We start from the raw sequence: 144,179 nt of genomic DNA on the forward strand, positions 1-144,179 counted from the left end.
GAACTGGGAAAGAGAACAGAACTTTCTGGAATGATAGCAATATTCTATATCCTTATAGGCATTTGAGTTACACAAGTGTATAAACTTGTCAAAATTCACAGAATGGCATCCTTAAGATTTGTGCATTCAGTTGTATGTGAATTTTACCTACAAAGAAGAAGAAGAAGAAGAAGCAAACACTGAACTCTGGTTATGACACGCATGCTGAAATTTTTGGAGGTAAAGTGTACTGTCTTCAATTTACTTTGAAATGCAGCAAAAAAAAATAAATAAGATAGATGATGGATGGATGAAGGGAAGGGTAGATAGATAGATATGCAATAAAACAAATATAGTAAAATGTTAATTGTAACAACCTGGCACTGATAATATGAGTGTTCCCTGTACAATTCTTTCAACTTTTCTGAGTCTGAATTTTTTCATAATAAAATGTGAGAGGAAAGAGCCAGCTTCATAATGAACAGTAAAATAGAAGCCCTGCCATTAAAGTCAGAAATAAGTCAAGGATACCTTCTATCATCAATATTATTTAATTTCTTTCTGAAAATGCCAGCAAGGTGGCAAACTCAAATGCCTTCAGCGGTCATGCAGGTAATTAGGTTTTAAACAATAGGGACTGGTTAAACTCTAGAATCATGACCTCTCCGGGGGCAGAGGCTCTTGTGGTCCGCTGTATTTTCCACAGCAGGAATACCAGCCCAGAGTTCTCTTACCACCTAATATTGCAAGTGAAGCTGGAATTCCAGCTTTAATATGTGGGCAAAAATTCTTGATTTTTTTAAAAGATGGTTAAATTGTTTTACAAATACAGAAAATTCACTTGGTTCTGTAGCAGTTAGTTTGTAACCTCCATACTAGCAAATGGATAAGAAGAAAAAGCAAAAAGGCAAGGCAAACCCAAAAGAATCAACTGAAAATCAATTCAAAAATCTAAGAGCTCCAGCAATGTGACTGAATACAGGTGTAATACATAAAAATTGATAGCTTTCCTATACATAAATCACAAGCCATTAGGAAATATACAGGAAGAGGTGTGGGGAATCCCACTTATAATAGGAAAAAGAGGAATACACCTAATAAGAAATGTGCAGGATCTATGAGTAAAGCTTTAAAACTCTGGGTGCCTGGGTGGCTCAGTCCGTTAAGCGTCTGACTCTTGATTTCTGCTCAGGGCTCGATCTCAGGTCATGGGATCAAGGCCCTCTGCTCTGCGCTCAGTGGGAAGTCTGCTTGAGATTCTCTCTCTTCCTCTCCCTCTGCTCCTGCCCCCACTCACATGCACGTGCTCTCTCTCTCAAATAAATAAATATTTTTAAAATAAAACTTTAAAATGCTCCTGAGGGTATATCTATGTATCTATGTACCTATAGAAAGTATAGGGTATAGGCTAGGAAAAAAAAATAAGTATAGGCTAGGGGTCCCTGGCTGGCTCACTCAGTGGAACATGCAACTCTCAATCGCAGGGTTGTGAGTTCGAGTGTGGAGGTGACTTTAAATAAATAAATAAAGTACCAACAGGATATTTCTTGGAACAAGACAAGTATATCTTAAGTTTATGTGTAAAAAGAAACATATAAGTATAGCCAGAAAAATTCTGCCCCCCCCAAAAAAGAGCAATGGGTATAGGGACTAGCCCTTCCGCACATGAAAACATATTACAAAACATCAGTAATTAAAACAATTTTGTACTGACACACAGACAAACCAATCCATGGAAAAGAATGGAACCCATGGAAAAGAATAGAGGGTCTAGAAATAGACATAAACACATACTGAAATTTGGTGTATAATGAAGCTGGCATTTCAAAACAATATGGAATTTTTTTTATTATTATTTTATAAATAGTGTTGGGACAACTGGCTAGGCATTTGAGGGGAAAAGTCAAATCCCTCACTTCTTACACTAAAACATAAAAGATCTAAAAATTTTTTTAAAGATTTTATTTACTTACTTGACAGAGAGAGAGATCACAAGTAGGCAGAGAGGCAGGCAGAGAGAGGGGGAAGCAGGATCCCCGCTGAGCAGAGAGCCCGATGCAGGGCTCGATCCCAGAACCCTGGGATCATAACCGAAGCCGAAGGCAGAGGCTTTACCCCACTGAGCCACTCAGGCACCCCAAAAGATCTAAATATTAAATAAACTATAAAAATACAAAAAAAAAAATGAAAAGGTTTTGAAATTTTGAGAAGTAGTTTAAGATCTAAGTAAGATACGTATCCCATGAAAGAGTTTAAAACTAACAAATACAACTACACAAAAATTTGAAAATGTCTGCCAGACAAAACAAAAACAAAAGAAAATGGCAGCCTAAGAGAAGGCTAATTCCCACATTATTTAAGAACTTTCAGAAATCGAAAAGAAAAAACCCAATAGAGAAATGGTGGCAGACAAAAAGAAAAGGAATACAAGTCACTCTTAAACACTAGAAAAGATGTTCCACTTCAGTCATCATTAAATAATGCAGCGGAGTATTAATTTTCACCTATCAGATAGGCAAAAAAAAAATTTTAATGTAATAAAACCTAGTGTGGGTGAGGACAGGGAGATGCCGGCCTCCCCAGGTATACTGTCCACAGGAGCAGAAATTCATGCAAGTTCTTTGACAAATAAATGGGCAATAAGTTTCAAATTTTCAACCTACATGTCCTCTGACCCAGGGATTTCTCCTCTAAGAATGTTTCTTCTTTTTTTTTTAAAGATTTTATTTATTTATTTGACAAAGAGAAATCACAAGTAGATGGAGAGGCAGGCAGAGAGAGAGAAAGAGAGAGGGAAGCAGGCTCCCTGCTGAGCAGAGAGCCCGATGCGGGACTCGATCCCAGGACCCTGAGATCATGACCTGAGCCGAAGGCAGCGGCTTAACCCACTGAGCCACCCAGGCGCCCCTCTAAGAATGTTTCTTACAGATAGCCTCACACACATGTGCTGAAAGCATGCCTGAGAATGTTTACTGTGGCTTTGTGTGATCGCCAAAAAAAGAAAAAGAAAAAAAAACAGAAACCCTAAACATTCACCAATAGGCTAGTTAAATACATAAGTATGGTGAATGTTGTAGAAAGAGACAGTAACGAATGCAGATACCCAAGGTGGGAGAGAACACCCACGGGGGAGACAGGGACTGGAATTGACTTCTCAATGTATTCTGGTTTCTATTATTTTGATTTTTGAATTCTTTGAATTTATTATCTATTCCAAAAACGAAACTGAATTTTAAAACAACGAGAAAAAGGAGATCGATCTGTATATGCCAATACAAAATGATCTGCAAATATAATGTTAATCGGAAAAAGCAAGGTACAGAAGCCTATCCAGTATGATACCGTTTGTGTGGGAAAATGTATGCATAGAAAAGGTCTAGGAAGATACATTAAAAAACTGCTAACCGGGGCTTCCTTCCAAAGGAAACTGGACATCTGGAATGGGAGAACTACTTTTCACTTGTTTTTAACCAAGTAAATACAATTTCAATTTTGTAATCCCTGGATCAAAATAGCTGAGCTAGAACCACCAGGAAGAAATCAGCAGAATCCCACAGAAACAATGATACAGAGTTTGTGGTAAAGGAACTGCCAGAGCCCAGAGAGGCCCGCCTACCAGTACTGTGACCTGAAGGATCCACTGGGCTGGGCACTGAGCTTTGGAACAAGGGCAAGACTTCCAAGTCAGGTTCCCCCCCCATCCCCATGCGGGCTTAAATCCTGCCTTTGCTGCTTCACTAGCTGTGTGGCCTCAGGCAAGTTTCTTCACCTCTCTGTGCCTGTTTATTCATTAATTCAGAGGGAAATACTATACCCATGTTGTGGTGGGGAAATGACACGATCCAGGTAAGATGCTTATGAAAAGGCCTGGTGTGTAGCAGTCATTCCATCGGTAGCCACCGAAGCAAGGTTAACTTGACCATTGCACCCCGCCACTCTGGCATATTATCTGGCTCTTGGAAAGAATCAGATCGAGCGAGGCCTGATAACGTCGTCGTCCTAAGCTCTCCAGTCACATCCTTACATCAAAAAAGCAGGTAAGAGACTAGAATGTTCATCAGGATAAGGGTGAGGGAAATAAACTATTATCCCCTTTTGATGGGTTTTTTCTTCTTCTCCTTCTCCTTCTCCTTCTTTTTCATCAAAATGTTAAGAGTATTAAGACGTCGGCCAGGCTACCCGCCAATCTGCAAAGGCCGGTTCTCTCTGGAGGGGTCTGCGATCCGGGGCTCGGAGGGACGCTGCCTTTTTACTTTCGGCACCGCGGTATTGTTTGAGCTTTTCTCCACTGGCATCCGGCGCCCTTTGCTTTCCAAAGAAACCAGTACTTTTTGTTTGGAGAACCAACGGGCTTCGGAACCCGGCGGACGCGCCCCGCCCGGCCACCGGGCCGCGGGGCCCCGGAGCCCCGGAGCGCGCAGCCCCGGCGGCCGCTGCGCCCGCCGGCCGCGCCTCCGCGCCATCAGCGCCGCCATCAGCCGCGCCGCGTGCGGCCCCGCGCCCGGCTGCTCCCGGCCGCGGGCCCCCGGCGGCAATAATGAGCCGCGGCGCCGTGACCGCGGCCCCGGGCTGCGCCGCCGCCAGCCGCGCGGGCGCCGCATTAGCATGTGAGAGGCCTTCCTGTTTGTTCTTTTGTGTCATTTTCCAGCCCGAACGCTCGGCGCGTCCCAGGTGACGGACGGAGCCGTGGGGCCACCGACGCGGAACGTAGCTGCACGGCTGCCTCCGGGGGACTCCTGCCTCCCGCCCGGCCCGGCCAGACCCCACCTTCCCCCCGCTCTGGGACGGCGTGCCGGGCAATCAGGGGCTGGGAGCCGGGGCAGGGGTAGGGTCAGGCAGTGCTCCACACTCCGCCCTGCCCACGGTCTTCTCCAGGGAAGCCCCACCGCCCGCGGTCCCTGCAGCTCCGGTCGCGGGCACAGCTTCTGGAGCCAGACTGGCGTGCGCTGGGGTGGAATGATCTGGCCCTGGTCTACAGCTTCCAGCCTCGGCTCTGTGTGCCTCAGTTTCCCCACCTTTATAAATGAAGCTGAGTATATATCTCATAGGAGTAAAGACTTGTAAAAGCACTTATCTTAGTGCTTGACACATTATCTAATTTATTCTTCAACTATCCTGAGAGGTGGGTATTAATACTGTCACAGTAAATGGGGCTCAGAGGGATAAAGTGGCAGAGGTCTTGACAGCTAGGAAGCTACTGCACTGCTGGGGGAAGCCACCAAGGGCAGAAGTCTTTTGTCTCTGAAGTAGACTGAGGTGTGCACTTTGTATGCCACTCAAGTTCTCCGGCCGGCCGGGGAAGGCTCTCAGGAACAAATGAATTCAAAAGAGGAGGCTGGAGAAGAAGCCTGTTATTGGGGTTGCCCCTTTTAAGAAGGAGCTAAGAAGCCCCCCTGAGGTTCAGGTGCATGTGTTGCCCATGCACCTGATGCGCAGCATCAAAGGAAGTGGTTGTCTCTTCCTACCATTCATGCACCAAGTATGTGCTGACCACCTGCAGTTGCTGGAGAGGAGGGGTGTAAAACCTGTTAGGAAGCTATGGTAGTCAAGATGGTGTGACACTGGCGTAAAGATAGGGCATATAGGTCAAAAGAATGGAATTGAAAGTCCAGAATTAAACGTTGACATTTATGGCCAATTGGTTTTTGACAAAGGTGTCAAGATAATTCAATGGGGAAAGACTTCTTTTAACAAATAGTGCGGGACAACAGGACAGTCACAGGATCACATACAAAAGTTACCTGACAGAGGCTTGGGTGGCTCAGTTGGTTAAGCGGCTGCCTTCGGCTCAGGTCATGATCCCAGCATCCTGGGATCCAGTCCCACATTGGGCTCCTTGCTTAGCAGGGAGCCTGCTTCTCCCTCTGCCTCTGCCCACCACTCTGTCATCCTGTGCTCGCTCTCTCTAACAAATTTAAAAAAAAAAAAAAAAAAAGGTTAATTGAAAAAGGACCATAGGCCTAAATGTAAGAGCTTAAACTATTGAACTCAGAGGAAAACATAGGAGTAAATCTTTGTGGCCTTGGGGTAGGCAATGGTTTCTTGGATATGACACCCAAAGCACATATGCACAAAAAAGATAAGTTGAGTTATACTACAAGTAAAAACTTCCATGCCAAATGAAAGGAAGAAAGGAAGGAAGAAAAGGGGAAGGAGAAAGAGAAGGGAGAGGAGGGGAGAGAGGGGAGGGAAGGGGAAAGGCGGGGACTGGAAGGGAGGGGAAGAAAACAAAGAAGAGACAGACCCCCAAATGAGTGAAATATTTGCAGATCATATATCTAGTAAGGAACTTGTATCTAGAATATATAAAGAACTCTCACAACTCAATAATAATATTTTTAAAAACTCAATTTTAAATATGGGGAAAGAATATGAACAGACACTTCTCCAAAAGGGATCTACAAATGGCCCACGAGCACATGAAAAGAAGCTCAACACCATTAGCCATCAGGGAAATGCACATCAAAACCACAGTGAGATACCACTTCACACCCACCAAGGCGGCAAGAACCAAACAGAAGAAATTATAGCCCTCAACACTGCCAGTAAGAACACAAAATGGTGCAGCCATTAGAAAAGAGTTCAACAGAGTTACCACCGACCCAACATCTCTACTCCTAGGTATCTACCAAGAGAACTGAAGACATAAGTCCACACGAAAAGTTGTATACGAATGTTCATGGCAGCATTATTCATAATAGCCAAAATGCAAAAAAAAAAAAAGTCCATCGACTATGAATGGATAAAGGAAATACGGAGTATTTGTACAATGGAATATTATTCAGCCACAATAAGGAATGAAATGCTGATCCATGCTACAGCATGAAAGAATTTTGAAAACATAAAGCTCAGTAGAAGAAGCCAGTCAAAAAAGACCACATATTGTCGGATTCCTTTGATGTGAAATGTTCAGAATAGACAAATCCATAAAGACAGAAAGATTAGTGATTACCAGGAGTTGGGGAGGGGGGTTATGCTCAGATGGAGACAAGCACAGATAACAGGAAGTAACTGCTAATAGGGACAAAGTTTCTGGCAGGAGAAGGGGGAGCGGTGATGAAAATGTTCTGGAATTAGACAAGACAGTTCCATAACTCTGTAAATATATTTTTAAAACCCACTAAATGGTACACTTCAAAAGAGTGAGTTTTATGGTACATGAATTATATCTAAATTAAACTTTTTTATTTTATTTATTTATTTATTTATTTGACAGAGATCACAAGTAGGCAGAGAGGCAGGCAGAGAGAAGGAAGCAGGCTCCCCGCTGAGCAGAGAGCCCGACACGGGGTTCCATCCCAGGACCCTGAGATCACGACCTGAGCTGAAGGCAGAGGCTTAACCCACTGAGCCACCCAGGAGCCCCTAAATTAAACTTTTTTAAAAAGAGAAGGGGTTTGAGCCTTACTTGTGCGCAGTACAAGTCATTCTCAAAGTAAGTCAGGTTGAGGTCAAGGATGAAGTGACCCCTACACAGATACAGCCTGGTCACCCCCGAAAGAACCCTATCTCCCCATCCTCGGACTGTGTGAACATGCGCGGTCTTCTCTGAGCTTTCTTGCTCACCTTTCAAGGAGTCCTCCATGCTTGCCTGGCTTCCCTCCCAGGGCCGCGTGGCTAAAATGGAGGGTGGCAGGTATTCCGCCCAATCTTCAAGCCCAAGTGTCCAAGGAATTTTTTTAAATTTTCTTTTATTTTTTTTAATAATTTTTTTTATTTGACAGAGATCACAAGCAGGCAGAGAGGCAGGCAGAGAGAGAAAGAGAGGAGGAAGCAGGCTCCCCGCTGAGCAGAGAGCCTGATGCAGGGTTCCATCCCAGGACCCCGAGATCCTGACCTGAGCTGAAGGCAGAGGCCCAACCCACTGAACCACCCAGACACCCTTTATTTTCTTTTAATAAGTCCAAGCCCAGCTCTGAAGACCCAGCCCTTGAAACCATGGGCAATTTTTTCACTTGTTATTGGGATTTTTCCTTGCTCCAGGGTTGCCCCAGGATCCTGGAGTCTTGGGCAGCACCAAGCCTCAGAGAGGCACCCTGGTCACCAGCAGTCACCTGCCCTACTTTTTTCCAAGGGCATGCCCAGATGGCCCAACCCCACAGCCCCACCAGCCAGACAGCTCTCCCTGCCACACAGCCAGCATTCTGAGATCATATCTCTTCTGGAAAGGAGTCCCCACCATTCCCTTGGAGAGACTTACTGCCTTCTCCCTTTTCAGTTCCCTGATGTCTTGGTCTTCCCTCTCTCTGTGCTTTCCAAGGCACTGCCCACTCTCTAAGACACGATTTGTTCAAGGAGCGTTGGCTTGTACAGAAGAGCTTTGCCTTGTCCTGTGCAAGAATCCATGAGGCAGAGGAGTCCAAAGGGCCAAGCTATTGGCTTGAAGCATAGGGATTAAGGAATAGAAAAGAATAAGCAAAATGCGGAGCGCCTGGGTGGCTCAGTGGGTTAAGCCTCTGCCTTCGGCTCAGGTCATGATCTCAGGGTCCTGGGATGGAACCCCGAGTCGGGCTCTCTGCTCAGCAGGGAGCCTGCTTCCCTCTCTCTCTCTCTGCCTGCCTCTCTGCCTACTTGTGATCTCTCTCTGTCAAATAAATAAATAAAAATAAAAATATTTTTAAAAAAAGAAGTAAAATGCATCCATAGGTCAAAAATAGATCCTGCCACAAGCATACACAAAAAAACCTCAACAGATTGGGAAGGGCCGTGCCTTGGGTAGGAGTCACACAATGCCAAGCGTGGCCTGTGTGGTGCTTCAGTTACCTCCACATGCAGACATCATTTGGGAAATACCTGTCATAGCAGGCCATTAACCAATAATCTGTGGAATGGAAGAAAGAGCAGGAAGTTCTGGCTTCTTCAGTCCCAAGCACCAAGTTTTCCTGACTTAAGAAGGGCTGTCAAAATCCAAAATTAGATGCTTAACACCCGACCTCAGCCTTAGGCCCTCTTTGGTTTCCCTGTTGTTCTAGATCAAGGGCAGGATCTGCAGCCTGATGGCCCATGGGAAATGCCCCGCCAACACCACGGGGCTGCTACTGAAAGGAAAATATTTTGTTGAGCCATTGTGGGAACACCCACAGTAGCCCTAGCCTTGAACTAGAGCTTCCTCATGCCAAGTACCCTCCTTGCTTCCATATGGGTTTGCACTTGATCTGTACCTGAGTCCTACCACATTCTTCTTTTTACACTGAGAACACTGTAGCACAGAGAGGTGGGTTCCAACCCACACCTGTCTGACTCCAGAGCCTGTGTTCTTAACCACCCTTGCACCTACTGCTTTCAGCTGTTAAAAAAAAAAAAGAAAAGAAAGAAAGAAAGAAAAAGAAAAAGAAAAAAGGTCTGGAAATTTACCCAGGATGGAAGAAGCACACTCAGTAGCTTTACAGGGAGACAACTGCTGGCTTCTAGCAGTTTGGGGGAAGGGGCTGCCCTGCCCACTCAGCACAGGCCCACAGCCCAAACCAGGGTGTGTTACTGCCCCCTGACACCAGGCTCACGTCTAAAGTGCCCTGTGGTTCTGGGGCTCAGAATACAAGGTCAAAAGGCCCAGATAGTCCCAACTATGTCATCCCTCTACAAAATACTTCAATGCTTTCCCACCTCACCTACAACCAGACCCTCCACCTTTCCCAACTGCAATGGATCAAGCATGGGTAGTCTGCAGATCCAGCTCTGTGTTCCTTCTAGAAGCTTGGTTTCCCAGCTGTGAAATGAGAGTCGCATCCCCTCAGTGCTTGCCCCTCCGATGGCTTCATTCCATGAGTATCTCTGCAGCCACATCAGTGAGTGCCTTCCTACTCCACCCAAAGCGCTTGCCTTGCCCCAGTCCCTCCTGTCTTCTCTGCCCTGGGCCTTTGTTCATGCTGTCCCTTCCCACAAAGCCTCTCCCCTCCAGCTCTGCCCACCCAAATCCTCCTCATCCTCCCAGCTCTAGCCCAAACATCACTTCCTTCAAGAAGCCTGCTCTGGTCCCAAGAGGAGCCATTTCATCCCCCTCGGAACCCTCCCTGTAGAGTGTTTGTCACTCTCCCAAGAGACACAGCTCCCTCACCTCCTTTTTATGGAGTTTCATCCCCGTGAAGAGGCACAGTATTCTTTGGGTTAAGGGCAAGGCTTCGAGTCAAACAAGGCTAGGTTCAAATCCCAGGTCCCTTAACTATGATGATTTGGGGCAAGTGACTTAATGGTCCTGAACTTCATTTTCTTTATGTGTAAAAGAGGACTAAAAGAGCACCTCCCTCTGAGGGTCCTACAGAAGATTAAATAAAATGATGCACATAACAACTCAGTAAATAGGGATATTTACTTTCCCTTTTATGCAAGCTCCTTGTGGGCAGACACACCATCGTTCTCAACTCTTTACAGGAGCTCAGTGCAGGGCTTTTCCTGAACATAGCTAAACATTTTTAGAATAAATGAAATGATCAGAAGTGGTTTCTGGCTGTACACCTACATCGCTAGCGGCATTATTCATAACAGCCAAAAGCTGGAAACACACCAGCTGTCCATCAATGAATAAATGAATCAACAAAAGGTGGTATGATCATAAAAAAGAATATTATTCAGCCTTTAAAAGGAAGGAGATTCTGACACATGGATGGATGAACCCTGAGGACATTATGCTAAGCGAAATAAGCCAGTATCACACACACACACACACACATACACACACACACGTAAATGCTATATGATTCCACTTTATATGAGATACCTGAAGTAGCCAATTCATAGATGCCGAAAGTGGAAGGGTGGTTTCCAGGGACTGGGGGAGGGAGGAATGGGGAGTTGTTTATTGAGTAAAGGGTTTCAATTTTGCAAGATGAAAAACATTCTGACAATTGGCTACACTTTGTCAATGTACTTAACACTAGTGATCAGTACACGTAAAAATGAGTGAGATGGAAAATTTTATGTTATGTATATTTTAACACAATTAAAACTAAACAAAGCTAAAATAAAACAAAATCAGTAACTTGTTTGGACTTTAAAAAAAAAAAAGTAGATTTAGGCTGAATCCCTCAAAGGTCCCAGTAGGAACAGAACAGCTGAAAAGAGGTACTTAAAGTTTAAAATGTTTGAATATAAATATTTTTTAACGTCTGTGAACCACCCATATATAAATACGCTAAAAAATGAGCTCTTTTTTCTTCTCCTTTCTACTCCAAAGGGTGACATGGAGATCATCAGCACGGGAGGGACCTGAACGACCTGCTGATTACAGGATAATATTCATACAATGAGGTTAAAAGCACTGGCTGAAAAGTTCTTTCATAAAACCTGCTACATGAGAAGAGAAAATAATTTATGAGAACATGAACAATTAGCACTTTGTAAAAAAGAAATAATGCACTTAACTTGATCCCTATATTTAACATCAATTAAAGATTATCCTCATGAATGAAACTCGACCTGGAAATTAACAAGGGATTTAAATTGCATTATGCAAGCGACAGAGAGAAGCACGCGTGCACAGGTTCAGAGCTTCCAATATTCGGCTAAAATGGTAACTGCACAATGAGACCCGGCCACTTCCTCACATTTCTGCAAGCTCGAAAATATTGTTGCAACATATAGGAACATTTGTTTCAGCTCCAAAATCCTGTGATAAAAATCTCTAGGTAGCTACAAGCAAAAGGTTGGCATCCTTCATTTTTAAAAATAACTTCTGGGTCATTTTTTTTTTTTAAACAGATAAAACTAACCAAGAGAGTCCCTTAAAAAGAGTGTCTGCACTGCTCCTAGATTTGAATCTGGATCATTTCCATAGAGCTATCCAAGTGAATCTATAGGGCAAGGCTAGATCAGAAATTATATTCTGGGTCACCTGGTTCCAAGTCATAGAACATTTTATTCCCTAAAATGAGCAGCTCAAAGGGTGTGAAATGGGTCTTAAAAAAAACAAGCATGGACTATATTTACGTGTGATTTTTTAAAAATAGTTACCATGTATTGAGCCAGACTCTATGCTAAGCAGACCAAAACCCACGAGGACAGTACTACTATCTCCATTTTACAACCAGAAGACCGTGAGGCTCAGAAGGTGCAGATGGGCAGATACAGAACAGGGACTCAATTTCCTCCATTTCCAGAGCTCACCAGTAGTAACTAGCCTTTAGGGTGAAGGGCAGATATGGTGGCAGAAACACAGAACCCGTCAGCAGACAAGCACAAGAGTCCTTCCCTGAATGTTCCAAAGTTTGTATCTGGAACCAGAGACTGAACTCTCTCCTTTTGTCTCTTTCTGGTACAAAGCATCGTGCTGCTTCCCAGGGGACATGTCAGGACCACAACTCTGATACTGATGGCTAAGAATTGCCCTGTCGGGAGGAAACACAGAGCTTTTTGCTATCTTCCAGACCCCCTGGAAGACAGGGTCTTGTTCACAGCCCAGAACATACCCCTGAGAGATCTGGCTTGGTTTTTGTTTTTTGTTTGGGTGGTTGGGTTTTTGTTTTTTGGTTTTTTTGGTTTTTTTGGTTTTGGGTTTGAGTTTGGGTTTTGTTTTTTGTTTTTTGTTTTTTGTTTTGCTATCACTGTCACTCTTGGCACATCCAAATTTTCTGGTTATTATTCCCAGCAGTGGATCTGGGGACAATTTACCTCTTTGCCGAGAGAGAAGAAGAGAGAGAAACTCAACTCTCACAATCCTGGCTCTGTGCGCATGCATGCAGGGCACGGCTTTCTCCCATTGTTATCTGGGGAAGAGAAAGCAGATGTTAACCGCTACCCCTTGAGAATTCACCTCGCTATGCTGTAAAATTCTGCATTATTAACATTCCAAAATCCTTCCACTCTTGTACGCATCTTAGATGGGAGTGAATTTTTGAGAATTCAAAAATGTCGAGAGGATGGAGGTGGCAGAAGTTTATTAAATTGGCCCAGGGCAGTTTTGAAATTTGAAAGTTTCTCACTCTCCATGGCTCTGGGCCAATTCTGCTGAGCAGTCTCTGCAGAGCTTTCTCATTGGGTGGCCCTCTACAACCTCACAGAAGGTAAAAGCCAAGCACGATGGACTCTGGGGTACACCAGGAAGAGGGTACAGTGGCAAAAGGAAGACACTCCAGATGACTTCACAGTAAGTGCACTAAGTATTAGTTACATTAATGGATCTTTTTTAAAGACAAATAATTCTAAGGCAACTTCTCTTTCATGGAAGTCAGCAGTGAAACTCAGCAGTTTCTTCCTCCTCTGACCCATTGGAAAGCAACAGTTAGGGTGTTTTTGTTTTTGTTTTTCAGTCTGCTTTGAAAAAGAAAGAGAGAGAGAGAGAGAGAACGAGCAGAGCCAAATATCCACTCATTGCAAAACTGTAGAAGAATTTTAAAGGGTATTTCCCAGCCTACAAATGTGCTTTGCAGCAAGATAGCTGCAAGTTTCTGTAATAACAGAGAAGAGTAATTAAGTCCAAGTCTTTTTAATCAGAATTTAGGCTGAGTTCTGCCTCTGTCCCTTTCCAGCTGTGTCACTTTAGGCAAGTCAATTAACCTCTCTGAGTTTCAGTGTCCTGTGCCAAATGGGAATAATAATAGCACTGACTTTATGGGGTGTACTCTGAAGATTAAATAAAATAATGGAGATTAAATCCACAGTACCTGACCCATATTATGTCTCCAAGAAATGCTAGCTGCCCCACATTATTATTCGCAGCATTTGTATTGTTCATGTTGTTGGTGAGGTCGATTTTTAAAGCACCTTGGCCCCCAAGGGCAGTAGCATCCACACATCATGCCCTAAAGCTACAGCTGGTTTTGGTTTTGCATCCGGAACTGGACCCAAGGATTCCCCCCAATGAGGCAAACGGCGGGGACGGGGGGGGGGGGGGGGGGGGGGGGGGGGGGGGGGGGAGGGCACGGGGGGGGGGGCAGGCCGGGGGAGTTTCTTCCAACAGGAGAGGCTTTTCCCCAATCTACCCCTCCCCAAACCTCACTCCCACTCCCACTCCCAGGTTTTTATTTCAGAATTCCCAACTAGGGAAGATATAGAAGAACATTTGGGGGGGAGGGAGAAATGAAAGACAACATAGAATCTAATTCCTATAATTGATTAACTATAGCCTTCCATGAATGGAATTTTTAATGCCCTATCTTTTAATGAAGAGATGAACAAATAGCCAGCCTCTGTGATGTGCCTTCTCAGAAGTAAGCTGTTCCCTAACCCAGGCCCAAAATGCCACCCGAAGATAACTCAGGTGAGTCCCCGCACCCGCTCTGCCTCAGAGCTTTGAGTTCGGTAGACCGACGGTGGGTCTGATGTAAAAGGTTGGGACAGTCGAGCCCGGAAGACAGGATGGACGTGTGTGCAAGACCGCCACAGATCAGGATGACACCAGAGACGCCGGTCTCATTAGCGCGAACCAGCTGGCCAGGTTGCAGGACCCAGAGCCCACAGTCCCCAAGCATTCGGGGCAGGGCGTCTGCCGCAGCCGCAGCGCGGGGGGTGGGAGGCTGAGCGCTGCTCCCTGCAGAGGGAGCTGTGTAGGCGCTCCCCCGCCTGAGTAGACAGCCATCCATCACTCCCGGAGAGGCAGCGGTGGGGACGTGAACTCGGTCACCTCCTCCCCCTCCCCCTCCCCTGCAGGCGCAGAGGAGCCGAGGCGGTGGCGGCAGCGCGGGGAACAGAACGCGCTGCAAACTGCTTGGCTACCGCTTTGCAAGACTGACGCCGCCGCCGACACAAGTTTCGCGGTTCCCCCCAACAGCCTCTCCCACTGCCAGGAAGGACGGCCGCTCTGGGGGCTTGCACGCCGTCCAAGGGGGCCCTGCCCAGGGGGTTCGGAGAGGCCCTCTCCGCCCCTTGCACGCCCGGGGGCCTCGGGGACACTCACCTTCACCCCCTCCATGGCTGGCGGCGACCCCGCGGATGGCACGGCCGTGCGGAGTCATTACCGAGTAATTTGATGGCTGGCCTGCAAGGTGCCAGATCCGAGTCCCTTTCGAAATCGAAATCGGCCGCCTTCTGCGTCCTTGGTGCGCATGCAAGGCACAGTTAACGCATGGGATCCCACACTCGGAGGGCTCTCGGCGGGTGTGCTCTGAGCCATTGCGGCCTGAGCCGATTTGACAGGCTCCATTAGAGAGCGCCTCTTTCGTGGAAATTGTAATCTTAACAGAGGGGTACGGGGCCGGGGGGAGGGGGGGTCGGTCCTTGGACCTCTCTCCACCGCCAGGCAGGCCGCCTTCCCAGGGTGACAGAATCGATGGCTGTTCCCGCCGCCATTCCCTAACTCCGTGGGAATCATCAGACCTGACCTGCAGGGCCCCGATTGGGGAAGGCACGGCCTGGAGATCTACAAGAGGGAGAACAAGGCGGCTTCAACGCCTAACCCCACTCCTGGCACCTAACCCTCCATGCCCTGGGGAACACAGCCTCAGATGCTTCTCAAAATCAATGCAAACTTAAGAACTTGGCAAGGACTAAATAGAGAAGTCTTCTATCTGGCAGCAAGAACCCTAAAGTAGAAGACCTGGGCTTCCTGGAGTGACCTTGACAAAGGTCTTCCCCCTTCTAAACTTCGGTGTCCCCATCTCCAAGTGCTAAGGCAAGACCAGCTTTCTCAGAACCTGAAGCGGTTTAAGTCCATCATTGATCAATGCATAAAAATAGCCATTAGGCCAAGACAAATTCAGATGAGCCTCCTTCCTCCTAAAAAGCACAGAAACCACCTCCAGAGAAGGAAGTTCACTGGGGAAGGGAAGTGAGAGATGTTTGTAGAGCTCGCCTGCCCCGGAGGCAGCTCCCAGCAGAGTAATGTAGACCCTTGAAGTCAGAGACCCTAAAAACTGGAGCCTCAAAGAAAGGTGGTGATAAAATCAATCCATACTTCATATCACACTCTGCAGAGACAATAGGATTGACCCCAGTCCCTGGGAGCCACCTTCTCTCTGCTCCGGGAAAGGCAAGGTTTGTCCCGCTCCAGCTCCCCTCCCCCACTCAAGGCCACCTCCTAGACACGAAAAGCCATCTCTCCAATAGCTGGACCGTGGGGAGGGGCGGGGGTGATCCCACCTGCCATGGTGGGTGTTGAGGGGGAGGACCGTCGCTGTGGCTGAGGGGCCCGCGGAAATTGACCTCAGACCCCTGCGCTGCTAGTACGAGGCTCATCACAAGCAAGCCTGGGAGAGGCGGAGGGGGGAAGCCTTAACTTTTATCCGTAGGCTACGTCTAAGGGACCGGATCTGGTTAGACAGGGTGGCCTCCCGCCGCGGATTTCACCCGGCCCAATCCGGCCCTGGACTCGCGTGCCGCATTGCCCAGGGGGTTGCCCAATGCAGGAAGTGCCCGCCACCCCGCAGCCCTCCCTGAGCCCTCGGACCCCGCGCCGGGAGAGCCTGGACCAAGCCCTCGCTCCAGTTCGGGAACGGGGAGCCTGGGCTGCTTCCAGCAACTCTCTTCGTTCGGTCGCATGGACTCTGCAACCCCGGGCTTGGGTGCCAACTGCAGCGCCTCCCGTGGAGCAGCCCGCGGGGCCTCCAGCCAACCCGTCCCGAGCGCGGCGGCGGCGCCCGCAGAGCCCCCGGCTGCGCGCGCTCAGCGCGGCGGAGACCAAGGCTGCCATCTAGCGGACGCGGCGGGCAGGCGACGGGGGTAGGGGGAGACCGGAGCCCGGCCGGGGCGGAAAGGGCTCCCGGGGTCCGCGGCAGCTCGGCTTGGAGGCCAAGGACTCGGGTGCAAACGCAGACGAGCTGCGTGTGATCTTGGACAAGTCTCCGGCTCAAGGAATCAAACCTCCCTTGCCGGTGAAAAGCAGAGGATAGGGCTTCTCCGCTCAGGGTCGTCGGGAAACGCGAGACCCCGGGAGTGGTGCACCCTCGTTCCTCGAGGCCACCCCCTCTGTGAGTCGGCTCCCCATCCTGCTCTGGTCCAAACGAGTCTTGAGCTAACCCCTTCCCTCAAAGACGGGAGAGGAAGGAGGCGCTGCGGAAAAGAAAGCAGGAATCCGCACTGAACAGCAGGATCCTTTTCTAGGAATTGTAAACCCAGAATTGTAAATAAAATGCTAATGATTTATTCCTGCTCAAACTCCGGGGGCTGCGTCGCAGCTTTTGAAGACAATTCCAAGCAAGGCTTTCCAGGAAGGCGGGCCTCCCCGCGGCGCCTTCCAGGGCTCTCCGGGGGCTCGGGCGGTGGTTCTCAGCTGAGAGCTCCAAACGGTCCTTCACTGAGGCCTGAATGGGGTCGGAGGATGACCCATCCTTTTTCTTCAACCCACAACTGAGCCAGACCCCTCCGCATTCACCCATCATTCATTCAACAAATATTTACCCATCACCAAGTACCTATTAAGTCCTCAGCTGAAAGCTGGTGATCAAAACAGACCTGGGATTCACATCTGGTGGGGAAGGTTGACTTAGCGGACAATCCCACAAATAAATACATGCAAATTACAGTGAATACCTTAAAAAAAAAAAATACAGGTGTGTGTGTGTGTGTGTGTTTCCACTTCCAGTATGGAGACCATGAAAGTTCTAAGAGCTTCCATGGGCCCTAAAAATGGCAGGGGAGCAATCCAGCAATAAGCCTTCAGTGTCCTAAATATTTTAAGACATTTATGTAAATAATGAACTTTTAAAAACTTAACAATAATTCAAGCAATATGCATTTGCCACTGCCATGGTAGCTGTCCTGATGTTGGACCTGGCTGGGGAAGGGGAGGGTCACTGAGCGCCTGCAGCTGCCAAGGGCAGATCACAGAGAACGGGCAGACTGCCCTTCATCCCGCTCAACCCGCTGAACCTGCAGAGATGGCCTCATTTCAACTTCCTCTCTGGACTAAGCAGGTATGCAAGAGCTTCCTAAAGAAGCATCACAGGGGCCCCAAATCCTACTCCTCAGAGCAGGATACCTGGAGCAGCCCTAGCCAGCCCTCCAGCAGCCACCTGCAAATGCTCCTTGCATACTTTGTTTTTAATGAATGTCTCATCCCACACTCCCTTTTACATGATTCCCTGAGAAACTCTCTGGTCAACACTGACCTTTCTTGGGTCCTTTTGAATATAAGTCACAAACGTAAGAAGGATGATCAAGATTCCTGCCTCCACCGTGAAGCTGACTTTTTTGCATTTGGTGGAATCTCCAAAGTCTGTATTGTTGAGGAAATCCAGACTTCCTGCAGAGGGCTGTTCTGAATGACCTTCATTTTCTTGCCCTGGACAAATGTTTATTGATCTCCTGCTAGGGACTGACTCTTCACTGGGCCTTGGAGAAGTAAGACCCATAAAATAGCTTCTACCCCCATGGGGCTCACAGTCTAGGTTAAGCACCTCATTTGCAAAGCAAGGAATTCTGGGGTTCCCTCTCCTGCCCAGCACTGTGGAAATCTGGACTCCAGCACAATCCTGCATCCCTTAAATTAGTTTATGTTTTCAAGGAATTCATAAAAACAGTCCCTAAAGCTGTAAAAAGAGATTAGTATTTGGTCTGGGCAAACAGAACCAAAATTTAAAAAAACAAAACAAAAAAAACATTTAAAAAAAAAAACCTCTCTAGGGCACCCTTGTCCCAAAACCCACCCCCTGGACTGAACTATAACAAAAATCACACTTTATGTCCAGGGCGGAGCTCTGGTGGTTTCTTTAAAATAATTTTCATGTAAAAAAATTACTACTAATAAAAAGGAATAAAATTCAACTATGGGCAAAAACAGGGGTGAATCTCTAATGCTGAATCAAAGAAACAAGACACAAAGAGCTCATGCTTAAAGGAGGATTCCACTGATACAAAGTTTAAAAGCAGGCACCAAGAAGCTATTTTGGTTGAAAATTTATGAAGGAAAATTAGTAAGTGGTCATCACAATAGTAGAGATAGGCATGACTTCTAGGAGGGGGGGCTTGAGATAAGGGAGGGGCACACAGTGGACTTTTGGGGGGGGGTTGGCAATACTCTATTTCTTGACCCCCATGGTGTTTGCAAAGGCATTTCCTTTATGAATTATTTGTCAGATTGTATCTGCGTTTTATGAACTCTTCTACGTATGTGTGATAGCTAACACTAAAACTGTGTTCAAGAAAATGGAAGAAAAGGATTATCCAGCCTATTTTTTAGATACAATTTTTTCAAACTGAATTCTATAGTCTGGGGATCTATACCCTGCCTGAATTCTCTAGAACCACGTATATCAACCCCTTGAGTCTTTCATGCAGCTGCAACAGATTTCCTGACTCATTCTTACAGACACAGGAAAGGCAAAGAGCTTGTCTCCTGGGACACTTGAATTCTGGTTCCATAGCGTTTCCAACTCACTGCGTGACCTTGACAAAGTCTCTTCCCTCGCTGGGCCCATATCTTCTACCGCACAGTGAAAGGGTTACAGATGATTCCCCAGGCTTGCCATTATGTGGGAGGTGCCTAGTATGTTGGGTGAGATTTTCTCTGTTCTAGAAATCCCTTCCCATCTCCTTCAGGACCCAGCCCTGGAGTCTAGCAAATCCTGCAAAGAGGTCACACTGCAGAGCAAGCAAACATCCCCAAAGCAAGACAATCAAACACCCAAGGTTGTCTAAAACTGCCACAAAGTCTCTTCCTGGGGGGGTGAGCACCCCACCTCTCACCACCTCCCAGAACCCACACACAGAATCAGCTCCATCCGTTCTCAGATTCCTTCCCTCTGCAGAGGCAAGAGCTGTCTGCGGGCCTGATGTCCCTTAGGGATGAGAGCACCGCTAAAATCCCATTGATTAATCGGGTCCCACCCTTGGATCAATGGCTGGCATTAGGCGAGCTTAGCGCAGTTTTATTAGTCTGGCTGCCCTCTTGCAGATGTTATAGATGAAGAAATAAAACGAGGAGGAGAGGGAAAAAGGACAAAATCATTAGTCTGAAAGGAGCAAAAGAGCATCTTCTCTATTTTGTATTCAGATTCAGAGCTGCGCTGGGAGCACACACAACAATCCATTTTTATGCTGTTTCCAGAAGTTCAGCTCAGCCTCCTGATTTCCCATTTTCCCTGATATCTAAGATCCCAGGAGCATTTGGTCAGAAGCATCCTCCAGCCCAGTCTCTGAAGCCATTTTCTAGAACCCCCAAAACACCTGAGGACCCACTCCTACGTTCATCCATTTCTCACCAGGGTGGGAGGCTTCTGCCTGATGCAGGGAGACAGGCCCAGCTCTCCCCCAGATAATCCATCTTGCAAGTGTCATACTTGCTCTAAGGAGCCTGGCCCTTCACAGGCCCTGCCCAGCAGCCTGCCACATGGGTCCCCACCTTGCCAAAGCTTTGGTTCCAACCTAGGAAACCCACAGCCTCTTCTCCCTGAAGCTCTCCAGAGCGACGCTTTGAATTAAGACCAGGAATGCTTTTAAGAGACTTCGGTCCCTGGCCTTCTAATGATGACCTCTTCCTTAATTTTGTGATGGCTTCATCTGCCTCCTTCCATCATCGAGGTAGCTATAAAAAGCTAAACACCTCCTACTAACCCCATTAGGATGAAAGCGGAGGATTTTATTATTCATTTTTAATAGGAAGAAGCTCAAACTCCCCCAGGAAGTGTAAAAGGTAGGGTTTTGAAGTATCTAGTATGGAGAGGTGGCAACAAAGCAGACCCCCCCCCAACCCGAGAATGGCAAAATCAAATGGGAAAGACTTAGGGTGACCAGTCTCTGCAGAAAGGAAATGAGCTCAGGCAGCCCGGACCCGCTCCTCCCAAGCGCCTGGGCTCCCCTGCGCGCACTGATCTCGAGCCCTGCGGGGGAATCCAGAAATAACCCAAATCCCCTAGAACACCGTCTCCTGATAATTGTCTGTTAAACATTTGCAACTCACACACAAAGGTAACTAAACGGAATGGTTCCCTCCTGGACCGCACCGTTCATAACAGTAATAAAGCCCCTGCCACAGACAGCGTCATTATCCAAACGCCATTAACATCAATATTCGTATCAAATGCCATCTGGCAAAAGAGCTTGCAAAAGCAAGCCCCTCCTACACAGGACTTCGCAGCCTGGTGGGGAGAGGACCGAGCCTGTTCAGCTCCTGCTTGGGGCGTGGGGGGCCGGGCCTGCCTGGGAGCGCAGGGCCAGGCCGGTTGGGCTGGTCTCCGGAAGGAACCAAGGTGTACCGGGAACAGAAGGACAGGGAGAGAGAGCGACAACCATCCAAGTCTAATTTAGTCCCTGTCATTGACTTTATTTCTTCAAGTCTTAATTAGAAAGATGCAACCACCCGCTCCTTCACATTCTCATAATAAGAAACTGACAGAGTATTTATATCAATCCTTCGGGGGGATCATTGTTTTGAAGAGAAACAGAACTTAACCTCCCGCCAGTCCTCTAGGCTACCTTGCAGACAGCGTCACATGCACAACCCTATACTTAAGTTGAAAGAGATTTCTGCCGGGAGTAATTACCTGACCCCAGCACAGGGTGTTTCCTGGAAAGAGGGGCTGGGTACGTGAGGTACAGCCCCGCTCCTCCTCCGCGCTGGTTCCTGCTGCCCTAGCCCCTGCCTCCGTGCCACCCAGGTGTCCCCCTGAGGACCCGAAGCCACCCAGCCGTGGGGCCCCACAGCCTTAAGCCCGGGGAAGGGAAAGGAAGAAAGAGGACAGGAGCCTTCGGGTGTTGGAGTTTGATAAAGTGAGGCTGGACCTGGACAGAGAAATATAGGAGAAATATAGAAATAAAGGCTCTGGGGGCATCCTACTATACCCAGCCTGGCCTTCCCCTCTGTCAGTTTCAGCTATTATGATTATGAATATTCATAAATAAATACCCACCACGGGGTGGGGGGGTGTCATGGTGAGGTTCGAATGAAGTAATAGTAATGACAGTAATAATAATAACGGCCACCATTATCGAGTTCATTGTGTGCCGGCTATGAGCCTGAGGGTTTCACATTTTGTCTCATGCTGCCCTCACCACGACCATGGGAAGTTAAAAAGCATTGATCTCCAGGGGCGCCTGGGTGGCTCAGTGGGTTAAGCCTCTGCCTTCTGCTCAGGTCATGATCCAAGAGTCCTGGGATTAAGCCCCGCATGGGGCTTTCTGCTCAGCAGGGAGTCTGCTTCCCCACCCCCCACCTGCCTCTCTGCCTACTTGTGATCTCTGTCTGTCCAATAAATAAATAAAATCTTTACCAAAAAAAAAAGCATTGATCTCCATTTCATACAAGAGGAAGCAGAGGTTGAGAGAAGTTAGGTAACTACCCAACCCAAGTCAACTCGTAAGTGGGAGCTAGAGTTTGAGCCCAAATCTCCTCTACCCCCCGCCTCCCCCAAACCTGTTTTCCAAGCTCTTGGCCATTTTGTAAACTCTGATGCACTGAGCACAGGATCCCCAGGCAGAAGGCCGGGGTGCTCATCCTGGCTCCCTCCACCTCACAGCTGTGTGGCCGTGGGTTTGTCGCTTTGCCTCTCTGGGTTGCAGTTTCTCTGACTGCCTCACTGAGAGGCAGTGATGCTCTTATGGGAAGAAGGCTGAGCCTGACTGCTCTTCTTAGTGGGTTAATGGGTAAAGCCCTGCTCAGCTGAAATGAGATTCCCTCTGAAGAGCAGCGTGGCTCAGCCATAAACGGTGGAAAGTGGCTGCAGCGAAGAGGAGTGGCTTTAGAGAAACCCCAGGGAAGGATGCTCTGCGTGAGCTCAGGGGCCCGGGGCAGCCGGAGAGCAAAAGGACCATTTCCAGAGAGGAACCAAGGACCAGAGAAGATGCCGCTTGGGCCACAGGCTAAGGACAGGCTGCTGGCTCCACACTAGCCTACCTGGGGACAATCACACCATCAGAACCAGGGACCTGGGTACCGGTAAGAGGATCATCATTACCCTTCACAGCGGCTGCAGCATCTTTCATCCTGAGACATGACCGTGACCGGCTGCCGGCAGCACTCAGAACAGCTCCCACGTGCCCTGTCCCGGTGAACGTGATCATGGGATGAGAGAGGAAGCTCTTCTCTACACTCACTGTCAATCCTTTTGGGAAAGAGACAGGACTCAATAAATTCAAATAATTTTTTCGACGTGAGCTTCCCAGCATCAGAAGCATCCATACGTAGCTGGCCAGTGATTTCCCAGGAGGAATTCCCACATAGAGAGGGAGGCCTTTCAGCGCTAGAACTTTGGTTCTGTAGCCGCCCTTTGTACTCATCCCTCACAAAGCCTCCTCACAGGAGACAAGGACGTGCTTGGAGAGGGGACAACGCTCTGCTCTGGGAGAACGGAAGTCTTTGACTCCAGTTCAGCACTGTCCGAGCTCTCGTGTCCCCTGTGATAACAGCGAATGTTTCCCGCCCCGCCTCTCACTCCCTGTGTGTCCCCCGGGGGGGCTGATGCTGTGGACCCTCGCCAAAGAGCTAGAACAGGGTAGGGTGAGAAGCCGGGACAGAGCTGGGGTTCTCTGGTGTGGGAAAGCAGAAGGCACTACTGTCGGAAGGGGGCGAAGTCAGAATGTAGTGCAAGGAGTCCAGAGCAAGGAGACAAGTCCCGCATGGCCGGCCAGGATCTAATGGGAAATCTACACAATTGCATCAAATACCAGCCAGCATTTCGAGCTCGTCTTTGTGGCCAGCGAGGACGTGACTCACGGCTTAGTTTGTCCTGTTCAAAAAATGACCTGGGGAGAGTGGGTGCTTGGAGTGATTAGGAGCAGCTCCAGCCAGCAAGCCCCCTAGACTGCCCACAGAAACCTCTGAAAATCTCAGGCACATCTCTGACTCCAGGCTAATATCACAACCTTGGAAAAGGGAACTTTTCCCTTTTCTACTTTTCCCTAATGCATTCAGGCAGAAGGGCCATTAAAATACTTAACAAAGAACAAAAAATCAAAGGAGGAAGACAATTTTTTTACTCTATTTTTTAAACATTTGGGTATGAAAAGTCAGATGTCAAAAAAAAATTCCCCATTTACATCTTTTAAAATGTGAGCAATTAATATTTTCCATGGAGGTTCATGCTCCCTCTCTTCATTCTGTTTGCAGGGTATTGTTAAGCCGTGCTTTGTAATTTGTTGCATGTTTAAATATTCAGTCTGTATTTCATTTGGGCTACACATTTAATTCAGCCAACATGTTCATTTTAAGATCAATACTGTCATAACTATGTTGAAAAATTAAATTATTGTAACTTTATTTACATTTCTTAAAAGTACTGTGAAAATTATTCTTAACCAGGACCTAATCAATGTTAGAGTCTAAAAATATGCCACTCTGCATGAAGCTATAAAAAGATTAATGTACATTTTTTTACAAGAAATTAGTAGCTTAATGAAGTGGATAAAAACGCTGTCACAATTTTTATTGGATCTAAATTGCATAGTAGTGGAGGTACAGTAAGTGCCTTCCCCATAATGACATAATGAGTCATGACTGGTGCTGGAAGGCTAATTTGCCCTTAACTGACACAAAACCAGGGAATTAACATCCCAGTCGCTCTACGCCAATAGCAGATGCATTATTTCATTGCACAGCAGGGTTTTTAACTAAACTCTTAACTGTAGAAATATTGATCTATTCTTCTGTGAAATGATGAAATTGAAATTTTTTAAAAGGACGTCTTAAATTATGGCTGTTGCGGTGACATTTGCTTTCACAGTACCATGCCTGTCCACCAAGCAGATGCAACGGGAGAAATTTGGGGAGGCTCATACCTGGGTTTTAGAGTCTTTCATCGGAGCAGCGAGGAAGGGGGAATTTGGTAGGAGAGCAAGTGCTGGCATCTGGGAAACTGACAGATCATCTACAGGTGCCCAGGTTCTGGAGTGAATGCTCTAGAATATTGCCCTAGCCCCTAGGCTGGTTTACTTTAACAATGATCTAGGGCGAGCTGTTCCGAGCAACCCACTCACCAAAAACGGTGGTATTCAACTTAAGTTCCAAAGACAAATGTAGTGGTGAAAAGTAGGATAAGTAGTACTTGGAGGAGTTAGAAACCCTTCAAAGAGATAAATATGAGTTTAGAGACACTATACTCTCCTGGCTTCGGTTTTGTCATTCATTCATTCATTCAGCCATTCACTCATTCATTCATTCATCTTATATTTATTGGGCACCTATCAAGTGCCAGAGATGAATAAATACAGTAACACATCCTTTGGTGGCACACTGTTGCTTCTGTCACACAGTGCAATGACGCATACTCCTTTGTTAAACTAAATGAATCAAAATTCATCTTGCTTTGAAATTTTCACAATAAACCTGGAACTAAGGGCACCTGGGTGGCTCCGTCCTTAAGCGTCTGCCTTTGGCTCCTGTCATGATCCTGGGGTCCTGGGATCGAGCCCCACATGGGGCGCCCTGCCCAGGGGGAGGGGTCTCCCTCTCCCTCTGCTGCTCCCCGTACTTGTGCTCGTTCTCTCTCTCTCTCTCCCTGTCAGATAAATAAATACAATCTTTAAAAACACACACACAATAATTTATTTAAAAAAAAATAATAAAAGGCAACCTGGAAGGAACTGCAGGTGCTTTGAGCTATAACAACCCAGGAATTGAAATTTTAAAAGAACGGTGTGCTGACTCACATAGAGATCTGACATCTTTTATGCGTCTCTGTTTGTCACCTTGAGTTACCATCCAAAAAAAAAAAACACACACACACACACACAGAAGCAGCAAAATCAGAATTCTTGATGCTGGAAGGCCTGGGAAACCACACCTATTTAACTCAACTCAACAAGCCTGTATTCTACCACATGACCTAGACCCAGGCACAAAGAATAACTAGACGTGCGTCACCAGATCCAGCCTACAGGCTCCTGGTTCTCAACAATACTAACATGAAATCACAGACAGCCTTAGTGAAGTGGTTGGGGATGGACCTGGTATGACTATTTTTCAAATCACTCCAGGTGGTTCTGGAGTGTAGCCGGGGCTGCGAACCACCTCGGTAAAGGCAGTCGACACAGCAAGCAGAGAAACCACACAGACCTCTCGCAGGGAACTGGAGCACTTAGTGAGGGGGCTCTGCCCAAGAGCAGGGAGGAAGGCAGCCACAGACCGGCCAGGTGAGGACGCAAGCAGATACATTGGAAACTGCCGACGATGAATTTGCTCCTCTACTCTGAAGCTAGGACCATGCTCGGCTGCATGTAAAAAACCAATAAAATCTCCTCCTCATCTTCTCTTCAATATTTATAGAATTTTTTAAAATGCATATATGTATATTGTTAATTATAGAAAAGGATACATATTCATTGTAGGGAAAAAATTGGAAAACACTTTTTGAAAGGTAGGAAGAAAAAAGAGGCTTTTCAAAATCTCTGTTATTTTAAAGAGGTAGAGGAATCCATCAGTTTGAAAACATCCTAAAATTGATTGCTAAAGCTGGAATGAAAGATCCTGTTCTTGTATCCCCATCAACACTGAGTATCATCCCTTAAAGAAATGCCCATTTGATAAAGAGAAAGGGAAGCCCATTGCTATTTTAATATGCATTTCTTCTCTTCCTTGCGAGGTTTTCTCGTTTTTCATGTTTCTGGCTTCTTTGTGTGTACGTGTCACATACTAATATCTTTTCCTCACTTTCTTTTGGAATGTGTTTCTTACTGATTTATAAAACTGTATGAAGAATGTTAACTTTGGGGGGGTGCCTGGCTGGCTCAGTTGGAAGAGCTCACGAGTCTTATCTCAGGGTCGTGAGTTCAAGCCTCACTTTAGGTGCAGAGATTATTTAAATAAATTCATAAATAAGTAAACTGAAAAAAAAAAGAATGCTAACTTTATGTATTCCTCGTCAGCCAACATTTTTTCCTAGTTCTCTTGTTTTGTGTATAGTAGTATGTTTTGACATAAAGAAGTTTTTCATTCCCATGTAAAGAAGACACAGAAGAACAATAAACAGAACTTTTCTGTAAACTGTCTCTATCTTTCATTTCTCTTTTCCCTTCCCCCCCCTGCTGGGTTGACAAGCCCCTGGGACACAGAGTCAGATCAACACTCACCCCCTAGCTGTGTGATCTAAGGCACGCCCTTCACCTCTCTTAGCCTCTACTTTCCCCCATCTGCACCCTAACTTTGGTCAGGATGAAATTCATTCACCACTCTCATGGGGAGAAATTTGCTATCTTATTCACTGATATAGCCCCAGAACCTAGAACAGATCCCTGCACCCCATAGGTGCTCAATAAATATTTGTCGATCGAATGAGTAAGTATCTGGCTTGGACCCTTGCCCAGGGCAGGCAATCAGTAAATGTCGGCCACCAGCAACAATCCCAGGCTGCACTGTTCCTAAGAGGTCTTTAAGGATCAGGAATTGTATCTCCCAGTCTGGTTGTTTGTGTTTTTCCTCTGATGCCTCCTCCACAGACAAGTGCGGACAGAGTGTGTCGCGTGAGGCCAATCCTCTCCCGAGCATCTCTGGTGAATACAAAAGAGGCCTAATGCACAGACCTGGTCCTTCTCTTGGTGATGGCTCTTGTGGGAGTTCATTGTACATATAGAATAATTAAATGAGACGATGAGATGGGCCAGGAGATTAAGAAGGGAAAAGCAGGATCAAGGAAGGTATGTTGGAGAAGGAGGTGCCCACAAGGCACTTGAAGGGCGAAGACACTTCCAAAACACAGCAGTGTTTTTCTTTCCTCGGTTTTTCTTTCTGGGGGTTCAGCTGGCCAGGGTCAGCTGTAGTCGAGAAGCAGGCGATCTTCCTTTCACTGTAGCCCAACGCTATGTCACAAGGCCTGTCATTCCCCCCAATTCATCTCATCACACAGGCCTTTTACCATCTTGCATCATCACGTGAAGGGAGAGTACAGGCCAGTAAGATATATAGTTTTTATTTTATTTTTTTAAAGATTTTTAAAATGTATTTATTTGACAGAGAGATCACGAGCAGGCAGAGAGGCAGGCAGAGAGAGAGAGAGGAGGAAGCAGGCTCCCCACTGGGCAGGGAACCCGATGCAGGACTCGATCCCAGGACCCTGAGATCATGACCTGAGCCAAAGGCAGAGGCTTTAACCCATTGAGCCACCCAGGCGTCCCAATATATAGTTTTTAAAGATCTGTTTATTTATTTGAGAAAGAGAGAGAGAGAGAGAGAGAGCGCACACGAGTGGGGGGGCAGTGAGAGAGAGAAAAGCAGACTCCCCACTGAGCTCAGAGCCCCCCACTGCAGGATTCATGCTCACGACCCTGAGATCATGACCTGAGCCAAAATCGAGAGTCAGACACTTAACCCCCTGAGTGCCCCAGGAGCCCCAGGACGGTGATGTATTTTGAGATAGAGACCACATTCATATTACTTTTATATTGTTAGAGTTGTTCTGTTCTATTACTAATCTCCTGCTGTGCCTAATTTATAAATCAAACTTGATCATAGGTATGTATGTATAAGAAAAAACACAGTATGTGTAGGGTTGAGTATTATCTGCGATTTCAGACACCCACTGGGAGTCTTGGAGTGTGTCCCCTGTGGATAAGGGGGACTGTTGGTACACAGGAGAGAAAGCTGGTAGGCCGGATGGTAAACAGCGATCGAGGCTCACTTTTAGCCCTGTGACTATTGGCCTAATGCGCTGTTCGGCCGCAGGACAAGTAGGACAAGTACGTGTTATATTCGTGACTTCCTTCACCTGGACAAGTTCACTTGCTTGTTGATGCTTGTACTATCTGCTAATGTATTGGGTTTAAGAAAAGCTCTCCTTTCATAGTCTTACAATGTACAAGCGGTGTTGGGGGGGAAGGTGGAAATCCCAAGGAAAAAAATGCAAAATCCAGAACATTCAGCCAAGTTGGGTTTTTCATTTATGTTCTAAATAAGCCTCCTACATGGTTTGTGTTGAGCTTACAACTGGGGTTCTTTACTTTTTTGAGTGCATACCTCTTGGGGAATTTGGGAAAGGCCAGGTTCCCTTGGTCAAGTTGGTCTGTGTGATTTTGCACACAAATTCAGGACTCTCCAGAATTTTCCACTGACTCCCTAAGTCATATGCTGAGTTCCTTGCATTAGAAGTTTGCATGAGAGGAAGACTATCCAGCAAACCCCGGACTTGAAGTTCTGCAATCATTAGCCTCTCGTTGGCCTGAAAATCATTATTTCTTGTCATTTTGCAACTGGCCACAAAACCCAGATCTTCCTTGTTCACTTCTTCCTGAGATGACTTGCCTTCCCCCTCACTACCTGACTGCGCTCCGAGCCAAGAATCAGGAACTCCGTAGTGTGTGGGTGTATTAAGTTAGGACAACACCGACTGCTCTAACAAATAAAGCTCACCATCTCAAAGACGGCCCAGCAGAGATGTTTACTCGCTGGTATGGAGGACTCCAATGCAAGTGCTTTTGGTCATCAGATGACCCTTCCAGCAGGTGATCCGGGATTCAGGTTCCTTCCACGTCAAGGCTCTGTGTTTCCAGCAGTGTCACTGTGCTCAAAGGCAGCTATCTGGTGGAAGGGGAGAGGACCGAGCATAGAGGATCACACATGAGGGGATTTTATGGCCAAGCCCGGAAGTGGCGTACGTCACTTCCAACTTGGCGTTCTGTTAGCCAGAATGCAGTCACATAACCATCCCCAACCGAATTGCAAGGGAGGCTGGAAATGTTATTCCTGGGCCTGAGAGAGAAAGCTTGCTTGTGGAACAGGTACTCTGCCTCTGCCTACCTGGTGTCTACAGCTATCCTCAAAGAACTCTGGGGCAAGCTGCTCAGAGTCCCCATGTAGCCATTTTCCTTCCTCCTTTTGTAGACTCAGCTTCTAAGGCACTCTACTACTACCAAGAGGGCAGGCCTTTTCTCTGGCATCAGACAGATGGAACTTCAAGTCCAAGCTCTGCCAATACCTGGCAATAAGTTCCTGAAAGTCCCTTTGCCCCTCTGTGCCTCAGTTTACTCATCTGTAAAATGGACCACAAAAATAGCTCTAACCTCTAACATTGGATAGATTATAGGAGAAGGCATTAAGTGAAGTTTAAGCACTCAGATATTATGTGTGCTACTGCTAATAATTATGAATTATATATTTTATATTTATATAAATATATATAATATATATTATATAATATTTTATATATAATGAATATATTAGATATATAATATCTATTAGATATTAGATTAGATATATGTCTAATATAGATATATAAATGTAGATGTAGATTTATATATTAGATATTAGATTAGATATATATCTATTATAGTATATTATTATGAATTATATATATAATTATGAATTAATATTATGAATGCTACTGCTAATAATTATTACAAAAATGGTACTACTAGGGCGCCTAGGTGGCTCAGTTGGTTAAACTTCTGCCTCTGGCTCAGGTCATGATCCCAGGGTCCTGGGATTAAGTCCTGCATTGGGCCCCCTATGCAGTGGGAAGCCTGCTTCTCCCTCTGCCACTCCCCCTGCTTGCTCTCTCTCTGCCTGTCTGTCAAATAAATAAAATCTAAAAACAAACAAAACAGTATTATTATTATTATAGGCTAGTCCGGTCTCTGAAAATGAAGAAAAAAATCCAAGAGACAAACTGAGATTCCTGTAAGAACTGAGATAAAATGTGGCAAGAGGCTGGCCTGGAGTAAAATTAGAAAGAATACCAGTTGAACAAGAACTTTGATAACCTTTCTCTTGAATCTGAAAGAAATCAAGAATAAATAATTTGAGGATCTAATAAATACATTGGGAGAGGACAGTCGAGGACCTACAGAAGTATAAAGTGGCCCAAATCCCCACTTCAGAGGTTTTTCAAAGTCACCAATCCCCCTCCACAAAATTAAGGTCTCTTCTTCATTCTCATCCTCCTGTCACTTGGCAGCATTTCGCACTGTGCAGTCTACCTGGTATTTGTTTGTTTTTTAAGATTTTATCCATGCATTTAACAGACAGAGATCACAGGTAGGCAGAGAGGCAGGCAGAGAGATGGGGGGAAGCAGGCTTCCTGCTAAGCAGAGAGCCCAATGCGGGGCTCGATCCCAGGAGCCTGGGATCATGACTTGAGCCCAGGAGCCTGGGATCATGACTTGAGCCGAAGGCAGAGGCTTTAACCCACTGGGCCACCCAGGTGCCCCACTACCCAGTGTTCTTGCTGTGAGGATCGTTCTGACTTCTTTTCCAGCCATCCTCCTTCTGCTGATTGACCAAGGCCTTCCCTAAGTTCTGCCCAGGCCCTCTCAGTGTGCCGGCTCAGTCTTCATTCAACTCACCTTTCTTCCCCTCCACCCTGCTCCCAGGAACACTGCCCCTGAGATCCTGGGCCCCCTGACACCTAAATGAGCTCCTTATTGCCAAATAGCCTGCTTTTCTCAATTATCCCATTTCCATCAGGAGATGGCCCCCAGGGGTCATAGAGTGAGGAAACAGAGCCCAAAGAACCCAAAGATATCTTAGATATCGAACCAGGAGCTACAGTGCAGCAAACAATTCCATTTCCCAAGTCAAGGCAGGTGTTAGGGAAATGGCCTGTAGGACTATAAGCTTCCTTCTCAGCTCAACTTCCAGTGCTGCAAAGCCAGTGCCATATTCTGAGAAAAAAAGCCCCATCCAGAAAGTTCCAGCACTGCTTTTTCAGAATAAGATAGGCCCAGTCTGTTCAAATAAATTAACACTTGGTTCTCAGCTGCCCCATTACCTGCAACACAAAGTTCACATGCCTATTTGAATAGAGATGGGAGAGAGAACATGGAAAGAAAGGAGGAATATTTATCATTTACCAAAATGAGTATACCCAGCACCTCTCTTTAAAAGAAGGAAGAAAAGTTAATAAAAGGAGAAGAGAGGAAAGGAGAAAAGAGGATAGAAGGAAGGAAGGAAAGGAGAGAAGACATTGTCTGAGATTAATATTCCATTTTCGTGGCCCAGGCTTTTGTTCTCCAGGTTATGTTGTCTGACACCAAATTAATCGTCTGCCCAGTGCCTTCTGATGTTTGATCACTTTAACCCAAAAGACACTTTTTACAGTGTAAGGGTCTTCATGTGGAAGTTGTAACACTTTCACAACACATTGGGAGTAACAGGTGCTTTGAAGCAGGGGCCGGGGGGCATCAACTAGTTTCCTTCCACTCAGTTCCTCATTATAACTGTCCTTCTGCAGTGTTCTCAATTATATTTTAAACAGCTCTGAAGGTGCATTGATGTAGCTCGTTCTTTTTACATTAAAATCTGTCTTTGCAGAACAGAGTCACAGCTGGGGATTGGGGAGAGTTGCTATGGCCCCAGAAGAAAGAAAAGCAAGTGCCCGTGGAAGGATAATGTATCCCAGCCTTTTCCTTTGCAGCTTTAGCTCTCAAGAGTGAAATAATTACAACAGACCTCATTTGAGGCAAAGGAAACTGATGAAAGCAGATATTTTAATTCAAAGATGTGGCTTTTCCTTCCATGGGAGTCTTTAAGAGCACACACACCCACAACAGATGGCTCAGGGAGCAAGTAGTCCTGTCTGTTATAGAACTGTGGATAGAGCTGTCTTCTTAAGGCCCCTTTGGAGCCCATAATCCATGAAGCAAATGATGTTATGACCTTTGTCCTATGCCACCCCTTGTTAAAAAGCTGATAAGATACAAAAAGTGAAAATCACAAACTGCTCCCCTTCTAAAATGTCTCCAATCAGTCTTGAATATTATTTCAGGGGAAGTAACTTCAGCAGTTCTTTGGATCTCTAAGTTGGGTATACACTTGGGTGATAAACAGGCAATTTAAACTTTAGCAGCAGGCCAAAAATGCCGGCGCCCGGAAAGCTAAAGGCTGTGTTAAAACAGTACAACACCGCCACCTAGAGGTCAAACAGCAAGGCATCGGCCACTACAGTCAAACCAGGTGAAGAGGCTAGGCAGGTTGCTGCCCAGACCAGAAGGGCATCCCCTTCTTCCCATCAAAGCTGAGACGAAAGGCAATTTATTTTTTTAATAAATATTTTATTTATTTATTTGACAGAGTGAGAGACAGCAGCGAGAGAGGGAACACAAGCAAGGGAAGTGGGAGAGGGAGATGCAGGCTACCAGCTGGGCAGGGAGCCCCGGGACTCCATCCCAGGACCCTGGGATCATGACCTGAGCCAAAGGCAGGCACTTAACTGACTGAGCCATCCAGGCGACCCATGAAAGGGAATTTAAATGAGCACGGGTTTTTCTTAACATGTGGGATACTGAGGATATGCCTCCCCCATCCCTACCAACAAGGTCAAGTGCTGAGCAAGTTACCAATAAAGCAGAGAACAGACCCACCCAGGTCCAAGGTACAGAGGTAGGGGAGTAGATGGGGGAAACCAGAGTGGGTGGAGGGCTTTTAGAGAGGATTTGGCATTTAAGCTGAGCTTAGGATGAATAGGATGTCTATAGGGCAAAGGAAGCAGATTTCAGGCTGAAAGAACAGATCAAGCTACCAGGCTCAACTGTGAAAATACACAGTCTTTACTCTGTGACACAACCAGGTCACTGAAGGTTGAATTGAAACACTTAGAAAATGTGGGCGCCTGGATAGCTCCGTTGGTTAAGCCGCTGATGCTGGATTTCAGCTCAGGTCCTGATCTCAGGGTCCTGGGATGGAGCCCTGGATATTGGGATTGAACCCTGAGTCAAGCCCTGTGTGGCCTCTGAGCTCAGCAGGGAGTCTGCTTGAGATTCTTTCTTCCTCTCCTTCTGCCCCTCCTGTTCACACACTCTGTCTCCAATAAATAAAGCTTAAAAAAAAAAAAAAAAAAGACACTGGGAAGATGGAATCGTAGTTCCAATACCACGTAAAACATTTCAGTGAAATGTCCTTCGGTGTGTTTATACACGGCTGGAATAGGCATTTCTTAGTGTCACACTGACGCTGAACATGGGATACAAACCAAGGCAGAACGGCTTCTCTACTGCGGTCTTCTCAGAACCTTTAATACTGGACTGAAAACAGTAAATTTCCAAGAGACTACAGAAGGCAATTTCTAAAATTTGACTATGGAATTTTTTCTACAAAACATCTCATAAGCAAACCCCTCCTCCCTACTTAGGGAAGCAAGGTCAAGTGGTGGTTTAAGGATACAAGTTCTAGGGGCACCTGGGTGGCTCAGTGGGTTAAGACTCTGCCTTTGGCTCAGGTCATGATCTCAGGGTCCTGGGATCGAACCCTGCATCGGGCTCCCCGCTCAGCAGAGAGCCTGCTTCTCTCTCTCTCTCTCTCTCTCTCTCTCTCTCTCTGCCTGCCTCTCTGCCTACTGGTCATCTGTCAAATAAATAAAATCTTAACCAAAAAAAAAAAAAAAAAAAGATACAAATTCTAGAATCAAGCTGCATAGTTTCCAGTTTTAACTCCACCATTCACAATTGAATCTCTATGCCTCGGTTTTCCCATTCTCAGAATAGGAATATAATCCCTACAACATAAGGTACTGTTAAGATTATGTGAGGTAATAATATAAACCACCTAAAATAATGCTAGTAGCTGCTACCAATTCACATCTCTTCTGGCTGCTCTTAGATCCACAGGCTCCCCAGCTTTGCAGGAGCAGTTCAGAGAAAATGCTGTTAATGGAAACACACTCCAGCCACGCCAAACTGCCACCCACATTCCCTTTAAAGACTATGTTCCTTCAGGGCCTCTAGGGGGAAAAGGGGAGTGTTACTTTATTAGCTTAGATGGAAAATAGTAACAATATTCACTAATAATCTCTTTTGGATATAATCAGAAAAGCTTTCGGCATTTGCAAACCAAAACAGGCCAAATCCACACACATTGCTTTCCCCAACAACAAAGCTTGTAACTATCTTAATTTTATCTTTAAAATCATTTCTCTGTAAAAGCACAGAGCTCAAAATGTAGAGGTGAAATTAACTCACAAATACCTTCGGCATTCTATATTGGGACTTCACTGTGAGTGTGTTTGTGTGTATATATGTGTGTCTGTGTTGAGACTGGTATGAGTGAATGGGAGAGGAAGTGAAACGGCTGTAATTGCTCATGGCAGCAGATTATAAAGGTTTTATTTAACCGTCTGGCGCAGTGCTCTCCAAGGTAGCCTGGAACCAATGAACAGGCAAACCCCCTTAATAGTTTTATAGGATTCTTCCATTTCCGTTAATCCCAAGTTGCTTCCCTCATTCACTTGCTGTACTTCACCACTTTTCAAGTTTTCTCCTACATCACCCCCTGAATTTATAATTGTCCACAGCAATAGGGGAAAGAAAGAATTCTTGGGCACCCATGTGCCATGGTTATATTCATCTTGGGACATTATCTCCATTGAAACAACAGCAGCGTGAGACTGAAGATACAGGCAGGCCTTACTGGGCAGCCACAGCCAGCGCACAGGCCCCACCCGGCACAAGCTACGTCCAGGACTAGGTTGGCCAACATTGATTTACCAGGACAGCACCGGGGCTCACCCGTCGTTCTGGCATCACTATGAATGGCATCCCTTCCACTCTCAACAGTATCCTGGTGAATTTATATGGTCATCCTATCTGTAACTCTAGACAAGCTTCTCTACTCCTCCAGACTTCAGCTTCCCTAAATTTGGAAAAGGATATGGGATTAGATAGTATTTTAAGAGGTTCTATCTTTTAATCTGCTTCTGTGATTTCCATTTCAAAGTTTTAAAATTGAATTCTAAAGTAATCCGATGATGAAAAAAATTGTAAGATCTTTCAACCTCTAAATACCTTCCCTCCCTTCTATGAACTAATGCATACTTTACCCCAATCAATTTAGTTCCCACCTAACTGACATTTAAGGGTCAATAATCATTATCCCAGGAACTGGAAGAACAAACAGGCTGGCACTGGTAGAAATCTTAACATGGTGTCCTACTTAATTCATCTCCTTACCCCTTCCTGGCTTGGCTATAACACATCAGTTACACCAGGCCCTGCATATTCCTTACCACGAGACAGATCTGTTGGTATGAAACACCGCAACCAAAAAACCATTTTCACCTAGGCCTGGACCACCTACCCTAAGCAGAAATGGGCCAGGAGAGATGTCTGGACAGGGGGCATGAAATTCTGCACCGAGACAGAGCTTGAAGTCCTAACACATATAACATGTTAACCATATGAAGCAGCAAAAGAAATGGATAGAATGATAAAGCAAGACAACCCAACGTCCCAACACCCCACCCTCCTCATACTGGAGGCAAATAAAAAACTGATTTTGGAGTAAATACATTTATTGATACCCATTTTATATAGTTCAGTGAAATAATCTATAAATATAAAAGCATTTTCTTTTGGATATCACCATGGTCCATGTAAATACTCAACAGTCAGAATCATCTGCAGGAAGCACTCCAAGTCACACTGTTAGGTTTACAGACCTGAATATACATATTTCATTAAACAGTGGCACTTATGTACTCAAGTGGTCCAGTGGCTTTGGAACATAGGACTACTGGGCATGTCGAGTAAAAATAATGGGTCACTTTAAATCAATGGATAGGGTATCAACCATCAACAAAAAGAAACAATTATGAATTAATATCCTAGGTGAAGAAAGTACCACAGTTGACACTCGGTGTCAGAATACTGGAGACAAAGTCTATTTAATGTCACATGCTGTGGTGCCATGTGCTCTCTCCAACTCCCAGTGGACAGCCCACCAGTGCCTTAGGGTCATTCATGGCCAACGAAACAGCAATCTGTAAAGAATCTAGATAGCTTAGAATAAAAGGTACATAGTGGCTGGTACCACGTCTAAAGAAAAGTGAGCTAAATATTTCAATGACATAATGAGTTTCTCCCCTAAGAGGAGAAGATTGTGGGGAAAACAAATTTTTTAAATTCCCTTCATTACACTGATCATGATCACTTATCTAATGGAGGAGAAAGAACCCAGATATCTGGTACCCAAAACAAGGTACAAACATTTTCTTCTGTTTTAAAAAGTTTCTTCAACACTTCCGAGAGAGTTAACGCAGCAGCCACTGATGAGCCTTGCTCTCGACCTGATGCAGCATAAAACTTTCTCATTTCTTCAGTAACAAATACAGGAATGTCCTTTGCTGCGGTCAGACCATGTGTCTTCTGAGTTAGCAAGCAAATGCATTTAAAACGTCTTAGGGTGTGCAATGTCCAAAACTGAAATCTGAGAGGCAGTGTTAGAACTTAAGCAAGGCAGGATTTTGAGAGACTACTCAAATGAAAACCTAAATGAAGCATATAAAAATTCAGTTCTTTCTATTATTTCCAACTGGTAATTGACAGCAACATTCTCTGGTAAGGATGGGTAAGTGGTGTTATCTCCAGGTCCAAAATATCCCAACTACTTAAAATAGGACCCCAAAGAGGAGAAAGACACACTGAGTTCTGTGGTCTCTAGAATTCTTTTTTTTTTTTTGCCATTTTTAAAAAAAAAGAAATAGTAGCTTCAGTTGCACACCACTGGTTGAAGGGGTTTTCATCCAAACGAGAAACTCTCCCCCTTGTCTCTAGTGGGACAGGCACCAGGATTCCCACAAGCGGCAGCTCCCCTGTCCTGTAGCACGTGGCATCTGACCCTGGAGTGAAGAGTAAGCTGGCACAGAGCCCCGACAGCTGGAATTCAGGCTAGATGGCATTTCGCGGCGTGCCATTGTGTGTCAGCGCTTTCAGGCTGGGGGCGCTGGTCTGGTGACCACAGCTCCTGTGAGAAGTCACACCCACCTCAAAAACCTCATGAATAGCTTTCCGGAAACAGTGGAAGTTGTAGTCTATTAAACCTGCAAGAGACAAAAAGAAGATCAGACCCCTTGAATGTCAACTGTGAAATTATCTACTAGGAAATATTTGGTGACAGAAGAAAATTGGTTATGTATTAAAAAACAAACATCCAACTGAGGAATTTTCTCTGCTAGAAACATGATAAAGCATATACCCCCAACTGTTAACACTGGTTACCACTGGGGCCTGGGAATGAGCTGAGTAAATAAATAAATCCATCAGGGAGGTAAATTTGCCAAGAATATCTACAATAAAATCTGAAGGGAAAGTAAAATACTTTTCAAATTACCAAGCTTTTTCCTTTCGTAAGTCTTTCGGGCAGCCCGTGAAGAGCTGAAGGAACAGCAGGAGCAGGAGTTTGGCACCCCGCCCAGGGGAGTCTGGAGGTAGCAGAGAGGCCCACCAGCGAGAGCCTCAGGCAGCCTACACCTGCTCTCTCCAGGCAATGCAGCTCCTTCGATGTTTCATGAACTGGCTTCCAAATAAGATTTTGGTCAAACAGTTCTGTTTTGTTATAGAAATAGCCAGTTGCCAACCAAAAATCTACTTTTCTCCCTTCTTCTGTAGTAATGGAAACCCAATTTCTTTTTTTTTTTTAATATTTTATTTATTTACTGGACAGAGAGAGAGAGAGAGATCACAAGTAGGCAGAGAGGCAGGCAGAGAGAGAGAGGAAGGGAAGGCAGAGACTTAACCACTGAGCCACCCAGGCGTCCCGGAAACCCAATTTCTGATGAGCGCAATGATACTCAGCTAAAACATTGTACTTCCCAACCTTCCTTGTAACTATGTACAGCTACAGGACCAATTCTGGCCACTGGGATAGGTGGAAGCACGTGGGACCTCTGCGAAATTTCCTTAAAAGCAAAAGGATGTATTCTTTCCCCAGCCTTGTTCCTCCTTACTGTCTGGAACACGAAGCCATTCTGGACCACGAGGTCTGCCTTAAGAACAGACACCAATTAGAAGAATGGCAGATCAGAAAGAGAAGCATAAATGCCCTTGAGAGTACTAGAACATGAAGACAACCACACACACACACACAAAAAAACAGATCAAAACAATATGGTGTCAAAATGACTAAAAATCAAAAGGGACGCCTGGGTGGCTCAGTTGGTTAAGCAGCTGCCTTTGGCTCAGGTCATGATCCCAGTGTCCTGGGATCGAGTCCCACATTGGGCTCCTTGCTCTGCAGGGAGCCTGCTTCTCCCTCTGACTCTGCCTTCCACTCTGTCTGCCTGTGCTTGCTCTCGCTTGCTCTCTCTCTGACAAATAAATAAATAAATAAATAAGAATTTAAAAAAATAAATAAAAATGTCACAGAAGTCTATAGGAAGGAGAGCCCAGTGCAGAGCAAAGGCAGCCTTTGGGGATATAGGCAAGGTTTAATTAGGCCGGAAAGCAAACAATATCACAAAAAAGAACAGCAGGGAGCTGGCAATGAGAACACAGCACAGGTAAAGACAGGAAAGAAACTGGAGTGACTGGAGATAGGGGCAGAGAATTCTCGCTGGGAAGTACTGGGAATCAAGTCTGACTAAGGAGATTAGAGTCAAATTCCGGAGGTCCTTCAGACTCAGGAAGAAAAAAAAGCTATAAAAGTTTTGGTAAGGGGGCACCTGGGTGGCTCAGTGGGTTATGCATCTGCTTTAGGCTCAGGTCATGATCCCAGGGTTCTGGGATCAAGCCCCATGTTGGGCTCTCTCTTCTCAGCAGGCAGCCTGCTTCTCCTTCTCCCTCACTATTCCCCCTGCTTGTGCTCTCTGTCTCTGCCAAATAAATAAGTAAATAAAATCTTTAAAAAAAAAAACCTTTGGTAAGTTCAACTACATTAAAAATGACTTCTGTGAAATTGGTAAAATAAAACTGACCACCAGGGAAACCCAAACACTAGCCAGAGATCTGACGATATTACAAAATCATTGTTCATTTTTTTGTTTATTATTGGCATCGTTATGTTTTAAGAAAGAATGCTATCTTGTGAGACACGTGCTGAAATCTGTAGAGACAAAATTATTTGATCACATCAGAGATTTGTTTTAGAATAACCCAGCAGAGAAAGAGGTACAGAAAGAAGAAAGATTGGCTATGATTTTTATAATTATCCAATCTGGGAGATAAAAGGGGTTCATTCTGTTATCTTCTCTACTTTTTTATGTCTGACAGTAAAAAATAATAACTTTGCTGGTAGGATAAACAGAACACGAGACTGACCATATGCTGGGAACTGCTGATGTAGGACGATGGCTATATGGGCACTCACTGTGTTGCTCTACCTTTGTATATATTCGAAAACTGTTTTGTTTTTAACTTTTTTTATTTTTAGATTTTTATTTATTTACCTTTAAGAGAGTGAGAGAGAGAGCACAGAGGGAGCGGGAGAAGCAGACTCCCTGCTGAGCAGAGAGCCTGACAAGGGGCTCCATCCCAGGACCCTGAGATCGTGACCCAAGCCAAAGGCAGATGTTTAATGGACTGAGCCACCCCAGTGCCCGTTTTTAACTTTTAAGACTAGAATGGAGAAAAATAACTAAGAAGCACAAAAAGAATAAAAGTATATGAACAGGTAAATTACCAAAGAACAATCTTGAACTGGCATAAAAGGTACCTGCCACAAGGAAAACGCCTGTTCTAACTAGTGATTAAAGAAGTAAAAATTAGAACCAAATGAGATACCATATTACACCTACCAGACCGACAAGCATTATCAAGGACATGAAGTGACAAGAACTCCCACACAGTGCTACTGGGGCCGAAAATGGGAAAGCCAGATTGGAGAGCAATGTTTAATAAGGCTGAAGATGTATGAACACATCTCTATAAATTCCACTACTAAACATATTCTAAGAGAAACTCTGCACATGTGCGAAGGCAAACATGTTCATTTGCTGCATCTGAGTATTTGCTGCAAAGCTCTCTGTGATTTTAAAAATAACCTAAATGTCCAGCAGAAAGAAAATAAATTGTGGTATATTCGATCCACATAATATGGTGTAGAATTAAAATGAACGAACTAAAGCTACATGTTAACAACACAAATAAATCTTAAAAAAAGACCTTAAGTGAGGAGAGCGAGTTGCAGAAGACTGCTTACATTTTTACAGCGTTTACACAGAGATACACAATACAAAACTCTATATTGGTTAAGGAAGATATGAAGTAAAATACATCATACATGGGAAAATTAGATACTACATTCAACACAGCACCAAAAAAGACTTCCAGTGCGACACATACATGAATGACAACCATGTCTCTGCCGTGTTTTAGTTCTGAAGCTCAAAGGTGAGTACGCACATCCTTGTTTATCCAAAAATTTTGTGTACTGGATATAGTTCATTAATATTAACATTAGTGAAATATTAAACCGTACAACATTAAATTTAGAAAAGCAGACCGCAGAGCAGGCACTTGTAGCACTGAACAACAGAGAGCTGTGTGAGATTCCTGAGTATTTAAATAATATGATGAAAGCAACTTTCTGAAAGCTAATAAAAGACAATACATACAGCAGCCCCTCAAAACATGTGCTGAGAGCGTCACCTCAAGCGGGACATTAGTGCCCAACCATGATGGGATGAGGGATGAGGGCCTGGACTGACAGTGGGAGCGGAAAGGAAAGCCACGAAAGAAGATTTGGTGAAGCATCAACGTAAACAATACAGGAAAAGAATGGGAAAAGGGGAACACAGAATGCCTTCTGGAAATGACCTGCAACGGCCCCTTCACAGTGCCACCACAATCACCTGACTACAAGGTACCCAAGCTTGGACACCAGGCGATGTTGTAACAGGTACCACCACCAGGGTAGCCAAGAGGATCAGGAAACAGAGGGGGAACAGTCGTCAGTTCTGACACCACGTACATGATGATAATCAAATATTTAAGAGAAAATGTCTTACTAACAGCTCCAAACATGGGACTGGAATATGGGCCCAAGTCACAACTGGGGAGGTCAATTTTTCAATCAACCACAGAGAGACTATTAAGTGACCATGGCTTGGAAGAGCTGAGCAGGAGAGTAAGTGAAGAAGCAAGCATAAAGACGTGGCTCTGAAAAACACTCCGAACTGAGAAAAACAAAAGAAACCGAAGAGATCAGAGAAACAAATACATGAAATGACTTGGAGAGCTCAGCTTTAGGGAAGCAAAGGGAGAAGGAAATGTCAAGCAAAGAGAGACTGGCCGGGTCACATGCTGGGGAAGGCTGAAGAGGCTACAGAATGCGGAAAGGCCGCTGCATGTAGCAAGAACGTGAGCTGGCAACATGCCCAAGAATCGTCTCTGTAAGCAGGTGTGGGTAGAAGCCCAACCGCAGGCGTTTAGACATGTATTAAAAGACTCAAAATAAGAAAGTTTGGAATTAAATACCTACCTTAACATAAAAGATCAAAAGAAGGACAAAGTGTGGACTATATATGGAAAGGAAGGGACAAGAGCAGTTTGAGCTGATAAGTATTTAACACTGCAATATTAGTTTATCTGATTTTCAAGAACCTAATACATTTTTACAAAGAATTTAATATAAAAACAGCCTTTTAAAATGCCATTACCTTTTCGTTCAAAACTTTCTTCCCTAAGAATGCAGACCAGTGCCAAAAATTTAGTCACTTCCTTTAAATAAAGGACAGTCGTATTATTCAGCTTGATAATTGCCATAGATTCTTTGTCGTAAGCACTTCCACTTCCATCTTCCTTTAACCTGTTTTAAAAGAAAGTATTCATTACAGGTTTCCCAATGAGGTATTCTGTCACATTTAATTTGCACAATGACAACTCTTTCCACTCAGTTTCCAAAGTGTCTTTAAGAAAAAATAATGGGGGGACGCCTGGGTGGCTCAGTTGGTTAAGCAGCTGCCTTCGGCTCAGGTCATGATCAATCCTGGGATTGAGCCCCACATCGGGCTCCTTGCTCGGCAGGGAGCCTGCTTCTCCCTCTGCCTCTGCCTGCCTCTCTGTCTGTCTGTGCTCGCTCACTCTCTCTCCCTCTGTCCCTGACAAATAAATAAATAAAATCTTAAAAAAAAAAAAAAATACTGGGGGCACCTGGATGGCTCAGTGGGTTAAAACCTCTGCCTTCAGCTCAGGTCATGATCTCAGGGTCCTGGAATCAAGTCCCACTTTGGGCTCTCGGCTCAGCAGGGAGCCTGCTTGCCCCCTGCCCTCTCTGCCTACTTGTGATCTCTGTCTGTCAAATAAATAAATAAATAATCTTTAAGTGGGGGGACAGAAAAAATACTGGCTTAAATATATGGCAACAGAAGTTCTCATTTAAGAAATAAGGTTCCGGGGCGCCTGGGTGGCTCAGTGGTTTAAGCCGCTGCCTTCGGCTCAGGTCATGATCTCGGGGTCCTGGGATCGAGTCCCACATCGGGCTCTCTGCTCGGCGGGGAGCCTGCTTCTCTCTCTCTCTCTCTCTCTCTCTCTGCCAGCCTCTCTACCTACCTGTAATCTCTCTCTGTCAAATAAATAAATAAAATCTTTAAAAAAAAAAAAAAAAGATGTTTAAAAAAAAAAAAAAATAAGAAATAAGGTTCCCAGGGATGCCTGGGTGGCTCAGTTGGTTGGACGACTGCCTTCCGCTCAGGTCGTGATCCCGGAGTCCCGGCATCGAGTCCTGCATCAGGCTCCCAGCTCCATGGGGAGTCTGCTTCTCTCTCTGACCTTCTCCTCGCACATGCTCCTGTCTCCTCTCAAATAAATAAATAAAATCTTTAAAAAAAAAAAAAAAAGAAAGAAGGTTCCCGGGGTGCCTGGAACTCAGTTGGTTAGGAGTGTGATGCTTGATCTAAGCTCAGGGCTTGATCTCAGAATCATGAGTTCAAGGCCAACATTGGGCTCTACAGTGAAGCCTACTTTTAAAAAACAAAAAAAGAAAGAAATAGGGTTCCCAGACGAGGATGCAGTATTCTATACATGCACGCCTTCATCTTGTTTACCCAGGATACAGGGAACACAGGTTTCAAACCTTCCCTCACCTTAATCTGTACTGACAGAGTATACAAATAAAAAAGGACCTAATGTAAGAAAAATGCCATTAGTGAAAAAGGAGTTAAGTATATAAACTAAAATTAATACAGTCTATCAAAGATATTGTGGAATCCTGATGCTTACAAAGTGAGCCTTCAGGGTCTGAAAGCTATTGTTTTTACTAGAATTGTCAGAATTATAGGTAGTTCTCCTTCAAAAGATGTAAATCAAGAGCTGAGTAAGAAGCAAATATAATAAAATACGCCATACTGCCAGCACGGACTGTGTTACGAATGAGATAATGGATACTTTTTCTTCTCTTTTATAATGTAGCATATAACACAAAATGTATTATACAATGTACCTTACACTGAAAAAAATTTTGCAGCTAATTTTGATTTTTAAATTATAAAAAAGCAGTTATGAAATTTTGATTTCTTTTAAAGAAAAAACAAGTGTTCTATTCATCCATTTTTAAAATGAGGAATGGGAACATGAAGCTGTACTGAGTAATATAACAAAAAAAAAAAATTAACATTTTCATTATGGAAAAAGAGCAAAGGAGAGCATGTAACCACAAAAGTGAGAACCAAATAGAAGACAGAAACAGGCAGGTAAAGAACATGTGAGAGAAATGCATTCTCCTACTGAGTCAGCTGGAGAAAGACACCATCATATCAGGCTGAGAAACCAAGGTGAAGGGCAAGAACAGAGAGATGAAAGAAGAGTTCAGACCAGGTGGAAAAGGGAACAGATAAAGGACACAGAAAGCAAAGGTCATGTTAGAGCATCAGAAAGTGCCTTGGGAGTGCTGATGTTAACACACTAGGGGGATTAGGGCTATTAGAAGCAACAGAGGTTGTTGGCTTTTGAAATACCAGTAATTCTCCAAAGTTTTCATTTGTCCTCTGGACTATTCCACAAAATCACACCTTTGCTGGCATTTATAAATCTCTGTATGAAGCTTGGTGAATTTACATAAAGAAAGAGTTTACATTTTAGAAATTTATTTTGGAAACTCACGTATGGGTCAAATTTTTCTGTTTAAGTCCTTCTGACACCCAAAATTCCGATTTCCTTGTCTCTTGGCTCTCTGAAAGATTAGGATCCCTCATTTCCATAAAGCCTGAAGTTAAATTAGGAACCAGTACTTACTCTGTTATTCAAAATACATTAATCTACTTTTTTGATCTAGCAGAGTCCCTAAGGGAAAAGACATAGTGCAAGCCCCCCAAATAATGGTAGGAGAAACTTTCAGTGATAATTAAATCTGGCACTAGCAGTTTTCCGACTGCTCTTACCCATCCTCTGAAGCAGTATAACCTAGCAGTCCATCTACAGGGAAATCAAGCTCCAAGTGGAAGCACTATGGTCAGAACAATTCCACTCTCTACAGTACCTGCTAGAGGCCTCAAAAATTAATCCCTCTGACAAACTGAACTGGTAGTCTTCAATATGTCTGATATCTTGCAAATACACACACACACACATATACATAACTTACCCATATATACAAGACACATCAATTACGACATCAATCATGTCACAACAAAGTTCATAAGATTGCATATCCACAGGAGAACTGTCTGTTGCAATGTAGATTTTGCTGACAACGTCGAAGAGGAAAGCTTTTTCAATACCTGAATTCTAGGAAAAACAAAATTGGAGAAGTATTCAGTTTCAAGAATCAAAATTTGTAATTTAAGATCCTGAAATTATGGATTAATACACAAAGACAATTTAATTGTATAACTCAGTACCAAAGAATCAAACAGTATGTGGTTGAGAGACACTTCTGTTATCCAAAGAATAAAAGTGGAATCATGTGTCTGCTCTGATTTACTGATTGACTTAATTGCATTAAATTTGATTTTTCTTCCTCCTCAAATTAAATGAATTACTTGGTAAGACACCATCAGAAAAGTTAACAACAAAAAAAAATTCCTCCAAAAATCAAGCCATGCTACATTTTCAATAATCCTTGTCACAATAATCAACCTCTGATTTAAATGACCTTGCCACCAGAAAGGCATTCTGTGGCAACTAGCAAAACATAAAAGAATTAGTCTGATGTCAACATCTAGCATAACCCAAAAGCCCAAAAGAAATGGGGACCCCTACACCCTGAGCTCTTGAAAGTAATGTCTAGAAAATATAATAGTTGAATGTTATATTTATTGAAGGAATATCCTCTTTTATTAAGCTGAATCCTCAAAATAAGAAAAGTGAAATATGATACTAAGATTATAGTTAGCAAGGAAAGGAAAAGATCAATTTTTCAATGTGACCTCCTATAAAGCAGAGATTAAGCAGGAGTCAAATTCCCAAAACCCAGATTTTTCCAGTTACTATTCTCCATTCAGGAAACAGATGTCATGAAGATTTTTCCTTTTTATCATGGAGGTTTTTATTAATTAAGAAAGTACGAAGAAATTTTTCACTTCATTTTAAGATCAGAAGGGTGAGCACTAAGGAAAGAACTCAGAAAATAACTCAGGCCATTTTTAAAGTATTCTTATGATTTATTTTACGTGTTAAGTGCGTCATTAGCCTTTCGGCCTGATTCAGACTAAGGCAAGACATTTTTTTGAAGAATTTGATAACACAAATATATTCAAGAAAATGGAATCAGAAACTACAGTGAATTAGCTCACTTACTGATATAAAGATATTTAATAGGTTTTCCAAGGTCGGCAGTTGTGGGATGAGTTTCTGTACCACCTTACTAAAGGCTTCAAATATTGAATGGTCATAGATACTAGTCAAATAAAAGCTGAAAAACACAACACAATTTGATTAATTTGAAACATATCTTAAGTTCAGTGACAATTATACAATATAAAATTTTATGTTGCTTAACATTTGATTTCACTAAGTTCAAATAAAGCCTTTTTACCTCGCCTGTCATCCCCACTGTTCAAGAAAACAAATGCAGCTCCCCAACCTGGCTTGTAACCATCCATCTCTTTACAGCATTTACAAAACAGGGCAATTTCCTAGTACCCAGGAAAGCATTTTCAGATGCAGGAACCTGAATATTCACCTAAGTCTTTGCAACCTGATCCAAACAACCTGGTTTCTTAAGCCCATAACTGACAAAGACCAAGAGGGAGCATAAAGAGGGGTGACACATATTCAGTAAGAATGTAATTCAGGTTTCTACGAAAATGCCATCTCTTCAGAAAGCTCTTTCTTGACCTTCCTACCTAAAACAGCAGCCCTTTTCCCTAATTTCTCCTCATAACACTGATAAGTACCTAAAATTACACTATATGTTTATTTGTAAGTGCTTTTGAGCTGTCTCATTCATCAGAATGTAAAATCCATGAGGACAGAGACTTCGGTGGTCTTGCTCATAGCTACAACCCCACTGACCTGAACAGTGCTCATAAATATTTGTTCAATAAACAAATGAACACAGCTGATGCTCAGAATTTATGCAAATGACATAATTAGAAGAACAGGAGCCGGGGCCCTATTAAGCATAGGAATGGAACAGGAATCTGCCTAAAAGGACATAGAGTAGAGAAGCAACAGCCATAGATTTAACAAAACACATACGAAAAAGAGAGACCTTTCACATTTTAATATAATTTTACATGCTATTTTTAGCTCAGAGAGTATACTCCTCATCATGTAGTTGTTCTACTTATTTATTTGTAAGTACGTATTACAAAGTCAGAAACACAGAACTGTAGCTATGACACTTGGCAGGCAATTTAAAAACACTCTCAGGACGCAGACCTAGGAACCTAACCCTATACAAGATGCGGCTTGACTCTAGATGTTCGAGCAACAAAACAAGTGAGGCCAAGAAGACCCCTCTCCTAAAGGCATCAGGGACAAGCACTAGGAACAACGGAGTATTTTATTGTTTCCTTTAGGCAAAAAGGTTAGCAATGTGGGAAGGTCCTTCAGACACTCTGAAGCTTGGAAGTAGATGGGGACATGGAGAACCCTACAAGACAAAGGGCATTTTAGTAAACAGGATTTCTGGGAACCAGAAATCCAACAGAGCCTAATCCACAGGCATGCTAGTAATTAATAAAAGCTCGATGCAAAGATTCTTCAGAGGTTAACAAGGCCTAGAGTCCTATAAGAAACTAGAAAAAGGGATGGCATGTACCTCTGCAGTGGGACGCCCCAAAAAGGAACAAGGAAGGGGATTAGGAGAATTCCCATATGCCTTAGGGAACACAGGACAATCATGGCCTAAAATCCATTGTTAAGTGTAGATTCCCAAAAAGTGAGACTGAGGAATTTCACAGGGAGGCACTTTCACTTTCTCTTACAAATATTGCTAAATTTTTTTTAAAGCATGAATTACTGATAAAGATTTTAAAATTTCAATCCAAACTACAGATTAATGACACTTTTTCTACATGACTTCCCAGAATAACTGAAAGTCCCTGGCACCTGAGGCCCTAGGGAATATTAGGGGTAGGGATGTGGGGTGGCTTGAGCTTTTAAGGAAGTCACTGTAACAGACCAGGGATAAGGAAATAGCTACATGTGTGTCTCTCCCCTGCTTCCCCTTTAAGCTGGTTATATCAAGAGAACATTTTCTTGGGTACTTTTTATTACTCATATCTACCTATACCACCAAAAAAATACAAAACATAGAAAATATTCTTCACACACTTCCAGAACACAAGCACATAAATCATCAATCCTATCTAGTACTTGTTCTTTAATGATACTTTCTTCATAGTATTTAGTTATGAATCCGCAGTTCTTTAAACCTAACAGGAACCCTAAACAGATTTATAGAACAAATTCACCTAACTCAAACTTCAGAAATTATAAAAGCATAAACTGTTTTTAAAAACATACACAAGGTACATCAAAGTCCAGACTCGAACATGTGCCTCTTTAAAATGCTCTTCCTACTGAAAAAAAAAAATACTGTGAAGACTCCAGCTAGAGTTCTACAACAACTGTGACAGAGTCCTTGAACTGAAGCAAAATGAAAATAAATAAATGATGAAATCAAAAGAAGGGAGTCCCAAAATAGATTTATGCCATGAGGAAAGAGGCTGATTCCAGTCTCCTGAGATGAATTTTTAAAAGCACCAATGAAAACCCTTCACATGACTTCAATCTCCAGGAAAGTAACTTCTCAAATACCATCAGGCTCCCAAAACTGAATTCAACAAAGAAGAGATCAAGAATATTACAGATTTGGGAAGGGCATACCAGTAACAGAAAGCCACGTGTTTGTAATGACAGAGATGGGAATACATTTAAACATTTTTCAGGGCTCTCATATCAAACACACATGTTGTTACCTAAGGTGGAGTTTTTCTAGCCCAGCATCTGCAAGGTCATCATTGGCCCTTTGATGAATGTCCCTCTGTGTTTCTATTTTGTGATCATCAGACAGACCATCAACTTTGTGAATAAAAACCTCAAAATTCATGTCTGGGTTAACTTTGTAGGCTTTAGAAACAGTAATGTGAAGTCTTGTTAAAGCCTCCATGTAGTCATCCTGTAAGTCAGAACAAAATATTTTTTAAAAAGAAATCTGGTAAAAGTCAGTAACGAATTAAGAAAGCCTCAAACCACCTCTTTCCCCAACCACAGAAAATATATTACACTAATTATTCACAAATACTCCAAACATTCAAATACATTAACCTCATCTCTCTAAATCTTTAATCTCTCCAGATAAAAAAATTCATTTACCAAGTTAATGCTTATAATTTTTATATTGCTAATATAAGAAAAGGAAAAAAGGAAATGGACACTTCTTCCCAATAGAATTTTTTAAAAGTAATCCCAGCTCTGCCATTTATTAGATGTGTGACTTTAAGCAGGTTGCTTAAACTTGTGATCTCAGTTTACTCATCCATCAAATTGGAATTACCATACCTACCTCACAGTATTGTAAAGAATAAATTAAATTGGATCATGTATGTGAAAGCCTCCATTACAGAGCCTCCCAATCAGAAAGCACTCTTTACCAATGCTTAAGCTTCTTAAGGTCAAGGACATGTACCATTCATCTCAGGGCTTGTCACAAGCTAGGCCCTCAATAAACACTTGTTGAGTCAAACTCAATTTGGACAACCAAGAAAACTATTCACTTTAATGTTTACTGACTCAGTTCTCCTATTCCTCATTAGATTATGGGCACTGAAAGGATCTTTCCAGTGAGTGACATCACTATTGTAATAGTTAATGAAGTATGGCAATATCCACTATTAACAAACAAAAGTGGAAAACTGCTCATTAACTAGAACTCAAAAGAAAAAAAGCCACTATCTCCTAATCATCTCATATTCTGCACCGCACAACGGCATGCCTGCACACCTCTGAAGCTCCATCTCCCATACTGCTAGGAAACCTACCAGCAAAGAAATAAGCTGCAAGAAGCACATGATAAAGAAAACACCTTTCCTTTGTGTCTACATCTTTTGACAGCAGAGAAAAAGAAATAAACATTATTCTTACTACCTGTGCATCAATGACATATATCAATGCTCCTGTTCCTCTGAAGATCATCTCGTAGTCAAAAGTTGGGTCAAAAAAGTCCATTTGTCCAGGAAAATCCCATATCTGGAAATTCACAAAGGAGCTATTGGAAATGTCATCTTTATAAATCTTGTTGGTACTTTCCAAAAAGAGAGTCTCGTTGGGTGACATTTTATGAAACACCACCTGTTAAAACAAAGAAGATAATTTTATGACTATTCAACTTTGTACTTAAAGTTCAAAATTCGACCCTGAATTAACATATAAAGGATATGATCCTATAGCAAGAATTTTAAAAGAGATAAAAAGTGAATGGTGTATCATCAGTATTCACTATCCTTTTACTTCTGAGAAATGAGAAGGCACCAAATTACTTTCCACAAACCTATTCTGGAGCTGAAACTTTTCTGCTATTTTCTCTGCACATAGTAAATCCTAGTAGCAGCACTGTCTTTCATTGTCAATTCATTTTATTTTCTGCTAAACTGTATTAATTCTCCCAAAACCTACTTTAATATCGTAAAAGCTTAGAGCTAAAGTTTTAGAATTTTTGTTCACTGAAAACTTACCGAAATGCCTCTATCAGGCTCTGAGAATTACAAAGGTAACTGCCTAGACTCTGCCTTCACTGAATTTGCAGTCTTGTGGAAGAAATAAAAGACAGTGATTATACCAAGTAGAAAATGATTGGGGGGTGGGGGAGTCAGGAGAGGAGTTGACAGGGAAATGACTGCTCCCATGAGAAAAGAAATGGTAAAAGTAACAGTTAAGAATCAGGATAATCACAATCCATACAACTCTAACATAAAGCTAATTTGTCTCTCACTCTTACTTTCTAGAAAAGGAAACTGGGTAGTTACTACCAAAGTTTAGTCAATGAGTAACAAGCGAGAAGAATTAAATTCAGTTTGCTAAAACCCTACCATGAATTTACTCAAAATTTGCTGTAGAGGTGAGGAAAAAAAAAAAAAACAGCAATCCAGTAAATTCAGAAGTTAATAAAACACAGTAATCCAGTTAACTTCATTAGAAGGCTACTTTTCAAAACCATCATGTTTACAAAATATCACACAGATTTATTTTAGATAGACCTCTGCAACGGAATGGAAAGGGCAACAGACCAGGTATCTGGCGTCTTATTACCAGCTCACTTGTGTGTGAGGTGGGTGGCTAATGGAGGACGCCAACCTTGCCTCGGTTTCCCCCTTACTAAAAAAGGTCTAGCCCTCCCTTCGTTCCTGACAGACCCGAAGTGAAAGCAAATGGCCTGACAAAGATCTGCAAATATTCTCGAGGTCTCAGAAAATTTTTGCATCTGCACACATAACAGGAGGGACTATAACCAGCAATTACACTCGCCCGGCCCCAAATACTAAAACTGGTGGAGTAACAGCTCCCCAATCCCCAGCGATGTTAAATTCTCCTTCGTAGTAGGAAGCATTAAAACGGCCAGCGACTTAGTCACAGCTCTTCCTGATGCTGCTCCCTGGGACTCACCTGGGAAGCCCCGCAAACTCAGGTCACCTGAAGTGAGAGGAATACACAAAATCGGGGCAGGGGAGGGAGTCGGACAAGTTCTCCAAGTTGGAACTACAGAGTACGTCTCAGTTTCGGAAAGGAGTCTGGGGCTGGGTCCCAGGGGGCGGAGGTCCCGGGCGGTGCCACCAGCACCTGCCTCCCTCCAGCCAGTCTCGCCTTCGGGGACCCACCTGGCCTCGGCTGACTTGGGCGTGGACTCCGAGTCGGGGTCCTCCCCCGGGCCACGCCTCTGGCCTCACTCCCCAGAGGACAGAAAAAGCGCGGTGGGACAGCCGGGACAGCCAGCCCCGGCCGCCGCCCTCCTCTGGCCCCCCGCCTCAACGCGCCCGGCGGCCACCCAAGCCCCTAGGAGGGGGAGGAGGCGCCGGGGGATCCGGCGCGGTCGCACTCACCTTCTGGATGGAGGACTTGCCGCTGCGCCGGAGCCCCATGAGCAGAATCCTCGGCTTGGAGCTGTCAGCGCCCCCAGGGCCACAGCCTCCGCCGGCCCCCGCCCCAACCCCGCCGCCCGCTGCTGCCGCCTCCTCTTCCTCCTCCTCCACGCCGTAGCCGAAGTCCTTCGGAAAGGAATCCGCCGCGCCGTAACTGCCGGCCAGGGGCGTCTCCTCCGCCCCGTACTGCAGGGACATGGTGCTGGAGCCGCCGCCGCCCGCGCCCTGACAGGCCAGGCCAGGCCAAGCCAGGCCGCCGCCTCCCCAGTCCGCCGCCGCCGCCGCCGCCCCCGGCAGCCGCCACCGCCGCGCGGCCCGCCCCCTAGAGCCAGACTCTCATAGGCTCCGCGCCGAGACCCAGCCTCTCATTGGCCGCCCGAGCTGCCACTCGGGAGCAGCAGGGTAGGTGGTGCCCGTCACGTGCCCGGAATCACCTGACTTGGAGCCGTGGAGGGGGGAGGAGGAGTCACGAGGAGGGTGCCCCGGCCGGCCGAGCCCTCTGCCCTCCGCCCTACCGAGCGCCTCGGTCCTGCCCAGCCACGCGCCTTGCTCCTCGCCGCTCTTCTGCCTGCTTGGGAGCTCTGGAGGCCGTCGCAACGGGAGATGCTCTCTGGGCATTTGGGGGAAGAACTGATTGTGCTCCTACAATGGTACTCGCCCAACCAGTATTTACTGATGCCCGCGATGTCCTGGGGGGGGGGGGTGACAAGGGACACAAAAACTGAAACGGACTCGGACCCTGCCTGCCCTCATGTTGCTCGGAGATTAATAGAGCTCGGATCTCTGCGTAAGTAGCTTCGGTACGAGATACGAAGCGTAAAGGTCAAAGGTACAGGTAAAAATGCTCGGGAGTTGGGAGGGTGAGAAAGTCTGTAAGGAAGTGGCGTCTGAGCAGGTCTAGATGGATGGATGTGGTTGGGATATGCAGGGATAGGGAGGAGGAGCCAGCCTGAGTGAAGGTAAAGCCTCAACCAAAGGCAGAGTCAGGGTGTGATACAGTTCCATCTAGCATGTAGCAGGAAAGTAAATGCAGCCAAGCTAGAACAGCTTATGCTCCCCCTTCAGCAAATCAGACGGTGGTTACTACTACCACTTCAAAATCAGAAGGATTCAGTTTCCCCTTTTTCCACACCCAGTCTACTTTGCATGTAACTTACCCTTCCCTGGCCCCATAGAACATTACATCTGCTGTGACCTTCAGCTTACAGACCAAAAGAATGAATAATGAAAGCAAACTAAAATGTTTTCACTAGATTGGTTTGAGAAAGCTAGAGGAATTTTCACTCTTGACAATCAGGCTTTAGAATTGGAAATTTGACAGAACAAGAGCCTCCTCTTAAAATGGAGGTGATGGCGGTGGCGCTGATTTTCTAAAGACTTTAACTTCTAGATTATGAAAGGAAAGCATGTTTTTGCCAAATCTGGGCCTTAGTTACATCTGAATATATACGTTGAAGGTAGGACACATCCTCAGAGGTCATCTAGTCCAATCTCTCTCCTAAACAGAGTCCACTCTGTAGCACCCCAGCTGATAGATAATGCAGCGTACACTTCAGTGCTCCAAGGGAAGAGAGGTCACTATTTCAAAAGGCAGGCACATCCACTGAGGTAAAACTTTGTTTGGAATTCTTCTGTTTAGACTAAAAATCACACTCACTGGAGCTTAAAATGGAGCAATACAGGAGTAGTCTTCCATCTTTTTCATGACAGCCCTTCAAATATTAGGTTGCAGTCTTCATTACCCACTAAGTCTTCTCTGTTCACGTTAAACATACTCCGTTCCTTTGAACATCCCTTCTATGCTGATGTACAGTGGACCTTTCTGTGATGATGGAAATGTTCTACAACCATACGTTCAGTATAGTAGCCACTGTGAATTGAGCATTTGAAATGTTGCTACTGTGACTGAGGAGCTGAATTTTTTAAGTTGTAGTTCAGATGTGGCTAGTGGTTACCGTATACAAGCCACAACCTTGTATTTTTAAATGCATTCTCCCTGTTGATCATTTACTTTTTTACATGCATTTGAGCTTCCACCAAATGTCTAGCGCCTGCAATTCAATACTAACCAATACAGCCTTAGGGATGACTGTTTGCACCTGGACAGTATTTCTATTAATGCTTTCCAGATGGAATTTTTTTTTAAATATCCAGAGTATATGTGGTTCATAATGATAATCACTGGAACTAGTATTTTGTCAGCAATCGTAGTGCCTAAACTTGTATCACTGCATTTTTTAACCTAAACATATAAGACTTGACATTTCAGCTTTTTGGCTTAGGCCCAGAAGTTGGGGTACTCCAGTTTATCATTTTCAAACTTGTTTCCATATAATTTACCAACCAGCCAACTTTGTGTCATTTATAGATTTGGCATTACACCATGTGACCCATACGTAGTCCTTTACAATTTACAAGGTACTTTTCATCTGTTATATTTAATTTGATCCTTACAACAACCTTGTGAGGTAGGTAAGATATGAAATCTACATTTTATAGATAACGCAGCTGAATGAAGCATAGCAGGATCTGAATGGATGACGTCCTTTTTCTACTCCATTGAACATCTTCTTGTACATTCTCTTCAGCCATATCATTGATAGAAATGATGAAGAGGACCTCCAGAGGCCAAGCTGACTCTGAATTCTTAAATAGCACTGACTGATACAACAGTTTAAACAGGTCAGTTTCCTCTTAAAAATGCGGTTATCCAACCCACTGGTTGCCCTTCTGTCCAAAAAGATGGTGCAGGAGACAGTAACCTGACTTATGTAAACACTAATACTAGTCCCATAGTAGAGAAGCAAATGAGGGTCAGCAGCCAGAAAAAAAATTCTGCTTGTCTGTATTCCACAAAGGGACTGTCATACCAGCTGTTTAAAGAAACCAAGTCTCCCTCTCTTTGAAAATCCCCATGGGGCCACGTTTTATTGTTCTTATGGTTCTTAGCACTTCCTATCCCACACTGTTAATTGCTGATGTACATGTCTTATACCTAACTTCAAGCCATTCATCTCTGTAACACCCAGCACTCAGCCTACTGCTGAGCATGTAGGAGGCACTCAAACTGGTAAAAGATAAACCGATTCAAGTGAATGTTCTTCCAACAGTATCTGGCCCCCCTCCAAAAACAAACTTGTGACTAGAAGAGACACAGACCATTGCCACATTCTTGCCAACATGACTGATTAAAATGCCCTTACAATTAGCTCGGTCACAGTTTCCAGCAAGTGCTGAGGCTTTTGATAGTTAAATCAGCTTTCATTGATGTGTTCTGTTTTCTACGTGTGTTTTGATCAAAGAGTAAAAACAGGTTCTCTAACAATAGGGTTAGAATACATGAGACAGGATGACTCTTAATAATGTCAAGTCAGTCAGTAAGGAATATAAGTCACCAATAAAATGAAAACATCTGACTGTAGGTCTTCCAAAAGAAAGGAATAGGACTAACAAACAAGAATATAGTGCTTTACCATTTACAGATCTTTCACATACATTCCATTTGACCCTCACAACAACCCTGTGAGGTAGGCAGCACTGATACTATTCTTCTCATTTAACAGATGAGGAAAGTGAATCTCAGAGCAGTTAACTGAAGTGCCCAACATTCTATAGTTAGTAGATAATTTGTATTAATATCAGTCTTTGGCCTAAAAATTCAGCACCCAACCTCGCCTCATACTTGCTGTACCTACTTCACAGGGATAATGAAGATAAAATGAATTCAAGGCTAGAAAAATACTTTGAGGGAAAAAGCACTATATAATTATACCCGCAAACTATAATTTTCCACAATATATGGCTCATTCCCCTTCTCATCCCAGCTTGTGCATGAACCCAGAATTTTATATTGCCTCAGTTCTGTGCTCAGCTGAGCAACTAAGTAAGGCAGGGAAACAGTGTGATCCTGTTTGAAGTTATATAAATTACAATCAGGGTAACTGCTAGTATAGCAAATTGAAAAACAACACAGACCAATGTGCAGCTAGGACCCACTGAAGCACAAAGCAAAGCAAGGCAACATCATCAGATAGGGCATGATTGCATAGAAGGAAACGTGGTGTCAGAGTTCCAACTGGCACACACACAGTAATCTAAGGCAAAGTGGTGGCAAAGAAGTTACTTGTTCCATATTATATAAACACGAGCAGAAGATTCACGGGAACCCATGCAAAAGCATCTTCTGTCACACTGATCTCTCCAGCTGCCTTCAGAGGATATAAACAACAGTGTCATCTTCATTTTAACGGATGACTGTAGCTGTGCTCATATCCTGCACTGAACCAAGGAACAGCTCCATGCTGAACTTTCTTGGCTAAAATACAAGGAGTACCATCATTGCTAGTCAGACTAATAAACAGAATGTCTTTTAAGGTAATGAATTAGATGGCTGTGTTTAGACTTTTTTTTTTTTTTCAGGATTCACTTTGGATTCTCCTGCTTTTAAGACCCAAAGAAAGTTATATTGAGTTTTTATTGGTGATTCTAAGTATATGTGTTTATAACAGTTAAAGTGTGATAGGTGAATTCAACATATTAAAAGAGTTCTAGAGCATCTGTTCAGAAAAGGTTATATACTATACAAACTATTCAAGTCATACAAAACCATTTTTTTCAGTGTCTTTTCAACTGAGAAGGATCCTATTCAGCACGCTTCTCCTCCTGAGGTGGTTCATACTGAGCAAGCTATAGGGCAAAGACAGAGGAGTTTAGGTGAATTTTATTCTAAATTGGGTAAAAAAAACTTAATAGTAACAAAATGAGTAGTTAACTATTCAATTACTGAATCAGGAACTTTATATGAATATCCTATCCATTTTTAAACCATTTAAGATTTATACAATTTAAGATTTAATACAATCAAATGTAATGAAAACTCTTTTCATATAAACCTTTAAAATTACTGGGAAACCAGTGCCGGATTTCAGTTCATGACTGCACTGCTCAAATACTTAATAATGCAATAATCTGTCTCTTTCTTCCCAAAGATGCTATGGCTTCTGGTAAAGGACTTAACTCTTTAACAAAAGTTTACTGAACTTTCTCTTAAAAAGCAGGAAAAAAGAATAATGTAACATATATTAATCTAGCCAGTCAGTGAAGAAGAGCTCATGTCTTTGACTTAAATGGTGCCAAAGAGTTAACTGATAATTTGTACTGTGGAATCTTGGATTATTTAAGAGGCTGTATTTTCTGTTATGCTAAGATTTAGGTTATTCCAATTAGTTGAGAGATTTGAGAAGATGATTAGACTTCACTGTGCTTTAGTTTTCTACCTATAAATCGTTTTGTGTACCTGTTTCGCTTATCTCGCAAGGTCGTTGAGCAGATAAATCACATTATAAGAAATGCCTAGAGTAATGTAAAATGCGTTACGTGATTCAGAATGTGGAAAAACCTCAAAGACTTAAGAGTTGACTAATTTGAAGTTTATGAAAAGTCTCACAGGAGTTTCAACAGAGAAAAAACTTGAGCACAGACAAAATTAAGTGCAAACAAATTTATAGAGATAAACACATTACAGCGCCAGCACATATGACTGTGCAGGTTACACACTGCACAACTCTGAGAGGTGCCATTCGCAAAGCATTGACCTTACAATGACCTACTTAGATCAAGTGCTTAGGACTCCCAGAACACTCCATTTACTCATAAGCAGCATTAACCAATGTACTCATCCTTTTTTTTTTTTTTTAAAGTAGGCGCCATGCTCTGCGTGGAGCCCAATGCAGAGCTTGAATTTAAGACCCTAACATCCCAAGACCTAGGCTGGGATCAGGAGTTGGCGGCTTAACCAGCTGAGCCACCCAGGCGCCCCCCTCATCTTTTTCTTGATGCAGGTTCCCAAGAAGCTCTTCTTGACCACACATTGCTTGTCCTATTTACAATTTGTGGTTTTCTAGATAGAGCATCAGTTCAGCCTTGCAGTTAATCAAGATTTTTTATCCTCCTCCCTCCCCTACTATCCATTTTAGTGAGGTTTTGCTCTTTTTAATCATTAAGGGTGAAATTATTTTTAACATGAATTCTTTTAAAACATTTACCTTTGTTTTCAGTTTTTTATTTTCTTCTACAATAGCTTCATATTTCTCTTTCATTTCTGCCAGTTCTAGGCGAAGCAGCTCTATTTCTGGATTTTCTGGAGTAGCAGCTCCTAAGTGATGCTTTAAAAAACTAATACCAAAGTTAAGAATTTACTTGAGCTGAATGAAACTAATGAAATAGCTCAGAGCAGTATCAGTATCTCTGATCATGGTCACCCCACCTTACCACCACCATTTACCCAGAGATCATCATCGCAAAACATAAAGGAAAGTAACTTTTTCAATCGTGAAAAATACTTTAAATATTTATCTATGTGAAAAAATAAGAGTTCAAAAATAAGTCCTTTTTCTGACTTGAAAGATGAAAAGGATACTCCAAAGCACTATTAGGTTTCTCTGGTTCTTCATATAAGGCTACCAATACTGCAAATCAAAAAGCAGAAAAAAGCAACAATTAAAGTCTTAAATTTGAATGCCTGAAAATTATATAGCCCAGTAAATGTTAAATGCCTGTTATACGCCAAGCACATTGCTAGGACTGCCATACCATGGTAAACAAGGCAGCTAAGGTCCCTGCTCTCAACAACTTTACAGTCTAGTGCAAAAGCAAAGAACTAGACCAAAAAAAAAAAAAAAGGCATCAAGTGGCAATACAGGATGATGGATTATGGGAGCGCTTTGGAAGAACACCTAACTCACCTTAATGAACCAGGGAAGGCTCCCTAACAAAGGGAAATAAGACCTGAGACTTGGTTATGAGGGTTTCAGATAAAATGGGAAGGTGAGGGGGTGGGTAGGGCAAGAGAACAACACATTGAGGAACCGAAAATTCAAGTATGGCTAGATGGAGCCGTGAACAATGTGGCAGGAAAGGAAGCTGGCAGGGTGGTCAGGACGCAGACCAGGGAGGATCCTGCAAGTTTGGTTAGACTTTGATCCTTAGAACAGGCATATAATTAAACAGTTTTTAGCAGGAGAGTGACAGGATCACTCTTAACTACTGTATGGAAGATCCTGAGTGGGACAAGGATGAAGGCAGGAAGAGCAGTTAAGAGGCAGGTGTGGCAATCCAGCTGAAAAAGATAGCAACCTGCACTAGAGTGAGGGGGGGTGAAAATAAAGTAGATAAATTTGAGAAAAATTTTGGAGAGAATCAACAGGGCTATGGTAATTACTGAAAGAAGTTTTGAATTCAGAATGTGCTTCAAGAATAGTTTCATATACAACATGCTAAATAACCACCAACCAAAGACTTTACCAGTTATCTGCATGCTCAAATCAACATTAAAATAGATGTTTTAGTTTGTATCCAAAAGCTCATGTGAGCACTACCTTGCTCGTCTTCTACTGAACAAATTCCTCCTGGGATTTACTACTCAGATAAAAGTCTCTAGACCAGTGGTTAAATTTTTTGTGCATGGAACCCTTTGAAAAGTGACAAAAGCCCAAAAATGTAACTACACACAAATAACGTCCATCTCTAGACTCCAAGCTAAAAACTGTTGTAAAACAACTTACACACTTCCTTTTTTAGCTTTAATAAATCATCAAAATATATAGACAGTATGAAAAAATCAAATGGAGCCGTGACTTTTTAACACCCTGCACTGAGTTCTGATAGTTACTCTTCTAAGTATACATACAACCCTATTTTTTGAGAAATTGGTAGGTTTACATCACCACCACCCTCTCCAATATGTTTTTCTTTAAATAACACACTCAAACCTGTTTCTTCCATTAATTTCCACTGATCTCTGCCAACTAACATTATAAGACATGAATACTCTTACCCTTTTCTACCTCTTCTTCCCCACCCCATTTCTTTCAGCTTCTAAACTTCTGTCTGTGGTACTATGAGGTTGATAATTACAGAACATAATGTAAATGTCAAGTTTCCTGTGCTTTTCTATAGATGAAATATACTTCCTTTTAATCAGATAAGAACTCAATAGCTGCTGTTTCCCTTTTTGCCTTAGCAGGAGGGATTTTTAGAGGTTGATGTACTCAAAATAACTCAAATGCTTCTTTTTCCATATGACTTATCTTTATCTTTAGCCGTCCTTTAGTGTGTTAATGTTAGAAGCAGTTTCAGATCCTCTTGGAAATATGCTGTATTAAAATTAAATTAAATATGTATAAAGTACCCGTGTTTGAAACTGAAAATCAAATTTTAAATAGGTCACATCAGTAGAGACATTATGCTAAATTCTCTGATATTATTTAGGAGACCGTAAATCCACAGAGATTGAGAAGTCAGATGCCAGTAGATGTGAGCAAGGGAAAAGGAGCCTTCAGGGGTTTCCAATCTCGCGAGGGAAGATCCATGTACAGCCACAAGGCTGTTACTTCCCACCAAGGTCATTTATCTGTCTTCTAACATTCTTTTACTCTGTCCAGCCACTCTGGCCTCCTTGCCTTCCTGGAATGCTTGACATCACATATCATCCAGATCTCTGCTCAAATGTTACTTCTTGAGACCTTCCCCCATCACACCTTATAAATGGCACACCCGTTGCTCTTTATCCCCTTTGCTGTGTTTTTATTCATAGAATTTCCCACTGGCTGGCACTATGTATTATCTGTCTCCTCCAAATAGAATATAAGGTCATTTAGAGCAGGGGCTTCCCCCCACCCCACTGCTGTATCCCCAGTGCCTGGAACAGAGACCTTAATAAAATGATGAAAGTTAATTAACTTACGGAATGTTTTTTTTTTTTTTTTAAGGGGAGGGGTCAATGAAATTGAACCTTCTGTGACACTTCAGGAGAGGACAGAGCACAGCACTTTCATAGAATACTCCTATCATGTTTGCTGAAATTTAATTGCAAAGAGATAAAGAAACTGGTACCTGAACCTAAGGTTGGTAGCAATTCAGAATTCTCAGCCCATACATGGGAATTAAAAGTCCTGCTTTCTGTTAAGACCCAGAGTTAATCTCCCAGAATTTTCTCCTAACCTTTGCTTCCGGCCAAGAGCAGTTACCAAATTAATTCCCACACACTTCTCATGTGGAGCCAGTCATCATCCCTGACAGCTCTTCTGTTCTACACCCTTGAAAGTCCTAGCCAATGTGCTGAATGATACATAGCTGACATTCACATTATTGCTGAGCTAATGAAGTAAGCAGTACCCCAGCTATCTCTTGGAACTCTCCAGTTTGAAGCTCCTTATTCATCTTAAGTCTTGAATCCCCTTGGAGAAAGAGATACAGTGTAATAGCTTCCATCTTAAAAAGTGTAAACAATATAACCATTTTCATGTGCCCTCAAGCTCTTTAAACTGTAATTCTACTTATGAAATCTGCACAGAGTAGGAATTGGTATAGCCTACGAAAGTGGGGGTTGAAAAACCGCAGCCAGACTGACTATGAATCGCCTACTTTGGGGATTGAGTTCACTTAGTTATTTTATAAGCAACTTTGAAATCAGGTAATTTTCCCACTGGCCCTTTGTTCGAGGGGAAAATGCTTCTTTACATAATTTTGACTTCGCAAAAACTGTAAGGAGAGAGGAATTGGGATTTCAAGGTCTTTAGCAAACGTGCTCGCTGCGACCGCTCGAGGCAAGGCAACGGAAGTCGGAGGGACTTTGCAACAGCTGCAAGAGTTTCACTCCGCCCGGAGAGCAGTAGTGTGAGCGAGGCTACCCCAACTCCGGTGCCGTCCGACAGCCAGACGTGCGCCAATGCCTGCTGAACCCCGAGGCCCACCTAGCTGGACCCCAGACAGATCCCACCTGTTCCCCTTCTTTCCCTACGCCTTGGCCCGTCGGGGGCTCAGCGCCAAAGAGCACGGCGTGGACACGAAGAACCCTCTCCTAGCCCATGCTCACCCTTAGTCAGCGTGTCCAGCACCCCCGACTTCTCCAAGTACCTCCGGAACTGCTCGCGCTTCGAGTCGGCGGCCTGAGGAGACACGGCGGGTCAGTGGCCAAAGCCCAGGGGCCGGAGCAGGAAGAAGGCGCTGGGAGTCCGGCAACCCCGCCTCCGCCTCGCTACCTCAGGCCCCCAAAACCTGCGCGCGCGCCCCCATTCCCACCCTCAGCCGACCAGCGGCTGGCTACCGCCCGCACGCCCCCAGCCACGCCGCGCCCCCCTCACTTTGTAATGGGCCATAGTGACAGCGGCAGCGGCGTAGCTGGCGCCCGAGACCGTGGCTGGCGGGCTCTGAGCCGCACTGCTCATGCGCGGAAGGGCGCGCGCGCCTGCGTACTTGCGGACCACGGGCCGAGATCGCAGGGGTGTGGCCTGTTTTCATGACGACCAGGACGCTGTGAGTGCCCCATAGTGGGCTAAGCCGAGGGAGGCTGCGTACGCCCGCCTCTCTGCTCCCGGAGCAGCACCTCTCCTTCCTCTTCCGGTCCTTGCAGCGATTCGGTTGCTTAGCGAGAGGCGAGGTTTTGGTAACTCCGGACTGGTGTCCAGGTGGGGCCAAAGATGGGCGTGGCTTGCGGAGGCCGGTAGCGCTGGGACTGGAGCCGAGTGGGATCTTCGGACACCCGTCTGGAGCAGACCTGGCTCAGCTGGGACCTCATTAGGTGTGGCAACCTATACAAGCCGGTTTCTTGGCTCTCATGCTGAAAAGGTGCGCACGACCGACGCCGGGCAACCCTTGGGTATGCAATGTCTGGAAAGGAGTTCTTAGACTCGTGTGTTTCTGCTCCCGCTCTTACTTTTGGAGTTCGTTTTGTGGCGGGCTTGATAGGGGCCTCTGGAGGATGGATGAGCGGAAGCGTACTAAGCTTTTGAGCGCTTAATGTGTGCCAGGCACTGTACTAAACACGTTTCTTATTTTAATTCTCATGCTATCCTTGTAAGGTGGGCAGTGTTAATAGAGTGGCGAAGTTAGAGGACCAGGGAGTGTAGAGCTACGACTCCAGCCTGGGTACTGAATCAAAATGCTATAAAGCCATCAATCTTTTTAAAATTTTATTTACTAGACAGCAATATTATCACTATACTCAGGAGACATCAGGTTGCAGTCAATAAAGAAATTAAGTTAAGTCCCAGGGACAAACAATTGAACCATTGTCCAGAAATAAAAGATTAGCAAGTAGAAAGGAGAATTATGTAGAACAAGGACAGTCTCCTAAAGCTGTACTCCCTTCAGGGAAAAATCTGTTTCCAAACCATTAAGCCTCGATTCTGAACATGTGACTTTCCCAGAATCAGTTTTCATGAATTTTAAAGGAAGTCTCTGAAAAAGTAATTCTGATTTGGTAACTATGTCTTTGAGTTTAAAACTGCCCTTCACCATTCAGAATTAATCTCTTTTTCCTTTTTGAAATGGTTTTGCAGTTGTCTGCCTTAACAACGGGTCTTTAGGGCTACCCTTGTCTTGCCTGCACTCCACCACCACTAGGGTACTTCTGTGATAGCTTAATATGCAGAATGTCTAGAAGCCAACAGCTGTTCAGATCTGAAGGTCTGTGGGAGCCCGCCTACCAATGAGGTTGTTTGTCAGCAACCCCAAATGATTTGGAGGACAAGCAGTAGGATTATTGCAGCTTCTGACCAAATCAGATTCAAAGGACAATTGTCCCAAAGAAGCAGGAGTATCTGGAATGTCAAGTGACTGGCAGTCTCCCTGGGAAGGAGGAAGGGTGCTAATTGTGCCCTCTCTGAACTGGCCCTTCAGGTTTCCTTTAGGAGGTGACACCTGATTTTCATCTTCCTTAGAGGGACCCCATGTAGCACTAGGCCACAACTGTTCCCAGGCACAGTTAGCAGGTAGAGGGAAAGCTGTTTGGGATGACTGCCCCATGTGGTTGTCCAGATCTATAGCAACACCTGGAATAGAACAGTGACCTCTAGAGCAGTGGTTCCTTTTGCTGTCTTTGCAATCAATTTCTCTCTTTTCCCTTAATGGGTTACCCATTTCTTTTCTAAATATTTTATGAGTGTCTTCATTATTACATGAGCTGAAGTGTTGAAGATGACTACAGGTAGCGCTAAGTGTGTGCATCTCATCAGAAAGTACAATTTCTTGTTTATCCAAAACACATTTCTCATCATTTCCGCTGTGATTGTCAGGATCCACCTGAAATGCAGGTGAATTTAAACTAGGGCACACTGCTGTGTGTTTTTGCTTTTCCATTAACAGGTAATAATCAGGTGCAGAAGAGAGTCTCTTCAGTGAATTTGCAGATGCGCTCTGATACTTGGCAGGATTTTGTTTTGACTTGTTCGCAAAAAATTCATTATGCTCATCCTTCCATTTATATTGTCCCCAAAGCCCTCTTTTAATCTTTTTAAAACCTAGGTGGAAAATTTCTAGAACATTTAAGAGAAGCGAAACAGTGGCTATGGCTTGCATAAATAGTAGGAATATTGTCTTTTCTGTTGGTCTTGAGACAAAACAATCAATTATATTTGGACACGGGTGGCCATGGCATTTAAATAAAGGCTCTAAATGAAATCCATATAAAAGATACTGTCCAATCATGAACCCAACCTCAACCACGGAGCGAGTGAAAATGTGTACCACGTAAGTGCAAAGCAGTGTTCCTCTGAGTGGAGCTTTATTTAGTTTCCTTTGTTCCAGCTGACAAAGTTCTTGCTCCAGTCTCCTTCGGTCCCCAGGCATTTCAAACTCCACCCCCTCCAGTGCTCCTCTCAGTTGAGCTTTCTTCCTCTGCCTCTCTTTCTCCAGAACCCTCAGTCGGTATAAAGCATGGCCCATATAGACCAGGGATGGTGAAGACACAAATATCACTTGCAAAACCCAGTATCTAACAAGGGAGATAGGAAAGGCCTGGTCATAGCACACATTTCTGCAGCCAGGTTGTTCTGTATTACAGATGAAGCCAGACTGCTCGTCATTCCAGACATCCTCAGCTGCTACACCCAGAACAAGCATTCGAAATATGAACAGGATAGTGAGCCAGATCTTTCCAATTATGGTGGAGTGGATGTGAACTTCCTCCAGGATGCCTCCAAGGAAATTCCAGTTCCCCATGTTTATTTAGTCAGCCATCTTCACTCTGAACCCCATCAAATGGGAGACAGATAAATTCTTCCATTCTGAAGGACATGCTAATTCCTAAAGCAAACCTATGGCGAAAACATGAACAAAGCATCACTCTCTTCATGTGCGGGTTACTCTCCTCTTTCCCTAGAGAACTGTGGTAATCTTAGCAAGAATTTTTTAAGCTATCAGGAATTTTTAATCACTTATGTTTAGACATCATAATTCAATGAAGAAAAAAAAAAGATAGCTGGAGGAGGCGTTGTATATATTCTCTATGAAGAATAGAACTCTAGATGGGGTGCTTGGCTGGCTCAGTCAGAAGAGCATGTGACTCTTGAACTGGGGGTTGTGAGTTTGAGCCCCATGTTGGGTGTAGAGATGACTTAAAATAAGTAAATAAAATTAAAAAAAAAAAACAACTCTAGGACTCCCTATAAGAAAAGAGTCTTGTTATTGTTAGTTGAAGTTTATTGCTGTTTTACTTTAACTGAGAACTTTTGGGCAGGTTCCTAAAACTACTGATGTGATCTTACAAATCTCTCTATTAAGATTATATAAAAATTGGGACGCCTGGGTGGCTCAGTTGATTAAGCCTCTGCCTTCAGCTCAGGTCATGATCCTGGGGTCCTGGGATGGAGTCCCACATCGGGCTCCTTGCTCGGCAGGGAGCCTGCTTCCTCCTCTCTCTCTGCCTGCCTCTCTGCCTATTTGTGTGTACTCTCTCTCTCTGACAAATAAAATCTTAAAAAAAAAATTATAACCAAAGTCAGTGATCTTAAAATCTCATTTATACACAAAGGAAAATGAAAGTGTTTCATTTGATAATTCAGTAGGATACAGCACTTAATGAAAATCAGAGGAAACAGATCTGGCTCTTGCTATCAGAATTTAGATTTGTTTTTTAATCCATGTTTAAATGTCTAAATTCTCTTGGCTTTCTGACAGTTGTTGAGCACTTTCAGAAATCAGAAATTTCAGTAATATTTATGAATATTCATAAAATTCTTAATTAGCTATGAACAATTGTGTACATTTTTATCATCTTAAAATGAACTCCAGTTAACTAAGTAAAGCTTAAATTAAAAAAACAACTTCAAGATAAATACAAATAAAAAAAGAACTCCAGAAATTCTAAACTATTTTTGTCCTAGCAGAATGTTTTTAGATAGTTCTTGAAATAAACAGATGGCTGTGGTGGTGGTGGTATTATAGATATTTTCATTGTAACAATATTTGACCTACTTAGGACACATCGCTTGCTTTTATGGAAGGAACAGTGTAATAACAGAGCAAGTTATACTTTAGATGCTTGGATTATCAAGCAGTACATTCCATATTAAGGTAGAGATTCTAGTGTATCTAAGAGGAAATATATCCTACAGGAAAGATAAAAAGACAAGTGTTTTCATAACTTTCATTTAAAATATCAATGTGGGGGCGCCTGGGTGGCTTAGTGGGTTAAGCCGCTGCCTTCAGCTCAGGTCATGATCTCAGGGTCCTGGGATTGAGTCCCGCATCCGGCTCTCTGCTCGGCAGGGAGCCTGCTTCCCTCTCTCTCTCTCTCTCTACCTGCCTCTCTGCCTACTTGTGATCTCTCTCTGTCAAATAAATAAATAAAATCTTTAATAAAAAAAAAAAAATAAAATATCAATGTGTGTACTATATCCCTTATATAAAGGGAAATGTTACACAGTTAAATACAATACTGGGATACTATAGCTAAACAATATATTCATCACAAAAACCTTATAAAAACCTTATTTGGTAGGAATATTGTTTCCCCAGTTTACAGATGAGGAGACTGAGGCACACCTAAATTATCCAAGGTTGGGGCAGCTGGGTGGCTCCGTTGGCTAAACTTCCAAGTCTCAATATTGGCTCAGGCCATGATCTCAGGGTTGTGGGTTCAAGCCTCACATCCAGCTCTACACTGAGCACAGCATCTGCCTGGTACTCTCTCTCCCTCACCCTCTGCCCTCCCCCAACCAAATGAATAAAATCTTTAAATTACCCAAGGTCACACAGCTGGAACTGGCATTGAAAATCAGTGTGGCTCTAAAGTCAGGTCCTGTTCTATTTTTCCCCTTTGGGTGCACTTAAGATTTGCATGAAAGAAACATGAAGAAATCATCTGTTTTCTCTTAAAGGTTTACTTAAATTAGGTATGTCAAATAGTGATAGTTTGGACTTTTTAAATAACTGATTTTAAAGTCTTTAGTTCCTTTTCTAAAGCTTCATACGATTGAAAAGATTTACAAAAGCATCAAACTTCTAAAAATTAGTTGTACTTCTGAGATAGAGAAAATTTCTATTTAACTTTATTATGTTAATAATAACATATTCTTTGATCCAACAATCCAAAACACTTTAAAGTATAAGCAATGGTATCATTCATGTTGTTCTTAATAATTGCAAATTGAATATGTCCAAAGTAATTATCACTACAAGAAAGGCAGTGTTGTACATAATAAATAATAGTGCATCTATAGTATGGTACCATGCAACCAGTAAAAATGATAAATATATACTAATATAAAAAAACATTTGATGGCGATTCACAGACCTGTACCCCTGGGGATAAAAATATATGTTTATAAAAAATTAAAAATTAAAAAAAAGACATTTGATATATTGTTTCAGTTTATAAAATAGAACAGTATGACCCCATAATCATATATTTGTTTATATGTAGAAATGTGTAAGAAAAAGCCTAGAAGAAAATTCATCAAGGTATTAACTATGATTTAAAAAAAAAACTAAAGATATTAAGTATGATAATCTCTGGGTGGTATAATTACAATTGACATTTTTTTTAATTACATGTATTTTAATTTGTTTTTACCATGAGCACTTCTATAATCACACACAGAAAAATTGTTTTTCCTTAAGATACAAAAGCATAGTATTTCCTGAAAGGAGCAGTAAATTAGCTACTAATCTTAAGTTCTGAAGCTTTCCTAAATGACATGAATACTAGTCTACAAAGACTCAATCCCACAGAATTCAGAAGCAAAGAATAAAAACATTTCAAACAACTCTTTGTTAATTTGCTAAAACAGAGATTAACACAAACCTGTTCAGATAAATCTGAGAAGCAAATCATGTTCTCTGAAGGTGTCCCTTCCCAGGTGTTGCAGGTATAGTGCAGTTCAATTCAATCTGAGTCAGCCATCTGCTAAAATTCATTTGTGCTCATTGTTCCTGCTCCTGAAACCACTCTGTCCAATAGAACTTTTGCAACAATGCTGAAACAGACTCCCTCTGCACTGTCCAATAAGGTAGTCACAAGCTACCATAGAGCCATTGGGCACTTGCATCATGACTTGTGTAACACAGGAACTGAGGGGTTTTTATCTTATTTAATTTTAATTAAAATTTAAGAGCTGCATGTACCTTCTGGCTACTTTATTGGATGGGATAAATAAAGAATATTTCCAGTATTTCTAATAACATAGCAGTTTAGAAGACTAAAGTTCTGAGCCCCAAATTAAGCTGAATAGATGGTTCCTCTATAATTCAGAGACGTCAAATTGAAAACACCAGATGTTCGTATGCTTTTTTTTTGTAGTAATTTTGCCCCCTGGGGAGCCCAATTAGATATCACTGTTTTGGGTAATGTGAACCATGTTTCTAGTACTGAAAACTCTTTCTGACTAAAAACAGTTTCTTTTTTATTTATTTATTTGAGAGAGAGAGCATGATGGGGGGAGGGTCAGAGGGTGAAGCAAACTCCCTGCTGAGCAGGGAACCTGATGTGGGATTTGATCCTGGGACTCCAGGATCATGACTGGAGCTGAAGGCAGTCACTTAACCAACTGAGCCACCCAGGCACCCCTAAAAAAGTTTTCATAGTTAGATGAATTCTGTTTCTCTGTCTAGTTTTCTGTTAGGACAATTAAATTTCCATTTAGGTCATTAAAGTTCTCTCTTCAGAGCTAGTGACCTGATGGGTTGGCCATGACCGATGACTATTTCTTCTCTGAGCTTTTGTTTTTTTCCCTTAAGATTTTTTATTTTTAAGTAATCTCTACTCCCCAACATGAGGCTTGAACTCAGAACTCTGAGATCAAAAATGGCAGGCTCTTCAGCCGGAGCCAGCCAGACACCCCTTCTCTGGGCTCTTTGCCAATTAACAGATACTTTTCAGATTAAATGCAACTATTTTACAGGGGAAAATTATACATTTATATTCATATATTTGTATATTATATGTTACATAGGTGTAATATATACATTATACATAAACTATTAATAAACTTGAAAAACACTAAGCCTCATTAGTAGTTAGATAAATACAAATTTAAAGGAAGTATTATTTTTTCACTATCAAAATGCAGATTTTTTTCAAAGATTTACAGTATCTGCTTTTGGTAAAAGTATAAGGAAACTTACTATCACCTGCTGTCAGTAAGAATGTAAGTGGATGCAGCTACTTAAAAGGCAGTTTAAATCTATCAAAATTAACAGCATTTCTGCTTCTGGATGCTTAAAATATTCATTGAGCAAACATACTCAAAGGTATCCTGCACCTAGGAAGTGCACATAACACTGTTGATAATAACACAAAATCAGCAACAGTGTCCAGTAGAGGCGTGGCTAAATAACCACAGTACATCTTTATCATCCCGCAACTCAGAGAATGGAAGCCTCTAACATCACATTGTAGAGCAAGTTACAGAGCCGCACCCCTAGTATAATCTCATTTATGCTGTTAAAATTTAACAGTCATATGTATGAACTGTATACATATGTATGAACATATACATAATATGTATATTTAATTAGAACAGAGATTAACCCAGATCTTTCTAAGTCGGGGTAAATCATTCTTATAAGTTATACCAGTCACCTTCAACTTGTTCTCTGAACTTGTCCCTTTGGGGATGCAGAGCAGGTTCAGTGCCATTTAGTACAGTGAGGGAGCCAGGCATCAACTCAAATCCATTTTCCTTTCTGCGCCTCGTGGGTAGAAAAAGATCTTCGAGAACATACCCCCAGCTGTTGACAGCAGTCATCACCAGGAAAAGGAGCAGGTTTGGGGTGGGAAGGTAAAAGAGACTCTTTCATTTAAGTTCTTGTTCAAATATTTGTTTAACCAAAAACATATGCATATTCTCATACTCAAAAAACTTTTTTTTTAACAAATCTCAGATCAGTTTTTCTCAAAATGCTGACATAATACTTGGCATATATCTAAGTAAGTATGTATGCTCCTTTCAGAAAACAGCAACATGTTTAGATAGGTGTTCAAAAATAAAACATGTCAATGATGAAAGAAAAACATTGTATTTCCTGTGTTCAGATAGCCCAAAACTACTATTTTGGATAAAGGGTGACCAAGGCACCTGGGTAGCTCCTTGGTTAAATGTCTGACTCCATCATAGCTCATGTCTTGATCTTAGGGTTGTTGAGTTCAAGCCCCATGTTGGGCTCCATGCTGCATGGAGCCTACTTTTTTTTTTTTTCTTTTTTGAAAATGGGGAGAGAGAGAGTGCAAGGGGTGAGGAGGAGCAGAGGGACAGGGAGAGGGAGAATCCCGAGCAGGCTTCATGCTGAGCTCAGAGCCCGCTGCAGGGAGGGAGGAGGGGGAAGGGGGAGGGCACAGGGCACAGTCCTGTGACCCTGAGATCATGACCTGAGCTAAAATCAAGAGTGAGCCACCCAGGTGCCCAGACATGGAGCCTACATTTTAAAAAAAAAAAAGGCTAACAGTCTGGGTTCTATAATAAGAAAGGAGACAGGCTTCTCAGCTTTCAGATTTGACATTTTACCTTTTGTAAATAAATCCTACCCACTCCCAGGAGAGCCACTAGCCATGTAAAGGATGAGAATCCAGAGTCCGGGATTGCACCAGAAAGCTAGTTCTAGGTTCCTCAGGATCCTAGACACACTTCTTGAATCTTAAACTGGCAGTCCGGAAAATTTTCAGTCTCCTTTTATAAGATATTTCTAGCATCTATGATGCACTCACAGAAATGTTTGTTCTGTCCTCCTATGATACTCTCAGCTTTCAGTATTTGGGGAACATAGCCTCATTAGAGGAGGAGAGAGTGGGCTTTCGAGTCATTACCAACCTTTAAATCAGTGCCCTCTTAGACAAGTTACTTGATTTTTTTTTTTTAATGATTTTCCATGTGGTCCTCTCTAGATAGAGTAATAGCCACCTTGCTGGGTTGCTGAAAAGATGAGCAATAATGTATATCAAGCACCTCAAACAGTGATCTGTCCACCCGCAACAGTGACAGAAAGTGATTATCAATAGTCTGGCACAGGTATGAAAAGTTTTTATTATCAGCACAGTACAGTATTTGTGAATTCTATCAAACAGTCTCTACAACATACCCTCTAAGGAGAGCAAGTCTCATTTAGATACATATGATGCACACCATGAGTCTGGAAAGAGCCAATCCCTGCTTTTTCTATCCCTTCCCTTTTCTCTCTTCCTTTTCCCTCCTCTGCGTTCAGAAGCCCCTTCCCTAAACCCTAACCCCTTTTGTAAACAGTCTTTGCAACTGAGGACATCGGTGGTGTTCTGACCTCTTTAAAAAAAATTGTTAGTATTTGCAAGGACTTCTTGGTCTCTTCATAGACTTCAGTTTTTTTCCAGATGGCTCTTTGCATTCCTTGGTTTATATATCATGAGGCAGTTCAGTTTGCTGGGGATAGGAAAATGTTGAAAAACACGGCAAATAAGACACAAGCGAAATAAGCTGCAATTGCTATCCAGAACCTTGGGTCCTTCAGCAGAGCCTTATCAAAGCAGCTAAACACAGTGTAACCTATGGACATTCCAGCGAATCCACCTGCAACATGGGCTGCAAAAGACACCTTGGGAGGAAAAGGGGAGACATGAAAATAAGCGAAGAAAATGCTAATTGCATATTTCAGTTGCGTCCCTCTTCCTAAAAGACACATACCATCAGAGTCAACAAGAGTCTTAAAAGCCTGAAGGACAAGGAGGTACGCGAAAAAGAGACCCAGAACTCCCATGTGCACAGAGAGGAGATGTTCTGAAACCATGCTGAGCTTAAAAAATGTCATTTCATCCACACTCCGAATGCACAGGACCGAGACATTCTTTCTCACTCATTCTCTGTCACCATCACATTCAGGATGGTCCTGTATAATGTCAAGAGGAGGTGTTCCATGACCACGGGGGATCTCTGTAGGAGCCGCATCTAACCCCACATAAATGGAATGTCAGAATGAAAACACGGATGACAGAGACACACGTATGCCAGCAGAAACTACCCAATTCAAAGACTAATAAGAAAACTCTGTCGTTTTGTTTTTGTTTTATCTTGCAAAATCATCTGGACCAAATTTTCATTGCTGTTTTCCAGGTGCAGAGAAGTTAGAGTCAGCAATCAGGGCTCTGAGAGAGTTAAGTGAAAAGGATAATCCAAAAATCTGATTTCTTCAGGAATCTGTTCACCTTCCACTGAAAAGCGTGACTGCCCTAAATCACAGAATTGTTGCCCCTATTTGATGACCCTTTTGGCTACTGATATGATAGCTGAACAAGTTCTTATTAAAAAATAATAAATGAGGGGCACCTGGGTGGCTCAGTGGGTTAGGCCGCTGCCTTCGGCTCAGGTCATGATCTCAGGGTCATGGGATCGAGTCCCGCATCGGGCTCTCTGCTCAGCAGGGAGCCTGCTTCCCTTCCTCTCTCTCTGCCTGCCTTTCCGTCTACTTGTGATTTCTCTCTGTCAAATAAATAAATAAAATCTTTAAAAAAATAATAATAATAATAATAATAAATGAAACTCACCGGTGACCCGTCCACAGGGACAAAGAACCTTCTGTAGAGAGCAAATCCCATATCTGACCCAACTAGAAAGAAAAACAAACTGATGAAGACCCAGGACCACCAGAGCAATACACCAGATGTTTTGGGTTCTCTTCTAGTAATGGTAGCAGCTAACATTTATGGAGACTCACTCTGCCAGGTGCTATTATAAGAGCTTTAAGAGTATCAATTTGTGGGGATGCCTGGGTGGCTCAGTCCATTGGGCGGCTGCCTTCGGCTCGGGTCATGATCTCAGGGTCCTGGGATCGAGTGCCGCATCAGTGGGGGGGGTCCTTGCTCCGCAGGGGGCCTGCTTCTCCCTCTGCCTCTGCCTGCCATTCTGCCTGCCTGTACTCTATCTATCTGACAAATAAATAAAATCTAAAAAAACAAAAAGTATCAATTTGCTAATCCTCATAAGGACTCTATGAAATGAATATACCATTATCCCATGTGACAGATTGATTCATCCCACCTGTATTTGGTGGTTATCCACTATGTCACAGGCACTATTCTAGGGGGCAGAGATACTGCAGTGAACAGATGAGACAGCTCTGCCTCCTGGAGCTGATGGTCTCGTTCCGGGAGGCACACAAATTATTAAAACATAAAACGTGCAGTACAGCAAATGGCACTAAGTGCTCCATCAAATGGGCAAAATGCAGAGAGGAAGGAGGATAAGGAACGCTGGGAGTAGGGTGTGATTTTTTAATAGAGTCAAGGACAATCTCACTGAGAATATGACATGTGACAGAGATAAGAGAGCAAGCGATGCTGTCCTCTGAAGTAAGAGTCTTGCAGGCAGTGGGAAGAGCAAGTGCAAAGTCCCTGTGGCAGGAATGTGCCCGATGTGCTGGAGGAAGACCAGAGCAGCTGAGCTGGCTGAGTAGTTGGTTTTCAAAGTGTGGTTTCCTGCCCCTCCAAGAGCAGCAGCAAACATTCACCTGGAACTTATTATAAATTAAACTTCTCAGGCTCACCCTAGAATTATTGAACCAGAAACCCTGAAGATGAGGCTCAGGAGTCTATGTTTTAACAAGACCTCAGGTGATTATGGACTGCAGTTGGGGATAAAATGTTAGGCGAGGAGCAGGGGACAAATCACGTAGGGGCTTTATGGGCCAGTGTAAAGACTTTGGCTCCAAGTGGTAGGAAACCTTTGAAAGCTTTGGAGCACACAAGTGATATGATTCAACTTATGTTTTGGTGGTGGTGGTTGTTGTTGCTTTAAGATTTTATTTATTTGCTAGAGAAAGAGAGAGAGGACAAGCAGGGGGAGCAGCAGGCAGAGGGAGAAGCAGGGTCCCCCACTGAGCAAGGAGCCTGATGTGGGACCCTGGGACCCTGGACCCTGGGATCACAACCTGAGCCGAAGGCAGCTGCCTTAACGGACTGAGCCACCCAGGTGTGTACCTCGACGTCTGTTTTTGAAAGATCATTCTGGCTGCTATACAGGAAGGAGTGTAAGAGACCAAGGACGAGAGCAGGAGACCAGCTAGATCACAGGTATGATATCCATCCAAGTGAGGAATGACGGTGGCATCTTATCCATAAGGAAAACAAAACACAGGAGGTAAGTACTTGTCCAAGGCCACCCAGCTCAGAGGCAGGGACAAGGATTTGAACCTTAAGAAGTCTGACCATGGAGGCTCCCCTCTCACCTACCACACTAACTGCCTCTAAGTACACCAGAGCACTGATGACAGGCCAAGAAAAGAGATGAGTCCATACTTTCCAATGGAACATCAAGAGCCAGAACTCAACCTTCTTCAAATAAGGCAGACCCATGATGCCAAAGGAGTTTCCAGGACTTCTTGGCCTAGAAGAACTCCACCTTCCACGTGGCCTATACTTGGAAACATCTCGTGCAGCTGTCACATTCCACACCCATCCCTCAACTCCCTGTGCTCCACTTAGTGGAGCCTCCGTGTCCTCGGAGATGGAAAGACCTAGTCCTTGCCTTTGGGGAAACAGCATCAGGGCCATGTGCTGTGGCTGGTTTCCCTTTTAATACTGTATTGATTGATGTTCAAGTGACTAGACGGGAATTGAGGTCGAGGAAGTACTCAATATTAATTTAATTGTGAATGACTGTTACACAACGTGCTGGATAAATGCATCTGAGTTGTATCTGCAGCCATCATTTGGATTTCCTAGTCCTGTGTAAATAAATACACAACAGAGGTAGAACTAGGAAAGTTCTTACTGGAAAAAGTTATTCTGGCCTCGTCATCCACAGAACAAGGCCTCCTTTCAAAAAGTTCTTGTAACCCTTAGCACATCCATTCCTCCAACCTCTTGCTCTCTTGTCATGCCCTTTCTATATCTCTCTGCCCGACTCCTCCTGCTTCCTGGGAGAGTTTGCTTCTCCATCTGCTGCAGTGTCTACACTGGGACATGTCTTCCCACCCGAAAAGAAGCTTCTTTTCCAATAAACCAAGTTATTGTCCTTGCTAAAAATTTGACACTGATTTTTAAGAGAGTTGCCTTTATAAGGATTTTTTTTTTTTTGGAAGGGTGAAAATGTGATTTCATCTTTCAAAAACTCAGCTGCTTTTTCAGTAGATGCATGGAACAATAATGCTTAGGAAGGAAGGTTCATCAGGCCAATTGTCCTTCACAGTTAAGAAGAATATTTTACCTGTTTAACCAGTTAAAAAAAAAAAAACTATACACTTTCCCAAGGAAATGTGTTTAAAATAAAAATATACTGTATTTTGTTAATGTGGCATGTGTTGTAATTTGCCTTTTCTTCAATAATAGGTAAACCACAAAGCCGAAGAACTTTTAGAAATGGTCCATGCCAGGGAGTGGGAAAGGTTAACATTAACAGGTCTTAGCTGCTCTGTAAAAATAAAGTGACTTTATTACTTACCTCGGGAATGACATAATGTTACATAAACTATTTTTGGAGACTCCCTGTGCATAAGGAAAGGGTTTTTACTCCAACACTGAAGAGTATTAAAACCATTTTCCCATCAAGGGTTTGAGACTCATTTTACAAAGTCATTCATAATTACCCTAAAAGAAACAGACTGAAAACCAAGAAACGTGTGTGTGGCAACATGTTTTGGTCACAGGATTTGTCCCTTGGTCCCAGTGTGACACTTAACAGCCCAGGTGGCAGCTCTGCTCCACAGTGACTCTCACAACAGACATTTGCTGTCCTTTCTGTGCTCACAACTTTGCCTCACATTTTCAGTTTCTTACGGACAAAAATATTACATTGAGTATGTGTAACATATAAACAAGTCACTTACCTTCTCTCAAGATGAAACAGTGTTTTTACAGCTGAACTGTCCATAAACTGGATTTAGTCTCCTCAGAGGTAGTTGGCCCTATTCCCAGCAATGTGGATAACTGAACTCTTGATACCAATTAGCAGAACCATTTCTTCTTACCATGTGGATAGCCAAAATCTTAGGTTTTATCAAGCATTGCCTCCATCATGGCCTTCAAGAGGGACCCTACTGTCTCACCCCAGGGTCTGCCTTCTCCCCACACCCTCTATGTGGCTCCAGCTTCTGCAGAAGCAGATCAAAAAACACGAGTTAATAGCCCTGCCGTGGCTCTTTTTCTTCTACCCAGTGTGGCCTGCCACCACCCAAAATCTACCATGACGTTCAGACTCGGCTAAAGTTTCGCTTCCTCTCCAGACTGAGCATTCTTCCTAAACTCCTTCAGCATGTAATTCTCTGCTGTCATTCTTGGAGATTTCAAAAGCCACACTGGCCATCCTCCCAGTTCCTTGACCTCTCCGTTCCCTCACCCTCCGCTCCTGTCTTCAAGCCTCAGCCACTGCTCCATGCTTAGATCCTAGATCAGATTTTTTTCCCTTCATCTGAAAATGTATAAAGTGAGGAAGAGAACAGATCATGTCCGTGTTTTTCAAGCTTTCCTGTTTCAGACAATATCACATACAGAGTCCAATGTATGAGAAAAATCCAGTATATAAAACATAAATGAAGCTGTTGTGGTTAAAGTAGACAGACTACCTAAAGCTCTATCCTCTTGACTTCCCCCACTCCAGAAAGAAACAAAAAGCAGAAACTCATTACTAAGGCACCTCTAAAAACCCCCCCACAGGGGTGTGAAAACTCCTCCATTGACCTTTCTGCTTAGGGTTATGGAGCCAAAATTCTTTGTCACTCCCTGCCAGTATTTAGGAAAAGTGAGGCCCTCTGGAAGTCAAACTGATAAAGTTACAGGTGCGAAGTGTTCACAAAACAAATTGACTTATAATGGAACACCTGGGTGGCTCAGTGGCTCAGTGGGTTAAAGCCTCTACCTTCGGCTCAGGTCATTATCTCAGGGTCCTGGGATCGAGCCCCACATTGGGCCCTCTGCTCAGCAGGGAGCTTGCTTCCCCCTCTCTCTCTGCCTACCTGTGATCTCTGTCAGTCAAATAAATAAATAAAATCTTTAAAAACAAACAAACAAACTTACTTATAAGGATGATGATCAGTAGTCTGACAATTCCGAGGGCAGGAATCATTTCTCGAAAATTCTTGCAAAGAGATAAATAAAAATAATGTAAGCCATCTATTGGCAAATGAAACCTCCACTGTACTCTCTCTTCACCTGCTTTTTCATTTAAAGTTTGAGTGTCAAGTATTTACAAAATAAAGCAATGCTCTCGAAGCACAGCTTTCAAATGTATTTGGGAAGTATAATGCTGGTGTACTTGAGAGCAAAAGAAATAGTTAATTCCTTTTAATTCCTAGTTAACTAGACAGGACTGTATTAGCAGGAAAAAAATCAAAATATAGGTAATGTGGAAATCAATACTTAACATGTCATGGGTAGAGATATGATAAGATAGATAGATGCTGTCAAATGAAGTCTGATGAAATATTTCTAAGGGTGTTTTGGTTAATATTCATTCAATACTTTATCCTCTTCCTTCCAAATAGGAGTTAGTTAAAATTTGAATATTATCTCAATTCTTTTAAAGAATTTCAAAAAAATTTAAAATATTGGGTAAAAAAAAAAAATAAAGTTTCATGTTAGCTTTGAAAAATCTCGGTCCAGGGGCACCTGGATGGCTCAGTCAGTTGAGTGTCCAATTCTTGCTTTCAGCTGAGGCCATGCATGATCTCGGGGTCATGAGATCAAGTTCCATGTAGGGCTCTGTGCTCAGCAGAGGAGTCTGCTTAAGATTCTCTCTCCTACCCCTCTCTGTTCTCTCTCTCTCTCTCCAAAATAAATAAATAAATCTTTTAAAAAGAAAATCTCAGTCCAGTTTACAGTATCCTCCCGTGTTACTAAAGAATTACTGAGTCAGGGGCACCTGGGTGGCTCAGTCGGTTAAGTGTCTGCCTTCAGTTCAGATCATGATCTTGGGATCCTGTGATCAAGCCCTCCATTGGGCTCCCTACTCAGTGAGGTGTCTGCTTCTTCCTCTCCCTCTCCCCCTCCCCTGGCTCATGCTCTCTCTCTCTCAAATAAATAAATTAAATCTTAAAAAAAAAAAAAACTGAGTCAGACAGACATCTCTACTTTAATTTATTGAGTTACTTCTCCCTCCCCTTTCAATTTATTAATTCTCTTCCCAAAGAGTAAAGACACTGAAATATCCATGTTTACTTTAAATCAATTATTTTTAAACTGTTGGGGTCACAACCTATAATAAGAAACAATTTACATAAAAATCCAGTACACACATAAATCAAACAGTTTTACACGTAATACATACTGAATTTTTTTTTAATTTTTAATTTTTAAAAAAAATTTTATTAGTTTAAGTCAGCTCCATGCCCAATATGGGGCTTGAACTCAAGACCCCAAGATTAAAAGTCACATGCTCTGCCTACTTAGCCTGCCAGGTGCCCCTCTTTTTGTTTAATTTTTGGTCACAATTCCTTAAACTGTGTTCACAACCCACTAATGGGCTACAATCCAAAGCCTGAAAAACATTTTTCTAAATAACTTCTATTTTTAGAATAGTTTTATAATTGCTTCCTATTTTCCTCCTAGGGTATTTTTTTTTAAAGATTTGACTTATTTATTTGACAGAAAGAGACATAGCAAGAGAGAGAACACAAGTAGGGGGGATGGAGGAGGGAGAGGCAGGCTTCCCACTGAACAGGGAGCCCTATGCAGAAGGTTAATCCCAGGAGCCTGGGATCATGACATGAGCCAAAGGCAGACTCTTAATGACTAAGCCACCCAGGCAACCCCCCTCCTAGACTATTTATAAGTATACCATCGTGGGTCAAAGGGTTTCAGAGCTAGCCAAGATTTAACACTATAGTCTCTTTTAAAAAGTGGTTGACATTCTTACATACTAGACATTGACATATAAAATGGTATTTTGCATTTATCTATGAAAATTTAAAGCCTTGACCCAGTAAATCCACTTCTAGGAATTTATCCTACCAACATACACACACACACACAAACACACACACACACACGCGCGTGCAAAAAGATAAATGTAAGAGAACAACATCCTTACAGCACTATCTACAAGTGTGAATAGGTAGAGTCACCCCACTTTTTTTTCATTGAAGGATTAAATCAGGATGCAGCTCTACAGTGTGCTGTGGGGCACTTGAAGAGACTGAAGTGGATTTCTGTGTACTGATATGGGTAAATGGAGTCAAGATAACTCTATGTTAAGACAAAGAACAGTATCTTTAAGAGCGGGTCCATTTTTGTAGTCAATTTTGTCAGGATTTTGAATACATCTAGAAAAAGATCTGAAAGGATGTATATCAAACTGTTAACAGATACTCTATTTGAGATTTTGACTATTATTCAGCTTAAAAATTTTTTTAGTATTCATCACTTTTGAGATCAGAAAAAAAAATAAAGATAAAATATGAAAGGAAAATCCTGGTTCCTAAAAGGAAGATGAATGCTCAGTAAATATGATGAAGATTCCCTGATCCAAATACCAGTTATTCTTTAAAAGGAAAAAAAAAAATCTGTAGATTCCATTCCCAAAGTTCTTACCACCAGAACATTCATAAAATAGCCTCCCATCAGAGCATAGACTCCTCCTGAAGCACCCACAAGATATTTGAGTGGGTCGAAAATGGAGCTGGCAAGGGACCCTAAAGAAATAAAACACAAAGGATCGCACATAAGAATCATGAAAAGATAAATCTTTCTAACCTAAGGCAGAAGTTGGGAAGATTGGGCCATTATCATATTAATAAGCAGCAAGTTTATTTTGTTTGTCCCTTCTGTACTATAAAAGTATAGCTATGTCACATCAATTTTTCTGAAATTAATTAAATGTTCAATATGAGGACAGTATAACAGGGACAAAGAGCATAAACTCTAGAGCCAAAATTACCAGGTGTGTGACTTGAGCAAGTTTCTTAACCTCTCTATGCCCTAGTTTCCCTACGTAAAGAGAATATTAATAGAACTTACCTCAGTGCATTGTCAGGGGAAGGGAATGAGTTATGTCCATCATGCTTAGAATGCTGCCTAACATGTATTATGTACTTAACTAACTATTGTTTCAAAATATTGCACATGTTTAGCCAAAACTATCAAAATACCTGAGACATTCCAACATCTTATGATCTAATGGCTGGCTTTCTCATGAAGTGAAGATGTGACCTCAAAACCCTTCTCAACATAGTATTCAATCAGATTCAAACAAGAGGAAATCTATTTGCCAACCCAATCTTAGATTGTCTGAACCAAAACAAGCCTTTAAAACCACCTTCTGCAAACTCTAAGATGATCTCTCTGTACTGCTTTGTTCTACTACTTAGTTTTTTGCTTTTAAGGCTCTCCTTCATTCCTTAGGATACAATGTAATACCTGCTTTGTGCCAGAAAGACAAAGTGGCCTTAGGAATTTTATAAACAAATGAGTAAACAAGTATAAGAAGCAGAATAAAACAACTACTATGATTTCTTAAATGTAATGAATTTGCTATGGAAGCACTTAGGAAGGAATTATTTTTTTCCCCCAGCAGAGAGGTGGAGGCCTTGCTCCACTGAGAAGGAGGATACAGCATTTTGATTAAACTCTAAAATATCTTTAAGATTTGTAAGGGAAGCAAAGGAGGGGAAAGGATTCAGGACTTAGGTAACTGGAAAAGTAAAGACACAGAGACAAAGGTATATGGGTGACTAAATATCAGTGAGTAGTCCAACAGATTGAGGGGATGGTCCTCAAATGTCAACCTTCTGACTAGGGCTCAAGTGGCTGCATCTTAATCATATGAGTAATTTATTTTTAAAACACATATGTACATGTCCACTTCTAGCCATGATGGAGTAACAAGGATAAGATTTTCTCTCCTGCTTGAAACAGCTAAAACCACTGGACAAAATATATGAAACAGTGATTCCAAGATACTGGACCTAAGATAACAAAGGACAGTGAAACCTGATGGACAAGAAAGAAATGAAGTGAGCTATCTGATTGCACAGCTTACTGCCTTGAAAGAAATTACAGGGTTCCCCCCAGGTAGCTCTCAGTTAACTTTAAGTTGATGAGATAGAGTTTCAAGTCCAGATAGTCCTAGGCAGCTAGAGGTTGCAAGACAGTGCACCAGAGAGAAAGGAGCAACAGACAGAACTCCAGAGAGGAGCACATGAGGAAATTACCTAAGCTAAAGAAAAAAACACCAGAAATGAATAGAGGGGAGAGCAAGTAGCTTTGCTCACCCAGCACAGAGAGGCCAAGTAACTTTCCAAACCAGAAAACTTCATAATTCATGGGGCATTGCATGAAGTAAACAGAAGGGTCCTACCCAAGCAGTGGGTATTAGCACTAAACATGACTCAAAAACACAGTTTCACCTAGAAAATCTTACCAGAAATTTTCAAACTACTTCCAAATAACTGTGTTTCAGAAAAAATTTAAGGAATATTTATAGGAATACAGTAATAACCACCATCCAAAGTTTAAATGTCTAGCATCCAAACAAAAATGGTCAGATATGCAAAGAAACAGGAAAATAGGACCGATAATAAAAAAATAAGTAAAATTTTAAAAATCAATTAAACCCCGAACTGACACAACTCTAAATTTTAGCAGATAATAGCAATAAATAATTATTACAACTATATTCTATCTGTTCAAAAATTAAGTAGAGACACACAAGATAGAAAACCCTCAAATTTCTAGATGAAAACTGCAATGTCTTAAGATGAAAAAAAATACACTGGTTGAGCTTAATGGCACATTAGTGCAGAAAAAAAGATTAGTGAACAGGAAGACATGGCAGTAAAAGTATCCACATAGAATGAAACACATAGAGAAGAATATTTTTAAAAATAAATACCTTGGGGACACCTGGGTTCCTCAGTCAGTTAAGCCTCTGCCTTTGGCTCAGGTCATGATCCCAGGGTCCTAGAATCAAGTCCTGCATTGGACTGCTTGCTCAGTGGGGAGCCTGCTTCTCCCTCTACTTCAGCTGCTCCCCCTGCTTGTGCTCTATCTTTCTCTTTCTTTTTCTCTGACAAATTTTTAAAAATAAATAAAGACAGCAGGGCACCTGTGTGCCTCAGTCAGTTAAGCATCTGTCTTCAGCTCAGTCATGATCCCATGTCCTGGGATTGAGCCCCACATCAGACTCCATGCTTAGTGGGGAGGCTTCTTCAAGATTCTCTCTCTCCCTCTGCCCCCTCCCCTTGCTTGCTTACACTCTCTCTAAAACAAATAAATAAATAAATCTTTAATTTTAAAATGCTAAAGAAAATTCTCAGGAAGAAGGAAAAAATATCAGATGAGAATATGGAATTACACAAAGGGGTGGAAGGCACTGGAAGTGGTGAGAACATGGACAAACCCACAAGATTTCGCTTATTACTTAAATTCCTATAGAAGATAAATATTTAACTACTTGAAATAATAAGTAAATTATGTTGGAGGATAGAAGATCAATGTACAAAAAAATCAACTTAATGTCCATGTCATAGCAGTGAAGAATCAGAAATAGAAAATTTTTAAATAGTACCATTTACAGAATATCAAAAATATGAAATATGGAGATAAATCTGACCCACACACACAAATACGCAAGAGCTGACACTGAAAGCATGGTTCCTAAAATTTACAAAGTGATAAATTATACTTCATCAAAACTTTAATCTCTGGGTTGTGACTTCAAGCCCTGTGTTGAATGTAGAAATTACTCAAAAATAAAATACTTTTTAAAAAGATTTTATTTATTTATTTGATAGAGAGACCGTGAAAGAGGGAACATAAGCAGGGGGAGTGGGAGAGGGGAAAGCAGGCTTCCCACAGAGCAGGGAGTCCATTGCCGGGCTCTATCTCAGGACCTTGGGATTGATTGTGACCCAAGCCAAAGGCAGATGCTTAATGACTGAGCCACCCAGAAGCCCCTAAAATACTTATTGTTAATTTTTTTTAAAGACTTTATTTATTTATTTGACAGAGGGAAATCACAAGTAGACAGAGAGGCAGGCAGAGAGAGAGAGAGAAGCAGGCTCCCTGCTGAACAGAGAGCCCGATGCGGGACTCGATCCCAGGACCCCGAGATCATGACCTGAGCTGAAGGCAGCGGCTTAACCCACTGAGCCACCCAGGCGCCCTTATTTTTAATTTTTTAAATTTTTTAAGTAGGCTCCACACCCAGCATGGGTCCCAACATGGGACTTGAGCTCACAATCCTGAGATCAAGACCTGAGCTGAGATCAAGAGTCAGCTGCTTAACCAACTGAGGCACCAAGGTGCCCCCAAAATAAAAATTTTTAAATATAAATAAACAAACAAACAAACCCAGTGAGATACCATCATATATCCAACAGACTGGCTAAAATTAAAGACTGATGATAGCAAGTGTGGAGAATGTGGAGGAGCTGGAACTCCTGGTGAAGGTGTAAAATGGTACCACAGTTGACCCTTGAACAAATGGGTTTGAATTGCTCAGGGCCACCCTTATGCATATTTTTTCCCACTGAATACAGTATAATACTATAAACGTATTTTATCTTCCCTGTGAATTTCCTTAAAGTTTTATTTATTTTTTTAGTAATCTCCATACCCAACATGGGGCTCAAACTCATGACCCTGAGATCAAGAGTCACAGGCTCTTCTGACTGAGCCAGACAGAATGCCCCCTTTGGTTTTCTTAATAATTTTTTGCTCTAGCTTACTTTACTGTAAGAACACAGTACATAATAATGTATACAAAATATGTGTTCATCCACTGTGTTATCAGGAAGGCTTTAGGTCAATAGTGGGCTATTAATAGTTAAGTTTTGGGAGAATCACACATTATATGTGGATTTTCAACTGTGTGAAGGATATCAGTGCCCCTAATCCCCACATTGTTCAAGGGTGAAGTGTATTTTGTACCATATAACCTAACAATCCCATTTTCAGATATACATCCGAGAGATGAACACAAAAACTTATACACAAATATTCATAGCAACATTATTCATAAGAGCCAAAAAGTGAAAGCAACCTAAATGTGCATCAGCTGATGAATACGCAGAGGAAACGTGTAAAGCCACATAATGGAACATTGTCTAGCTATAAAAAGGAATGATGCACTGACATAACAAACATTGATGAACAATGAAAACATTACATTTAAGTGAAAAATGCCAATCACGAAAGACCGTATATTGTATGATTCCACTTGTATAAAATGTCCAGAATGGGCAAATCTAAAGAGACAGAAAGTAGATTAGTGGTTGCTAAGTCTGGGGAAGGGAGAATGGGGTGGAGTGGGGAGGGATACAGGGTTTCTTTGGGAGACAAAAATGTCAAATTCAATTGTGATGATGGGCATATAACCCTGTGACTTAAGTAAAAAAAAAAAACAAAAACAAACAAAAAAAAAAACACTGAATTAGGAGCGCCTGAGTGGCTCAGTGGGTTACGCCCTGCCTTTGGCCCAATTCAAGATCTCAGGGTCCTGGGGTAAAGCCCCATATCGGGCTCTCTGCTCAGCAGAGAGCCTGCTTCCCCCCTCCTGCCCCCCTCTCTGCCTGCCTCTCTGCCTACTTGTGATGTTTCTCTCTGTCAAATAAATAAAATAAAAATCTTTTTAAAAAACTGAATTAAATACTTAAATAAGTGAATTGTATGATATATGACTTAGCTCTCAGTAATCTTACTTTAAAATGTTGGCAGTTTCTTAAAAGTTAAACATCCCTCTGAAAGGATCCGGTCATTCCATTCCTAGGTATTTACCCAAGAAAACTGAAAACATCTGATTACACAAATACTTACACACAAATGTTCATAAACGCTTCATTTGCAATAACCCCAAACTGGAAACAACCCCTAATGTCCATCAACAAGGAGAATGGACAATTTGTCTATTCCCACAATGAAATACAACTTGGCAATAAAAAGGAGTCAACTATCGACACACACAGTAACATGGATAAATCTCAAAATAATTATGCTGACTGGCAGAAGCCAGACAAAAATAAGAGTACATACTCCAAGATCCCACTTATATAAAATTCCAGAAATACAAATTAATCTATAATGATCAGTAGTTGCCAGGGAAAGGACAGGGAGGGGCAGTAGAGAGCAATTCTCAAGGGTCACAGAGAAACTTTCTGGGGAGTGATGGATACATTTCTTATCTTGATTGTGGTGATAGTTTGTTTCATGATTGTATACATGTATCAAAATTGTCATATTATACACTTTAAATATGTGCAGCTTATTATATGTCAATTATACCTCACCAAACAGAAAACAAAACAAAAACAGATGCGAGGGCCATATCCTCTGAGCTTCTGAGTCAGTAGATCTGGGTGGGATCTAGATGGGTTTAGCTATGACAAACTCTCCACGTGACTGTGATGATCAGTCCCACTGGGGACACTGGGTAGGACTGCACACCAGCACTTCGATCTTTAACGTGCATACAAATCAATTTTGGATTTGTTCAAATGCAGATTCTGATTAGTGGGTCTGGTTGGGGCCCAATATTCTGCATTTTTAATGAGCTCCCAAGTGATACACATAAAACTAATCCATGGATCACACTTTGCCAGGAGCAAAGATGGGGAAACTAAAGTTATTTGACATATTAAAGAATCTAGAAAAAAAAGCAAGAAAGACAGTGGACAAGAGGAAACTTTTAGAAGTGATGGACATGTTTATGACATAGATTATAGTGAAGATTTCACAGATGTATACTTATCTCCAAACTCATTAAGTCATATACATTAGATATATACAGATATTGGTATGCCCATCATAACTCGAGTTATTTAAAAAAACATTTTACATCAAGTTCCCCTTAAATTCTTTATGTATATATAATTTCTTTTTTGAACATTAGTAAAGATTATGGTTCCAAGGAAAGAAAAGAAAGGCAATGGGGCCACGTAGTGGAGGTAATGAGCAATCTTGGATGTTTTGACTTTCTTCTGGACGTTGTCAGTTTTTTAGGAAGGATATAATATGATCTAATCTGTGCTTGAGGAAGGTGACCCAGGCAGCAGTGTGAAGACCAGAATAGCAAAAAGACACACACCTGCCAAGAAACTATTGCAAAAATAGCCAGACGATGTGAACAGGTTAATCACGTTCTCTCCTCTCTCTCCTCTGAAACTGGGGCAGGGCTGATTCCACAGGTCGAAATCAAGCTGCGGGGGGGGGGGGGGGGGGGGGGGGGGGGGGGGGGGGGGGGGGCATGCAGATGCTAGAGCCCTGAGGGCCTCACCAGCACAAAGGCTTTCAGGGGCAGGAAAAACAGGCGTGTGCAGGACCAGAAGTAGAAGGTGGAAAAACAGATTCCACAAAAGCAGGAGGGAAGCCCCTGGGGAGCTGTGTCACTGAGCATTGCCAAGTCTGTCTCATGAAGGTTTCCTGCTCTCTGGCCCCACTGCTCTAGGAGGCTAGTAACATGTTCATCAGTGAAAAAATTTCAAGCCCTGCAAAAGGTTGGCCTATGTCCCCTCTAAAAAGATGTGTTCACATTCTAACGCCCAGCACCTCACAATGTGCTATTGTGTGGGAAAAGGATTACTGCAGATATGATTAATTAAGATGAGGTCGTGTTGGATAGAGTGATATGACTGTGTCCTTATTAGAGGAGACAGGCACATGTGAATGGTGAACTCCATGTGACAATGGAGGCAGAGCACGAAGAGCTACAGCTGCAAGTCAAGGAATGCCAAGGACTGATGGTCACCGCCAGAAGCTAGGGAGAAGGGAGGAAGGAAGCATTCTTTCACACAGGATCAGAGGACAGAGCATGGTCCTACTGACACCTTGATTTCGACTTCCAGCCTAACTGTGAGATAGTACAGTTCTGTTGTTCCAACTACCCAGTCTGTGGTTCTTTGTTAGAGGAGCCCTAGGAAACTGATACAACCAGCCACTTCAATATAAGTATATTAACTTATTTGTAGGTTGCATATAAAAGTACTACTAATGTGAGTGTTTTGATGGCAGGTACATTGTATTGGTTTTCTTTCATATAGTAATATGTATTTTTAATATAAAATAGATTTTTTTAAAGATTTTATTTATTTGGCAGAAAAAGAGGCAGAACAAGCAGGGAGAGCAGCAGAGGGAGAGGGAGAGGGAGAAGTTCTGCTGAGCAGGTTGCCGGAGGCAAGGCTCGATCCCAGGACCCTAAGATCAAGACCTGAGCCAAAGGCAGATTAGCTTAAGCTACTAAACCACCCGGGTGCCCCTAGAAATAGAATTTTTAAAGGATGAAACATTGATTACACAATATTTTTAAATCATTTTTACTTTATTATTGGTACAAAAACATGGTTTTTTTAAAGATTTATTTTAAAGAGAGAGCACAAGCAGGGAGAAGAGCAAAGGGAGAGGGAGAATCCTCAAGCAGAGGATTCTCACTGAGCCTAACACAGGGCTTGATCTCACAACCCTGGTATCATGACCTGAGCAGAAATCAAGAGACAGCGGCTTAACTGAGCCACTCAGGCACCCCTGGTACAAAAAGTGTTTACCAAACCATAAAAAGACAAAAGAGAAATTTAAATGCATGTTTCTAAGTGAAAGAAGCCAATCAGAAAAGGCTATGTGCTATGTGATCCCAACTATATGACATTCTGGAAAAGCTAAAACTGTGGAGGCAGCGAAAGGATCAGTGGTTGCCAGGGGGTTGGGGTCAGAATGGGGGTAGGGATGAATAGGCAGAACACAGAGAATTTGGGGGACAGTGAAAATACTCCATATGATACTCTTAATGATGGATACAGGTCATTACACATTTGTCCCAAACCACAGTATGTACAATGCCAAGGATGAACTTCTTTATGGGCTTTGGGTCATTATGATGTGCCAGTGGAGAATTCGTCAGTTGTAACAAATACCCATCTGTAGGGGGATGTCAATAAAGGGGTGGGGTGAGGGGATTATGCATGTGTGGGGGCAGGGGTTATGGGGAATCTCTGTGCCTTCCTCTCCATTTCTCTGTGAACCTAAAACTTCTCTAAAAACACAAAGTCTTTAATTTCAAAAAAAATTTTTGAATGAGCAGATTTATAAAAATAAGCTTCATTATTTGTTTGAAAATCCTCATTAAATATCATAATTCTGAAGTACAATATATACTCCTAGATTCAGTTATTTTCTATAGAAATTTCCTCTTACTCATAGCCAAAATGTAAAATTTTAAAATGACATGTAGTTTCAAATGGGAGAATTATATCATTGACTTTGCTTACTCCAATTATGAAAAAAAAAAGTGTTGTAATTTACCTGTTAATCGCCACCTTTCCCAGCATCAGTCCTCTGTTCATGCAACTCATCAGAAGGTGTTATAAAATAGGTTTAAAACCCACTAAAACTCTTAACTGAGAACTCTTGAAACTGATGAGAAAATTGTTTCCTGTGTTTTAAGTGTGAATTTCTAAGACTTGTTGCATCATTCCCAGCAGCAAAGTCACCCAATGAGAGAACGATTTCCAATTATTAGTTTTTAAAATGCCCTTTCAGAGCATAAGTATTTTTGGAAAAGCAATTATGTTCTTTCTCCTTGTATGAAAAATGCTATTATGTCATCAATGGAACATATTTTGCATTTGCTTTTTCAACAACACCTGTTCAGTAGCATCCTACTGAAAACCTTTTGTTAACACAGGGCAAAAAAAGTCAGCAAATTAGACACTCATCTTTTTGTACAAGAAAAATGAAGAGTCTTTAAAATGAGCCAAAGAGGAGAGGACTCTCACTGATTTCAAGACTTACAGTGTGTACAGTAGTACGGACGACATGGTATCGGTGGAGGGTACCACATAGGTCAATGAAACAAACAGGAGAACTCAGAAACAATGCCCTACAAATACAGCCAACTGATTTTTGACAAAGGTGTAAAAAGAATTCAATGAAGGTAATAGAATTTTTAATAGATTGTTGTGAAAATATGAAGTCATTTCCAAAAATCCCCAGAAGAACCTCACTCTAAACCTCACAGCTTCCTCACTCAAAACAGAGGCCATATTCCAATGTAAAGCATAAAACTGTAACATAAAGGGTAGTGTAAGAGAAAATTTTCAGGACCTAGAGCTCAGTGAAGAGTTCTTAGACATCACCATGAAGACAATTCATAAAGGAAAAAATGGTAAATCAGATTTCATAAAAATTAAGAACTTTTGCTCCATGACTCTATTAAAACAGTGCAAAGGCAACTACACATTGAGAAAAATATACCAGTCAACTACTTATTCAATAAAGGACTAGGATCTAGAATATGTCAAGAACTCTTGGAACTCAATGGTCTAGAAAAACCTAATTAGGGGAAAAAAAAAGGAAAGGAATACAATTAGGAAATGGGCAAAAGACATGAGCAGGCATATCACTAAAGAGGTTAGGCACATCAACAAGTGTTCAGCATCATTAGCCATCGGATGGCAAATTAAGGACTAAGGCCATGATGAGATATGGCCTTAGTATCACATGCTTCTGAGCACAGCTGAAGTAAGAAATGGCAACAACATGAACGCTGGTGAGGATGTGGACAACAGAATCCCCTCTACACTATTGGGGGGAATGTAAAATGGAGCAGCCATTCCAGAAAACATGTTGGCTGGTTCTTAAAACAACTCAACAGGCACTACCATACAGCTTCAGAACTGAGCGCTTGGGCATTTATCCCAGAGAAACGAAAACTTCTGTTCACAAAACTTGGTACTTCTGTTCACAAAAACCTGTACACAAACAGCTTTTTTTTATTTTTTTATTAACAGCTTTTTTTGTAATAGCCCCAAACTGGAAACAACCCAGATAGGCTCCAGGGAGTGAAGGGTTACAAAAATGGTGGTCCATCCACACCATGGAATACTACTCAGAAATAAAAATGAATGAAGTATTGATACATAGAGCAGCCTACATGGGTCTCCCAGAGAATGATGCTGTGTGAAGACAGCCAACCCCAAAGGCAATATACTGTATCATTCCATTTATAGAACATGCTTGAATTGAATTACAGAAATAGAGAACAGATTAGTGGCTGTCAGGGGTGAAGGAGGGGTGGAGGATGGGGAAGAAGAGGTGATGGCTATGAAAATACAATGTGAGGAATCTCTGTTTTGCACCTTGACAGTATCAAGGTGGATGTCCTGGTTTGGAAACTGTACTACAATTTTGCAAGCTGTTACCATTGGGGGTAACTGGTGAAAGAATACTTGCAACTGCAATGTAAAAAAAAAATTAATTTAAAAAAAATGTTTCCGGGCGCCTGGGTGGCTCAGTGGGTTGAGCCGCTGCCTTCGGCTCAGGTCATGATCTCGGGGTCCTGGGATCGAGTCCCGCATCGGGCTCTCTGCTCAGCAGGGAGCCTGCTTCCTCCTCTCTCTCTCTCTCTCTGCCTGCCGCTCTGCCTACTTGTGGACAACAGAATCACCTCTCTGTCAAATGATTTCTCTCTGTCAAATAAATAAATAAAATCTTTTAAAAAAAAATAAAAAATATGTTTCCAATAGAAAGTTGAAGTGGGCTCAGGGGATTTGCTTAAAACCATAATTATATTGCTTTGATATTCATGTAACTCAGAAACTTTCTTTGACTTTGGAGTTTGAAAAAGTAATGGTTAACTTGAATCTTGGAGAAGGAAATAGATGTTAAAATCTTGAGTCTGAAGAAACAGAAGGCAGTTCATGAGAAGAGAGGTGTTTCATCCCCATTATGCAGGTTAGAAACGGAAGCTCAGAAATGTCAGCAACATTCCCATGTTCACACAGCTAATAAACGATAAAGGTAGAATTCAGGATAAGGTTCTTCAAAAGACCATATTCATTTTAATATAGTACACTAGCTGCTAGAAAGAAAAAGAAAAAGATTGTAGCTTTAGGGGTGCTTTATGGTTGAGTTAAAGCCTCTGCCTTCAGCTCAGGTCATGATCTCTGGGTCCTGGGATCGAGCCCGGAATTGGGCTCTGCTCAGCGGGGAGCTTCCCCCCCCCTCTCTCTCTGCCTGCTTGTGATCTCTGTCAAATAAATAAATAAATAATCTTAAAAAAATGTTTCCAATAAATAAATGGATAGATGGGAATTCTCATACTTTCTCCTCTGATCAAAGTGGATCCTCTTAAGACACACCCCCTTTCAGAGATCACTGCGTATTTTGCCAGTTCCCTCTGAGCCCTGGGCCTCTGTAGCTCTTCTCTATGTTCCCTTCAAGCGGTCTTTCTTAAATGCACATTGGCTCGTGTGACTTCCCAAGATCGCTAGTCTGACATGCTGGGCCTTCATGATCTGGCTTTTAAGTCTCTACCCAATATATATGCACCTGGGCACCAACATATACATAACTTCCAAATGTGCAAAAGCCAGTCTGATTCTGAGATCCCCAAGGACAGGCACAATGACCTATCTCTGTGTGCTTCTCTCAAATATTTTAACTGTTGTGGGGTTTTTTGGGGTTTTTTATGGGTTTTTTTTTTTCTTCAGTTTACTTATTTATTAATTTATTTAAGTAATCTCTACACCCAATGTCAGGCTCAAACTCACCATCCTAACATCGTGAGTAGCATGGTCTTCTGACTGGTCCTCTAACTTTTCTTTCTTTCTTTTTTCCTTTCTCTTTCCTTTTTCCTTTCTTTCTTTTCCTTCCTTCCTTCCTTTCTGTACTTTCTCTCTCTCTTTTTTTTTTTTTTAGCTTTATTTAAGTAATCTCTGCACCCAATGTGGGGCTTGAACTCATGATCCCAAGATCAAGAGTCCCAAGCTTTTCTGACGGAGCCAGCCAGCTGCCGCTGATTAACTGATTTCCAGTGCTTATCAGGTTCCCCAGCATGTATTAGGAATACAGGAAATCTTGACTTAAATGATTACTTTTGCCTTGTGCATTGTGCCCTCAGAGTGCAGAGGCATTGATTCTGTGTTACCCTCAGGATACTCACCTGCAATCACTCCTGCCAGGTACACCAGCCCTACTCGCAGGCCTTTGTGGACCATTTCCAAGGGAATACCCAAAGCAAGCTGCATAATGAGATTCCCCACAATGTGCTGAACTCTGCAGAGACAAACACAGTAGTCCCATATTACGACTAACCCACACTGTTGTTTCTTTGGGACATGAACAGGCATTGGTGTATTGTTTCTAGTTCAAATTCCATTTTCTAATTTTTTTAGGTGACTTTTTTTTCTTTAATAAAAATCTCAACACAGTGCCTCAATATGTAAAACCGATAAAAGGACATTTTGGAAGTATCATTTATTTTGTAAGTTCTGTCTTGAAACAGTGACTGACAACATCAAACGATCAGTGATAAGGATGGCTTAAGGAACATAAACTTGAAGTTAGGCTCAGATGACTATTGCCATGTTAGGTCAGCCCCCCGCATCTGATCCTGTTTCCGTAGCATGGTAATGAGAAAATCCTAATTCACACGTATCGAGTTTTAAGTTTCAATAGCTTTGTTGTTGTTGTTTTTCTTCTTTAAGGGAGGCTCCATACCCAACGTGGGGCTGGAACTCTCAACCCCGAGATCAAGAGTTGCATGTGCTACTGAGCCAGCTGGGCACCCCAAATTTCAACCGTTTTTTAAACAACTGGTCTTGCAATCTTAGGATATACTTTTATTTTTAAGATTTTATTGATTTATCTTACAGAAAGAGAGAGAGACAGAGACCGCGCATGAGCAGGGAGGAGGAGCCAGAGGGAGAGAGAGAAGCAGACTCCTAGCTGAGTAGGGAGCTCAATGCGGGGCTCAATCCCCGGACCCTGGAATCGTGACCTGAGCCAAAGGCAGATGTGTAACTGACTGAGCCACCCAGGCACCCCAGGGTATTTTTTTATAAAACAGAGATGGCAAGAGAAACCGCATCCCCAGTTCTGTTTTAAAAAGTCCAGGGGTAAGCTGCTGAGCAAGGAGCCTGCTTCTCCCTCTCCTTCTGCCTGCTGCTCCCCCTGTTGTGCACACTCGCACTCCCTCTCATTCTGCCAAATAAATAATTAAAATCTTAAAAAATAATAAAGTTGAAAAAACAGTTCCCCAGAACGAAAAAGAAAGTTTACACTAGCTGAAGTTAGTATCTCCCATGTACTACAGTTTGGCATATAACATATTTGAGTGCAGGTGGTTTTTATTTCAGTTCTGAAAGAGGTAAAAATATTTTTAAATAAAATTCATATTTTGCTTGTCAAAACCCACAGGCATCTCTGAAGAATCTCTGAATGTACTTTGGTACATTCCCACATTCTAGTCATCCTTAGTTTAGTTACTACATAACACAAGACTTTTTTTTTTTTTTTTTTTTTTTTTTTTAAGAGATTTCAGCTTAGGGGCGCCTGGGTGGCTCAGTGGGTTGAGCCTCTGCCTTTGGCTCGGGTCATAATCTCAGGGTTCTGGGACTGAGCCCCACATCTGGGGCTGAGCAGAGAGCCTGCTTCCCCCTCTCTCTCTGCCTGCCTCTCTGCCTACTTGTGATCCTTCTCTCTCTGTCAAATAAATAAATAAAATCTTTAAAAAAAAAAAAGAAGACTATACAGTGAGAGGAGAAAAGGCATAAGGATGAGATCCCCCATCGTAGACCCAGAATAGAAATGCTGACTTTTTTCCATCAAATTTTATCTACCCTTCCAGGTCTAGCTTGAATCCATGACATCTGGGAAACCACCCCCTCTCGGATCTTTCTGTCTTTCTGTTTCTGTTACAGTGACTAATCCCACATCCATCTCCTTACCACCTGTCTGCTTCCTTTAGTGAGGCTGGAAGAGCTCATGTTGACTTTGCCAGCCTCTCATAGTAAGGGGCAGCTGTGTCCATGGGTCTGGCCATTGAAATGCAGGACAGAGCAGCACCCGTGGGAGACTAGGAAGAGAGCTACTTTCTTGACGAAAGGGATGAATATCCCCAGCACCTGGTCTACCCTTCCCCTTCCTGCTTTTAATGCCCAGCTATGCTGCCAACTTGCAACCACGAGAGAAAGGTCAAAGGAGAAGCAGATATGCCAGCACAGAACCAAGAGTCTTGGCCTTGTTAAACTGAGGAACTAAGCAAAGAATTGAGGAACTATGACAAAGAATTAACCTCCATTTGTTTAGGGCCCATTAGATTTTTTTTTTTTGTTACCTACAGCCAGAAGCATTCTGAACTCCTATACCCCACTATGTAACCTGTCCTACACAGCCTTGAGAATTCTTTTTGAGGGCTTTACTATGTGTCAGGCATTGCAAAAATTACATTATAACCACAGCCTCATTTAATCACAGCAACCTTATAAAATAGGTGCTGCTACCCCATTTTATAGATGTGGAAACTGAGGCACAAAGAAGTTAAATAACTACTGTATACTATAATACTATATGGCCTCCCATTACTATTTAACTGACCTGACCGTTTGCCCTTATAATTTTCAAGTCCTTGAGTGCAGGAACCACATTTGCTCAGAACATGTTAAATGAAAAAGCAAACAAAGTATCCATAGAAACTGAGCAATGAGCAATTTTGTCCTTATTTTTCAAGTCTCTGAGCCCTTTGTCCTGTCATGGATGCCTATTTAGCCACTGACCACAGTCATCCTTCAAGATCCAAGGCTGGGTAGGTCATACAGATGAAGCTGGCCTCATCTGAACCCCCAGGCGAAGCGTCTACTGGAGGGGGGGGGCCACAGCAAGCTGCTCATGGTCTGCGGTGGGCATAGTGAATCTTGGGTTCCGAGCAAGGTCACAAAATACTATTAGCATATAAGATACTATAACTAGGGACTCTTGGGTGGCTCAGTCAGTTGGGCATCTGCCTTTGGCTCAGGTCATGATCAGAATCCTGGAATTGAGTCCTGCATCGGGATCCTTCCTCCTCGGGGAGTCTGCTTCTCCCTCTGCCTACCACTTCCCCTGCTGGTGCTCTCTTCCTCTCTTTCTCTTTCTGATAAATAAATAAAATCTATTTTTTTAAAAAAAGGAAGCTGTAACTAAAAAGCACTGCATTGCCCATTGCTCATATCAGTCCAGATGGACCACAGTATTATACACTCCACAAAGCACTCGCAAATTAATTCTCCTTAAGTGTGTGGCAGGGCAGGGACGGAGGGACTGATGATCCATACCCTAAAGGGAATATTTTCACAACATCAAACAACTAGGGGAACATACATGTGCTTTAGTAACGATGGGGTCTCTTCTCACTAATCTCCCTATATAAATGCCAGGATCGGGCAATTACAATGCAATACAAAGTCCACTGGACTTGAAGTTAGCGCAGATAGGTAGAGGTTCTAGCGCTGCAACTTAGCCAAGTGACACAGAGCAAGTAACCACATGCCTGAAGCCTCAGACACAAAGCGGCAGGAGTAATCCTTGCCTCCCGGGGCTGCTGAGGATCAAACAAGATTATGGACGTCTAAGTGCCTTATCAGTAATGAAGCACTGACCCGATGCTGAGAGCTACAAGTACTCGCCGTCACCTTCCGACATCAGTGACTTACGGTGGTGTCTTACCCAGCGTGGACCAGCATATAGGAGACAAACCTCCAGGCTTGTTCCCGCTTCTCGGGATTGTAGGTAAAGGGACTCTCCAGGATGCCTGTGTCCAGGGTGATCCACTGTTTCTGAGGCTTCCACACGGCATAGTAAATAAACACCACCAGCTGCCAGGGAGGGGCAGACAAGAATGTTAACCACCTTCAGCAGAGGGTGGCCCCGGAAGAGCCCACGGGCACTACTACTTTGCTCTCAAACACTCAGCTCTCAAGTGGGCCCCTCTGTTGCATGTGCTCAGGAGATGACAGGAATTGGGGCACCTGGGTGGCTCAGTGGGTTAAAGCCTCTGCCTTCAGCTCAGGCTATGATCCCAGGGTCCTGGGATTGAGCCCCTCACTGGGCTCTCTGCTCAGCGGGGAGCCTGCTTCCCCCTCTCTCTCTCTCTGCCTGCCTCTCTGCCTACTTGTGATCTCTCTCTGTCAAATAAATAAAGTTTAAAAGAAGAAAAAAAAAAGACAGGAATTAAATGTCCTCGCCGTATATCTGACCATGTCACTGGTCATATCCCACTTCTCCAGTGATGAGAAGCAGCCCTAGGCCAAATATAAAGGCTCTTTCCAAACCCCTCTACCCCTTACGTATCCTCCACCCCTATCTTCCCACACCCAACATTCTGTCTTTCACTTCCAAGTTATTATGAAATTAAGTCGCTGCTGGCCTCCAAGGAACAGAATAGGGAAAGGGAACGATAATGACTCTACAGCACAGAAGCCCAGCAAACATGACCTTAACGGAGTGAGGGAGGTTCAGGTTGCCAGGGATGTCATGGGGATGTCCCATACTCCCCAATGTGACATGAGGACAAAGGCACTTCGCCTCTGTATGTTCCTCCCCAAAACCTGTTAATTCCAATCTAATCAGAAGGAAAACCTCAGACAAGCCCAGACTGGGCAATTGTCTACAGAAATCTGGCCCGTACTCCTCAAGACTATCAAAGTCATGAAAAACAAAGACAGACTGAGACAACTGTCACAGATGAGAGGGCACTGGGGAGCCACAGGAACATACTGCAAGGTGATACTCTGGGTTGGAGGGTACAGAAGGGACAGAAAAAAGACATTAATGGAAAAGCTGGTAAAAATGCATATTAAAAACTCCAAAGGAAGCCTGCAGTTTAGTTAATAGTAGTATACACATGTCAGTCTCTTCATTTTGACAAATGTGCTATGGAAATGTAAGGTATTAACAGTGGGAGAAAGGAAGTGAGACCTACACAGGAACTCTCTGCACTATCTTTGTAACTTTTCTATAAAGCTAAAATTAATCCAAAATAAAAAGTTTATCCCAAAAACTTTTATTTGAAAAACAGATCTTTCTGTGAGAGAACAGGCATCCCAGCACCCGCCCCATAACTCTTCTATAGAGAACTGCCCTCTCCACAGCACAGACCCCGGTGGTCATGTTCGGTATCATGTGACCTTATCCTATTATTCCCCAATTCCCACACTCGCTGGTTAATGTTGTGTTAACTTGGCGAGACCATGACACTCAGAGAGATTTGATCAAACATCATTCTGGATGTTTCTGTGAAGGTATTTTTTAGATGAGATCAACATTTAAATCAATAGCCTTTGAGTAAAGCAGATTACCCCCCATAACGTGGGGCCACATCAGTTGAAAGCCTTAATAGACCAGACTGACCTCGTCTGAGGGAAAGGGAATTCTGCCAGTATGACTGCCTCTGAACTCCAATGGCAACTCTTACTCCTAGGTCTCCATTCTGCTGGCCTACCCTATATTTTTAACTTGCCAAGCTTCCATAATGGCACAAGCTATTTCCTTCAAATGAACCAATCTCCCTCTCAATATACATGTGTAAATAGGTAGATGGATGGATGAATAGAGAGATATAGATAATAGATGATAGATAGATAATATGTTTATGTTTTTGAATGTACACACCCTATTGGTTATGTTTTTCTTTAGAACCCTAATACAGTCCTTGATAAAGAAATTGAGACATTGGTGGGAATTAAGAGGATTACATTACATATGGACTTCCTAATGTCCCTGAAGTCACACCCACACATATCTATCCCCCACCCATTCTTTTATGAGACATCATGGTAGGTGCCATGAGGCTCAGAAGAAGCCCAGTCCCAGCCCAGTCACTAAATGTGACCTTGGGCAAGTCATTCCAGCTCTCTGGGCCTTGTACTCTTTTTCTGGACAACAAAGAGGCTGATGAGATCAGAGTCTGAAAACATACTACTTGCTGCCCACAGTAGGGGATCCCATTTTTTTTTTCCCTACTGAAACCTGGAGGCAGTCCTAGAGCTCTTCTGGTTAGGTGTCTCTGTTGGCTCCACAAAAAGACCTTAACCAATCAATCTGAGTTGGTTCATAAAACCAAACCAATTTGTGACCCCAAGATTATTTGGTTTCTAAAGCCCCAGCAACTAAAATGAAATGAAGCCACTGAAAACTATAGTCACTGCTGGGCAGTGAAAAGTAAAACTCAACTCTTGGCTGAAAGCGACTGCAATCATAGGAAAGACCCAAGGGGGCTCCAGAGAGGGTGAGGTTGAGTTCCGTGTGTGCTGGACTTGCCACCACTAAGCTCTCTTCCTTCCAGTCTCTCCTCTAAATGTGGTTGAAGCCCCTCCCCCCTTTCCCCTGGTCTTGTTGCAATTCCCCAGTGGTACTTGCTCTAGTGCCCACCGCCCAATATACCTCAGCAAGGCTGACGGAGATGATAAACACAGGGGGTGGGAGGCAGTTAGCTCTCTCCAAGTATGTTCTTCGGACCTTTTCAGGAAGCATCCATTTTGAGACAACCCTATGGACCTTTTTACTCTTGAAGGCTTCACGTCCACCGTCCTCTCTCATTTCCTGCTCTTCTTCCAGCTCTCCTTCCATGTCTCTATCCATATTCAGATTCATATCCTCCATCTCCAAATCATGATCAGCAGCCATTGTCCTGGGTCCTCCCTCCACCTGAAAGGGCCATGAAAGTCAAGGAAAAATAGATAACCTGATAGTCCTTGGGACATGCTCTTTCCTGAGCTCTCCGGTATAACCATTGATGGTTTCTAAGGCCTTTCCTATATACTGATAGAAGGCAACTTAAGATCTGGAGCCCAGATACTTATACTATCCATTCCCTCATCATCTGGTTCAATTGTGGCAAAGTACTAGGGTCTCCCCAAATGAGGGAGAAGACCCCCAGGGATCATTTCTGGTATCATCTATTGCTACCACCTGAAGGATGGACTAGAGCCTTGGAATAGAAACTCTACCTTGTATACCCTTTCCTTCCCCTCTGCCACTGACTGTCAAGTCAGCCATCAGCATAAGAGATGCCTTTGTCATAACGTGATACATCTCAGAGCTTACACCATACGCACTGCAGAACTGAACCCAATCTTGTCCACCTGGAGTAAATGGTCTCCTTTCCATTCTTAGGTCTCCTTTCCCTTCTTAGTTTCATCTTGCTTCTACTCAAAGGCCAGACATAGGTCTCTGGTTCCTGATTCAGAATCAAAAACAATTTACTGAGCAACTACTGTGTATCAGGAACTAAGCTGGGGCTTTCCCATCTATTGACTCATTGGACTTCCACAATAACCCCAGAAGGTAGGGTTTTGAAGTCCCATTTATAGATTAAAAAAAAAAAAAAAAAACTGAGCAGCCCAACCTGGACCCCTAAGAAAGATTCAAGCCTACACCTTTCTAAAATACCCGCACTGCCCATTCTTTAGCACACTTGAGGAAGGAAAGCCATTCCTTACTGGTTCTCCACGCACAAGGTCAATACCCTTGCTGAAACACATCTTCCCAACAACTCTCTGACATCTGGAGCTCTAATTTCCACATCTGGTATCCCCTTGAACTCAATCCTCAGCATTCAATTATTCAAGCATTTATTCAGTAAATATCTACAAACACCTACTATGTATCAGGCCATCATCTACCCCAAAGTGTTTATAATGTAATGGAGGAGACGGAGGTCAATAAAAATCATACAGATAACTGTATCATTACACCGTGATAGAGGACACCAAGCAGGTGGATAAGACACCAAGGGACACCTCACTGTAACAGTGAGGACAGATCCATATACTCTGTGCTTTCCCGGTGCCATGCCCTCAACCATGTTCTATCCATTTCCTGTTGGTCTGGTTCTGCTATTTTTTTTTACTCCTGGTTCAACTACTTAAATCACTCAAATGTTTCTGTGGTCAAGGGGGATGGTGCTCAAAAATGAAGGGGAAAAAATAATAAAAATAATGTTGCAAAATAGTACATAGAGTACAATCCAATTTTTGTAAAAAGTAGTGTACTGATACACATACAGGAAAAAATCCAGAGAATGAACCATGATTTTATCTGCATGGTGGGATTTCACTACATTTTTGCCCTCCATGGAGGAATGGATCCAGATTTTGTGGAGCCTGAAATGTAAACAATTTTTCTTTGGAAAAATAATATAAAATGAAAATTCCAAAATATAAAAATTACAAAAGTGGATACACGGCCTTTGAAGGAGCCCAAGCCCAGTGAGAGATCTGAAGGTTAAGCTTTATTAGCTTCAGAGAAAATCCACCTCTGTTTATATTTGCTTTTTTTTTTATTTTATTTTTAAGTGATCTCTACATCTGATATGAATTTTGAAGTTACAACCCCAAGATCAAGAGGGAGCCTGCTGACACATTCTACTGACTGAGCCAGCCAGGCACTCCTATTTTATTTTTTAAAATATATATTACTATTTTAATTAAAAAATAATAATAAAGCCATATCTATGACACCTTTACCTGATCCTAACATCTCAACTACTGCACTGTTTCTCCCCTCCCCTTTGTGGCCCAATGTCTTGAAGAAAGAATCTATACCCTAACCAGCTGGTCATCTGGATGCCCCACTGAAACTGATCTCCTGAGTTACGCCCATCAAACAAATCCACTTCCGGAGCGATGTGAGTCCCAACCATGAATGCAGAGTACTCTTGGCACTTCAGAATATATCCCCACTGCAAAATCTCACGTATTCCTCAGAATTACCTTAAGTAAAAAGAAGGCAATGATTATGTTCCCAATTCTTCTCATCTTCAACCTCCCTAACAGACTTTCCTGTTGAAATCTCTTCCTCCATCTTTCATCTCAATCATAATTCATTCACTGACTTCATTCTCCTGCTCCCCAGACACAGGCATTCCTTCTGCATGCCTCAATAACACTCTTTTCTTTTTAAGATTTTATTTATTTATTTGACAGGCAGAGATCAAAAGTAGGCAGAGAGGTGGTCAGAGAGAGAAAGGAAGGGAAGCAGGCTCCCTGCTGAGCAGAGAGCCCTATGTGGGGCTCAATCCCAGGACCCTGGAATCATGACCTGAGCCGAAGGCAGAGGCTTTAACCCACTGAGCCACCCAGGTGCCCCAACTCTCTTTTCTTGCAACTGGATTTCTCTAACTCGGTGAAGAGGAGTGAGCTAGTGGCAAGGTCACTAGACGACAGAACATGGGTTTTGCACTACTCAGACCCCGGGGAATGGCCTTGTCTTGTTTTTCTTTGCAACCCTAGGCAATGACCCTGGGACTGGTACCATGAACAGTAGAACAGTGGTTTCTAGGGGTGGGGAAAGGGGGAAATGGGGAGTTGTGGGTTTAATGACTACAAAGATTCAGTTTAGGAAGACAAAAAAGTTCTGGAGATGGATGGTAGTGAGAGTTTCACAACAAGGTAATGTAGTTAATGCCACTGAACTGTACACTTAAAAATGATTAAAATGGTAAATTTTAAGTTATGTACATCACACACACACACACACACACACACACACTAAATAATGCGAAACTTTCAAAGTCATTGTGAAGATCAGATCTAGTGTTTGTGTCACCAATATGGGCTTCACCAATGATATCTTATAATACTGATATTTTCAGTTCAGGTTAATGTATCTAAATTTCCTAAATGACCCCAAATAAAGTTTTTCACTATATATTTTTTTTAAAAAACATGATGGAGCCAGATATCTGGGATTAGAACACAGCTCTACTCCACACCAACTGTACATGTAGGTAAGTCACTTCAGTGTTCTGAGCCTCAAATTGCATTTTTTAAAGATTTTATTTATTTATTTGACAGAGAGAAATCACAAGCAGGCAGAGAGGCAGGCAGAGAAGCAGGCAGAGAGAGAGAGGAGGAGGAAGGCTCCCTGCCAAGCAGAGAGCCCGATGCCGGACTCGATCCCAGGACCCTGAGCGATCATGACCTGATCCGAAGGCAGAGGCTTAACCCACTTAGCCACCCAGATGCCCTCAAATTACATTTTTTTTAAATGTGGTAAAATACACATAACATAAAATTTACTACTTTAACCACTTTAAAGTGTACAATTCAGTGGCATTAAGTACATTTACAATGTTCTGCACTCATCACCTCCATCTCATTCAGAAACTTTTTTTTTTTTTGAAAGATCTCTTTTTCACTTTATTTTGTCAGAGAGAGAGCACAAGCAGAGGGAGAAGCAAACAGAGGGAGAAGCAGGCAGAGGGAGTAGCAGGCTCCCCCTGAGCAAAGAGCCCAACGTGGGGCTCAATCCCAGGATCCTGGGACCATAACCTGAGCTGAAGGCAGACACCTAACTGACAGAGCCACTCAGGCGTCCCTTGTTCAGGAACTTTTTCATTGCCCCAGGCAAAAACCCCGTACTCATTAAGCAATCTCTCTATAGCCACCTCGCTCCAGTCCAAGGCAACCCCTAATCTACTTTCTGTCTCTATGGATTTACTTACTCTGGATATTTCATGGAAATGGAATCATACCATGTGAGGTCTTTCGAGTCTGGCTTCTCTCTGTAGTAGTAATAAGTTTTCAAGGTTTATCTGGGTTTTGGCCTAGGTCAGTACTTCATTCCTTTTTTTTTTTTTTTTTTAAGTAAGTGCCACACCCAATGTGCAGCTTGAACTCACAACCCTGAGATCAAGAGTCTTGGGAAGGGGCACCTGGGTGGCCAGTGGGTTAAAGCCGCTGCCTTCGGCTCAGGTCATGGTCTCAGGGTCCTGGGATCGAGTCAGACATCGGGCTCTCTGCTCAGCAGGGAGCCTGCTTCTCTCTCTCTCTCTGCCTGCCTCTCTGCCTGCTTGTGATTTCTCTCTGTCAAATAAATAAATAAAATCTTTAAAAAAAAAAAAAGGAGTCTTGGGAAGGGACTTGTAGTCATGGGTGAAACAGGTGATGGGGATTAAGGAGGGCACTTGTGATGAGCAGCATCTGGTGTCCTACGTAAGTGATGAATCACTAAATTCTACACCTGAAACTAATATTACACTGTATGTTAACCAACTGGAATTTCATTAAAAATTTGAAATAGAAAAAAGAAAAAAAAAGAGTCACATGCTCTACTGACTGAGCCAGCCAGGCACCCTGTACTTCATTCTTTTTTATGGCTGAATAATTTTGCATTGAATAGATATATAAACACACCTTTTAAAACATTTTATTTATTCACTTTATAGATATAAGAGAGAAAGCGAGAGAGAGAGAGAGTAGCAGCAGGGCGGAGAGCAGAGGGCCAGGGACAAGCAGACTCCATGCTGAGCACAGAGCCCCACATGGGGCTCGATCCCAGAACCCGGAGATCATGACCTGAGCCGAAACCAAGAGTCAGACGTTCAACCAACTGTGCCACCCAGGGGCCCCTACAAACACATTTTGTCTATCCATGTGTCTGTTGCAGGACATTTAGATCTTTGATGACTATGAATGGAGCTGCTATGAACATTCCTGTGCATTGTTTGAATCCCTGTTTTCAGTTATTTGGGGTATGTACCTAGGAGTGGAACTGCTGAGCTATATAGTAATTCTATATTTAATTTACTGGGAAACTCTCAGATTCCATTTTAAAGTGGGGATAATTCAAAAAAATAGAAATAAAGTGGGGATAATGATAGAACTTACCTTGTAGTATTGTTGGAAAGACTGTTTGAGGCAATGCATGTAAAGCACTTAGAATAGTATCCGGCACACAGTAAACACTCCATAATTGTTAGTTATTATTCGCTAAGGATGGTTGCGTGGGTGTGTGGATGGTTGAGATGGACGGAAAGACAAATGGGGCTGAGTCTAGGGCCTATTTTCACACTGCAAGTTACTGGGAATCAACTCTTACCGATTTTATTTTTTAAAATAGTTCATTAGGCAGTTTCCACATTACAATAGATTATATTCAGTAAATTTAGGGAAGAAGAGAAATCCCCTTTTATGCTACTTTTCCCCAGCAACTTTTCTGAGAAGAAAGTTCCCTCCCCTACATCACCCAACCTCCCAGGGTCAGACACTAAGGCTGTAGACCTAACTATTTCATTAACTTTCCCTGAATGTTGTTGATTATTTCTAGATTTACAACTTCTCATAATTGGCAAAAAAAAAAAAAAAAAAAAAAAAAAAACCAGTGTGGATTTAAGATCTGTAGCTTTTAACAGCAAATATTAAAGCATTTAAAAAATAAGTTCAGGGGCAGGGGCACCTGGGTGGCTCAGTGGGTTGAAGCCTCTTCCTTCAGCTCAGGTCATGGTCTCGGAGTCCTGAGATCGAGCCCCGAGTCAGGCTCTTTGCTCAGCGGGGAACCTGCTTCCTCCTCTCTCTCTGCCTGCCTCTCTACTTGTAATCTCTGCCTATCCAATAAATAAACAAAATCTTAAAAAAAAAAAGTTCAGGGGCACCTGGGTGGTTCAGTGGGTTAAGCATGAGACTATTGGTTTAGACTCAACTCATGATCTCAGTATTATGGGATCAAGCCCCATGTCAGGCTCTGCACGTAGGGAGGAATCTGCTTGTCCTTCTCCCTCTGCTCCTCCCTCCCCATCCCTCCACCTCCCCCACCTCCACTCACACTTTCTCTCCTATAAAACAAATTTCAAAATCTTTAAAAATTAATAATAGTAAGTTCAAGGGCACCTGGTTAGCTCAGACAGTAGAGCGTGCAATTCTTAATGTCAAGGTTTTAAGTTTGAGCCCAGCATTGGGTGTAGAGATTACTTTAAAAAAAAGTAAAATAAAGGGCACCTGGGTGGCTCAGTGCGCTAAGCCTCTGCCTTTGGCTCAGGTCATGATCTCAGGGTCCTGGGATGAGTCCCTCATCCAGCTCTCTGCTCTGCAGGGAGCCAGCTTCCTCCTCTCTCTCTCTCTCTGCCTGCCTGTCTGCCTACTTGTCATCTCTGTCTGCCAAATAAATGAATAAAATCTTTAAAAAAAAAAAAAGTAAAATAAAACCTTTAAATCAGCGAATAAAAGTAAGTTCAGTTAGGGATTTTAACGTTGTATTAATAAGCTCTATGTAAATTAAATTCCCATACACGATCATTTTATGAGGAAATAAAATTCTACACTGTTAATACAACCGTATAGCTAAAAAGGAGCTTAAAAAACAAAAAAAACTAATGGGCGCCTGGGTGGCTCAGTGGGTTAAAGCTGCTGCCTTCGGCTCAGGTCATGATCTCAGGGTCCTGGGATGGAGTCCCGCATCGGGCTCTCCACTCAGCGGGGAGCCTGCTTCCTCCTCTCTGCCTGCCTCTCTGCCTGCTTGTGATCTCTGTCTGTCAAATAAATAAATAAAAATCTTTATTAAAAAAAAAACTAAGGATTACATTTCCTCAAAATTTTCTGTCCTCTAGATTTCAAATTTTCTAGAAATTTTACAGCATCAAGCCCAGTATTTTAGAGAAATGTATTTCCTGTGCTACAAAGATACCTAACCCATTCAGCTCTGCCAAGACTCACCATGGGTCTGTTTTCTTCCTCTGCACATACAGCAAAGGGATCAGACATGTAGTAGTTCAGCCACTTCAGCAGCTAGCAACAGATGAAAATGTTGGTCGCACCTGCAGCATGTTGGTTTTATCTCTCTTCTCAGCAATGGTCACACTCTGAGTTCAAGCCCTGTCTGTGTGCCCTGTTCTTCGGAAACCAGGAGCACCTCCTTGGTTAAGCATCTCTGACATCTTCAGGGCTCACAGGTGTGCTTTCAGACTGTGGCATTCCCTGGCCCTCCCACTCCTGTTTATCTTCTGCTCCCACACCTGAATTCCTGAGCACAGTTCACCACCTTGGAAACATTCCTGATCAAACAATGAAAAGATGATCCCAAAAAAAGAGAAAGAAAGTGAAGGATTATCCATACTCATAAAGCTGTGGGAAATGGGTGCAGCATAATTTTGGAAGGCAACTGGGCAGAACCTAGATGCTATGAAAAGCATATACTTTCCAACAGAAACACCGTACTCCTAGAAATCTATCCTGCAAATGTATTTGAGCCAGTACACAAAGCTGTATACCAAAGATGTTCAGTGTGGAACTACTTATAGTAGTGAAAACTTACAGAGAACCAGAATGTACTTCAATTGGGTTGTTGTATTTTCTGATGGTTCTAATTCTTAGAATGAGCCCCTATGGTCTCCTCTTCCTTATACTGTGCTGAAATGTGCCCACTAGTACCTCTGCTTCTGGGTCCAAGGTTTTCCTCCCTAGGCTAATCTAAGGCTCTGCCATTAATTTTGTCCTTGCATGGGTGTGGTCCGGATAATCCACAAGCTCTACAGGTCAGAGTTGGGACAGAGTTTCTGGAAGCATGCTTTTTTTTTTTAAGATGAATTTTTGATGGTCCAATCACATAAAGCAGGAGTCTCAAAATAACTCGGCAATGATTACAACACATCATAGTCCAACAGAGACATAAAAGCCTCACATCTATCAAATTATTCACTTGGTCACTTTCAACACCGTGTTACATGTGGAATGGAATTATTTACTGCACTGACTGGGCTTTCTTACTCATTAAGCAAAGATCATCCAAGTTTCTTGAGCTTCCTTTAATGTTGGCTTAATGTTATGCTTCACCTCCTACCTTTTATCTTTAGCAGGTGGCTGTCAACTCTGTTGAAATCAATCTTTCTCGGTCTCTCTCTCTTTCTCTCTCTGACTCTCTCTCCCTCTCTTTCACACACACACATAGACACATGTGCACAGACACACATGCACACACACACACATACAGGTCAAAACCGGGTGGCACTGTTGTGAAAAGTTCTCATCCTGCCAGTATGAACAATGAGGGGAGATTGTTAAAAAGAATGCTGGAAGAGTAGAAAAGACTCATAGCCATCAAACTAAAAATATGTTCCCCCTGTGCACCAAAAGCTTAAGACCTTCCCTTCATGCTTGGCAAGTTTCCCTTTTCTTTTTCTTTTTTTTTTTTTTTTAAGTAGGTGCCACACCCAACATGGTGCTCGAATTCACAACCCTGAGATCAAGAGTCACATGCTCTACCCACTGAGCCAGCCAGACTTGCCGGCAAGTATTCTTAAGAGGAAAAGTGGAAAGAAGTTTCCTGCATCCTGACTGTATCTGGGGTAAGTATTGTTCATGTTATGAATCATAAAGCCATTGTGTTGGCCAAGGATTGGGAAGGGTGGGGCCATGCTCATTTACCCAGAGCACTCTTCTGCTTAACCAAAAAAAAAAAAAAAAAAGGTAAAAAAAGATTTCCACAAGGAGATTTACACAGGAGATCCTTGACAATAGCAAGGGATTTTTCCAAAGACTTTCCAGGAGACTTAATATAACCTACAGTGTCTCCCAAAATTATGTTGTAAATTATAGCTGGAAAATTTTTAAGTGATTGCATTTCAGACCCTAAGTAATTCTATAATTAGAGATGTAAGGTTATTTATAAAGTTTGTTATGTGAGGAGTGTTAATTAACCACATTCAACACTTTGCACCTAAGGTCCCAAAGAAGAAAAGAGAATAGAACCTCAGTTAGTGAATTGTGCCTCTTCATCTTTAAGTAAAATTTACCCTCTCTCTCAAAAAGCAGTTCCTGCACTGGTTGAAGCACTCATTAAAACAACTTCCCAAGGCACTATTCCTTGTATCTATCTGACATATATGGTAGATCGCTTGGTATCAAAGATCCTAGGCACTACTGAACTTGACATTCCATGCCAAGTGGCACCACTGAACTTGACATTCCATGCCAAGTTTATCCATAATTTCTATTTGTGGCCACACAAAAAAGAAAAGAAAAGATAAAGAAAAACATCACTTTCTCAAGCTTCACTTTTTTCTCATTTCTATTTCTGGCACTATCAAGTGATTTATTTTTAGGAGTCTTTTCTACTCCTCCAATAAGAAACAGATTTTAGTCACTGCATGCATGGTTACCTAGAGGCTGGAAACTCGTACAGAAGAGTAAAATCACGTGAGACATCGAAGTGGCATGGCAGGCTTGGCTCACTCACTAGCAAAGGACTGGTTCCAGCAGTCATTCAATTCACATCCCTTTACAATGGCCTTTTGGGGGCAGCTAATAAATTGCAAAAACTGTTAAGTGCTGAAGCTGCAAATGTCAAGGGCTCCCAGTGTCTTCTTTGGTAACATTTATATAATGGCCCTTTGTCAGGGCTCTTGGGGAATTCTTCATCTCACGAATCCTGGCAGGCAGCTAGGACCACTTCCTGCTACCGAAGGTAAAAATCCCCACTCCCTTCGGTTCCAGGTTTCCAGGCAGCTAAGGTTCAGGTCCTGGCTTAGTCTTCACCAATCAGCAGCACTTGCTGTGGATTTTGGAGGCTGGAGCTTGACACCTGGCTAAGTTCTTTATAGCAGTGCACTATAGAGAGTAGCATACCTAAGTGTCCATGCCCCCCGGTGCCAGCTGTATCTTCTATGCAGGTGGCAGCAATGAGCACGCAGGAGCAGCAGCCAGAGCAAGGGGACCATCTGCACCTACTTGGCCCTGGGATGTGATTTTAGTGTAGTTCTAGGTGCCTGGTCTTCTTTTGTCTTGGCTTATTTTCCCACCCTTGTTTCAGCAGCATTCCAATGATTTTGTAACCTACCTGTGACCCTGTGGTATATACTAAGATATATATATTTGGTCTTTATCCCCAGTTCCCCCACACAGAGCTCCTAAAACCCTTGGAATTTCCTGACAGGGTTGGGAGGGACCAGCTTCTGTTATTCACAATAAGTCCTTTTCAACCAGACCTGAGTTTAGGCTAAGGAAGTGACTCTTGGAGGATGGGAGCTGACTGCCTGAGGAAATAACCATGTGATGAGAGTGGTGGAACGTTCAGCCCCATCTCTGGGAAGGGAAGAAGGGCTAGAGATTTGAGTTTAATCAGTAATAGTCAATGACCAATCACACCCATGTCATGGATACTCCATGAAAACCCCAAACAGAAGATTCAGAGAGCTTCCAGCCTGGTAAACACAGGAAACACCCAGAAAGCATGTGAAAGCTCTGTATCCTTTCCCATCCACCTGGCCCCACGCATCTCTTCCATGTGGCTGTTCTTGAGTTGTATCCTTTATATAAAAACCAGTAATAATCAATAAAGCCCTCTCCTAAGTTCTGTGAGCTATTCTAGAAAATTCTTTTTGGTTTGTTTGTTTCAAATTTATTTATTTATTTGTAATTATTTTTTATTATATTCTGTTAGTCACCATACAGTACATCATTAGTTTTTGATGTAGTGTTCCAAGATTCATTGTTTATAACAACACCCAATGCTCCTTGCAATATGTGCCCTCCTTAATACCCAACACCAGGCCAACCCATCACCATGCTAACCCATCCCCCCACCTCTCTCCCCTCTAAAACCCTCAGTTTATTTCTCAAAGTCCAGAGTCTCTCATGGTTCATCTCCCCCTCCGATTCCCTCCCTTCATTTTTCCTTTCCTTCTCCCAATGTCCTCCATGCTATTCCTTATGTTCCACAAGTAATGTTTCAGCAAATTATTAAGCCCAAGGAGGGGGTCACCCCAATTTCTAGCCAGTTGATCAGAAGCCCAGACCCACAATGGGCATCTGAAGTGGAGAGCAGTCATAGGGCACTGAACCCTTAATCGGGGGGGTAGTTGGTGTCAGAATTCCTTGGCATGAAAAATCCACATATTTGGTGTCGGAAGTGTGAGTAGGAGTTGAGATATTGTTTTTCTTTTTCTTTTTTTTTTTTTTAAGATTTTATTTATCTATTTGACAGACAGAGATCACAAGTAGGCAGAGAGGCAGGAAGCAGGCTCTCTGCTGAGCAGGGAGCCCAATGCAGGGCTGGATCCCAGGACCCTGAGATCATGACCTGAGCCAAAGGCAGAGGCCTAACCCACTGAGCCACCCAGGCACCCCGAGATACTGCTTTTCTTTTCCTACCCAACGTGATTTCAATAAAATTAATTTACTGGAGTCATCAGCAAAAATTAGTTTCTGTCCCCTGCAGCCAAGAACCTAACTAACACCTAAATACCCAAGAAACTCTTCTAAACTCTACCTGGGGTCTTCCTGTCACAAGTTAAACTCACTTCTTGTTCTGCATTAGGGAGACACAGCGTGGGAGGGCACAGAACCAGGAGACTTGCTTTCTGGTCTAGACTCTGCCACTTTCTGGCTGTGTGAGCTGGAGCCAGTCCCTCTCTCACCTGTGCCAGGAAATGGACAGTCTGTACCAGACCAATAGTTCCCCAAACTAGTTCTGCCTTCAAATCCCCTCTAGCATTTCTTATTCTTTCTTTTTTTTTTTTTTTTAAGATTTTATCTATTTATTTGTCAGAGAGAGAGCGTGAGAGTGGGAGCACAAGCAGGGGAAACAGCAGGCAGAGGGAGAAGCCCTGAGCCACCCAGATCTCCCAAGCAACTGTTTTTCAGCATTTGTTTCTATACAGCTTCCTGGCTTCTCTCCTGAAAAAAACTAATTTGATAGCTGTAGCAGATCTCTGACAGGTGACATGGAGGCAGCAGCACCTTTGAGACCCACAAACTAAGGACTCCAGGTTCCATTCATACCACAAACTCTGTATTCTTCCAGTGGAAAGCAGAGTCAGTTTTACTGCTGTATTCCTTGTGCCCCGAAAGTTCCTGGCACACAGGAGGTGTTCAGAAAATACTAGCATCTGCGTAAGGGTAAACAAACTCTCTGCAACTTTTCTGTAAATCTAAAATTATTCCAAAATAAAAAGTTTATGTAAAGAATACTGGAAGGAAGAAATCTGTCCAGACAACATTAACCAAGAGTCTTGTATCATTTTATGTTGAAAAGTGCCTTCTACCACCCTTTTCCTCTGCACCCCACCCCACCCCACCCCCACATCATTCTGCCATCACTGAACCATCAGAGGAGACCAGCAAAGCCACCATCTTGTAAAGGCTACCAAAGGGCTTGTCACCTGTCTTTGTGCTTGGCACTGTGAAGACCCGAGTTCTGCTCCCGGCATACCCCTTAATTTCACTGTGCCACAGTTTCCTCGGCTATAAAATACACCCCCTTTCTCCCCTCAGTATCTTACAGAATTATTGTAAGAAGCAAATGAAATAGGAAGAGTTGCCATAATAGTGAGCACTTACTAGGGGCATCTGGGTGGCTCAGTGGGAAGCGTCTGCCTTTGGCTCAGGTCATGATCCCAGGGTTCTGGGATCGAGCCCCAGGTCAGGCTCCTTGCTGAGCCAGGAGCCTGCTTCTACCTCTGCCCTTCCTCCTGCTCCTTTTCTCTTTCTCTTGCTCAGTCTCTCTCTCTCTCTCAAATAAATAAATAAATACATCTTTAAAAAAAAATAGTGAACACTTACAGACTTTTTAAAAGATTTTATTTATTTATTTTTCAGAGAGAGAGAGAGAGAGAGCGCGCACACAAGCAGGCAGAGCAGCAGGCAGAGGCAGAGAGAGAAGCAGGCTCCCCACTGAGCAAGGAGCCCAACGTAGGACTCTATCCCAGGACCCTGGAATCATGACCTGAGCCAAAGGCACCGGCTTAACCAACTGAACCTCCCAGGTGTCCTGCACTTACAGATTCTACGCTAAACACCTGATGAGCCTTCTCTTCATTAATTTTCACAAGAACCTTATAAAACAGGATAATAACAAAAAACAAAAGTTAAAAAAAAAAATAAGATCATAACACCCCCATTGTATAGATAAGGAAACTCAGGCTTCCAAAAGAACTTGATCAAGATAACCCAGCCAGTGAGGGGAGGGCTCGGAGAACAGCCCTGGGTGTCTCACTTCACAGACCTTGTGTGTTCCTCTGTCCTGCGATTTCTGGGCACCAGGTGTTAAAGAAGTGGACATCTTTATTTAGCTTATTTTCATCCCATCCTTCCCTCTACCCTCATCTCCCTCTTCTTCCTCCAGCTCCCCAAACAGACCTGGACTAGAGCCCAGGAGTTTCCAAATAGGAGCCATGGAAGTGGCAAGTCCTCAGCCCAGAGTCTGGGGCTCCCACTGCTGCCCCAGGGAGTCGGGATAGACACAGGCACCCAGGAAGGGAAAAGCATCTGCCTCTCCAAGAACCCAAATGTCTAAGTCAGGCTCCCCTTCCCTCCTTCACCTCACCCAGGAGAGCACAGGCGAGGCCACCCACCTTAGGACAACTCGTCTTTGGCAGAAGAGACTTTGGATCATGAGTTTGTGCTGCTTTCCTAGTTGCATTCACACGAGTAGGTTTTAAATATCTGAATTGTTTCTTTAAAGAGCTGGCCCCACCCACTGATTGGTACCAGGCGGGCCCCAGCCAAGGCTGAGTCCAGCCTTGATGTGGCCTGGGAGCCCAGGAGGCTGAGCGGCAGTCTGTGCTGGGTGTACCCAATTTTCGCCCAGCTGGGCCTGGTGGGGAGGCTTTTGGTGGTGTTGCTAGGCAACCTGGGTAATTAGAGAGGCCACGGATTGGGCTTCTAGGCCACAGAGATTAACAGTCTCCTTCATCACGCTGCAAACCATCATTATGGCCCGTTCCAGAGGCCTGCAGCAGTCTCTGTGGTTATAGCCTGAAAGAGCACTTTTTTAGCTACAGAAATAAAGAACCAGCTTTTCAATATTATGGGTTTGTGGCTGTGGTTGTTTTCTTCTTGCTACATCTCTGAGGATACACTCGGAATAAATAAGCAGATGATTTAAAAACAAACAAACAAACAAACAGACGCCTTCAAAAACCTTTTCCAAAAGTTTTTCTTACTCCTAAAGCAAAGCAAACTTGCACTCACTGTGAGGGCAACTAAGGTAGAGACATCCTGCTTCCTGAGGTCTGTGTGCGCCCACGACACGGTAAAAGCTGCTTCCTTGGAAACCCACGCAGCTGGGGCTGTGGTTCAGGGTGGGGGAATCATGGCCTTGGTCCCGAACAAGGCCTCTCAGCAGAATAATCTCTGTCTTTCCCACTCAACAACAATCACAATACCCCCCTTCCCAGGCTCCAGCCACTTTCACTTACACTATTTCAATGGTCCCTCCTTGCTGCTCTGTGAGGATGACGTCATACTCCTCCCATTTTACAGATGAACCACTAAAGCAAAAGAGTCATCCCTGATCATATAGCAACCTAGTCACACCAAAGCTGAGACACAAACCCATTTTTCTGAGGCTAGAGGGGCTCTCCCCCATCCTCACTGTTTCCCCCAGCACTACCTAGGGTAGGACATACAACTTTGTACCTGATCACAGTATAAGTTATAGTAGTAACAATACTCACTGGCATAGAGACACAAGAACTATCATATCTATCATATCATATCATATACATATTATACTATTCTCCACACATCACCCTTGCTGATTGTGGCCAGTCTTCCAAAGCTGCCTCCCGTACACTAAGGAATACAGTCTGGAAGAATTCCCAGAGCTGGACACCCTATTTAAGTAGCTTAACCCAGTCTACCAGAGGACAGGGCTGAAGGGAAACACTGATCCTGAGCCATCTCCGCCTTCATTTGGGGAGTTGACTCTGTTGGACGGCATTCTGATACTATTCCGTCAGTCCTGTGACTAAAGAGGCAGAATCATGGCTCTCATTAGGTATTTGTAGTTACTCTTCAAAAGGGCTTTCACTGCCTCATCTACCATGTTCCTGGTCCATCGATAGTGACCAGCTGTGCAAGACTGCAGAGGACTAGGGATTTCCTGGGATGTGGGGCTTGGGATGCTAAAATCAGGACAGTCCTGGGCAAACTGAAGACAGTCACTTCTCATAGATCACCTCCATCAGAATCATCTAGGGATGTCAGGGGAAGATAGCTGGTTCTCTCATCCTGGCAGTGGTTCCTAACCTTGGCTACACATCAGAATGATCTGAGAAGATTGTAAAAAAAAATGTTGACATCGGGCTCATGAGCCCAGCTCGTCCACCAATAGTATCAGAGCTTCCGGGACTAGGGCCCAAGTGCTGGTATATTTTAGCGTTCAGTCCAGACTAAAAACCCCTACCCTAGAGATTTGGATTCAGAGGGTCTGAGCTGGGGTCTTGCCCAGGAATCTCCATACCTTTTGACAGCTCCTCAAGGGATGCTTATGTATACTGTGGTTTGAGAAGCTGTGGTTTGAGAAGCAGTGAATTCTTATGTGATGTGTGCATTCACTGGATAAGCACTCCCTGAATGTCTTATGTACGTTGGGCTCTGGAAACATAAGAAAAAAAAACAAAAAACCCACCTCCTATTCCCAGGTCCTCCCTATCCAGGGAGGAATAAAGATCTGTAAATTGTCCCAACACAGTATACTGTGGCTTAGGTTTATAAGTGACTCAGCCCCATCAGGGTGATTACGGTTAATCAGTTCCCAGAAGCCTAGGGTGATAGATTACAGATGGCATCTATTATTTGCCATTCCTCCCACTAAGAGGTGGGGTTTATCTCTCCTGCCCTTGAATCTGGGCCAGCGCTGTGACAGGTTTAGGCCAGTAATATGGGGCAGAAGTAGCACATCCCAAGGCCAGGCCCTAAGAGATCTGTAGCCCCACTCTTGTTCTTTGTGGAAACCTAAGACCATAAGAAGGTTGACTACTGGGGCACGTGGCTAGCTCAGTTAGTAGAGCATGCAACTCTTTTTTTTTCTTAAGATTTTATTTATTTATTTGACAGACAGAGATCACAAGTAGGCAGAGAGGCAGGCAGAGAAAGAGGAGGAAGTAGGCTCCCTGCCAAGCAGAGAGCCTGATGCAGGGTTGGATCCCAGGACCCTGGGATCATGACCTGAGCCCAAGGCAGAGGCTTTAACCCACTGAGCCACCCAGACGCCCCGAGCACGCAACTCTTGATCTCTCGGTGTCATGAGTTCAAGCCCCACATGGGGTGTAGAGCTTACTATGAAAAAATATAAATAAGTAATTCAAAAAGAAAGTTGAGCACTGTGTATGATATGAGACTGAAAAATCATTGACCTCTACCTCTGAAACTTATAATGCATTTTATGTTAGTTAACTGAATTTAAATTAAAAAATAAAATTCTTGGGGGCATCTGGGTGGCTCAGTGGCTTAAGCCTCTGCCTTTGGCTCAGATCATGATCTCGGGGTCCTGGGATCAAGCCTTGCATCGTGCTCTCCGCTCAGAAGGGAGCCTGCTTCCCCCTCTCTCTCTGCCTGCTGCTCTGCCTACTTGTGATGTGTCTGTGTGTGTGTGTGTGTGTGTGTGTGAAATAAATAAATAAAATCTTTAAAAATAAATAAAGTTCTTGTGAAAGTAAGAAAGAAAAGTAAATCCCTAGAAATAATCAATTAATCAGTTCATTAATTCATTAAAAATTTAGAAAAGAAGCTTGATTACCCCGAAGCCACCATCCTATGATGAAGCCCAATTATTCATATGGAGACAGAGAGGCCATGCGGAAGGGCACCGAGATGCCAGACCTATGTATAAGTGAAGGCTTTTTTTTTTTAAGATTTATTTATTCGAGAGAGAGAATGCCTGTGTGTGGGAGTAGGGGGAGGGGCAGAGGAAGAGGTAAAGAATCTCCAAGCAGACTCCCTGCTGAGAGGAGGGGGTGGGGCTCACTCTCAGGACCCTGACTGAGATCATGTCCTGAGCGGAAACCAAGAGCCTGATGTTCAACGGACTGAGCCACCTGGGTGCTCCTAAGTGAAGTCTTCCTAGACCCTACAGCCCAGCCCATCCACCAACTAAAGACAGCCAAGTCAGTGACCCCGGATGACACCACACACAGCAGAACTACTCAGCAGGACTCTGCCCAAATTCCAGACCCACAGAATCAGGGCAAAATAAAATGATTACCCATCCCATACCATTCTGTCTTCCCATTGACATTGTTCATCTTGGTAACCCTCCACAGAGTAGACTGCTGGTGTCCTACCTGAAATATTCTCCATCTCAGCTTCCACTCCTGGCCCCCTCCAAAGCAAACCAATACAACCATAAATCAGACTACAGCAACTCTGCTTAAAACCTCTCAACGGTTCCTTGCTGTCTCTGAGACAAATACAGGATTCTTACCAAGACTGGTAAGGTCCTGCATGACCTCACATTGTTTTGCACACAAATCCGCATTAGATTTTGAAAAAGCTATGACCCTCACACACATTTTACAATAATGTCTAAAATTCTTTTTTACAAGTTAAAATAGGTACTAAGACAGAATTTGCTGGTGTAGTCTTATTAGAAACATGCTTTAGGTATATTTCCATCTAAACCTTGGAGTTACACATTTAGTTCAGTTTTTGGAAAACGTCTGTCATCTAATCCAATTGTCAAAGCCAATGTTCACTGTCCAACCGATTAGTCAAAGCAGAATAATTTTCTGTCTGTAAGAAAACCCACCTTCATTTTTAAACATTTCTATCAGTGAGTATATCTGCAGTGATATACAGTGAGTATATCCGAAGACAACCAATTCAGGTCCCAATTAATTCTACAATACACAGTTAATGAGCTAAGGCACTTCAATTTAAAGCAGAGTGGCATAATAGAGCACAAATTCTAGAGGGGAGGTTCTGGAGTTGAAGTCCTGATTCTGCCACATAATAGCTCTGTGACCTTGAGTAGCCTGTTAAACTTCTGGTTGCTGGGGCACCTGGCTGGCTCAGTCAGAAGAGTCCAGCTCTCAGTCTCAGGGTCATGAGTTTAAGCCCCACACTGAGTGTAGAGCTCACTTAAAAAATAATAATAAAATAAAATGAAAAGTAAATTTTAAGAGTCTGCAGTAAGGTACCACCCCTTCAGTTTATCTTATCTGATCCCTCAGGAACAAAGCACCCTCTACTTGTCCTTCTGGTTTTTATAGCCCTGGGCAATGCACCACTGAAAGTTTCAGGACAAATCTAGCAAAGCCAGAGAAAGGAAATAATGAAAGCAGAACTAGGGTCTCCTGCCTGGTTCCGCAGTAGAGCAAGGCAACCCTGAGCCTCAGGGTCTTGAGTTCAAGCTGCACGTTGGGCATGAAGCCCACAAAGAAAGAAAGGAAGAGAGAGAGAGGAAGGAAGGAAGGGAGAGAAAGAAGGAAGGAAGAAGGGAGGGAGGAGGAAGGAATGAGTTCACAAGAAGAACTTAAAAGAACCCAGTCAGGAGTGCTTGGGTGGCCCAGTGAGTTAGGTGTCCAACTCTTGATTTTATCTCAGGTCTTGATCTCGGGGTCATGAGTTCAAGTGCCACACTGGGCTGCATGCTGGCTGAGGGAACCTACTTAAAAATAAAAATAATAAAATCGAAAAAAAAAAAAAAAATCGAGTCAAGCAGATTGCTTTCAGGAGGGAATACCTGTGGAATCTGAGGGCCCGGAAACGGATTCTCTGAAACCTATCCACATCCAGTTCCATGTTCAACACAAACTCTCACGCCACATAACAGAGCCCAACACAATTCACAATTCCTGGTGCCCCCCTGCAACTCCATCTCTCTCCTTTACGTAACAAAGCACAAATCAGCAAGCTGTATACCCCAGAATTTGCTCCAGATACAAATGTAAATCACTTGTAAATTTCAGTATTTCTATTAGAAAGAATAGATTAGCTGTAACCCAGCATACAGCCAAAGATGAAGCACAGTAGATCAGAACACAAGGCAAGTTAGGAGGCCCTTCATGAACCATTAGGAAGTCCTGAAAAGGAAGTCCTAAAAAGAGGAAGGCTCATTTCTTCAGACAGAGAGGAACCCTATCAGGCCTAGAGGTCTTGGTGCCATTTCCCTGACCCCTCCCCATGCCTCAGCCACACTTCTGAAATACAAGTCAGATGGTGTCCTCCTTTTGCTAAATCCCTTCAATGGTTACCCAATACCCTTGGTGTAAAATCTATTTTCCTTAAACAAGGCTCATAGCCTGAGTCCTGCCCATTTATCCTTCATTCCTCCATTGACACTACCCTTCGGCCATACTAAGCTCCTAGCAATTCCAGCTCCCACCCTCCACTAGGCTTTTGCATGAGCATCTCTCTCTGCTAGAGTATCTTCCTTCCCCAATTTGTTCTCCTGGTGAACTTCTTTTTTTTTTTCTTTGTTTCAGATTGTATTTATTTGAGAGAGAGAGAGAGAAAGAGAGCAAGCAGGGGAGGGGTAGAGGGAGAGGGACAGAGAGAGAATCTCCAGCAGATTCCGTGCTGAGTGAGCATGGAGCCCAACTCAAGGCTCAATCCCACAACCTTCAGATCATGACCTTCAGCAGAAACCAAGAGTTGAGCACTTAACCAGACTGAGCCACCCAGGCGCCCCTCTCCTTCTAACACCCCCTTCTAACATTTCTAACTTCTAACTTTGAACACCCCCTTCAAGACTCTGTCCTAAACACCTCCTCTGCAAAGCCTTACAGGCATCTGCCATGAGCCTGCCATTGGCTAGGCCCTGTATCCAGTAGAGAACAAGGCAGACATGGTGGAACTAAATGACGCTCATCGTTCCCTCTGCAGCCTCTGTTCCTGTCTAGGGTACCATGCCTTCTTTGTATTATCACCATCTCCTCTATGTGAGTCTTGAGGTTAGGACTTCTGTTTCATTCATCTATGAATCCCTATGAGGGAGCCCACAGAATACATCAAAAAATGTTTGTTGGACCCATTTACAAAAGGATTCATCAAACATTCCTGTATTAGGGACACCCAAGATGCTGGTTACACAACTGTGAACACACAGACATGGTCCCTGCCCTCTTGTGCCCAACAGAGCACTTGAATGAATAAATGATGGGTGAATGAATAAATGAATAAATTAAATGAATAAATGAATAAGTAAATGAATTAATGAATCAGGAAGGAATGTGCCCCTCCCCATGGGGATGAAGCAACCCAGGGCAGGAGATGTACAGGAAGTGAGAAGTTGGTGTCTAAGAAGTTGGGAGAATAATCATGTCCTTTTGTTCTCTCTGATACACAGGAACTGGAAAGACAGCAAGGAGTTGGACAAAGAGCATGGATAGAGTCTAATCTAGACTTGAACTCAGGATCCATTGTTTATCAGCCATGTGACCTTAGGCTTAGCCTGTTTGTATCTCCCAGTGTCTCCATTTCCTTATCCGTAAAATGGGAATAGTAATAATGTAACCGGGATAAGACAATGCATTTAAAAGCCCTTAGCCTGAGGCCAGGCAGAGTTGGTTTTAGAAACTGGTAGTTTCCATCACTTGCTCAGTGTGTCTGCAAATTCAGAAACACCGCAGGGGAGCCTGCCCGGGAGCTTCATCTCCCTTCCCTGGAGTCCCAGCCCTGGTTCGGTGTTCTTACCTCAGACCCGAGGGAGGCCCCTTCCCCATCCCGCCGCATCCCCACCCCTTCTGAGCCTCCCTCTCCCTTCTTCACCTCCCCCTTCTCTACCCATTCTGAGTGTACGCGTCTGCCTACGTGCTTTCAAGATCAGGGGTTTTCTTAGACATCTTTACAGACCTATGGAGAGGGGGAGGTGGCGGTGGGAGGTTCGGCGCAGGAACGCGCGAGGGGAAGGGGGAGCGGTGTGCTAAAGAAGAAAGGAAGAGCACTGGTGTTTATTAAGGACCCACTGCCTGCCAGGCACCGGCTTGGTGCCTGACCAGCTCCCTTTCATGCCATCCTCATGACAATACCACTCTGCAGGGGCTCCTGGGTAGCTCAGCCGTGGAGAGTCTGCCTTCGGCTCAGGTCACAATCCCCGGATCCTGGGATTGAGCCCAGCACGAGCTCCCGGATCCCGGGGAAGCCCGCTTCTCCCTCTCCCGTTTCCTCTGCTGGTGTTCCCTCTCTCACTGTGCCTCCCTCTGTCAAATAAATAAATAAAATCTTTTAAAAAATAAATAAATAAAACACTCTACAGATGAGGGAATGGGGGCTCAGAAAGTGAACAGGAAAGATGGGATAGGAATCCAAGTGTCTGGTCAACTTCAAAATAATGTTACCTATGCCACAGGGCGCACCAGCTTATCATTATTAAATGTGTATGAAATAAAGGACAGTTTCCCCAGTCCCATGAAGAGCAGAGACTGTGTGCCCCCTCCCCCGTAATGCAGGTTTAGGCTCAAACAGTGATGAATCAACAAGTGAATAATAACACATGAATGAGCGAAATCCCTCAGACACCCACACCAGGAAGGAGGAAACAAGCCCGGGGGAGGCGCCTAGCAGGAAGAAGTCCTCCCTGGCAGCTTTCTCTTCTCCAGTGCGGGGCACGCGGGAGGTCGGCCAGCCCAGGAGGGCTAGGAACTGGCTCAGCTGGAAGGGACTGGGGGCAATGCTGAGGGACAAAGGTGTGGAAGGGGGGTTGGTTATGGTGAAAAATGGGGTGAAGGAAGAGAGGGCCAGTGACTGACCAGGGCTGGGAAGGAGAATGCCATTACCTGGTCCCCCGCCATGTCCCTGGGGGAGAAGCCAGAGTCAGCCCCCCCACTCCTAACTCAACATGGTACGTTTATTTTATTTCATTTTTTAAAGTAATCTCTACACAACTCACGACCCCCGAAATCAAGAGTCCCATGCTCCTTGGACTGAGCCAGCCAGACGCCCCCTCGACATCCTACTTTCAAAATGAAAGTTGCAGGATCCCAAGCGGCCATCCTGAAGACTAGTCCAGAAGGGAGGTTGCCAAGAGCGTCCCACCGCCGACTCCTTCCCGCTCAGACCCCGGACCCCGGCTTTTCTACCCCGGAGCGCCTTCTGCCCCGCCCCCTTCTCCGCCAGGAGGGCCTCTTTCCGCAGGTCCCGGACCCCGCGCTTACCTCGGGAGGCCCACGTTGTCCCAGCCAGGACAGGCTGCCCACCGCCTGCCAGGATGCCTGGGCCGAGGGGCTGCCTCTGCGGCCCTGACGTTCCCGCCCCGCCAGCGGTCCCTCCGTCCCTCCCCAAACTAAAATCGTTCCAACAGGTTCCCAGCCGCCCGGCCCACGGGGAGGGAACCTGATGAAATCCCCTCCCCGCCTTGACACCCAGTCTGGGCCGGGCTAGGCGGCTCTGCAGTCTCACTCCTGGGTTGGCCCTGGATGAATGAGTCCTCCCCTCCGCGGGCCTGGGTCTGAGCCAGGGAGCCAGCGACAGTTTCCGATCTTTCTCTGTGGCCCCGGTACTGGACTCCATTCTGTCTCCAAGTCCCGCTTTCATGACTACATCTGAGCCCTTCCCCACTGTGCCCTCCTAGGAAAAAACCTCAGCAGGGTGGTCTCTGCCGCTCTGCCTTTGGTGGTGGTGTGTTGGGAAGCCAGATCTGGCACTGGACACCGGAGTGGTGTGACTTGGAGACCCTCGGCAGAGATTTAATCACAAGCCCCCTGGGCTCTGTCTACCAAACTGGTTCTACCTTGACCCCTGGTAAAATAGGTTTACTAGTTTCTCATTATTCATTCAGTGCATTTTAATAATTCCCATCTCACTAGGCCCTGGGGATGGTTGATATGCCCTTAAGTAATTTTTGTAAATTAATAAATTCTCATTTAGGATTTGAACATCGGTTCCTTCTGAACCTTGTTAATATGAATCAGTGCCTACAAAATCTCAGTTCTGAGATTTTTATTTATTTATTTATTTATTTAAAGATTTTATTTATTTGAGAGAGAGAGACTGCAGGGGACAGGGGTGTGGAAGGGGCAGAGGGGAAGCAGACTCCCTGCTGAGCACAGAGCCCAACTCTGGACCCTGGGATCATGACCTGAGCAAAGGCAGATGCCTAACCAACTGAGCCACCCAGATGCCCCCTCCCCCCTGATCAAATCAATCTTTGCAATGCTTAACCCCCACCCCACCACCATCACAGTGCCTAGGGGACCTTTTCCCAATTGGATGTTCCATTTGGAATTTCTACCAATGTTTGTGTGGCTTTTTTTTTCTCCAGCAGCTCTTAGCTGCTCAGGCAGAGAAGATGGCAGGATTGAATCAGGTTTAAGTGCTACAGAAAGACCAGAGCCAAGTATCCTGCTGGCTCAGTACAGCACCATTTCTCTGAGAACTGCTCCTTCCCATACCACCCCTTGGGACTTTGGCTGTCATGTATATATTCTGTGGCCAACATTGGTCACAGTGATTGGACCAGAGAAGGACATTTGACTGGGGACGGGATGGGGGGGACATACAAATTTCCGTTTTCCTAAAAATTTGCACTGGGGGCAGAAAGACTTCACTCTGTCTCTGTCTGTAGCTGAAATGAAAAATGGTAAATCTGGGAGCTACTGAGTGTTCCACATGTGGAGCAGCAGAGTAAACGAACTTCCCTGCCTCTGAGCTTACCGCATCATTGGGGGTGAGGGTGGGGGTGGGGGGGTGTCTTTCCCTCCTGTGTGTCTCCTTTATTACTCACATACAACACTTCCCCTCGGACAGTTGCTCTGCTGCTGTTCCGGTTACCAAATGCACGGAGGTTTTCCCCCACCAAGCAGTTTGAGATACCAGCTGGGGGTCCGACAATTTAACTCAATACTGACACTGCCGATCCCACAGATTAAGGGCTCGGTCCCACAAGACTGTCCCCCACTTCAGATGCCCATTGCCAGTAGCAGGTACCTGGGTCACCCACACCACCTCTCTGAAGTGGCTACAAATCAGAAGTTCCCATACTCCTATTCTCTGGTTTGGTTAATTTACTAGAGTGGCTCACTTGGGGAAATACTTACCGTTACCAGTTTATTAAAGGGTATGATAAAGGACACAAGTGAATGGCCAGATGAAGATGTGCATTGGGTAAGGTCTGGGAGAGTCTCAAGCACAAGAGCTCTGTCCCCTTGGAAACAGAAGGGCTGCGTACCCTCCCCATTCCTGGATGGTTCATGGACCGGCACATGGTTCTGAACCCCATACTACTGGGATTTTATAGAGGCTTCCTCACATAGGCATGATCAATTATTAAGTCCATTTCTAACCCCCTCCCCTCTCTGTAGAAATGGGAGGGGAAGAGCTGAAAATTCCAGGCTTCAAATCAGGGCTTGGTCTTTCTGGGGACCAGCCCCTTCCAGGAGCCAACCAGGAGCCCACCCAGAGCCACCTCTACAGAACAAAAGTGGCTTCTAGTGCTCTTATCACTCAGGAATTTACAAGGGAGCTCTGTGCCAGGAACATGGGAGAGACCAGCATATATTTTTTATTATCTCACACACATCCTAACAGCTACCAAAAAGTATTTAAATTATCTGGGTGTGTGTCTTTCTCTTTCCCTGCTAAAGAGTATGCCCTGAGATTATGAATTCTTCGAGAGCAGTAACCCACTCTGTTTCATCTTTGTATCCACGCAATGATGCCAAAGTTTGACACAAAAGTGTGAAACAATAATTGTTTGTCAAACTTTTGAACTCAAAAGCAACAACAGTTCCCACCTTTAGCAGATGAAGCCTCCCTCAGCCACCAGCAGGTGTCAGGATGTATCTCTGTAGCTCCTGACCACCAAGCTTCTTGTCCGAATTGTGATTCCTAGCAGGCAGTAAAACTACGGAGGAGTCCCTAGAGGTGTGCAGTGTATGGGATAGCTCAAGACCCCTGAGTGTTAGGCCACTCAGCAGGAAACAATATAAACTAAGCTGCATAAAGTTACTTATTATATTCTTCCAGACTCCATGGAGTATGTTTCCCAAATGCTGAATTCTTTCCTAAATGTCCTAGATAAACTGCAAATGTGAATATCCCAATAAGGTAGCTTTCTTTCTGGGACTGAGCATTCGTTACATGCTTAAAATATATGAAATATGCATTTTTTAAAGGTACTCTGTTTATGAAAAAAGACATATTAACCATTCACAGAAAACCCAGTACAGCTAAAAACACTAGATAAAATGTAAAAAAAAAAAAAAAAAACTTTTTCAATGCGTGACTAACCTTGGCTGATATCTAAGGGATTCCTAGGAGAAAACAGGAGAAAATGAAGGCTAAATGAACAAATCTATTTAAAGAAGACACACCCCAAAATTAAGAAAGTCGGAAAGGTTGAGAGTTTTTATTATTAAAATAAAATTGACATATAACATTTTTTAAATGATTTTATTTATTTATTTAACAGAGATCACAAGTAGGCAGAGAGGCAGGCAGAGAGCCTGATGCGGGGCTCAATCCCAGGACCCTGAGATCATGATCTGAGGCGAAGGTAGAGGCTTAACCCACTGAGCCACCCAGCACCCCGGCATATAACATTATATAAGTTTAAAGTATATAAAGGATTTTTTAAAATTTTTAAAGTAATCTCTACACCCAACATGGGGCCCGAATTCACAACCCCAAGATCAAGAGTTGCATGCTCCACTGACTGAGCCAGCCAGGCACTCCCAAAAGTTTTTTTAAAACAGGTGAAAACATGATTAAACTAACCAAAAGAGAGTTGGTATAGTTATATTAATATCACACAAAATGGAATTTAAGTTAACAAAGTTATCAGAGATAAGGAGGGTTACTATAAGTTGAAAAGAGCTTCTGGGTGGCTAGCTGGCTCAGTACATAGGGCATGCAACTCTTAATCTTGGTGTTGTGAGTTCAGGTGTTGTGAGTTCAAGCCCCATGTTGGGTATGGAGCCTACTTAAAATATTTCTTTTAATTTTAAAAAATTAAATATATATATAAATATAGATTTATAGATTTATTCAAATATATTTAAATGTAGATATATAATAAATATTAATAAATACACATGCATAATAATATATTAATATATAAATAAATATTTAAATATTTTTATTATATATTTATTTAAATATATTTATATATTTATTATATATTTATTTATATTATATATATATCTATTTATTTAAAGAGTTTTGAATTTACCAGGAACCTACTACAATTATAAATATATGATTGATTGATAGATGAATACCTACATACAGAGAAACATATATAAGAAAGCTTTCTGGCGTGCCTGGGTGGCTCAGTCAGTTAATCTCAGTCAGTCATCTGCCTTCGGCTTGGGTCATGAACTCAGGCAGTATCCTGGGATTAAGCCCCATATCAGGCATCTTACTCAGTGGGAGCCTGCTTCTCCCTCTCCCTCTTCCCATCTCTTTCTAGTGTTCTCCCTCTCTCAAATAAATAAATAAATAAAATCTTTTTCCAAAAAATAAAACAAAAACCTTTCTTAGGGGTGCCTGGGTGGCTCAGTCAGATAAGCCTTTGACTCTTGGTTTCAGCTCGGGTCATGATCTCAGGGTCCTGGGATCAAGCCCCACAACGGGGCTCTGAGCTCCCTGGGGAGTCTGCTTGAAGATTCTCTCCCTCTACCTCTTCCCCCCTCACTGTCTCTCTCTCAAGTAAATAATTTTTTAAAAAATACTTTTTATTAGCATCTTATCAGAGTAAAACCTAGTACTGCATAGGAAATATAGTCAATGGTATCGTAATAGCATTGTATGGGGACAGATGGTAAGTCTGCCTGTACTGAGCACAACACAAGAATAGACACAGCATAACCAGTGGACTTGTCCAATCACTGTGTAAAAGGCAACATTGAAACTAATGTAAAATTGTGTCGACTATACTTCAATATTTTTTTAAAAAATAAAAAACAAATACATCTGTCATATATTGTCATATATGTCTATATCCAGAATGTCCTCAAACAAGGAGGATCGCTGATAACACCAGGGCATCCGTTCTCTCACTCACTGCCATACTTCTGCCAATGCAAAGTGCATTCCTTAAATAGAAAATCCTGCTGCAAAAGCCCCACCCACCCAAAAGGGAGAATCTGTCTTCTTTATCTGTATCCACCAGGATTCTAAACTGCAAGAAACAAAAACCAACTCTGGAAAACAAAAACAAAAACAAAACACAACTCTGGGTATTGCAAGCTGAAGGGCAATGTATTTATTGGTTGATTGATTGGTTAACATTTTATTTATTTATTTATTTATTTGACAGAGAGATAGAGAGAGCACGGGTAGGCAGAGAGGCAGGCAGAGGGAGAAGGAGAAGCAGACTTCCTACTGAGCACAGAGCCCAATGCTGGCCTCCATCCCCAGGACCCTGGGATCATGACCTGAGCAGAAGACAGATGCTTAACCGACTGAGCCACCCTGGTGCCCCTGAAAAGCAATGTATTGAAAGGAGATTAAGTAGCTAGTAGAATTCATGAGGGCTGAAGAGAAGACTCATAGTCTGGGTTACGCATCGAGAAACAGCAAAGTCAAGGAGTAGAATGGGGCGGGTGGTAAGGCCGCCACTGCTGTGGCTGCGGGGCTCTGACACACAGCTGTGCCTGTGGTAGCACTAGCATGGAATGCTGGCTGATGGCTTCCCCCACCCGCCCCCTGACTCCCGTGGCCTCGGCCTGTCCGGGAAACGAGTTTCCCTAGCTAGCTTGGAGGTAGGTGTGTGAGACCTGCAGAGTGCCGTCCATATGCCAACCCTCTTCCTGCACGAGATGTGGCCAAGGGCGTACTCAGCACTTTCACCTTTTGAAGAGGATGATGGGTCCTATATCCCAGATGCAAAACCTGAAACCTAAATGCAAGACAGGAGTTCCAATGTCAAGGGCCCAAAAGAAATTTCAAATGTCCACTAAACTCTTAAACGTCAAGACCACCCCTGCCAGGGAATAAAGATCAATCTAAGAATTCAGCTAATCAAATTAAGAATTATGACTTAAACTAAGAATGAAAATCAACTCTGGGGACGCCTGGGTGGCTCAGTTGGTTAAGCAGCTGCCTTCGGCTCGGGTCATGATCCCAGGGTCCTGGGATCGAGTCCCGCATCAGGATCCTTGCTTGGCAGGGAGCCTGCTTCTCCCTCTGCCTCTGCCTGCCTCTCTGTCTGCCTGTGCTCACTTGCTCTCTCTCCTTCTGTCTCTGACAAATAAATAAATAAAATCTTTAAAAAAAAAAAAAAAGAAAATCAACTCTGGACTAGTTCCAGTATATCTCACAGTGCCTGCTACAAACAAAACTCAATTCCAGATTCAAACCCTTAGCACGTAGAGGACTAGGAAATTTAAAATACATCCAGAGACCAAGCTCCAAGAAGGTCTTAGAAGTGCAGTTTTAACCTTCCAGCCTCTGCAATGTAGGCAGGCTGGACCGGGGGGCTTGGTGTCAACCTTGAGCATGCCGTCTACCCCACTTGTCTCAGATACTACCCATTACTTCTATTCAATCTCCAAATGGTACTTTTTACAACTATTTTAATAGGTAATGCATTCATATGGTAAAAAAAAAAAAAATGCAAACATCATCACCAATAGACAATGAAAAGCAAATCTCTTAGTTGCCTTTATCCTCCAAACCCCACGTCCCCTTCTCCTCCTAAGAATCATTGATTTTTATTGGCTTCCTATTTATCATTCCAATGATAACCTGTGTGTATGTGTATATATATTCTTTTTGTTTTACATATATGGGACATAAAATGCATATTGTTTTTCTCCAATCTACCTTTTTTTTTTGCTTATTTCATTTTTTTAAATTGAAACACACTTGACATATAGTATTATATTAGTTTCACGTGCACAACACATAGTGATTCAATATTTATGTGTATTATGGGATGTTTACCACAATAAGCATAGTTACCCTCTGTTGCCATAAAGAATTATTACAATATTATTGACTATATTCCCTATGTCATACTTCATATCCCTGTGACTTATTTATTTCATAACTGGAAGTTTGTACTTTCTATTTCCCCCAACCTCCTACCCTCCCCTGCTCTGGCAGCTACCAGTTTCTTCTTTGTATTTATGAGTCTGTTTCTGTTTTCTTTTGTTTTTGTTTTAAGATTTTATTTATTTATTTGACAGAGAGAGAAACAGTGAGATAGGGAACACAAGTAGGGGGAGTGGGAGAGGGAGAAGCAGGCTTCCCTCTGAGCAGGAGGCCCGATGCAGGACTCGATCCCAGGACCCTCGGATCATGACCCGAGCAGAAGGCAGACATTAACAATTGAGCCATCCAGGTGCCCCAAACCTCCATTCTGTCTTCTGTAGTGGCTACACCAGCTTGCATTCTCACCCACAGTACATGAAGGTTTCCTCTGCTTTTTCCTATACTTTTTTCACCCCAATTTACATTTTAAAAAATATTTTATTTATTTATTTGACAGAAAGAGATCACAAGTAGGCAGAGAGGCAGGCAGAGAGAGGGGGGAAGCAGGCTACCTGCTGAGCAGAAAGCCCGACAGGGGGCTCGATTCCAGGACCCTGAGATCATTACCTGAGTGGAAGCCAGAGACTTAGCCCACTGAGCCACCCAGGCGCCCTCTACATTTTTCTAAAAGATTTTATTTATTTGTCAGAGAGACAGAGAGCAAGCACAAGCAGGGGGAACAGCAGGCAGAGGGAGAAGCAGGCTCCCCACCGAGCATGGAGCCTGATGCAGGGCTTGACCCCAGGACTCTGAGATCATGATCTGAGCCCACGGCAGCCACCTATCCGACTGAGCAACTCCCATCTGCTTTTAACACCTGATGAGAGAGAAGAGTCCTGGAGAACCCAACACCAGATAAGGATGGTCTGATGACAATGGGAACTCCATTTCTTTTTCATGCACTTTGTTTTTAAAAAATCTTTCTTTTAGTATGCCTGGGTGGCTCTGTTGGTTAAGCATCCGACTCTTGGTTTCAGTTCGGGTCGTGATCTCAGGGTTTTGGGTTGGAGCCCCACATCAGGCTTCACTCCCTCTCCCTCTGCCACTCCCACTTCTCACGCACTCTCTAAAATTAATTAATTAATTAATTAAAAATTCTTTCATTTATTTCTTATAAAATACTGCAAAATATTTAAATGCACAATAAAACAGTAAAAAATGAAAGTCTCCCTAAATTCCATTTCCAAAAAGTAACTAATGTAAATAGCTACCTTACCTATGTATCCATCTCATCTATCTGTCCACCAGTCTATCCCTATGTGTATATATTTGCATAGTTTCTACAGCTTTAAATTCCTTCCTCTACATTTTTCCAAGTTCTTCACTGGCCAGAGTGTTGGATCTAAATTTGCCTCACAGTTCTGTTAGCTACTAAGGCTACAACTATTGCCTTAATGGATCCCTTAAATCTGAGTCTCTACCAAAACTCCCCAAAGTAAACAAAGAAGCCTGATCTAACTGTGTCCTTGTTGCTTCTTGGTGGTAGAATCTTAAAATTCAAGCTCCTAGATTCCCTCTTGGATTTTGCCAAAATTCTTGAAGCAATGTCTGCAGTTTACTCTTGCCTATATTCCCTAATGCAACAGAGGCTTGTTTTCAGACTCCCCTTAGCTCCTCTCTCCTGACCACAGACCTGTGATCTTCCTGGGAAATGGGATGGGAGTCTAACCCAAGCAAGGTTAATCAGTATTTTCCCTGAGATTTTTCAAGCGAAGTTGGGAGGAAGATGCTCTTTTCCTTGCTGAGGAAAAGAAAAAATGTGACTCTGTGAGTCTGGAATTGCTGGCAGCCACAGATCTACCACATTCATGGTGAAGTTGGATTTATCTTCCATAGCAATTTTATCATGTATTTTTTTAACATGGTGGAGGGGCAGAGGGAGAGGGAGAAGCAACCTCCCTGCTAAGCAGGGAGCCTGACAGGGGACTTGATCCCAGGACCCTGACATCATGACTCCCCAGTCAAAGACAGACGCTTAACCAACTGAGCACCCAGGCACCCCACAATTTTATTATGTATTAATAAAATTTTCTATTAATAAATTTTTATTAATAAATAATTTTTCTAAATTTCCAAGCTTGCTAAGATACAATTGACATAATAGAGGCAAAGGCCAATTTTTTTTCCATTCAATTTTTTTTTAATGTAAGTTCTAAAGTAAATTTTTTAAAATATAAGTTCCTTTTTTTTTTTTTAAAGATTTTATTTATTTATTTGACACAGAGAGAGAGAGACACTGTGAGAGAGGGAATACAAGCAGGGGGAGTGGTAGAGGGAGAAACAGGCTTCCCGCTGAGGAGAAAAGCCCTACTTGGGGCTCCATCCCAGGACCCTGGGATTATGACCTGAGCTGAAGGCAGATGCCTGAACCGCCCAGGCACCCCTTAATGTAAGTTTCTAATGTGAGATCATAGGGCTCAAACTCACAACCCTGAGTCACGTACTCTACTCTCTGAGCCAGCTAGACACCCCCAGTCAAGTTCTTTATTATTAGACAACAGGTAGTATTCACTCTTTTGCCATGCTCAGAGGGTCTGCATATTAAGAAGTAGATATCTTTGGGGGCCATTATTTAGCCTACCACGTGGGTTAGTAATGGGACATACTTTATCAGGCTATTGTAAATGTTAACTGAGTTAACTCACATAAAACTTATACATACGTAGCTCTCAGTGAATGTTGGCTATTGTTTTTATTATTATTTGTTTCTCTAATGTACTTTATTGTTTTTTTTTTTAGCCATCTCATGTCTGAACACCCTTCTTATTTTGAGGCATAGTCCCATTTATGGGTCTCAGGGAGAGGGAGAAGCCCAAATCATATTACAGAAGTTTGAAGGAAAACAAGGATTTGCCTTCCCTATCCCCTATTGTCCAGGTCATGGGCCAATAACCAAGGTTTGGTCAATAAGATGCTCATGCCTGGGACACTGGAGTCTTGAAAAGACTCAATTTGAGATTCTTAAGGGCTGCAGTAATGGTGTCAAGAGTCTCAAGCAAACTAATAGTACCTTGTATGTTAATTAATTGAATTTAAATTTTTAAAAAAGAGTCTGGAAGCAACAAATGTGCAGTGGTGAAAGAAATGATCAATGCTATCTAGCCTTTTATTTTTCTAAAGATTTTATTTATTTACTTGACAGAGAGAGATCACAAGCAGGCAGAGAGGCAGGCAGAGAGAGAGGGGGGAAGCAGGCTCCCTGCTGAGCAGAGAGCCTGATGTGGGACACGATCCCAGGACTCTAGGATCATGACCTGAGCTGAAGGCAGAGGCTTTAACCCACTAAGCCACCCAGGTGCCTTTTTTTTTTTTTTTTTTAAGCTAGATTAATGGCTTTCTGTTCCTTTTCCGAGCCTGCTTCTCCAGTTTTCTCTTCTATAAGCTATAATATCCTTCTGATACACTCGTTTTCTTCCTAAGTTAACCACTTTTGGCTTCTATTGTTGCAACCGACAACTCTGATTAATATCTATTGGTCTGCTGTTTGCAGACAGTTAATTAACCATGACTATTAGACTTCCTGATGATATGCCCCCTGAAGGTGAGACACTGAAGACTTGATTGGAACTATTTCCTGAGGGGCACCTGGGTGACTCAGTGGGTTAAGCCTCTGCCTTCAGCTCAGGTCATGATCCCAGGATCCTAGGATCGATTCCCACATCTGGCTCTCTGCTGCTCGGCAGGGAGCCTGCTTCTTCCTCTCTCTCTTTCAGCCTGCCTCTCTGCCTACTTGTGATCTCTGTCTGTCAAATAAATAAATAAAATCTTTAAAAAAAAAAAAAACTATTTCATGAAATCAAAAAATGTAAGAGACCGTTGATTATGTTACCTACAATAAGATAGGGAAAACATGGTTTACATTTCCCAGATTAGAGCAAATTTTGAAATTCAGAACCATCATGAGTCAGGAAGTCCTTCTTCCTGTATCCAGCACTCCAAAAACATTCAACACCTGTCTCAAAAACATACTAATTTTTCGGGGCTCCTGGTTGGCTCAGTGGGTTAAAGCCTCTGCCTTAGGCTCAGGTCATGATCCCTGGGTCTTGGGATCGAGCCCTGAGTAGGGCTCTCTGCTCCGCAAGGACCCTGCTTCCTCCTCTCTCTCTCTGCCTACTTGTGATCTCTGTCAAATAAATCAATCAAATCTTAAAAAAAAAAAAAAAAAACGACTAATTTTTAACAAGTGGTACAAATACAACTGATATCCACATGCAAAAAAAAAAATGAAGTTGGATCCTTAGCTCACACTATACACAAAAAATGAATTCAAAATGGATCATAGACTTAAATATATGAACTTAAATTATAAAAATCCTGCAAGAAAAATGGGAATAAAAGTGTTGTGACCTTGGATTAAGCAACGATTTCCTAGATGTGACATCAAAAGTACAACTGATAAAAAAATCAGGTAAGTTGGGCTACCTCAAATTTAAATGTTTGTGCTGCACACACCGCCACCAAAAAAGCAAAATGAGAGAAAATATTCTCAAAATGGGAGGACAATATTCGCAAAGTGATATGTTTGATACGGTACTTGTCCAGAATACATAAGGAACTCTTAGAACTCAATAATTAAAAAGACATAAAGCTTGATCAAAAATTGAGCAAAGATTTTGAATAGGTATTTCTCCAAAGAATATATACAAATGACCAATAAGCACATGAAAATACATTCAACATCATTCATCACAGGTGTTTAGAGGAATCCAAATCAAAACTACAATGACATACCCATAAGATATCAGCCTGACCTCTAGAGAGGCAAAAGAAGAAAGGGCACTGAACTCAACCAATGATTGACGGCCAACCAATGGCCCCATGATTTAACCAATCTTGCTTATATAACGAAGCTCCAGTAAAAACTCTGGACTCTGAAGCTTGGTAGAGCTTCATGGCTGGCAAACTTTGATGTACCAGGAGGTGATATGCCCTGATTTCACAGGTAGAGGGCATGGAAGCTCAGCATTTGAGGCCCTCCCAACTTCTGTGGCTCTCCTTTGGCTGGTCCTGACTTGTATTGTTTATAATAAAACTATATTTGGAAGTATAGAACTTTCCTGAGTTATGTGAGTCATTCTACCAAATTTTCAAGCCAGAGTGGGGAACCCTCAAATTTGTAGCCAGTTGACATAAATGGGGTTGGCCTGGGGATGGCTAAAGTTTGGGTGGCTTCTGAAGTGAAGTTAGTTTTATTGGGGACCATGCCTTTTAATGGTGGGTTCTGTGCTAACTCCTGGTGGTTAATGCCAGAATTTTACGATAGTATGTTAGTTGATGTCAGAATATCACCTTATCTGGTAAAAGAGCTACATTATGGTTATGTGATCCACCTGGACTATCTAGCTGGGTCCTAAAATTCAATCACAGATATCCTTGTAAGAGGGAGGTGGAGGGAGATTTGCCACCAGCAGAAGAAGAAAAGGCAGTGGGACCACAGAGGTAGTCAGATGATGTAACCACAAACTGAAAAATGCTGGCAGCCAGCAGAAGCAGGAAGAGGCCATGAACAGACTCTATTCTGGAATGTTTAGATGGAGAAGAGTCTGGCCAATGCCTTGATTATTTTTCTTTTTTAAAAATATTTTATTTATTTGGGAGAGAGAGTGAGAGAAAGCACAAGCAAGGGGAGGGGCAGAGGGAGAGGGAGAAGGAGAAACAGACTCCCTGCTGAGCAGGAAGCCTGATGAGGAGCTCAATCCCAGGACCCTGGAGATCATGACCTGAGCCGAAGGCGGACGCTTAATCAACTGAGCTACCCAGGTGTCCGTAATGTCTTGATTCTTCATTTTGGACCAATAAAACTGATTTCAGACATCTGACCTCTAGGATTATATGAGAGTAAATTCCTGTTATCTCAAGTCACCAAGTGGCAATTTGTTACAGCAGCCATAGGAAACCAATATATCTATATCTCGTTTACAGATAAAATTGAGGCCCAGAAACTTTCCCAAAGTCTGGCAACAAGGACAAATTCACATTCAGTTTCTCTGGCCCCAGAGCCTATGCTCCCAATGGCTATTCTGTCGTGCAATTAACAGAAAGCTTCTCACCGCTCACCATCTTGCTGTGGTTGCCACATTCCGTTCTTCACAACTCCAGAAGTCTGCTCCTTGCAAGCCCCCTCCTCGTGTTGATATCGGCATTAACTTCATTTAGGCTAAAGGAAATAAAAGCATCCCCATCTTACCACGGGAAGTGGGAATTTGGTCCAAAGAATCACAGATAAGGGGCACCTGGGTGGTTCAGTCGGTTAGGCGTCTGCCTTCAGCTCAGGTTATGATCTCAGGATCCTGGGATCGAGTTCCACTCTGGGTTCCTCACTCAGCGGCCAATCTGCTTCTCCCTCTCCCTCTGCCACTCACCCTGCTTGTGCATGTTCTCTCTCTCTGTCAAATAAATCAATTAAGTCTTTAAAGGAAAAAAAGAATCACAAATAAGCAGCACAAAAACAGGGGCCCCTGGATGGCTCAGTAGGTTAAGGGTCCAAATCTTGATATTGGTTCAGGTCTTGATCTCACAGTTGTGAGTTCAAGCCCCACACCGGGTCAGGAGCCTACCAAAAAAACAAAACAAACAAAAAAACAAAACAACAACAAAAAACCTACAAAAGCATCTTGGTCTGTATTTCTAGGCTTTGTGCCACTGAACTCTGGCCCTCGGGCATTTAGAATACAGTAACAGCTCTAGTGCCCAAAGACAATGCCAGTGGTCACTCCCCTGCCCCACCTACATCTGTTGCTCCCTACCCTCCACTCTCTGGACACAGTTCATCTCTGTCCTTGCCTCTGTTTCTTCCTGCTATTTCTACTGATGGATTCTGTCCCTGCTGTCCTATATCTTGCTAGATTTCTTCTTTCTCCTAGATGCTACGACCTTATGGCTTCTGCTTAGAGCTTTTTCCTTCTGTGTCTCAAGTACTGTTTCACTAGAAGTCAAATGCCGCAAAAAGGTGTATGGCTAGGCTGGTCAAGCACTATCTGATCTGGTGCCCTTATTGGTCAGAGGCCTTTCTAGACCACTTTAAAATGATTCAATATATTTAACATATTTATAATGATTCCCAGTTTTGGCCCAGTGAAACTGATTTCAGACATGTGATTTTTTAATAGTCAATATATTCAAAAATAGATATGTAATGGTTTTTAATTTTAAAATGTTGATATTTGCAATATGCTGGAAACCCTATCTTTTGCAGTACTGATCTTAGAATGAAAAAAATTATTTATTTTTAAAAGATTTTATAGGGGCACCTGGGTGGCTCAGTGGTTTGGGCTGCTGCCTTCGGCTCGGGTCATGATCTCAGGGTCCTGGGATCGAGCCCCGCATCGGGCTCTCTGCTCCGCAGGAAGCCTGCTTCCCTCTCTCTCTCTCTCTCTCTGCCTGCCTCTCTGCCTACTTGTGATCTCTGTCTGTCAAATAAATAAATAAAATCTTTAAAAAAAAAAAAGATTTTATATTCATTTATTTATTTGAGAGAGAGACAGGAGAGCACAATCAGAGGAGGGGTAGAGGGCGAGAGACAAGCAGATTCCCTGCTGAGTGCAGAGCCTTATGAGGGGCTCGATCCCAGGACCCCGAGATCACAACCTGAGCCAAAGTCAGATGCCTTCACTGACTGAGCCACCCACATTCCCCAGAATGAAAAAATTTAAAATCAACTAAAACATATGCACAAGAGCACACAATTTTTCAAAAATGTTTTAGAAGATATGTAAGCAAACAGTTGGTTCAATGCCCAGCTTCTTTGTTGGAGTCCCGCAGCAAATAATGGGAAGAAAGGCTGTGGGTTAAAAAATAAAAGTAGCTGGGGGCGCCTAGGTGGCTCAGTGGGTTAAAGCCTCAGCCTCTGCCTTCGGCTCAGGTCATGATCCCAGCGTCCTAGGATCAAGCCCTGCATCGGGATCTCTGCTCAGCAGGGAGCCTGCTTCCCTCTCTCTCTGCCTGCCTCTCTGCCTATTTGTGATCTCTGTCTGTCAAATAAATAAATAAAATCTTCAAAATAAATAAATAAATAAAAGTAGCTGAATACAAGTGCCCCACTGAGAGATACGTTCTGACTTTATTAAGAAGAGCTGGGGTGCCTGGGTGGCTCAGTTGGTTGAGTGACTGCCTTTGGCTCGGGTCATGATCCTGGAGTCCCGGAATCGAGTCCCGCGTCGGACTCCCAGCTCCGCGGGGAGTCTGCTTCTCCCTCTGGCTTTCTCCTTACTCATGCTCTCTCTCACTGTCTCTCTCTCTCAAATAAATAAATAAAATATTTAAAAAAAGAAGAAGAAGAAGAAGAGCTGTGCTTGGCATTCGAGGGGCATCATCTCAGTTAACTCCGGTAATTCACCTGTGAGGTAGGTTCATTTTATAGGTGAGCAACCTGGGTTCAGAGAGCTTGTGACTGGCCTAGACTTCCACAAAGTGGTCAATATCCGAGCTGGGATTTGAGCCCACATCTGCCTGATCCCCAGATCTGTTTTTTGTTTGTTTGTTTGTTTGTTTGTTTTTTAAAGATTTTATTTATTTGACAGAGATCACAAGTTGGCAGAGAGGCAGGCAGAGAGAGAGGGGGATGCAGGCTCCCTGCTGAGCGAAGAGCCCGAAGCGGCCTCGATCCCCCAGGACCCTGGGATCACGACCTGAACCGAAGGCAGAGGCTTTAACCCAACTGAGCCACCCAGGCGCCCCCCCCACCCCCAAGATCTGTTTTAACCACACCATTCTGCTATTTGCCAGAGAGAAAAGAGGCCTCTGCTACATCCCATCTCTGTGAACGGCAGCCAGCTGCATTGGGAATCAGAGCCACACCAGCAGAGAGGAGACTCAGGGTAAGCTCAGAGAGGGATGGCAAGAAGATCCAAAGCATTGTGGTACTTGTGGCTAATACAGGCTCTGTACCTCAACAAAGGAAGATGGAGTGTCTTCTGGTGGTCTAAGCAGTCACCATTCCCATGCCACATTGAGAGTTAAGAAGGGTGGCCTCTGCTGTTCTGCCCTGTCTTAGGAGATCAAGGGTAAACAGTTGCTACCAGATGGTTATTCCCCCTTTGTTCCATGCTCCTTTCACATTGGTGGTATTTTGTGGAATCTCTTATTTCCCCCCCTTTTCTTTGTCATCCTCTACTTTCTGTTTATATCCCCTCAGAAATAACACAATACAGTGGCTAAGTTTATGGACTCTGGACCCAGACTATTTGAATGCTTACTAGTATTCCTAGTACTAATACTTAATATTACTCCTTACTAGCTTTATGATCTTAGATAAATTACATAAATTCTCCATACCTTGGTTTCCTTTTTAAAATCCTACCATGTGGGACGCCTGGGTGGCTCAGTTGGTTAAGCAGCTGCCTTCGGCTCAGGTCATGATCCCAGCGTCCTGGGATCGAGTCCCACATCGGGCTCCTTGCTCAGCAGGGAGCCTGCTTCTCCCTCTGCCTCTGCCTGCCACTCTGTCTGCCTGTGCTCACTCTCTCTCCCTCTGATAAATAAATAAAATCTTTAAAAAATAATAAAAATAAAATCCTACCATATAAATTTGCATACTTCTAACCTACTCTTTATTTTTTAAGAAGTTATTTATTTATTTGACAGAGAGAGAGACACACAGTAAGAGAGGGAACAAAAACAAGAGGAGTGGGAGAGGGAGAAGCAGGCTTCCTGCTGAGCAGGGAGCCGAAGCAGGGCTTGATCCTAGAACCATGGGATCATGACATGAGCAGAAGACAGACATTTAACAGCTGAGCCACCCAGGTGCCCCTGACCTACTCTTTTTTTAATAGCTGCATCAAATGTACCATACTTTCTTCAGTCACTGCTTGAATGATGAATATTCTCTTTAATCTCAGTGTTTGGCCGCTGTGAACAACGCTGCAATAAACATCCTCGTAGATATAGTCCAGTGCTTTTCTTTTATAGGATGTCTACCCAGACATGGGATTTGTAGATGAAAGAATATGTTTTTATTTTTTAAAGGTGTTGCTGAAATGCTTTACAAAAAGTCTATACCAGTTGCACCCGGCTGGTCAAGTCAGTAGAGCATGGGACTCTTGATCTCAGGGCCATGAGTTTGAGCCCCATGGTGGGCATAGAAATAAATAACTTAATTTTTTTAAAAAAATCTATTCTACTTTATAGCAATATCTAATAATGCCTCTTGTTCAACCATCCCACCAGCAATAAATATTATCTAAATGTTTTAATTTTCACAATCTGGTAAGTATAGAATGAAATCTTAAACTGTTATTTAATTTACATTTCCCTGGCTTTGGTGAGTCGGAACACTCTAATATGCTTCTTGTGCACCCACATTTGTTCTGTGAATTACTTCTTCATGGACTTTGTCCATTTTTCTGTTCAAGTCTTAGTCCTCTTCTTGTCCATTTGCAAGAATTCCTCTAATGTTATAAATGGTAAGTCTTGGGTGGCTCAATCACTTAAGCATCAAACTCTTGATTTTTGTCTCAGGTCATGATTACAGGGCCGTGGAGTTGAGTCCCACCTGAGACTCAGGGGGGAGCAGAGTGGTGTCTGCTAGAGATTCACTCTCTCTCCCTCTGCCCCTCCCCCACTGCTCGCATGCGTGTGCGCTCTCTCTCTCTTTCATAAATAAATCTTTAAAAATATATATAAATGTCAACTCTCTGTTCACTCTGTTGCATTCCCCCCAAAATTTTTTTGCTTGTTTTACGACTCATTTAAAAGGCTATACTTGGGGGCCTGGGCAGCTCAGTCAGTTGGACATCTGCCTTTGGCTTGGATCATGATCCTACAGTCCTGGGATCAAGTCCCACATCAGGCTCCCCACTCTGTGAAGAACCTGCTTCTCCCTCTGTTTCTCCCTCTGCTTCTCTCTTTCTCTCTTTCTCTGTTTCTCATGAATAAATAAATAAAATCCTTTAAAAAAAAAAGAGGCTTCATTTAGTCAAGTAGTTCCTTTTTGTTTGTTTGTTTGTTTGTTTGTTTGTTAAGTAGTCCCTACACCCAACAGGGGAGCTTGAACTCTTGACCAGAGATCAAGAGTTGCATGCTCTGCAGACTGAGACAACCAGGCTTCCCCTACTCTTCTTTTCTAACGGCTGAGTTTGCTGCCTTGGTCTACCTCATGCCTAGGCTGTACATATAGTCTTCTGCATCTTCTTTCTTTTTTATAAAAATATATACAGAAAAGGGGTTCTTGGGTGGCTCAGTCAGTTAAGTATCCGACTCTTGATTTGGAATCCAGTCATGATCTCAGGGTTGTGAGATTGAGCCTATGTCTGGCTCCACACTGCGTATGGAGCCTGCTTAAGATTCTCTCTTTCTCCCTCTCTTTAAAAAAAAAAAATAATTAATTATATGCAAAATTAAAATAGTTGCTTTTTCAAAAAATGTTTTCCTCTTTAAATTATGTAACATCTAAATTTTACCAAAATGTTTTGAGCATCTGCACTTTATACAGGTACTTATGTTGCACAACAGAATTTTTAGACGTATGTAAGGTGAGGGAAGCCTCCGTGGCTTAGCTGGTTAAGCATCTGACTTGATTTTGGCTCAGGTCATAAGATCATAGGATTGAGCCCCAAATCAGGCTCTGCACTCAGGAGGCTGGTTGAGATTCTGTCTTTCCCTCTGCCTCTAACCCTCCCCGCCCTTGTGCTCTCTCTAAAAATAAATAAGTAAAATCTTTAAAAAGAAGATGAAACTGTATAACGTGATAATGTATGTATTCATTGTGAAATGATCACCACCAAGGTAAATAACACATCCATCTCCTCACAAAGTCACCATTGTGTGTGGTGAGAACATTTAAAATCTACTCTTCTAGAAAACTTCAAGTATATTAACTATAATCACCATGTTGCACATTAGATCCCTTCTTACATTTTCTAAGATTTTTATTTTTATTTTATATTTACATTTAACTGTAAGTATTTAAGCCATCTATTTAAATTGCATAAGATAGGGGTCAAATTATTTTCTTCCAGGAACGCCTGGGTGGCTCAGTTGGTTAAGCCTCCAACTCTTGATTTCAACTCAGGTCATGATTTCAGGGTTATGAGATTGAGCCCCCAAGTCAGGCTCTGTGCTAGGCATGGAGCCTGCTTGGAGCTCTCTCCCTTTGCCCCTCCCCACTCCCCACCCCCACTCATGCTCTCTCTCTCTCTTAAAAAAAAAATTATTTTCTTCCACATACACAACCAGTTCAACAGCAACATTTATAAAGGAACCATGTTTTCCCTCTATGACAAATCACACCATTGTTACATGCTGAACAATCTAATACAATAAGATCTCGTTTTAGATTTTCTATTATTTTCCACTGAACTAATCCTATGCCAACGTTATATTACTTTGATTACGTCAGTTTTATGAATATTCTGACATCTGTTTAAGCAAGTAGTCCCCCTTCACTACAGTTCATTTTTATGTTTTCCTTGGTTATTCTAAGGCTTCTATTCTTCCATATGGATTTAAGATTATTTTAGCAATTCAGTTCAATATATATTAAAAAAAACTGCCTGTCAGAATTCTAACTAGAATTCTAGTTAGAATTCTAACTACATTAAATATAAATAATAAAAAAAATTTTTGTGTTTTTATAACATTGGTACCCAAGAACAAATAACTTTTTTTTTAAATCTAGCTTCAATTTTACGTTGTTCAATAAGATTTCATCATATTCTTCCTATATGACCTGTGACTTTGTTCAGCTTATTCTTAGGTATTTTTTTCCTTTTTTTTTTTGTGACAGAATACACATAACATAAAATATACCATCTTAACTAATATAATGCCATATGTTAATGATACTGGAACTTTAAAAAATTAAAAATTAAAAACCAAAAATTGTCATCTTAACCATGTTTTAAGTTTATTTATTTACTTTTGAGTAATCTCTACACCCCACATAGGGCTCAAACTCATGGCCCCTAGATCAAGAGTCGCACCCTCTGCTGACTGAGCCAGCCTCATCTTAACCATTTTTCAGTACATGGTTCAATATCATTAAGTACAAAAATTTACATGGCTATGCAGCCATCACCACCATCCAGCTCCATAACTATTTTAATCTTCTAAAACTGAAATGCTATGGGGTGTCTGGGTGGCTCAGTGAGTTAAAGCCTCTGCCTTCAGCTCAGGTCATGATCCCAGGGTCCTGGGATAGAGCCCCACATCGGCCTCTCTGCTCAGCAGGGAGACTGCTTCCTCCTCTCTCTCTGCCTGTCTCTCTGCCTATCTGTGATCTCTGTCTGTCAAATAAATAAATAACATCTTAAAAAAAAAAAAAACCCTGAAACGCTGTACTTATTAAACAATAACTCCCAATCTCTCCTCCCCTCCACTCCTGGCAACCACTTTTATGCTTACTGTCTTTATGACCTTGACTACTCTACATACTTCTTAAAAGTGGAATCATACAGTATTTGTCTTTATGTGACTGGTTTATTTCACTTAGCATAATGTCATCAAAGTTCATCCATATTGTAGCATATTCCAGAATTTACTTCATTAAAAAAAAAAAAAATTGGGGGGTGGTCACCTGGGTGGCAGTTGTTAAGTGTCTGCCTTTGGCTCAGGTCCTGATCCCAGGGTCCTGAGATAGAGCCCCACATCAGGCTCCTTGCTCAGCGTGAAGCCTGCTTCTCCCTCTCCCACTCCCCCACTTGTGTTCCCGCTCTTGCTATGTCTCTCTCTGTCAAATAAATAAATAAACTATTAAAAAATATTTTTGGTATTTTTTGTATTTTTTACTTTTTTAGAATCTCCTTCCTTTTTAAGTCTGAAAAAATTTCATCCTTTTTTTATACCATATTCTGCTTTTCCATTCATTGGTTGCTTCCAGGTTTTGGCTATTGTGAATAATGCTGCTACAAACACGGGTGTATAAATATCTCTTCAAGACCCTGTTTTTTGGGGCACCTGGGTGGCTCGGTAGGTTAAGCCTCTGCCTTCAGCCGGGTTTATGATCTCAGGGTCCTGGGATCGAGCCTCACATTGCGCTCTCTGCTCAGCGGGGAGCCTGCTTCCTCCTCTCTCTCTCTGCCTGCCTCTCTGCCTACTTGTGATCTCTCTCTCTGTCAAATAAATAAATAAATAAATAATATATTTTTTAAACCCTGTTTTTCTTTTCCTTTTTTTTTTAAGATTTTATTTATTTATTTGAGAAAGAGAGAGATCACAAGTAGGCAGAGAGAGAGAGGAGGACACAGGCTCCCCGCTGAGCAGAGAGCCCAATGCAGGGCTCGATCCCAGGACCCTGAGATCATGACCTGAGCCTAAGGCAACAGCTTAACCCACTGAGCCACCCAGGCACCCCGTTCTTTTCCTTTTTTTAAAAAAGATTTTATTTACTTGTGAGAGAGAGAGAACCAGAGGGAGGGCCAGAGGGAGAGGGAGAAGCAGGCTCCCCGCAGAGCAGGGAACCCGATGTGTGACTCAATCCCATGAACCTGAGATCACGACCTGAGATGAAGGCAGAAGCTTAACCGACTGAGCCACCCAGGTGCCCAAGATCCTGTTTTCAACTCTTGAATATACCCGTAAGCGGAATGCTGGATCATACGTAATTCCATTTTTAGCTTTGTGTGCAACCACCATAATATTTTCTTCAGTGACTGTTATTTTACATTCCCATCAACTGTGCACAAGGTTCCAATTTCTCTACATCCTTGCCAAAATTTGATATTTTCTATTTTTTTATTAGCTGCCCTACCAGGTATGAGGTGGTATCACTAGTTTTTATTTGCATTTCCCTAATGATCAATGATGTTGAGCATCTTTCCATGTGATTATTGGCCATTTGTATATCTTCTTTGGAGAAATGTCTATTCTAGTCCTTTGCCCATTTTTTTTTAAGATTTTTATTTATTTATTTGATAGACAGAAATCACAAGTAGGCAGAGAGAGAGAGAGAGAGGAGGAAGCAGGCTCCCTGCTGAGCAGAGAGCCCGATGTGGGGCTCAATTCCAGGACCCTGGGATCATGACCTGAGCCGAAGGCAGAGGCTTTAACCCACTGAGCCACCCAGGTGCCCCCCTTTGCCCATTTTTGCATTAGGTTTTTTTGTTCTCATTGAGTTTTAGAAATTCTCTATATTTTCTGGATATTAATCACTTATCAGATATAGGATTTCCCAATATTTTTCTCCTGTTTTGTGAATTACTTTTTTACTCTGTGGATAGTGTTATTTGATGCACAAACTTTAAAATTTTTCATGTAATCCCTTTATTTTGTTATCAGTGCCTTTAGTGTTATATTCAAGAAGTCATTTCCAAATCCAAGATTGTGCGTTGGTGGTATAGTGGTGAGCATAGCTGCCTTCCAAATCCAAGATTGTGAAGTTTTTGTCCTATGTTTTCTTCTAAGAATTTTATTATTTTGTGTTTTGCATTTAGGTCATGGATCCATGTTGAGTTTATTTTTATATATGGTATTTGGTAAAGGTCCACTCTTTGGCATGTGGATACCCAGTTTTCCCAGCATGGTGTGTTGAAAAGATTGTTCTTTCCTTGCTGAATAGCCTTGGCACCCTTTTCAAAAAATCATTTGACCATATATGTGATGGTTTATTTCTGGGCTCTCTATTCTATTCCATTGGACTATATGTCTGTCTTTATGCCAATACCATACTGATCTGATTATTGTAACTTGGTGGGAAGGTAAGTAATATAGTAATATAAGTAGAAGTATTAGTCTTCCAGTTTATTTTTTATTTTAATTAATTTTTAAAAGATTTATTTATTTATTTGACAGAGAGAGGGAGAGAGGGAATCCAAGTGGGGGAGTGGCAGGCAGAGGGAAAGGGAGAAGCAGGCTCCTCGCTGAGCAGGGAGTCTGATGCGGGACTCAATCCCAGGACCCTGGGATCATGACCTGAGCCAAAGGCAGACACTTGACTGACTGAGCCCCCAAGAGCCCATGTTCTTTTTTTTTTTTCCCCCTTAAGATTTATTTATTTATTTTCGGGAGAGAGAGAAACCCAAGCAGACTCTGCAGCATGCATGGAACCTAACAAAGGGCTCAATCCCATGACACCAAAATCACAACCCAAGCCCAAACCAAGAGTTGGATGTTCAACCAACTGCACCTCAAGCACCCATGTTCTTATTTTTAAGATTGTTTTGTCTATTCTGGTCCCTTTAGATTACATCTGAATTCTGGGATGGGTTTTTCCATTCTCAGCAAAAAAAAAATGTCTTTGGGATTTTGATAGAATTGCATTTAAAATGTAGATTGCTTTCAGTAGTATTGACATTTTAACAATATTAAACCTTCCAATCTATGAACATGGAACTGTTTCCATTTATTTGTCTTCCTTAATTTCTTTCAGCAATGTTTTGTGTCATTTGCATTGTACAAGTCTTTCACCTCTTTGGATAAGTTAATCCCTATTTTTTAAAGACTTTATTTTTAGAGATTTATTTGTTTGAGAGAGAGAGAGCATGCATGGGGGGAGGGGAAGATGGAGAGAAAGAGAAAGGATCTCAAGCAGACTCCAGACTGAATGCCCAGCTCAATGTGAGGCTTGAAATCATGACCCTGAGATCATGACCTGAGCCAAAATCAAGAATTGAATGCTTAGCTGAGAGCCACCCAGGCACCCCAATCCCAAATTATTTTGGTTTTTTTTTTTTGGTTCTATGTAAATGGAATTGTTTTCATAATTTTCTCTTCAGAATCCTCACTGTTCACGTATAGTAAATGATTTTTGTGTTGTTGACTTCATATTCTACTACTTAGCTAAATTCATTTATTAGTTCTAATAGCTTTTTTTGTGGGATCTTTAGAGTTTTCTACATATAAGATCATATCATCACCAAACAGAAATAATTTTATCTCTTCCTTTTGATTTTGAATACTTTTGATTTTTCTTACCTAATTGTGCTGGCTAGAACTTGCAGC

The 144,179-nt window shown here is 42.9% G+C and overlaps 4 protein-coding genes and 1 long non-coding RNA gene across 25 annotated transcripts; 1 reads left to right on the forward strand and 4 right to left on the reverse strand.

Annotated features, from left to right (window-relative positions):
• Positions 1-35,966: 35,966 nt before the first annotated feature.
• Positions 35,967-52,215, reverse strand: RRAGC (Ras related GTP binding C). The gene is made up of 7 exons (XM_004740739.2): positions 51,888-52,215; positions 49,939-50,142; positions 48,771-48,970; positions 46,141-46,255; positions 44,987-45,129; positions 42,066-42,214; positions 35,967-37,511 (listed from the first exon to the last, which is right to left on the reverse strand). The coding sequence occupies exons 1-7, from the start codon at positions 52,122-52,124 to the stop codon at positions 37,360-37,362; spliced, it is 1,200 nt and encodes a 399-aa protein (XP_004740796.1). The 5' UTR covers positions 52,125-52,215; the 3' UTR covers positions 35,967-37,359.
• A 52-nt stretch (positions 52,216-52,267) lies between these two features.
• LOC123387322 lies at positions 52,268-118,847 on the forward strand. Of its 7 annotated transcripts, XR_006601718.1 has the most exons (6): positions 52,268-52,713; positions 54,426-54,608; positions 60,695-62,583; positions 100,430-100,525; positions 106,814-106,957; positions 118,681-118,847. It is a non-coding gene; the product is annotated as an uncharacterized LOC123387322 (long non-coding RNA). The 7 variants fall into 7 exon arrangements; XR_006601716.1 differs by lacking the exon at positions 52,268-52,713 and having other exon boundaries at positions 52,720-54,608; XR_006601717.1 differs by lacking the exon at positions 52,268-52,713 and having other exon boundaries at positions 52,720-54,608; positions 100,434-100,525.
• LOC101685641 (MYC binding protein) lies at positions 54,824-62,223 on the reverse strand. Its single transcript, XM_004740730.3, has 5 exons — positions 62,069-62,223; positions 61,801-61,873; positions 58,345-58,393; positions 57,971-58,100; positions 54,824-56,612 (listed from the first exon to the last, which is right to left on the reverse strand). The coding sequence occupies exons 1-5, from the start codon at positions 62,150-62,152 to the stop codon at positions 56,568-56,570; spliced, it is 381 nt and encodes a 126-aa protein (XP_004740787.1). The 5' UTR covers positions 62,153-62,223; the 3' UTR covers positions 54,824-56,567.
• Positions 62,728-64,925, reverse strand: GJA9 (gap junction protein alpha 9). The gene has a single exon (XM_045064225.1). The coding sequence runs from the start codon at positions 64,923-64,925 to the stop codon at positions 63,381-63,383; it is 1,545 nt and encodes a 514-aa protein (XP_044920160.1). The 3' UTR covers positions 62,728-63,380.
• Positions 64,921-120,728, reverse strand: RHBDL2 (rhomboid like 2). Of its 15 annotated transcripts, none has more exons than XM_045064230.1 (10): positions 120,488-120,723; positions 105,330-105,667; positions 98,281-98,544; positions 95,566-95,714; positions 92,024-92,136; positions 79,687-79,787; positions 77,176-77,236; positions 74,143-74,272; positions 72,712-72,773; positions 64,929-65,020 (listed from the first exon to the last, which is right to left on the reverse strand). In XM_045064230.1, the coding sequence occupies exons 2-10, from the start codon at positions 105,375-105,377 to the stop codon at positions 65,010-65,012; spliced, it is 939 nt and encodes a 312-aa protein (XP_044920165.1). In that variant the 5' UTR covers positions 105,378-105,667; positions 120,488-120,723; the 3' UTR covers positions 64,929-65,009. The 15 variants fall into 15 exon arrangements, with proteins under 15 accessions (XP_044920173.1, XP_044920172.1, XP_044920165.1 ...); XM_045064229.1 differs by lacking the exon at positions 64,929-65,020 and adding an exon at positions 69,761-69,935 and having other exon boundaries at positions 95,596-95,714; positions 120,488-120,728; XM_045064227.1 differs by lacking the exon at positions 64,929-65,020 and adding an exon at positions 69,763-69,935 and having other exon boundaries at positions 120,488-120,724.
• Between the last annotated feature and the right edge of the window lie 23,451 nt (positions 120,729-144,179).

This window comes from Mustela putorius, unplaced genomic scaffold (genome assembly GCF_011764305.1).
Source record: "Mustela putorius furo isolate JIRA1106 unplaced genomic scaffold, ASM1176430v1.1 tig00003853_pilon_pilon_pilon, whole genome shotgun sequence".
NCBI lineage: Eukaryota > Metazoa > Chordata > Mammalia > Carnivora > Mustelidae > Mustela > Mustela putorius.

Excerpts from the sequence above, each read along its gene's own strand:
- RRAGC (XM_004740739.2), bottom strand. The coding sequence starts at position 52,124 with ATGTCCCTGCAGTACGGGGCGGAGGAGACGCCCCTGGCCGGCAGTTAC. Across the intron at positions 50,143-51,887 it reads GCAAGTCCTCCATCCAGAAG|GTGGTGTTTCATAAAATGTC; the intron begins GTGAGTGCGACC and ends TTGTTTTAACAG. Across the intron at positions 46,256-48,770 it reads CTAGAAAAACTCCACCTTAG|CTTTTATTTGACTAGTATCT; the intron begins GTAACAACATGT and ends TGTGTTTTTCAG.
- LOC101685641 (XM_004740730.3), bottom strand. The coding sequence starts at position 62,152 with ATGAGCAGTGCGGCTCAGAGCCCGCCAGCCACGGTCTCGGGCGCCAGC. Across the intron at positions 58,394-61,800 it reads GCTGGACACGCTGACTAAGG|TATTGGTAGCCTTATATGAA; the intron begins GTGAGCATGGGC and ends TTTGATTTGCAG. Across the intron at positions 58,101-58,344 it reads AAACCTAATAGTGCTTTGGA|TTTTTTAAAGCATCACTTAG; the intron begins GTATCCTTTTCA and ends CTTTGGTATTAG.
- GJA9 (XM_045064225.1), bottom strand. The coding sequence starts at position 64,925 with ATGGGGAACTGGAATTTCCTTGGAGGCATCCTGGAGGAAGTTCACATC.
- RHBDL2 (XM_045064227.1), bottom strand. The coding sequence starts at position 105,377 with ATGTCTGATCCCTTTGCTGTATGTGCAGAGGAAGAAAACAGACCCATG. Across the intron at positions 98,545-105,329 it reads AGGAAGAAAACAGACCCATG|GTGGAGGGAGGACCCAGGAC; the intron begins GTGAGTCTTGGC and ends TGGCCCTTTCAG. Across the intron at positions 69,936-72,711 it reads TCCCTGTGGACGGGTCACCG|CTGGGGGTATGTTCTCGAAG; the intron begins GTGAGTTTCATT and ends TGCTGTCAACAG.